We start from the raw sequence: 135,832 nt of genomic DNA, 5'->3' as shown, positions 1-135,832 counted from the left end.
TATACTTACATAACAAACCTGCACATTCTGTGCATGTATTCTGGAAATTAAATTTTTTTAAAAAGGAAAACATTTTAGCTAGGCACAGTGGCTCATGCCTGTAATCACAGCACTCTGCGAGGCTGGGGCAGAAGGATTACTTGAGCACAGGGGTTGGAGACCAGTCTGGGCAATATGGCCAAACCCTCTCTCTACCAAAAAAAAAAAAAAGAAAAGAAAAAAAAAAATTAGCTTGGCCTGGTGGTGCACACCTGTGGTCCTGAGCCTGGAGGATCACTTGATCCCAGGAGGCACAGGTTTTAGCAAGCAGAAATTGTACCACTGTACTCCAGCCCGGATGACAGAGCTAGACCCTGTCTTAAAAAGGAGAAATGAAAAAGAGCTTGGCAGTTTCTAAAAATGTTCAACATAGACTTAGCATATGATGCAGTAGTTTCACACCTAGGTGTATAGAAAAGAGAAATGAAAACATGTGTCCACAAAAAACTTGTATGCAAATGTTCCTACCATCATTATTCATGAGTCAAAAATTGAAAATAACTCAAATATCCATCAATTGATAAGTGGATAAACAAAATGTAGTATATCTAAATAATGGAATATTATTTGGCAGTACTAAGAAACAAAGTACTGATACAGGCTACAACATGGATGAAACTTGAAAGCATCATTCTCAGTGAAAGTGAGACACATAAAACCAGAAATCATATTATTTCATTTATATGAAATGTCCAGAATAGGCATATCTATAGATACAGAAAGTAGAGTAGTGGTTGTCTCGTGCCAGAGACATAGGCTAGGAAGTGAAGAGTGATTGCTAATAGGTAAGGGGTTGTCTTTTGGGATGCCAAAAATGTTCTAAAAATAGAAAGTTATGATGGTTGCATAATTCTGTGAATACACTTAAAAACACTGGATTGTAAAGTTTTGAAGGGTGAGTTTTATGATATTTTATCTCAAAACTTTTATTAAAAATCTTAAATTAGTATGTCTATCTTTCTAAGACAGCTTGCTGTAATATCCCGATTTTCATAATTTAGATTTTCCTATTGCAGTGCTATCTCTTTCATCAATCTGGATTTTTCTTTTGTGCTTTTTGATGGAGGGCTTTCCTGACTGGGAGGTGGTTGTTTTATTTTGTTTCAAATCATACATGTTTCTCCACATTGGACAATTTCATCATTGCTTCTGCTACACGTTTTAGATTTTGGGATTCAAAAGAGAGTCACATGAGCAGCTTGGAACCCTTTATTTGTACAACACAATCCTTAACATGTTTGTGTGCAATTCAACCTGGGTTCTAATTTCATAGCAGCATCTCAGCTTCCTTCCTGTTCTACAGGCAGCTTTGGATGGAGTGTTTTATGTCTTCTAAACAGTCAGAGAGTGCAATTCTAGGCCCTGGCTTCATGAGGGAAACCTGGTTTTGCTATCCAACCACTTACGGGACTGGACATTAAAACTAGACCCCTGGTGCTTGTTTCTGATTGTGGCTTCCTGTGGTCTTTCACCTTCAGTTAGTGTTCTGCACTGTGAGTTTCCCCTTTTTCTGGCCCACAGGTAGTCTACTATTCTATGTCAGTGCAGTTAGGCATTTTTAACATTTTTGAAAAAAGCACACATGCTCCCATGTTTTCAGTGAAGGAGGAGGTTTTAGTATATGGTCAGTCATCCACGTTATGTGGGAAACTAATCAAGGTTAGAAGTATGGAGCTAGAATTTAGCTAATATAAAATACTAAGAAATAGTAGCCATGAGCTAAGATTATTAAGTATGATTAGTACTAGTGAAGCTGAAAATTTCCCCATATCATTGCTAATGTTTTATATTTTATTTTAGTAAATTAGGTTTTAATATTCTCTCCCCCATTTTTCTTTTTGAAACTTGCTCTTTTCCTCATCGGTTCTTATGAGCTACAAATGTGGTTCACTTTATATTTTTATGTTAAATTTTAGTTTTTTAATAATGTTCAAAGTAGTTTAGTTATTAGTCACTGAAATCCATTAGCCTTCTTTGTAATTCCCCCTTTTAATAGTGATTTTTAAAACACACAGACACAAACACATAGACACACACACACATACACACACACACACACATTTGAAGAGATTAGCAAATGATTTTAGTGTGTTTGTGATAGGTCAGGAAGCAAAGAGACGTTCAAGAGAGAACCAAGCTCTGAGTATTTATGGTATTTAACAACTTTTTCTTTGCTAGAATGAATACTTTATTAAATCAAATAATCCTCATTATGGAAATACACTTGTGATCAAATATGGCATTTATGATGGCCACAGTGAAACGAGAATACATTTATTGAGGTCTCTTGAAGTCGCTATAGATTCTTGATGCTGAATTTGACTATCAGTCATCAGTTTTTCTCTTAGCATATTTCTATTTGCATACTGTGTAGAAACCACTATGGGTGTACAAAGAGTGAACTTTCACTGGCCTATTGCAAAAGTTGGTATTAACACAGATTGTAGCTGAGAAAGAAATGGAACTTGAGACACAACCAAGATAGGTTCCATTAATATTTAAATTGAGTTTCTCATAGGAGATATGTCTACATTCACTGACTCTTAAAGAACAGACTATTTTTACTTCATTGCTGGGCATTTTTTCAGTGAGGCTATATAATTTTCTTTCTTTTCATATTTTTATTTTTCTTGCTTCACTCCTCAAAACAGACAAAATCTTCTTATTGTATAGATTAGAAGGCAAATTATTTATCATTGATTTCAAAGTCAGTTACAATTTGGCTCCAAACAATTTTTCTCATATTATCTCTAAATGATAATAATAATAATAGTGATAATATTAATAGTACATTTTGCTGATGATTACTGACAAGGTGCCATTAACTGTTTTAAGCCCATTATATACATTGTCTAATTTAATCTTCTCAACAACCTTCTTACTAGCTTTCATTTTTGAGATGTGCAATTTGAGGCTCAAGGAGGATAGGTAATTTGCCCAAGATGAAATAGCCACTTTGAGTTCAGAGTTGGTGCATTAACTCCCATATTATTTATAGGCAGTCCAGTGGTCTACATGCCATGACCTAAATATGTTAACCTGAAATGTCCACGTATTTGCTTGTCTTATTCTCAACCTCCAGATGTATTGACACTCCTCATCTACAAATCAAACTCTTCCTCAACTTTTAAAAATACTTCAATGCTCTTTTAAAATGCTGATAAATTGCCGATAAATTCCATGCTACACCACTCCAAAACAGATCATTCATGTAACTCATTTTCTCCCAAATCAAATGAAAATACAGCCATAAAGTTGACATAGAATCTGAGTGGGATACAGCTGAGTATGGGTGTTAGAGGGATCTACGTTAAACCAAGTTTTCTACAATAAATTGGGTTCAGGAACACCATCTTTCTTCACTCTTCTTAAAGGAATTTGTGCTAACAATTCTGTTGCTTCTCATTGAACTTCTATGGCCTATAGTCAATAGATAACTGAAAATTACAAATTAAGTAAGATGTTATTAAGCCTATTTTAATATACCCAATCCATACTTGCATTGGTCTCTATAAAGTATGCGTTAACCATGTTGATTGGACTCCCTTTTTCTAGATAGCTTAATCCAGCAACTTGAAACAACATTTCGACAAGTGGTTCCTTAGATGAATATTGCTCTGTCATTAAGCCAGTGTCCACCATTCACTCATGTGCTATAATTTTAAGCCAAGAATGATCTTTCCTTTATGTAGGGAAATTAAAAGAGAATGTTCCAGATATAGCATAACAAACGTCTGACTTTCTTCATACAAATCATTATCAAAATACTCTGAAAAGGAAGAAAAAATTACAATATCTTCATTAAATTTCCTCCAAAGACCTCTAAAATAACATTGATTGGAGATTTACTGAAAATCAAATTCTCAATTGACATAATATTCAGTTATTCATGTATTCATTTTTGTCTTTATTCATTTAGAACAGCATGTATGGAAAAATTTGGAAACTGCTCCAACAACCTCTGTAATGTTGTAATTTCTGTAAGACAGTGTATCATTTATAGATTGAGTCACTCATGAGACATATCTCTTATATAAATTTCTAAAAATACGGCAAGAAGAAATAAAGGGCCTCTAAGCCAAATATAATCGCTATTTTCATCTATGTATTATTTTATTCTTTTTACAAAAGAAGAGCGAGATATACACGTGGGTGAAATATAAGATATTTAATGGAAAAGAAACCTATTGAGAAATTACCAGCCTTTTTTCACAAAATAATAGAATAATATCAAGCAACATGCATACAGAATATATGACTAGGTGGCACTAACTAGTTAAATATTTATGTGGATGAGAATTCTAAAAGTTTGTAGTAAGTTATTTTTCTTAAAACTAATGTGTTATGATAATTTTAATTTGAAGTTGGCTTACATAAGAAATCTGAATTTTTTAAAATCCTCAAATGACTGATTACTTGCCTTGTGTTTAGTGCTGTGCCAAGCAATGAAGGAGCTATGAGGATATATAAAGAATGAAACTTGTCTTCAACAAGCTTACCATCTAATTTGGAAGGCGTCTAATGTGATTGTACCAGGTGACCCCCTTGTGAGATGCCACTGCTGGTCTCAAAAGGCCTCAGAGTTCTTTCCTTCAAAAGCTATTGAAGTGAGGAGGTAGCTAAATTAATTTCTGCAAAAGGTTTCCATTAGCTACTTCTTTGGCTTTATTAAAACTAAATCTTCATATTTCTATTAGTTACTTCATAAATTTAGACTGCTTAAGGTCATACACAAAAAGAAAATTAATATTTTTTACTTCCCCATTAAAGCTTGTACAGAACCAATCTACATATAGTTCATAAAAATGAACACCACGTACAGGTTACATCCACTTCTGAATCTGACAAAGAATAGTTCAGTAAAATATTAACATTTATTATTTTGACCTTTCATTGCAGTTTCCTCATTGTGACATGTGAGAAATATATAGCTGTCTATTTTCTAATAAAATTTTTCCAAATTCAGTAGCTAGTTAAGCCTCAGTAATTGGTATATTATTTGATTATTTATTTTCCTGATTAAAAAAATTATAAAGGCTACACACTAAATCAATGCAAATAAGTTGTGAGCTAATTATCCCATTTTGTATAATGTCATAACAGTAGAAGAAAGATCTAAAGTGACTTATACAGGGGGATATCAAAGGGTCAAAGGAAAAGAATATATCAGTGATTAGCTACTTCAACCTTTTCAAAATAGTGTTCTTCAGATTTTATTTTATAGGGAGCTAAGAAGTGTTAATGTTAAAAAGAACAAAAAAAAGACAAGAAAAAAGCAAAGCAAAGAAAGGTCTTTCACTGCAAAATAAGTTCATAACATTGTGGGACTTGACATCTGAGATGTCAATATATATGGAAAAACTCAAGGGGAAAATAAAGCATTTGACTGCAGGACCCCCTACCCATTCTCTTTTATTTATTTAGAGGATTGAGTGATTATTTTTATGGATTGGATGATTGATTGCTTGTACTTTGGGCACTTGGGTACATGCCACATCCTGCATCCTGCAAGATTGTTGCATAGGTACATACATGACATGGTGGTTTGCTGCCTCCATCTCCCACCCTCCTACATCAGGCATTTCTCCCAGTGTTATCCCTCCCCATCCTCCCCACCTCCACTGTCCCTCCCCTCCCCTTCCCTCCAATCCCCCCAACCTACCCAATGAGTGTTGTTCCCTTCCCTGTGCCCAAGTGTTCTCACTGTTCATCAACCACCTATGAGTGAAAATGTGGTGTTTGGTTTTCTGTTCTTGTGTCAGTTTGATGAGAATGATGGTTTCTAGATTCATCCATGTGTCTACAAAGGACACCAACTCGTCATTTTTTATGGCTGCATAGTATTCCATTGTGTAAATGTGCCACATTTTCTTTTTCCAGTCTATCATTGACAGGCATTTGGGTTGTTTCCAGGTCTTTGCTATTGTAAACAGCACCGTAACGAACATATGTGTTCATGTATCTTTATAATAAAATGATTTATACTCAGTAATAGGATTGCTGGATCAAATCGAATTTCTATTTCCAGATCCTTGAGGAATCGCCACGCTGTCTTCCATAATGGTTGAACTAATTTACTTTAAAGCAACTATTACAAGTATTATTATGAGTGAGGTTGGCAAACTCATTCTGTAAAGGGCTTGATATGCCTGCCAGGCCTTATGGTCTTTTTCTCTACTACTCAGCTCTACTGATGCAGCACAAAAGCAGCCATAGACAGTATGTAAAAGAGGTAGTGTGTCTGCGTTCTGACAGAACTTGATTTATAAACAATAACATTTGAATCCTCTGTAATTTTCATGTCTCTACTAAACATACAAAATTAGCTGGGGATGTCTCATGTTTTGATTTATAGCTTCTTTATTACTATTCAGTTCCAAATACATTCTATATTCTATCATGATTTCTTCTCTAAATAATGGGTAATTTAAAAGTCCATTACTTAAATCTCACACATTGGAGTATTTATTTATTTATTGCTATATATCACTTTATGCCGAGAGTAAATTTTATATGACCTTCATTTCTTTAAAATTTGGAAAATTGATCTGTAGAAAAGCATATGTATGGTTTTGGAAAATGCTCCCTGTTCACTTTAAAATAATATTAATTCTGACATTATTGGGCACAGTGTTCTACACGTATCAATTACATCAAGAAGAATTTTTCCTGACAGTTAATATCAGTAACTGAGAGGTGCTTAAAAATGTAAGTAGAATTATGCATTTGTCTATATGTTTTTTAATTAGGTCATGTTTGCTTTTTATATTTTAAGAATACGTCATTAGATGCATATACATTTAGAATTAGTGTATAATAGTTAATTTTCCTAAAGTCTATTTTCTTTTTCTATAGCTACACTGCCTACCTTGCTTTTGGTTAGTATTTGTATAATTTATTTTTCACATCCTTTTACTTTAAAAGTTTCTCTAGTGATATGTTTAAAATATAACTTTTATGAGCATCACTTACTTATAAACCTTTCTGGTTTTAGTTTTTAGTTGAAATATTTATTGTATTTACATTTAATGTTATTACTTATATATTTGGGATTACTGGTTATTTGCTTTATACTGACCTAAACTACAGATGGCTCCTGGGTTATAATGGTTTGGCTTACAATTGTTTTTACTTTATGTTGCTGTGAAAGTGATAATCATTTGGTATGCTCCTTAACTTATGATTGGGTTACATCTAGATAAACCCATTGTAAGTTGAAAATATTGCATATATAATATGTAAACAATTATTCAGCATATAGGTAGTATAAGTTTTCCAGTTCTTAGAAAGTCTGATAAAGTGATCATACATTGAGAATATAATATATATATATTTATAGCTTTTATTTAACATAGTACAACATTTTTACTTGTTCTTAGAGTGATTAGTTACAAATCATCAGCTCACTATTGTCAAGAGGTGAATTCTTCTAATAACTATCCTGTTTTAATTATATATTTTTTTAGTGAGGCAAATTCTCCACCATTTACAGTTTTGAAATATGTTATCTAATTTCATGTATTTATTCTTCCACAAGAACTTCAGAATAATTTTGTCAATTTATAAAATAGAATTGGATTGCACTTATTTATTTATTTGGAAGCATTGACATTGTTTTACTAGGGTTTTATCAAGGTGTAAATACATGATTTGAAAATAATGATAATTTAAGAACCCTGTTTTTGATTTTTATATCACATCTTTTTATCTTCCTCATGACATTTTAAATAAAATTATGGCTAATTTTTCAATGTTAACATGAAAGTGACTAATGAATGGAGTCTTTTTGAAGAACACAATAAGCATGTATTTTTCTATTTCTCAGTTATGCTTTTTAAATCAGAAATTAATGTTGGATTTTATTCATATCCTTCTATTTTTCTTTTAACTAATATTTATTTTTTGTCTCCTAGATGCCAGACAGTGATATGTTGTAGGTATCACAATGAACAAAAGACAGTGAGACAATTTGTAAGCTTTAATGAAGCTTATAGTCTGTATCAGTCAGGGTCTTAGCAAAAAACAGATAGCAATAGCATACTCAAAAGTTACTATTTCTAGTCCTAAAGGGATAGGGGAGGAAATGCTTTCTGAAACCCAGAAAAAAATTCTATCTGTATGAAAGTTTTGATCACAGGAGCTATTAACAGATAGACAAATCAGCCCAGACAACTTGCAGCCTATACTAGAAGGAAACAAAAGAATTAGTACTTCATTCTCTCCTTCTGCCCTCAGATGTCTTGCCAGTATTTTCCTTTGGCCAGAGCTAGTTGGAAGCCAGAGGGTAAAAAAGCCCAAGCAAGCCAGATTCTTGGAATATAATGCAACATGGAAATAGATAGATAATCAATCTGTAGCAAAAACTAATGAATAACTAGCACATAATATATGGAAACTGGCATTTAAGTAGGTAAGTACTATATAGAGTGATAAGTGCTATGTTAGAGGAAGTTCTGCATGGCATTAAAACTTTTAGAAGGGGCATCTCTGATTGACTACGCTGTAGTATCTCGTGGACAGGTGTTGTCCACCTGTTCTGCTCTGCTCAGATCAATGTCTGCATCTGTACTCATATTCAGTAATTTAAAAAAGCATTTTATTATGCAAACTTTTGAATGCACACAAAAGTAAAGAGAACACTAATTAGTTATGACATATCCATCACGTACATTCAACAACCATCATTACTTTGGAATTTTGAGCCTTCTACTGCTCAACTACTCTTTTTAATTTTATTTGAGAGAGGTTTATAAATGATTACAGCATTATGTTATTTTACCAGAAAAATACTTAAATATACATTGCTAACTGATAATAATATTTTAAATAGATTTTACATATCACCATGTCATCATACTTAATAATATTGACTCATTATACTAGGAAAATTAATTAAATTATTGAACACCATCTAATATCATCTATACTCAAATATCCCTCAGATCATGCAATCGATTGAGAGAGAAACCAGATCATTTATCCTAAAGACCATTCCACATTCCGAATTTCACAGATTGTTTCCTCATGATGTCATTGAATGTATTCCTCTTTTCCTGGTATTTCCCATAAAATTGCATGTAGATCTAGAGCCTTAATAGTATTTTGGTTCAACTTTTGGCAAGAATATTTAGTGAGTGGTGGTGTGTATAGAAGACAGTGAGAAAATTTGTAAGCTTTAATGAGGCTTATAGTCTGTATCAGTGAGGGTCTTAACAAAAAGACATTGAAGGCACATAATGTCTGATTGTCTTGCTTTCACTAATGCAAACTGTCATTGTGGGTTCAGGTGCTGTCAACCTGACCCTTCCATCATCAAATTTCTCACCATCACTTCAACTAATGTTTTTAGAGTTACTTGATTATTGTTGTCAAGATACATTATGTCTTTAGGGGATACAAAATGGGGATTTTCTCATTGTCATTCTTTTTGAATCTATCGATTCAATAAAGATAACTTTATCTCCTTCAGTATTAGCTTATCTTAAAATACACTTCATCTGGAAAGGGAAGATGAATGCTTAAGTTTTAAAATGGACTGATGCCTTAGCAAATTCCAGTGATATCCAATGAGTTTTTATCATTCTGGATTTATTTTTATACATGTGATGTGCCTTTGTCCACTGAAGTTATTATTGCTCAAATTATGCCATTTTCTGTCCAGTCAGAGTTCCCTAAATTAACATCTACATTTCCTATTTTACTTAACTTGAAATTGAGATCTCTCTTTGAATTATACTCACTCCTGACATCTATCCCTTTTAAAATACTATGTGTTGCTACAAGACTTTGATGGAATATCCCATGAGCACCCTTGAATTCTGTATTCACTAGCCATATATTGGATAGTGTTCAATATTCATTCTAACTTTTCAAGATAACAACAATTGACTCTGGTTAAACTCTATGTCAGACATGCCGCCTAAGTGAAATTTGATGTTCTATAGCTCTTCATACCTACAAATTCTGTCTATACTCATTGTTATGGGACTTGGAGTTCTCCATGATTTATCCTTAAACTTATTTCTCATTACTACTTCATCCTACCTCATTGCTGCCCTATTGTCATTTTCAGCTTCTGAAAGACAGATCCATACTGAATACTACCTGCAAGTCTAGGTTTATGGAAGTTTCTGAGCTAATTTTGGAAAGGCTAAAGAGAGTTGAAATCAAAACAGTAAGAGATGTACTCACATTTTTTTTGTTGTTGTTACTTCATTTAACTCCCTTTGTTATGGTTCTAGGCTCACCAAAAGAGTACTGTTGGCTGGGCGTGGTGGTTCATGCCTGTAATCCCAGCACGTTTGGAGGCTGAGGCAGGCAGATAACAAGATCAGGAGTTTGAGACCAGCCTGGCCAACATGTTGAAACCTCATCTCTACTAAAGATACAAAAAATTAGCCAAGTGTGGTTGTAGGTGCCTGTAATCCCAGCTACTTGGGAGGTTGAGGCAGGAGAATCGCTTGAACCCAAGAGGTGGAGGTTGTAATGAGCCAAGATTGTGCCATTGCACTCCAGCCTGGCCGACAGGGCAAGACTCCATCTCAAAAAAATAAAAAATTAAAAGAAATAAAACTTTAAAAAACAAGAGTACTGTCAGTTATGGGGCTTCCTAGGTAGATCTTACTCTCAAAAAGAGATTGCTCTCACCAAAGTAATTTATGGCCTTTTTCTCTTTCAGATATACTTTTTTTTCATTATACTTAAGTTCCTGGCATTTTCATTGTAGGTAGCTTTCCATTCTGTATCTTTTACATAGGGAAAGTGTATAGAAAAGAAGATTCCTCGTCTACAGTGCCTAGTTACCATCATAGTCCTGTTTTTCATTGCAGATTAATTATTTGTATTTCTGATCAGTCTTGTGAGCAAGCACAATGTGAATCTATCCACTCTTAGTGCTGATAACTTAGATCACTGAGTCGAAAAGACTGCAGAGTAGATCTAAGGCCTTGGCATTGTGATAATGAATGTATCCATGTGAGACAGTCAACAGCTTTTCCCCTGGTGGCACGAGCCTTTGTGTTAGCTTTATCCTCATTTGTCTTATTTGAACTTGTACAGGCACCACTTGCAAGGCATCACAGATTAGATTATGCTTTGATCCAATTATTTATTTTATAGATGAGAAAACTGAAGCCATAAGAGGAAAAGACTTGTTTGAGATTGCAAAGTCATGAAGAAGTCACAATTCATTCCAAATCTCCTGATACTCAATTGACCATTCTTTGCCTTGTTTTATGGATCTAGATGGATAAAAAAGCATTTTCCTATTATCATTTGGGCTTCATAAATATTGATGGATTATAAAACTGTAGTGATGTCTGAGACCATAGAAACCATTTAATCTATTATAACTCAACAGGGATCTATGGACTAGATGTATTAGAATGATTCCTGGACATTTTCATTCCATGACACTGAAATGAAGATACACAATTTCATTATATATATTTATATATTTCATTTACATATTTATAAAAATAAAAACATCCCAGGTGATTCTGCACGGTAAGACTTGGAAACCCCTCATATTTTATAATTCCCCACTTTTGTGGATGAATAACAGAGGCCTAGGAAGGAGAAGAAATCTTTTCTTTATACATAATTTCTTGCTTAGGGTCTCGATGACACCACAGTTGACTTTTGAGCAGGGTATTTACAACTCCAGCACTTTGTACTAAAAAAGATTGAAGCTGTTCAATTTGCAAGATCTATGTTAGGGAAGCAGCACCTAGAGAAAATCCTGGAGCAGATTGTGAAGTCATTCCTGAATGTCATTTGGGCATAAGTGTTTTTTGCTTCCATTGCTGAAATATCCATAACTTATGTTGTGGGACATATTCAAACAGGCAGAAAGATACAGTTAGAAGGAGGCAATAACACACATTGCCATCACTGAATTTAGAGAAATAATAATTGAAGTCATAATTAAAGTCAAAGCTGGATGCATTTTGGAGGCATAATCAAGTTCTGAAGGGCCCCGCTGCAAATTATTCATGTCTTTGGAGGTTGTTCTCAGCTACATACTACAAATAGGAATGTAGTGTTTACTTTAATACTCATGGGTAGTTCTGGTTCTATGACATTAACCCATTTTATGCCTATATCAATTTTCTGTGCCAGTTCCTCCTCAGACGTGTATCTATATATCATTTTTCTTAATGATATTGAACACTTTTATATGTGAGGCCCAACCATAAAGCATTTTATAGTCAGATAAGGGAGTAAGACAACTTGTATAGGTTTGAAATAAAAGATTAGTTTACTTAGTAGTATTTGTTCAGAGGCAAGAATTATCACATTCAGTTTGTGGGAGATAATGAGAAAGATTGATGGCATATGAAGTGGGCCTTGGAGAATGGGTAGTGGGGTGGGTGGAGCCAAACAAAACAGAGACACAGAGAGAGAGAGAGGAAAGCAAGAAAGGAGAGAGAAAGAATGAATGAAAGCATTCATTTCAGGCTTCCAGGCACAGGGAACTGTATGAATAATGCTACAAAATAGATCAGGCTAACCCAGAGACTTCTCCTTTGCATATATTACTTGAAAGGACATATTATTATTTGAAAGGACATTCCACCCTCTTAATTTTCTTAAGAAGCTTTTAACTGAAACCTCCTGTTTTCTGCATACTAATAAAGAGTAATGGCTTTCATAGATTGGTGGTAAACAGAGAAATGTAGTTGAACATCACCTATAGACCAAATAGGACATTAACAGAAACCTAGAACCTAATGATGAAGACATAGTTATGTGGAAGGTGGGACAGTAGTGTTAAGGAAAAGGGAGTAAAGGATTTAGAAACAGAGGGTAAATTTTCAGCCTCTTCCTTGTTACTAATTAGCCATATGATGTCTTTTATACCTCACTTTCTTTCTTTCTTTCTTTCTTTTTTTTTTTTTTTTTTAAGACAGTCTCACTCCATCACCAGGCGCCAGGCTGGAGTGCAGTGGTGTGACCTTAGCTCACTGCAACTTCTGCCTCCCAGGTTCAAGCAATTCTCCTGCCTCAGCCTCCCGAGTATCTGGGACTACAGGCACACACCACCAAGACCAGTTAATTTTTTTGTATTTTTAGTAGAGACAGGGTTTCACCATGTTGGCCAGGATGGTCTAGATCTCTTGACCTCATGATCCACCCACCTTGGCCTCCCAGCTCACTGTCTTTCTTTATAAAAACAGTATGGAAATGCCTCTTCTTTCTAGGTCTATGGATTGCTGTGAGGGTCAAATGAGATAAATGCAAAATTTGATACTAGTATTAGAAGTAATAGGTGAAGGGGAGGAAGGCAGCAAATCACACTGCCATGTGTGTACCTATGCAACTCTCTTGCATGTTCTTCAAATGTACCCCAAAACCTAAAATGCAATTTAAAAAAAGAAAAAAAAAAGAAGTAATAAAGGAAAAATATAATTTTTCATATCATTTAAATATTTTTATATGATGAGTAAGGGATTTTTTTTCATACTTTTTCAAAACATCAATCCTGTAGTGTCATAAATAATTTTATTTAATGAATCACTGGTACAGATATCACATTCTGATTCATAAGTCCTTTCTGGATGACTTAGAAATACTTAACTATTAATATGAGTATGACAATCCAGCAGACTGAATGACTAAGAAGGAAAAAGAATCAGTTTTTATGCACCAATCAGATTTCAGTAGCTGATATTGTCTACCTACAGGAGCTGGACACAATGATTCTTACATATTTAAGATTCAAATGCATTCTTATTATAATTTTACCCCTGAAGCTACCTTTGGAAATGCAGCATTTGTTACTTAAGACAGCTTCAAAAACAACCCTCATTTCTAAGTTATCACATTGGAAGGGTTGTCATGAGACCATCATGTTATTTTATTTGCCAAATATGTTATGAATACGTTTCCTTAGTAACGTGCCTTTAAATTTATGTTGTTATTATTGTTTTTAGAGAAAGAAGATACTGTTCTCAATAAAATAAAGAATGTGGTCAAATAACCCAACAAATAAAGAGATGAGAATAGTCAATTAACATTGAGAAGCATGTTCACTCTCACTAGTAATCAAAGAAATAAAGTGTAAATCACTGAGCTATTGTTTCAAACTATTGAATTTCCAAATACTTAAAAGGAAAATAGCTGGACAAATTCATAACCTCCTTTAAAAAGAGAATAGTTAAATGAAGTATACTAGAGCGATTAAAGTACATTTTAAAGAATAGATGGAAGTGAGAAAATAATCACTCTAAATACATGAGAAATGTCAGATGTATAATTGGTGATCTGCACTAAAATATGGGGAAAAGTTAGTAGCATTTACTTCTGAATGGTTGTGCAATTTTTAGATTTTTAAAAATTCAGTTTCTGAATTTTCTGTAATGATTATTACTGTTATTATCAGTAAAAATGAGAAAATAAAAATGTGTTTATGCACGCATGCATGAATGCACACCTATAATCATCTTCTAGAGTTGCTTGTTCTTAGTTACAGTAAAAGTATCATCTACCACAAAATGACAGCAGCTTTCTTTATTGAGCTGCTGCTGTGCATGTGGCCCATTTTTTCTTTTTTTTTGTAAACCTATACTTCTTGTTTGGCTTTCTGTACTATAGATATTTGATATTATAAATATAAATATTATAGATATTTGCAGGTTTGGTGTTTTCAGTTGCCTAGTTGCAAATTTCAGTGGTGGTATATGCACTATCCACTACACTCATTGGGGACATAAATTTACATAACAGAAAGGCTTTTGTTTTAGTAATTTAAATACACAGAGCTGTTTTATTCTATGGGAGCACACATAATTTAATTTAAACTGACATTTTCTCTGTAGACCTGGGAGTAGAATTTTACCCAGGAATGCACTATTTCATTATTTTATAGTGAATAGTATCTGTGACAAGCATGCATTACATTACTGCTTGCTGAGTCATGAATACTACTAAGTAAATATCTCAAATTTATAAATTTTAATGCAATTTTTATTTTTGAATTGAAATAATCTTGTGTCTTTGATAGAATATACCTAAAAGCCTTCAAGTACACATAACTGAACAGTTTTATGTAATGATGCAAAGTATATGAATAGTAAGTAATCTGACTCAGCAGAGAGACAAGAGTTCATGGTCAAGAGATTTGTGCTTTGAGCTTTGGAAATAGGTCTTATTATGTATTTTTGATCTTCGGTAGGCTATTAGTTATGAGTCTCAGTGTCCTCATCCATAAAATGGTATTAATAGCACCTGCCTTTTTTATTTTTCAGGTTTAGATACTTGAAAAGTAAGTAATAGTACATGGAAGTTCTCTAACACCTTCTGTGCCCAGCTTGACCGCATACTCAGCTTTTTGGTAATTAGCACAATTAAAATAAACCAAGAAGAAACAAGTGGCTGATTTAATTTGGGGTAAAGTAATTGTCTTCACACTGTGTCATAGCCTGATATAGTCCAAGCATTCTATTTAAGAGATTAGCTGAGGGCGGCTGATATTCAATGTCACTTTATCTCAGCTGTGGGCAAACAATCGCTATGTGTACCCTATCTGTGCTTGAGAGTCAGAAGTGGGGTTTTGTATAAAGAACAGCATGTTTATGTTTACAAGACTGAAAATGTAGGTGAAGTTCATAAACATCTCAAATAATTCTTTCTTCCTAAAAGCTTTCCTGCTCCTCTGGTGTTCTACTTCTTAATATTCAGTTTAACATCTACTTTCCTTGTTACATTGCAAACTCCATGCGGGCAAAGTGTATGTTAGTTTTGCATGCTGCTGAGTCTGTTGTGTCCTTATACTGCTTGACACGTAGCAAATGCTCAATAATTATAATAGTCATTACACACACACACACACACACACACACACAAAAACACTTGTGGCTCACGCCTGTAATCCCAACACTTTGGGAGGCCAAGGCGGGAAGATCACAAGGTCAGGAGTTCGAGACCATCCTGACCAACATGGTAAAACCCGTCTCTACCAAAAATACAAAACTTAGCTGGTCGTGGTAGCACACACCTGTAATCCCAGCTACTGTGGAGGCTGAGGCAGGAGAATCACTTGAACCTGGTAGTCGGAGGTTGTAGTGAGCCGAGATCACAACACTGCACTCTAACCTTGTGACAGAGTGAGACTCTGTCTCAAAAAAAAAAAAAAAAAAAAAAAAAAAAAAAAAAAAATTAAGTCCCATTATCCACCTTCTAGTTCCTAGCATAGTGTCAGGTACTTATTAGGTGAACAATAAATAGTGACTGTATCTTCTTCGTATCATTTAGGATGGGCCCTTAAGAGTTCAGTAACTTATCGTTTTACAGTAAATCAAAGCATGAATCCTTATTTGACACTCAAATGCATGCATACAGTATTGTGCTTAAGTAGGATACTGTCCTCAATAATTTGTAAATACATGCACCTAAATTTTTTCCCATGCATTGAAAATGATTAGTCCAGAGATGAATATGAAGGCAGTGATACAAGTTTTGTAGTAATACCATCTAACTTAGGGCTTGAGGCTCATTTGAATTCCCTAATTATCTTGATCTAGATCTTCAGGCTTGTAGTTCTCCCTGAGGGTCTTGGTGATTTTTCCTAATAGACTCCCCAGTCTTGTTAATCAAACAAGTCTTCAACATTAAATATAAATCTCATCATAAAATCGAACTTATTTATTCTAGTAAAAGTCTAAAGCTACTTCTACTACTAATTGCTAACTTCAGGGAATAATTTGCCTAGACATTAGCAATATGCTGGGCCTACATTTGAGCTACAATGTATTTACTTACCATAATTAGTGATTTAAAAAAAGAGAATCTTCACTTGGAGTAAAAGATCATCAAAAATAAGTGCTATAATTCAGTGAAGTTTGTATAAAAAGGATATACGTCTGTATATCTATCCATACATATGTATGGTATTCATGACACCTTCTAAATTAGTGCAGCAATACGTCACATTTTATCTCTGATTTAAGTGCTTTTATAAAATAGCAAGATTATAAAAAATCCCAGTTGACCTACATTAAAAACAGCATTAAAATCTATAGCACTTAAAGGACATATTGTCAATAACTTTCATGATATATGCTTACAATTTTTTCCCAAATGTTAGATGATTGATGTGTCATTTTATAATCTTTTACAGACCTGACAATCTGGATGGTAAACTGTAATTAAGTATCTCCAAACTTACGTATGGCTTTATTTGTGTCAAATGATCATTTTGTGTGTGTGACTGTGTGTGTGTGTGTGTGTGTGTGTGTGTGTGTGTGTAGCAGAGAGAGAGAGAGAGAGAGATAAAAATAAATAAATAAGACAAATCTTGTAAAAGAAAAATTATGCTTTGGAAGATAGGGCTTGTTTTCCTCTTGGTATAGTCTCTTTATAATCTTATTTTTATTTTTAAATTTTTTGTGGGGACATAGTCAGTATATATATTTATGGGATACATGAGATGTTCTGATATAGGCATACAGTGTGGAACAAGCCAGTCAAAAATAATGGGGTATCCATCCCCTCAAGCATGTGCCACTCAAGTTACAAACAATACAATTACACTCTTTAATTATTTTTAAATGTACCATTAAGTTATTATTGACTATAGTCATCTTGGTGTACTATCAAATTGTAGGTCACAATCATTTTTCTATGTGTTTATTTTTAAGCCATTAACTATTTCTACCTCCCTACCAGGACCCCACTACCCTTCCCAGTCTCTGGTAACCACCCTTCTACTCTTTATCTCCATAAGTTCAATTGTTTTTATTTCCAGGTCCCCAAAATAAGTGAGAACATGCAATGTTTGTCTTTCTGTGCCTGTCATATTTCACTTGACATAATGCTCTCTAGTTCCATCATGCTGTTGGAAATAACTGCATCTCTTTGTTTTTGTATGGCTGAATAATACTCCATTGTGTATATATGCCACATTTTCTTTATCCATTTATCTATTGATGGACACTGAGGTTGCTTCCAAATCTTTTATTTTTCCAAAAAAACTGAAAATTGAGCTCATATGATCCAGTAATCTCACTGCTGGGTATATGCACAAAAGAAAGGTGATCAGTACATTGAAGAGGTACCGGCATTTCCATGTTTGTTGCAGCACTATTTACAATAGCTAAGATTTGGAAGCAACCTAAGTGTCCATCATGAGATGAATGGATAAAGAAAATGTGGTACATACACACAATGGAGTACTATTCAGCCACAAAAAAAAAAAAAACAAAAAAAAAAACAAAAAAAAAAAACGAGATACCATCATTTGCAACAACGTAGATGGAACTGTAGATCATTAAGTGAAATAAGCTATCAACAAACATAGGAGTGAAGATACCTTTTTGATATACTGATTTCATTTCTTTTGGATATATACACAGCAGTGGGGTTGCTGGATCACATGGTAGCTCAATTTTCAGTATTTTGAGGAACCTACAAATTGTTCTTTACAGTGGTTATACTAATTTATACTAGCACCAATATCATACCAGGGTTTCCTTTTCTCCACATCCTCACCAGAATTTTTTATTGCCTGTCTTTTGGATATAAGCTATTTTAACTGGGATCAGGTGACATTTCATTGCAGTTTTGATTTGCCTTTCTCTAATGATCAATGATGATCTATTTTCATTTGCCGTTTGCCAAGTGTACGACTCCTTTTGAGAGATGCCTCTTCAAATCTTTGGTCTGTTATTTGATAGGATTGTTAGATTTTTTCTGTAAAGTTGTTTAATTTCCTTACATATTCTGGTTATGAATCCCTTATCAGACGAGTAGTTTGCAAATATTGTCTCACATTCTGTGGCTTGTTTCTTCACTTTGTTGATTGTATCATTTGCTGTGCAGAAGCTTTTTAACATGGTGTGATCCCATTTGTCCAATTTTGCTTTGGTTGCCCGTGACTGTGTGGTACTACTCAAAAAATATTTGACCAGACCAATGTCCTGGGAATTTCCCCCAAAGTTTTCTCATAGTAGTTTCATAGGATGAGGTTTTATAGAGTAGTATGAGGTCTTAAGTCTTTCATGCATTTTTATTTGATTTTTGTATATGGCAAGGGATAGGGGTCTAGTTTCCTTCTTCAGCATAAAGATATCCAGTTTTCTGAGCATCATTTATTGAAGAGACATGCCCAGGTTGGAGTGCAATGGCATGATATGGGCTCATAGCAACCTCTGCCTCTGGGATTCAAGCAATTCTCCTTCCTGAGCCTCCCAAATAGCTGGGATTACAGACATGTGACACCACACCTGGCTAATTTTTGTATTTTTAGTAGAGAAAAGGTTAGAACATGTTGGTCAGGCTGGTCTTGAACTCCTGACCTCCCTCCTATCATGGCCTCCAAAAGTGCTGGGATTACAGGCATGAGCCACTGTGCCCTGCAAAGAGACTGTCTTCTAACCACTGTATATTCTTGGCACCTTTGTCAAAAATGAGTTTATTGTAGGTGTGTGGATTTGTTTCTGCATTCTTTATTCCATTCCATTAATCCGCATGTTTGTTTTTACCTCAGTACCATGCTGTTTTGGTTACTGTAGCTCTGTAGTGTAATTTGAAGTCAGGTAATATTCCTCCAGGCTTGTTCTTTTTGCTTAGCATAGCTTTGTCTATTCTAGATCTTTTCATGTTCCATATAAATTTTAGAATTTTTTTTCTCTATTTCTGTGAAGAACATCATTGGTATTTTTATAGGGATTGAATTGAATGTGTAGATTGCTTTGGGTATGGACATTTTAACAATATTGACTTTTTCAATCCATAAACATGTAATACATTTCCAGTTTTTGGTGTCCTCTTCAATTTCATACATCAGTGTTTATAGTTTTCACTATAGAGATTTTTCACTGTGCTGGTTAATTCTTGGGTATTTAATTTTATTTGTGGGTATTGTAAATGGGATTACTTTTTAAATTTCTTTGTCAGATTGCTTACTCTTGGCATATAGAAATGGTACTGATTTTTGCATATTGATTTGGTATCCTGCAACTTTATTGGATTTTTTTTATTAGTGCTAATTGTTTTCTTTTAGAGTATTTAGATTTTCCAAATAAAATATCATATTATTTACACACCAGGATAATTTAACTTCTTCCTTTCCAATTTGGATACCCGTTATATCTTTCTGTTGTTGGATTGCTCTAGCTCGGACATCCAGTACTATCTTAAATAAAAGTGGTGACAGTGGACATCCTTGTTGTGTTTCAGGTCTTAGAGGAAAGAATTTCAAGCTTTTTTCCTATTCAGTTGATACCAGCTGTAGATCTGTCATATATGGCTTTTATTATGTTGAGGTATGTTCCTTCTATCTCTACTTTTTCAGTGGTTTTTATCATAATGGGATGTTGAATTTTATGAAATGCTTTTTCAGCATCAATTGAAATGAGTATATGGGGTTTATTCTTTATTCTGTTGATATGATGGTTCACATTGATCAATTTGCATATGTTGAACAACCCTTGCATCTCAGGGCTAAATTCGCCTTGTCATGGTGAATAATCTTTCTAATATATTGTTGAATTTGGTATGGCAGTATTTTGTTGAGGATTTATGCATCGATTTCTTCAGAGATATTGACCTGTAGTTTTCCACTATTGATGTGCCTTTGTCCAGTTTTGGTATTAGGGTAATATTGGCCTTGTAGAATGAGTTGGGAAGCGTTACCTCCTAATCTATTTACTGTAATAGTTTGAGTAGAATTGATATTATTTCTTCTTTAAGTGATTGGTAGATTTCAGTAGTGAAGTCATTAGGACCTGGGCTATTCTTTACTGTAATACTTTTTATTATAACTTCTATCTTGTAACTTTGTCTATTTGGGTTTTGGATTTCTTCCTGGTTCCATCTTGTGAGGTTGCATGTATCTCAAATTTGTCTATTTGTTATTGATTTTTCAATTTAATTGCATATATTTGCTCACAGTAGTCACTAATGATCCTTTGAATTTCTGCAGTACCAGTTTTAATGTCTCCCTTTTAATTTCTGATTTTATTAACTTCATCCCCCTGCATTTTTTTTATTATACATTAAGTTCTGGGTACATGTGCAGATCATGCAGGATTGTTGCATAGGTATACACATGCCACGGTGGTTTGCTGCATGCATCCACCTGTCATCTACATTAGTATTTCTCCTAATTTTATCCCTTCCCAATCCCCCCATCCCCTGCTACCCTTCCTCAACCCCCACCTCGAACCCCCGTCAGGCCCTGGTGTGTGATGTTTCCCTCCCTGTGTCCATGTGTTCTCATAGTTCAACACTCACTTATGAGTGAGAACATGTGGTGTTTGGTTTTCTGTTCTGTGTCAGTTTGCTGAGATTAATGGTTTCCAGCTTCATCCATGTCCCTGCAAAGGACATGAACTCATCCTTTTTTATAGCAGCTTGGTATTCCATGGTGTATATGTGCCACATTTTCTTTATGCAGTCTATCCTCGATGGGCATTTGCATTGGTTCCAAGTCTTTGCTATTGTAAACAGTGCCACAATGAACATATGTGTGCATGTGTCTTTATAATAGAAAAATTTATAATCCTTTGGGTATATAGTCAGTAACGGGATTGCTGGGTCAAATGGTATTTCTATATCTAGATCCTTGAGGAATCGCCACACTGTCTTCCACAATAGTTGCGCTAATTTACACTCCCACCAGCAGTGTAAAAGTGTTCCTATTTCTCCACATCCTCTCCAGCATCTGTTGTCTCCAGATTCCTTAATGATCATCATTCTAACTGGCATGAGATGGTATCTCAATGTGGTTTTGATTTGCATTTCTCTAGTGACCAGTGACAATGAGCATTTTTTCATATGTTTGTTGGCTGCATAAATGTCTTCTTTTGAAAAGTATCTGTTCACATCCTTTGCTCACTTTTTGATGGGGTTGTGTTTTTCTTGTAAATTTGTTTACATTCTTTGTAGAATCTAGATATTAGCCCTTTGTCAGATGGGTAGATTTCAAAAATTTTTTGCCATTCTGTTGGTTGCTGTTTCTCGCTAATGATTGTTTCTTTTGCTGTGCAGAAGCTCTTAAGTTTAATTAGATCCCATTTGTCTATTTTGGCTTTTGTTGCCATTGCTTTTGGTGTTTTAGTCAAGAAGTCCTTGCCCATGCCTATGTCCTGAATGGTATTGCCTGGGTTTTCTCTAGGGTTTTTATGGTGTTAGGTCTTTTTGTTATTTCTATTTCTATACTCTTGTACTGAATATATGTTAAAAAGTTGTAATTATTATTTTGATTGGTTCATCGTTTAATCTTTCAACTTAGAATAAGTGTAGTTACACATCACAACTACATTGTTATAATATTCTGGGTTATTCTGTGTGCTTACTACTACCAGTGAGTTTTGTACCTTCAAATTATTATTTATTGGTCATTAATATCCTTTCCTTCCAATTCAGGTACTTCCTTTAGTATTTTTTGTAGAACAGGTCTGGTATTGATTAAATTTCTCAGCTTTTGTATATCTGAGAAAGTGTTTATTTCTCCTTCATGTTTAAAGGATATTTTTGTCAGGTATGTTATTCTAGGATAAAAGCCTTTTCCCCTTGGCACTTTAAATATGTTGTAACACTCTCTCCTAGCCTGTCAGGTTTTGAATGAAAAGTCTGCTGCCACACCTATTGGAGCTCTATTGTATGTTATTTGTTTCTTTTATCTCGCTGCTTTTAGGAGCATTTATTTATCTTTGACCTTTGGGAGTTTGATTAATAAATGCCTTGAGGTAGTCTTCTTTGGGTTAAATCTGCTTGGTGATCTATAATGGTTTTTTGAACTTGGATATTGATCTCTATCTCTAGGTTTGGGAAGTTCTCTGTTATTATTACTTTCAATGAAGTTTCCACCTGTATGTCTTTCCCTACCTCCTCTTTAAGGTCAATAACTCTTAGATTTGCATTTTTGAGGCTATTTTCTAGATGCTATATGCATGCTTCATTGTTTTTTATTCTTTCTTTGTTTGTTTGTTTTCTCTGACTGTGTATTTTCAAATATCCAGTCTTCAAGCTCACTAATTCATTCTTCTGCTTGATAAATTCTGCCGGTAAAAGACTCTTATGCATCCTACAGTATGTCAGTTGCATTTTCCAACATCAAAATTTCTGTTTGACTCAGTATAATTATTTCAATCTCTGTTAAATTCATCTGATAGAATTATAAATTCTGTGTGTTATCTTGAATTTCTGTGAAGCTGTCTGAAAGGTCACATATGTCTGTTTCTCCAGGATTGTTCCCTGGAGTCTTATTTTGTTCATTTGGTGAGGTCATGTTTTTCTGGATGGTTTTGATGCCAGTAGATGTTCTTCAGTGTCTTGGCATTGAAGAATTAGGTATTTATTGTAGTCTTCACTGGCTGGGATTATTTGTAGCATCCTTTTTGGGAAGTCTTTCCTGATATTTGAAAGGACTTAGGTGTTGTAATGTAAATTTTATATGCTTTAGGGGACATACCATGCTCATTAATGCTATGATTTCTGCAGACTTCTCGAGGTACTGGCTTAATGACTTGTACAAGACCCAGGAGAATTCTCTAGATTATAAGGCAGAGACTCTTGTTCGCCTCACTTATTTTCTCCCAAGCATACACAGTCTTTCTCTCTGTTCTGCAACTCCTAAAGCTTGGGGTAGAATGACATTAGCACCCCTGCTGCCACCACCACTATCACTGCACTGACTCAGACCTGATGCCAGCACAGCACTGGGTCTCACTCAAGGCCTGCTGTAACCACTCCCTGGCTCTTGCCTATGTTTACTGAAGGCCCCAGGGCTCTACAATTAGCAGATTGAAAAGCCAGTTGGGCTTGTGTCCTTCCCTTGCAGGTAGCCAGGGCCGGCAGGGCCTGGATAGGTCTAGAGGTGCTGTCTGCGAGTCAGGTACTAGATTTTAAAACCTTGGAAGTCTACCTGATGTTCTATTGCATTGCAGCTGGGCTGGCACTTAAAGAGTGGGAAGATGTCATCCTCCCACTCTTTTTTCCCCTTTTCAAAGGCTGAGGAGCCTCGCACCATAACCACCACCACCAGAGTCCACAAGAAGTACTGTCAGACTACAGCAGATGTCACTTAGGGTCCATGGTTTTTTAAGTCAGCTTGTGGTAAATACTGCCTGGCCTGTTACTCAATCTTTAAAGCAATGGGCTCCCTTCTGGGTTAGGGCAGGTTCATAAATGCCATCCAAGAGTCCTAAAATCAGGAACCCCAAGAGCCCACTTGGTGCTTTAACCCTCTTTGGCTGTGCTGGTATCTATGGTGCAAGACAAAGTCACCTTAGCTTTTCCCTTTCCTTTTCTCAAACAGAAGGAGTTTTCCTGGTAAAGCCAGCAATTTTCAGAGGCTCACCAATGCCCTTGATGTAGTACCTGGGTATCACTATTCCTTATTCAGGGCCCAAAGGCTCTTCAGTTAGCAGGTGATAAATGCCCCAGGACAGTGTCCTTTTCTTCAAGGCAATGAGTTCTCTTCTGGGTAAGGGTGTGTCTAGAAAGGTCATCTAGGAGCTAGGTCTTGGAATGTTGGAAATCACTTGGAGTGGCTGGCAAAATGTTAGGGAAATATTAAGGAAAGTTAAAAGATTATAGTCTCAAACCTTTTGGAAGGCCAAAAGGTTTTAATAGAAAGGGCTGAAGGCAGCCAGTTCATTATGTTTGAACTTTACATCATAGGGTAAAAGATACAGACAATAAAAGCTTCCCCAGTTAAGCCTTTTTACCCCATACTCCTTTGTCCCTACTCTAATTTGTTTGCTCATGTAAACTTTGTGCTGGATGGTCCTCCCAGGGAGAGGTCAAAGGGGAATTATCCATTAATGGTGTTTATTCTGGGCCCTGAACCAAGACTTTTTATCATTCATAAAACCATTCTTTTAACCATATTAATTATCCACAAACATGTTGACTTAGAACCTCTGTTATTAAATCTATACTGAATAAATGCAAGGAGGACAGGGAATCGTGGTCGGTTAGCTGCAGTCACCCTCTGAAAGCAGCTGATGACCATCCCTAGCCCACTCAGATTCACTGTATTCTGGTGTGTGTTAGTGTATTTTATTCATCTATCATTGAGTCAGGGTCTGCAAGACAGACCTCCACAGGTGGTGATCAGTGTCTCAGGTGGTGACCCCGATGTGATCCAGGTCGCAGGTGGTGATCTTAACATGATCAAGGTCTCAGGTGGTGACCCCGACATGACACTCATCACACTGGAACAGGCATCTCATGACTTACCAGTGCTCTATCCTCCTGTGGCTAAGCGTGTATCCTAGATTCATCTTTGTAATATTTTTGATCTATTATTTGGCAAAGACAACTAAATATACCCACTAGTGTATCATTTCTGATGAGATTAAAGTTTAATATATAATATATATAAAACACTTGAATGCTTCATTCTTTAACAACTACAAAAGTACCCCAGGATATCAAAACAGTTTTTTCCACAGTTTGGGGGAAAATGAGTAGTATACTTGAAGGGCTTTGCCAGCATCATGCTGCTAAATGTTTACCTGCATGGCAGTTAATTGGTCTCAGGTGAATTTTCTTTTACCCCCTCCAGAAGCAGGACAATTGTAGGAATTTTCACTGCAAGCTTCACAATATGGACCACAATATCTCAGTGCAGCAAAACTGTCACTCTGGAGTGGGTCTGAAGAGCAGTCCAAGGCAAGTTAAATTACCTTACCTTAGGCTTGCTCGGTTAACTTTGGAGAATATTTCCATATTTGTGTTTGAAATCATTCCCCAGTCTGCTTTTGCTGATGATATGCTGACTCATGACAGCTTCATATCTGGACAGTACTTTCATCCCTTGTGGCTGAACGGAAAAATATCAAGTTTGAAATGGTAACTTTTAAACAAAGAAAGATTCTGGAAAGAGTTTTGCTTCTGACATTTGGATTCAGTTAATTCACTTCTGACAAGTGGATTCACTTATTCACATGTTGAATAAGCTTCCTGGGTGATCATTATTCAGTCACTCATTCATTTCCTTCAAAACACATTTGTTAAGTATCAATTATGGTTCAGATTTTATGTAAGACATTGCAGATATGACAAAGAATACAAAAAATCCTACCTTTGTGAGCTCAGAATCTAGTGAAGAAAATGAAATATAAATAATATTACTACAAAGCAATAACTACAGCAACATTTTTAAAAACACAACTTAAAATAACAAATAGTTATCCAAAGCTGGATCTTCAAGGTACTCCACAGAAAAACAGAGTAAGGCTCACAGAGGTTTAATGTGACTCCTTCCCGGAAGTGAAATCTCAGGGCTATGAAAGTTTAAAGGAGGAATAGATTAGCCACCTTTGATGTTGAAGAGATGGACCTTCTGAGGAGAAAGAATTACACAGATGAAAAAATGACATTCTCAGTGAAGAGAAGAGTAACAAAGGCTTAAAGGTGGGAAGATGATTTTTTTAAAATACATAGATCAAGGCCATGTTGTAAAACATGCCATGAATCTTCTTCCCTTAGTGAGTTTGAGCAGTCAAGCTCATTGTATTTTTTGTAGATAAATGGGATACTTTTCAGAATGATTGTCATTTGCTACCACCCAAATGTGTAGCGCGTTGAGGCCAAGATCCCAGGTTAAGATAAATAGCTCCATTTTGTCCTGCAGTCATAGGAAATACCACTGACACTGCCCAAGAGCCTCAGTGGTCACTGGTCACAGAAAAGCCATGAAGAGATGGAACCAACATCTTTCCTGATAAATAAAATTAAACCCCTTAATCATGTGGATGCTGTGAATAGAGGGCAGTACCATACTCACATAAGGATATCATATTTAATCCTAGGCTGTGATACCTGCCAGTGGTGGCACTCTATAGGTCAATTTACTTTTATTTAGCCTTCTGCAGTGACAAAATGGTTATGGACATTTAATTCAGCAGGAGATTGTTGAATAAATGCATTGTCTGTTGTCATTAAGATTTGGCCTTGCACATAAATGCACATTATACAAGGCTGCTTCTCCAAGCTACTTATAGCAGAGTACAGTAAATTAAAATAGTTTTCTCTCCTATCTACTTTAAGCATCATTACTTTTTGAATGTCCCTCATGGAATTATAGAACTTTTAATCAAGAAAATATTTTAGTACAGTATTTTTCAAAATGCGGTTGGAGAGCACCTATCTCAGATGTCCTGTTATTATGATCTAGATTTTAGGGTCATTGTCCAGGCTGACTGAATTAGTCTGCAAAGATGGAGCCCAGAAACCTGCATGTTGAATAAGCTTCCTGGGTGATCTTATGTAAATCAAAATTTGACAAATATTACTTTCAATGATAGTTTAACTTCCTCATTTCACAAACCAGTAATATGCAGTTCATAAAGGGTATGTGACTTGTCTAGGGTTACGAAGCAAATTCCCCACTGACCTCAGATTTCCCCAAGCGTCTGAGACCTCAGTCCAGGGTCTTTCCAGTAACACAGTGGTTTCCTCCCATCATATGTCTGTCGTACAAAACGTTCAGAAGAAATAATTTCAATGATCAACTATCAGTAAATGAACTCTTTTTAAATTATCAAGGACACTTTTTAAAGTGATTATTTGGAGTACACTAATGGCAATAGTTTAACATCCCAGAGAACTGTTTGAGAATGTAGTCTCAACACAGAATTTTTGTACACAGAAAATATTAAACAAATATAGCTGACAAAGTTTGTCATGTGCTCTCAATATAGACCTGTGATTTGTGCCTAAACTTTATACAGGTAAAATGGAGTTGTAGAAAATGATGCTGAGAAACCAAATACCATAAATTAACTAGCCTCTGCATAAGACTGAGACTCTCGCCCACTTTGTGTGCTTTCTTCCTTATAATCCCTGGGCCCAGTGCCTTTGTTCATCTCAGTTATTGTTGGGTTAGTGAAAGTGATGTGAACATTCTCTACCCTGCCCACAGGAATGGCTGCAGAGTTCAGTGTTTAATTGCTTTGAAAATCAATAAAAATGACTTTTTTAGTATTATGGCTTAACTAATAGCTATCAGTTAAAATGGGCAATGTTTTGAAAACCTGAATAACACCTTTTCTACAGGCTCTAAGAAAAGTCAAGACCCAGTGATTGAAAACTCTTCAAATGATTTTACTTCTGACCAAATGTAAACTTTGGGTACTATAAAATTGGAGCTTTTAATCCCTGTTTACATGTAATGAAGTTTTCAGGGGAAAAAAAATCACCCCATAGATAGATTGTTTAAATTTTAAGAAAGTGTCTCTGCAGAATAATGATTCTCAGCCAGGAGGCTTCAGTTTATGTAAGACTTTTTTTTTTTTTTTTTTTCTTAAAACGGCAGAGGTTTTGAATCTGTGAAGAGTCAGTTCTCATTGGTACTGCCAGCTTTTGTAGCCCTGTCCATGTATTCTACAACTCATCTGATCTGATAAAGTACTCTTCTAGAGTCCAAAAAGCATATACAGAGATTTTGGATGTCTTGTTTTGTAAATTAAACTTTTTTTTTTTTTTTTTTTTTTTTTTGAGACGGAGTTTTGCTCTTGTTACCCAGGCTGGAGTGCAATGGCGCAATCTCGGCTCACCGCAACCTCCGCCTCCTGGGTTCAGGCAATTCTACTGCCTCAGCCTCCTGAGTAGCTGGGATTACAGGCACGTGCCACCATTTTAAATTCTTGGACTTCACCTTTTGCAATGTTTTAACTTTATATTTAGACGGGAGAGAAGGAAAAAAAAACACTTTGCCTCAATTGAAATATTCCCCACATGTGCTACTTATCTCAGCTGGTAGTTGGAAAGGGGCTTCTGTAACCGTTAAAAATTCTGACTAATGGAGCCATGTTTTGTGGAGGGACTTCTAAGCAACATCTCTTTTGATAAAAATCCATCCCATTGGGGAGAAGTAGGGATAGTTAATGAGTATAAAAATATAATTAGAATGAATAAGATCTAGTAATTAATAGTATAGCACGGTCACTACAGTCAATAGTAATTTGTTGTACATTTTAAAATAACGAAAAGAATATAATTGGAGTATTTGTAATTCAAATAAGTGATAAACGCTTCCAGTGATAGATAACCTATGTACCATGATATGATTATTACACAGTGTATGCCTGTATCAGAATATCTCATGTATGCCATATAAATAAATACACCTACTCTGTACCCATAAAAATTAAAAAATTCCACCCCATTATCTTTGATTTCCTGCTGTATGTCTTTTAGGGCTCCCTATTTTATGGGCTCTTACTCAGTTTCCAATTTCATATAGTTAATATAATCTAAAATGTGAGATAATCACCAAGTACACATGGCTTGATAATTACTATGTTTATGTCACTTTCATTTTTGAAATAAAGTAGGTTCGAGCATAGCTACAGGTTCTTTAATTATCTTTAAAAAAATCACTGTGTAAAAATCAATGATCTGTAAATTCTCTTCTCATTCCAACATCATGTGGTTAGTCCTAGGGCACATTTAAGTCTATTTTATCTGTCTTTTTTTGGTATGTATTTTTAAAAGGGAGATAACTAATATTTTGTTGTGTTAGAAAAGAACTGTGTTCCCACATTCTCAAGTGAGGAGATAGTAGATTTCAAGTTAGAACATATTACAATGAAAAGGCTATTGTAAAAGCCCTTTTTATAATAAGCACCACTAAATGTAATGCATTAGGTAGTATATTGTATCTTTGTTTTTAATATCCCTATATGAACACTGTGTAAAAAGCATGTAAGTGTTCTCATTTGCAATCTCATTTTGATTACTATTTTATTTTTAAGAGAGAAGTTCAGAAATAAATCAAACCATACACTGTTACTATGGTTATCGTCTGTTTAATGGAAGCATTTGAAGAATATTTTTCCTTGACATTTTCAAATGAAGTTCAGTGAATTGTGCACAGAGGAATACAAATGGATGCATTCATCCTTACTTGAGAAAAAGAATATGGCTTTGTTAAACACTCTTAAAACTTTATATTCTTAGCTAGGCATTAAAGTCCAGGTTTATGATAAAAAATAACTTCTATAGATATATTTTAGGCCTAAAATTGAAATTCATCATCAAAACAAATTGAAGAGATTAAGAATATACCTAATGTTTTCATTTTTTCAAAAAGTAATGGTAAATGAAGAAGTTAGATCATGAACACTGGCATTAGGTAAGAATTTTAATTTTTATGAAATGTGAAGGTTATTTGTCTCTTCCTCTACCATTTTCTTAATTAAGAAATCATATTAGAAGCACATGAGCAGGTTACCCTTTGCATAGTCTTCTAGACTGTTGTATAGATAAGTTTAGGACACTTCATTTTTCACTTTCCTTTATTAGGATATGATTCTTTGGGTGCTTTTCAGTCTACCAGTGAATGACAAACACTGCTATCTCCAGATAGTGAGAAATTGAATACCTTACAGGTTGTCGGACATCTAAGACAGAAGAGCCCTGCAAGCAGCTAGGAGAAATTGGATACATTCACTGGAATCATAGTCATGACAGCAAAAGGGATACCAGTGGAGACAACCTTTATCTTCTTGTTCGTGAACTGAGTGTTCCTAATTTAATATTATGAAAACTCTAATGAGATGCACTCTGAGTTATTCTTCTTGTAGGTTTATTGCTTATGCAGTTGTATAAAATGTTGACAGATGAAACTACTCCAAGGAATCCAAACATAGATTCTTTGAATGGGTTATGTTAATACTACAGCTTTCTGTTAAAAAGCCCAAAAACTGCAATGTGGCAAAAAGTCACATGGAGTAGATAACTTACTGAAGGATGTTTACAATTTGTAAAAAAAAAAAAAAAAAAAAAAAAAGGGAGGGAAGACAATGGAGGTTGTGATGTGATAAAAAGGCAAGGAAGAGCCATAAGCAAACCAACACCAGATAAAAGATATGATTCAAGAACAGTGTTTAAAGACACTGCAGGTAACAGTTCTCTTCTAAGCCACTGTTGCTTCTGTTGATTGTTGCTTCTGTTGATTGTATAGCTAATTGACATGGTTGATTGGTTGGTTGGTTTTAGTCAAGTTTATTAATGGGAAGAATACTAAAATAGTTTTGCAGCCTTGAAGAACCATGTAAACAAATACTTATTTTTAAGCTGTAAATTGAGATGTTATTTTTGGGGGCATTTAAGCATGCTACGTTTGGGCCATTAAAACAAAGTAAAATGATATTTTTTAAAGTTGGGTTTATTGAGGTATAATTTACATCAAATGAATTTCACCCATTTAAGTTGTACAATTTTATGAGCTTTAAAAAATGTGCAATCTACCTTTAGTTGATTTCCACCACACTAAAAAGTTCCTTAATGTCCCTTTATAGTCAGTCCTTTATAGACAGTCCCTAGTAGTCACTGTTCGGTCTGCATTCCCGTAAGTTTACTTTTTCCAGAATGTCATATCAATCAAAGCCTACAATGTATAGATTTTTGTAAATGAAAGGTGTCCTTTGCTTAACACAATGCTTTTTAGAGTCATCCATGTTGTTGCACACAACTGTTTTTTGGGATATAATAATATATATATTCATTGTAAATGAGTTTAAAACTACAATACAATGATAAAGAAATATCACTGTTAATCCTTATGCAATAATAATCACTGATTATTTACCGAATTTAAACATTTATGTTCAGGTTTCTCTTTATGCGTATACTGTTTCTGGTACACATGTACACATATACACATATTCTTAAACCTTCTAGTATATCTATATGTAATGTAATTTTTCAGATAACATTGTGTTAAATTATTTCTCGTGTCATTACTGTCTTCATGAGCCTAATTTTAAGGCCTGCAAATGCCACATTGCATGTCATTTAGGCATTCCTATATTTTCAGGTATCTTGCAGTTGTTTCCAATTTCTTTCTTTCAGTTTTTTTTTTTTTTTTTTTTTTTTTTTTTTGAGACAGAGTCTGGCTCTGCCGCCAGGCGCCAGGCTGGAGTGCAGTGGTGGGATCTCCGCTCACTGCAACCTCCACCTCCTGGTTTCAAGCAATTCTCCTGCCTCAGCCTCCCAAGTAGCTGGGACTACAGGCGCATGCCACCACGCCCAGCTAATTTTTGTATTTTTAGTAGAGATGGGGTTTCACCATGTTGGACAGGATGGTCTTGATCTCTTGACCTCGTGAGCTGCCCACCTCAGCCTCCCAAAGTGCTGGGATGTTGCCAATTTCGAACATCTTCAGACATAATGCATTGAAGAAATAGAAACCTTAGGTTTCAACTGGTCACAGATGCCTTAGCCTGAGTATAAAAGGGGGAATCTGATGTGGATAAGTGTGATGAAATCAAAAGAAAGAGTACATTACCAGAAAAATCGGTCTGATAAGAGATGCATTATAATAGAAGCAATATTATAGTACAAAACACAGACTCAAAAACTGTACAAACAAGCAAACAAACAGAACAGTATACAGAAATAAATTTCCTGCACTGAATTATGCATTAAGCATTTGATTTACTATCTCATTTAACTCTTGCAAAAATCTTATGAGGTGATGTGGTAGTCACAATACCCTCCAACAAAATGTCCTCATCCAAACCTCTAGAACCTGTCAATATGATACCTTACATGACCAAAGGTATTTTAAAAATATAATTAAAGCTAGAGAACTTAAAATAGGGAGAGTACTCTGGATTATGCAGGTGAGCCCATTGTGTAAGCAAAATTAGCCCTTAAAAGTAGAGAACTTTCACAGGCTGGAATAGGTTATGGCAGAAGGAGAAGTCAGAGGGATCTTAAGTATGAGAAGGACTCAACACATTTTTGCTGGATTTGAGAGCAGAGCGGCAAGGTCACAAGGAATAGAGGTGGTATTAAGGATTTGAGAGAAATTCCAGGCTGAGAGTCAAAAAAGAAGCGAGAACCTCAGTAATACAACCATGGGAAACTGAATTCTGTCAACAACCTGAAGGAACTTACAAATAGATTCTTGCCCACAGTCTTCAGATAAGAGTCCAGGCCACTTGAATTTCCACAACCCAAAGCAGAGAAACCAGCCAAGCCCACATGAACTTCTGACTTGTAGAACTGTGAGAAATAAATCTGTATTGTTTTAATAGGCTACATGTGGTAATATGTTATGGCAGCAATAGAAAACTAATATAGTTAGGCCCTATTATTATCTCCAGTTAATTAAAGCTGCAAGTTTGGAGCAGTTCGGTAACTTGCTCAATGTTGCTTTGTGGTCCAATTAGAATTTAATTCCAAGTCAAACCAACTTTGGGGACAATTTTAGTATATGTCATTTTTAATACAGTCATTTATTTTGTTGTTTTAAAGATGCATATGGTGTTCCTTTGATAATTTCTAAGGTTTTCACATTTCTTCTGTATCCATAGTTTTTCATGATTTATTAAAATAATACTCTGTTTATATCCCTATTGTTGTTTATTTTTGCCTTCTCTGTTTTCTTCTTCAAGGATTGATTATTTTATTGGTAATTTTCAAGAAACAGTCTTCAATTATTTTAATCAACTCTACTGATTTTTCTGTATTCCATTTATTAATTTCCTCTACTTTTTTTAGATTTTTTTAAACCTATTTTCTCCATTGTATAATTGAAACTTTAGTTGATTTAATTTGTTCTCATTTTCCAATAGCAGCATTTAATGCCAGGTAAGAAACCTCAGTTACTACTCTGGCCATATTTCTCCTCTTTTGAAGTAATTCCCCCATTGTTGTTTATTTCTATTACTTAAGATATTTTTTGTTTCTTCTTAAACCAGAGGTATTTAGAACTATGTGTGCATGTGTAGAAATACATATGTTCTGGAATCGTTTATCTGAACCTTAATTTTCAAATATATTGATTATTGATTTCTACTGACTGCTTTTGTGATGTTATTTTATACTTTTATTTCACTGTAATCAGTAAGTGTGGTCCGTATGATGTTGGCTTTTTGAAATTGGTAGAGAGGTACTTATGGCCTAACACATGGTCAATTTTGGTCACTCACGTTTGTTCAAAACAAATATGCAGACTCTAAGAGGACAAAATTTTTGGTACCTCTGTGTTTAATATTATAAATGAGTTATTCAGTTTCTCTGCATATTTCCTCACTACTTGATTTTTTGTTTTCTGAGAATGGTGCATTAAATTCTCCCAGATTATTGTTTTCTCAGTTTCTCATATTATATTTCTATTAGCTTTTGCTATATTTATTTCAAAGCTATGATGTCATTGAATGAAGATTCATGATTCCCATCTTATTGAATATTTAATTTGAAATAGTTTATATAAATGATTTTGCTTGGAATTTATTTTGCTTAAAGTTAATATCATCATACTTGCTTTCTTTATGCTTTAAAAATCATAATTTAGTTTTAATTTCTTAATCCAATATGGGTATCTCTGTATTTTAGTAACAATTTAATATTAAATTATTCTGATATTAGTAGACTGAGACATAGTCTTTTCAACTTTTCTCTGTTTTCTTATGTTGATTTCAATTTGCTTCATATTCCCCTTTCAAAGTATTTACTTGGTTTCATATTTTCCATGAAAGTTTTCATTTATCTTGAAGCTTGGACATTATATTTATGTTTATATTATTCAAGTGTTGTCCTTAAACATTACTGCACACATTTAAGTATATTTTTCTAAGATATATATTTAATTAATATCTATTTCCTCTCTCTTACAATGCTAATTTCCTCACATTTGGTGATACTTTATGATGTACTAAAACTTTGTGTTGAGAATCTCTAATAGCTTATCTTTACGTTCTTTCCATTTTAACTGCTACTGACCTCAAGTGATTATTGTGGAAGGGCATGCTGTATTAGAGTGCTAATTTCTGGATTCCGCCCTGTCCTTCTGGTTATTGCTAGTCTTCTTACTTTTTAATTTATTTACTGTTCCATTCTTGAGCTATACATCTTTGTTGCTTACTCCATGACTGAAAGGGAGAGAAATAGGAAAGTAGAGGAAGAGCCACCTGTCTTGCTGCTTCTGTCATGGTACCCTAAAAATTAACACTGTTAGTTAATTAGAAACCCCTTCTTCCACTTCCAATCTAGGACACCCCTGTGGTCTTTCCTACTCCTCTTCTTTCTTTGTAACAGATTATTCTCATTTTGAGTTGTGGTTTCCTTTTCAGTCGAATCTTATCTGCCTTTAGTCCATCTGGTATTCCTCACTCCACAAAAGATGAAACTGAGACACAGAGAGTTATGTGTCTTATTCAATGTCACACAGATAGTGAGTGAGTGGCAGAATTGGGTTTTGAATTTAGGCAATCTGGCTCCAGAATCCATACCTTTAACCATTGAACCATAGAACCCTCCCTTTCTGCCTACCACTTTCCATTAAATCTCTCATTTTTAAAATGTGCTATCCTCTTAAAAAACAGGATTAATTTTCATTAGAGTAAAGATAAAATTATAGTAAAACAGCTAAAGATGAATAACTAATTTTCATCTCTCCAGAGTGTTACTGCCTATTCATAGAAGTGTTTTTTGACTTATTGCTATTACTGTACACTTTTACCTTAGCCTTTTTCCTTCTTATAAGCCATAATCAAGAAGAAAAGTCTTCATTTTAATTAGTTGTGTATATAACAAGAGCAGCATATTTGGTAATTTGGTGGTTTTAGAAGTGAAAATAAAGTTGTTCCAATGAATGTATAATGCATTAACTATGAATAAAAGTAAAGCCAAATATATCCATAGAAAGCTAAGGAGTTGGTTTCTAATTGAAATATTTGTGGATAATAAACCATATACATTCAAAAAGTGTTAGGTATTTTTTAAAAAGTTAGTCTGATTCCTATGATCAATTTTCCCCCCACTGAATCTCCCTCTCACAGATATGTCAGAAGTATGTGACGATTCCTCAAGGACTTAGAAATAGAAATTCCATTTGACCCAGCAATCCCATTACTGGGTATATATCCAAAGGATAATAAATCATTCTACTATAAGGAGACATGCACACAAATGTTCATTGCAGCACTATTCACAATAGCAAAGACCTGGAACCAGCCCAAATGCCCATCGATGATAGACTGGACAGGGAAAATGTGGCACAAATACATCATGGAATATTATGCAGCCATCAAAAACAATGAGTTCGTGTCCTTTGTAGGGACATGGATGAACCTGGAAACCATCATTCTCAGCAAACTGACACAAGAACAGAAAATCAAACACTGCATGTTTTCATTCATAGGCGGGTGTTGAACAATGAGAACATATGGACACAGGGAGGGAAGCATCACACACTGGGGTCTGTCAGGGGGAAATAGGGGAGAGATGAGGGGGTGGGAAGTTGGGGAGAGATAGCCTGGGGAGAAATGCCAGATATAGGTGAGGGGGAGGAAGGCAGCAAATCACACTGCCATGTGTGTACCTATGCAACAATCTTGCATGTTCTTCACATGTACCCCAAAACCTAAAATGCAAGAAAAAAAGAAGTATTCATGCCTAAAGAGAGATGTTGGAAAGCAAATGAATCCTCATAGGTGTCTCACTTCAAAACTTTTAAAAATACCTGCAGAATCACCAAGAGGTTAGTTTACTTTGGGCCTTTAGTTCTATATGCTTCCCATACAATGCAGGATACATCACCAACTTCTCTTCTAAAACAGTAAGACATTGAAGGCTTATATTTTTCTTCTGTGCATTACAATCCAAGTGTGTTCCATAAAGTAAGATACAGTAAGGCCATTTTATAAAGTATTACAATAAAATAAACATGCTAATGTTGAATCTCATTTTCTTTCTTTTTTTTTTTTTTTTTTTTTTTTTTTTCGAGATGGAGTTTCACTCTTGTTACCCAGGCTGTAGTGCAATGGCACGATCTCGGCTCACCGTAACCTCCACCTCCTGAGTTCAAGCAATTCTCCTACCTCAGCCTCCCGAGTAGCTAGGACTACAGGTGCGTGCCACCATGCCCAGCTAATTTTTGTATTTTTAGCAGAGACGGGGTTTCACCTTGACCAGGGTCTCGATCTCTTGACCTCGTGATCCACTTGCCTCGGCCTCCCAAAGTGCTGGGATTATAGGCGTGAGCCACCGCACCTGGCCCGAACCTCATTTTCTCTATAAGTCTCTGACCCCATTAGCTATGTCCTTTCAACTCTGAAGCAAGAATTGCATTTTTGCTCAATGCTGTCATTTTGGGAGATGCTCAAAAATATTCTTCAATTCTTGACATTTTATTGGGGTTCTTCCTTGGGTATGACAGCCAATTCACAACTTCTAATATGAACTGGTTGGGAAGCCCAGTTATTGACTAATTCTTACAATAAGGACACAGTTCTATAGCAATCATATTCTAGTCCTTTTCTTGACAGTCTTGATGGAGGCAAGAGGGCTGATATTGGCTTGTAACTTACTGGCTTGTAACTGCTAGCCTTTTTTGTTGTGATATTTCCTACCTTCAATTAAGTCATTTAATCACTTATTTTTCAGGTTTTATTTGTTCTCAAGTGGAACAATTATTTAAGGAGCTTAAAGGGCTTTTGGAGAGCTAGAAATTCAGAAGTTGAGCAGACTCCAATTGTCTTTAGGACTATTTCTTTAGCACTGTGGATTTTATACCTTCAGTTTTAACAATACAGGAAAATTAAATTGATGGATAAATTATAAATAATAGGAAATAAAAGACTAAAATAAACATATAGAAGGACAAATCAACTGTAGTCAAAATTTGGTTAAGCTGACTCAGGCTTTCTTCTTCTATATGAAAGATTAGGAAAATTATCCTTGAGATAGAATTAAAAAGTGAGCCCTTCAGACAGTGGAGTTTAATTGTCTAGGCTAGTTTGAGTGTCTTTCTATTCAAATTTCAGGCCAAAGGAAAACGTGCTATATGTTGTAGGATAAAAGCAGCAAGCGATTGGGCAAAGACTATTATCCAACTGATGATAATGCTCCTTAAACCTTGCGTTTTAACGTGAACCTATCTTCCCACTTTAGATTAAATACTACTGTCTCCAGACTCCTGTTTCATCAACTTCATCTCATTTGTTTCCTCAAGGCTTTGCACGCAGCCCAGGACTGAACATAAAGACTCCACTCCTAGGGGTAGATCTAGTTGGTTTGGACCATTGTCCATATACCCTAACCCGGCCTCTTCTGATGTCTAATGCTCAACCTGCCTTTTTTCCTGGCTCTCCAAATATTCTTCAGGTCTTACTCACATTCTTCATTTTAGTCTAATATCTGTAGCTCCTAGCTATGCATTGTATTTTAATTCAGAGTAATTTGTCTCCACAAACTGGATTTTAACTTTTGATCTCAAATCCTGCACACTGCTGAATCCAGGCTGCTTACCAATTTATCCTTACCCAACTGTTAGTCCTAGACTTAAGTATGCATCACCCAAGTTCTTCTCCCTCTGCCACCCTTTAGCTTGCTATATCTCATGTCTGTTTATAAACCTGCAATGACTTCTTTGGATAATTTTTTTTGTTATTCATAATCCTTGTCACTTATGACAAATAATATTATTTTACAATAAATGAAAATAGCCCTTAAAATACCTTCCTGAATGGTAATTAATTGATGACATGCACTTTACAGTATGTTCAAACTTAAGAAGAGAATATGTAGGATATTAAGATAATGACAAATAAAAAGATTTTGATGTTTAAGTCATTTACATTGCTTTTCCTTTTTTATAGACATTATGGAACATACATTTGAAATATTTTTCTCCTATATATGCCATTCAAAATGTTTTAAATCTAGACTCATAATTTGCAAATACTTTAAGACCACTTATTCACTTAAGACTTGTTGGATAGTACTTATTTTCATCTTCATTCTTTCTCTCTATGTAATGTTTAAATGTGCTGTATAATATTAAACAAGTGAAGAATTGTGTGCTTATTTTGCAATTTGCAAAATAGCTTTGTACAGTTTTTTGGTGTCACTAGTAGGGGGCTGTATTGAGTAGATTTGAACTTTGCTTTTGTGTGATATAATAACCTATAGTTTGAACCAAATATCTAATAATTTCTGCAGTTTGCATAATAGAACAAACATTTTATAAGTTCTGCTTAATAATTTTAGACTTGTAACAGATAAATCTGCGTTAAATAAACTAGTATATAAACCATATTTTCTCCATTATAGAACTAAAATAAACTGAAACCAAAACTGAAATTTTACATACATTTTCACTTTAACCTCACAATTCCATCACATAGACAAGACAGACATTCACATGAGGCTCAAATTAAGTGAATTATCCAAAGTCTTATTCTTTCCTATGTAATAATCTCAGTGACTTAAACCCATGGTTTTATTTTAAACCTCCAGATCCATTGTTCATTATCATTGTTTTGTTTATTGTGTTTTTTGTTTGCCTGCAACATCTATACCCTCATTATTATTATTAAGTTCTCTTGTAATAAAAGTTGAAAAATACTATCTGTCCATCGTCAAGGGGTAATACCTTATACCAGTGTTCACAGAAATAATTAAATAACATGTCTGCAAAATAAAACATGAATAAAAACTTTCTTTTTTTCTGTTTAGGGCATAATTAGCACAATATGTTTGTGCTAAATTATAGCATCACAATTTTAATGTTTATTTGCAAACAATGAAGCATACTAATGTAAGTACTAGAGATTTTAAAAAATTATACTGAATTTAGCTGATGATATACAAGCTGTATCCACATGTAAAAACTATAGAATATAGTCCCACTTATTTGATTATGGACTTTCATGCCTGATGTCAATTTTCCTCACTGGTAAAACTGCAGGAGCTAATCTTTACTAGGAAGACAGATGACACCAGTGTCCAAAGGGTCATATCAAAGAAATGACTTGACATTAATTATTTCATGTGCCTTAACTATTTTGCTACTTATAAGGCAAGTGAGTTTAGTGGGAAGATGTTACATATTATATCATATAATCAGTCTTATAAATGGAATATGTTGTTTAAATCAACTATTCATTATTGAATCATAAGCAAATGGTGAGTAGAAACAACAGAATATTCCCTAAGAGGTATACTTTGTCACTCATTTTCTAATCCTGTATATGTAGAGATTTGGTTCACTTCTTTATATAATTTTTCTGACTGAGTTTTTCGTCAGAAAATGCATATGACAGGTCAGATGATTTTATGAGAAATAACCGAAGATCATTTAGATCATAATTATAAATCCAAATGACACCATAAATATGCAGAATGGAAAGTGGTACATTGCTTTGGAGGAAACAAATTTACAAGTACCTGTAATTACTGCTTTTATGCATTTGTCCATTTTATGATACTACCCTATACTTACTATTAAGTCATATCATATTTTTGTAAGACTGACAAGCTGAAGAATGGTCTCATTTAATTTAGATGTTTTAGAGAATCAAATATTTTACAGTATTTGATTCTCAAGCCAATAAATATCTAGTTCAATTACATATTATGCATGTCTTGTTTTCCATTTTTCAAATAAGATGTTGCAGAAGACACTTTGACAATTTGAAATAGGCTAGCGATTGTGAATAATCTCATTCTATATGTTCAAAATATAGTTTGTACCTAATTTAAACTATTAGAAACTATAAGGTGAGTAATGTCATGAATTTTCTATTATAGTTATTCTTATATATAAGAATTTATTACAATATAGTGAATAATTTTAAGGTGCATAAGTATATGTGTTTGTGTGTGCATGTGTGTATGTACATATAAAAACTGGCATGACATATTGAACAAGGTAAAAACAAGTGAAAGTAAATGGCTTCTCTGGATATTACAGTAGGCATAATTCTAAGACAGCCCCTAAGATTTCTGGCACCTCGTTTATATATACTTTCTCCCAGTTATTCAGTTAAACACTAACTTGGGTGTTGCTATAAAGAGATTTTGCAGACGTGATTAAAGTCCCGAACCAGTTGACCTTAAGATAGAAAGAAAATATGTGTGGCCTTACTTAATCAGATGAGCATTTAAATCTGGATCTAGAAGTCAGCGATGACAGAAAAAGTCACAGACTCAATGGATGGATTCCACATGAAAGATGTCTGTATTTCAAGCTTGGAGATGGAGGTAAAGAACATAGGTGGCTTCTAGGAGCTGCGAGTGGTCCCTAGTCACCAGTCAGCGAGAACATAGGGACTTCAGTACTGAATTTAAACTATTAGAAACTATAAGGTGAGTAATGTCATGAATTTTCTATTATAGTTATTCTTATATATAAGAATTTATTACAATATAGTGAATAATTTTAAGGTGCATAAGTATATGTGTTTGTGTGTGCATGTGTGTATGTACATATAAAAACTGGCATGACATATTGAACAAGGTAAAAACAAGTGAATTCTGTAAAATTCTGTACTGAATTCTGACAAAACCTGAGTGAATCTGGAAGGCAATCCAAACCCACAAATAGGATATAGCCCCAGAGCACACCTTGATTCTCTCCTTAGTGAGACCCTGAGCATAATACCCAACTCAGCCATCTTTGGACTCCTAAGAGGAACTGTGAGATAATAAATTTATGTTCCTTTAAGCTAATAAGTTTGTGTTAATTTGTTACATAGAAATAGAAACAAAAAGTTTATTTTTAAATTATATTTTTGAGATGGGGTATCGCTATATAGCCCACACTGGGCTCAAGTGATCCTCCAGCCTCATATAGCTTATATTCTATCTGCATATATTAACCCAGGTTCTCTCAAAAGAGCAGTGGCCATAACTGGTCTTGGCTCTTGAGTAAAGATCAAAGTCTTTAGTGTTTGAGATCTCCTGCATTTCCCTCCAATTCACTTTTTCAGTCTTACCTTCAATTATAAGCTTTTATTCATCGTCTTCTCTGAGCATGCACTTCTCTGCATTTATTTTCCTATCAATGGTTTCACTGTATCCACTACCTAGAAGTCCTTTCAACAATCCTTTAGTAGCTCCTAATAAAAATCTTAATCAGGGCCGGGCACGGTGGCTCAAGCCTGTAATCCCAGCACTTTCGGAGGCCGAGGCGGGTGGATCACGAGGTCAAGAGATCGAGACGATCCTGGTCAACATGGTGAAACCCCGTCTCTACTAAAAATACAAAAAAATAGCTGGGCATGGTGGTGTGTGCCTGTAATCCCAGCTACTGTGGAGGTTGAGGCAGGAGAATTGCCTGAACCCAGGAGGTGGAGGTTGCGGTGAGCCGAGATCGCGCCATTGCACTCAGGCCTGGGTAACAAGAGTGAAACTCCATCTCAAAAAAAAAAAAAAAAAAAAAAATCTTCATCATCCTTCAAGATTCAATTCAAATGCCACATCTTTCATAAAACTATCTTGGATCCATTGCATCTATTATAAACTGTTCCTCTTTTGTACCTGCAGAGATGTAGCCTAATCCTGTCATGAGCTTTGCATATCTTTTATTGTATTCTATTTACTTAGACATTTGCTCTTCTTTACAAGGATGAGTAATCACTGTAGCACTGTACTGCCTTGTGTATAGAAGGTGATTTAGTAGTGAATGGATGGATGGATTGATGGATGGACAGATTAATGAGATAGTGACATCTAAGAGTTGGCCTTTATCATTCTAATAATCCAGCTGGTCCACCTTCCCTCACTCCTTTGTATCTGATTCTTTCCTTTTTAGGTTACTTAGTATGTCACTAAGTAACCATTCTCAGAGTCTTCTCTCACTATCTCTAGCTATCCCACTGCTTTTCTCTATTTTTCAGAAACCTATTAGCAGTAAACTTGAAAACACATTGCATGAGAAATTATGGTAATCTCTTATTAACTGTTCTCATTTGGCCTGGGGAAATCATTTGGTATGTGGGGGATAATTGTATGCTTATTCAATTGGTCTCACTTAATTCTGAAAGAACTTTCAAAAATTAATATTTACCCCTTACTGATAGATAGCTAGCTAGCTAGATGTACATGTATGTGTTCTACACATTTTTAAATCCTTTTAATTCCTTTGTTTCTTAAATGTCTACATTGTACAAAGTAAAAGTCAAAATCCTTGGTGACTAATCAAACAAGAGAATGAAGTTATTATTCATAGTGTTCAGAAAAACATGTGTCATCAGGGCTTGAAGAAGCAATTAGAATAATTTGCTTCTAATGTCATAATTTTACTAGAAACACAGAAACAAATGAAAGTGCATGAACTTGAACAAGGCTATAAGTAATATGTCAAGACAGTTATTATTACAAAGCCAGCAAGAGTAAGGGGAAATTTTATACTGACCGGAGTTCTAATGGATAGTTTGTGTGTATGTACCACATTTGCTTTATCCATTCCGCTGTTGGCGGTTATTTAGGTTGCTTCCAAATCTTAACCATTTTGAACAGTGCTTCAAAAAACATGGGAGTACAGATATCTCTTTCATATAGTGATTTCTTTTTTGGAGGGTATATACCCAGAAGTGGGATTGCTGAATTACATAGCAGTTCAATTTTTAGTTTTTTGAGAAATTTCCACACAATTCTCCATAGCAGTTGTACTAATTTACATTCCCGCCAAAACTGTGCAAGGATACCCTTGTCTCCACATCCTCGCCAGCATTTGTTATTGCCTGTCTTTTGGATGTAAGTCCTTTTAACTGGGGTGAGATAATATTTCACTACAGTTTTGATTTCCATTTCTCTGATGATCAATGATGTTAAGCTGGGACGACAGGAGGCAGGCGCCACCACGCCCAGCTAATGTTTGTCTTTTTGTTAGAGACGGGGTTTTGCCATGTTGGTCAGGATCATCTCAATCTCTTGACCTCTGCCTCCCAGAGTGCTGCGATTATAGGTGTGAGCCACCGTGCCCGGCAGGCCTTGTTTTTAATCCAGTCAGCCTCTCTCTTTCTTTTAATTTTAGAGTTTACTTCATTCGCATTTAATTTTTATTATTTTTTTACTTATGTTTTTAATATTTAATTTTTGTGCATACAGAGTAGATGTACATATTTATGAGCTCTGTGAGATGTTTTGATACAAACATGCAATATGAAATAAGTAAGGACATATTTCTGGCATTTTGTTACATGTTTTCTGTTTGTTTTGTGGTCTTCTCCTCCTTCTTTATTCCTTTCCTGTCTTCTTTTAGTGAAGGTGACTTTCTCTGGTGGCATGATTTAGTTTTATGCTTTTCATTTTTTGTGTATTCATTGTATGTCTTTTGGTTTGAGGCTGCCATTAAGCTTGCAAATACCATCTTATAACCCACTATTTTATCTTGATAACAACTTAACACTTTTGCAGTCTAAATAAACAAGCAAAAAAAAAAGAAGAAAACTAATAAAAATTCTGTGCTTTAACTTTGTTCCCCCAGTTTGTAACTTCTTGTTATGTCTACTTATATCTTATTATAGTGTTTGAAAAGTTGTTATAGTTATTATTTTTTATTAGTTCATCAATTAGTCTTTCTACTTAGGAGTAGTTTACACATCAGAATTACAGTGCTATAATATGTTTTCTGTGTACTTAGTATTACCAGTGAGTTTTTATCTTCACATGATACTTACTGCTCATTAATGTCCTTCATTTTCTGACTGATGTATTCCCTTTAGTATTTCTTCTTGTAGGACAGGTCTGGTGTTGGTTTAATCTCTGTTTTTATTTGTTTGAAAAGTGTTTATTCCTCCTTTATGTTTGAAGGATATTTTCAATGGATATACTATTCTAGCATAAAAGTTTTTTCTTTCCTCAGTCATGCCATTCTCTCCTGGCCTGTAAGATTTCACTGAAAAATGTGCTGCCAGACATATTGGAGCTTCATCGTGTCATTTGTTTCTTTTCTCTTGCTGCTTTTAGGATCCCTTATTTATCATTGATCTTTGGGAGCTTGATCATTAAATGCCTTGAGGTAGGCTTCTTTGGTTTAAATATGCCTGGGGTTCTATAACTTTCTTGTACATAGATATCGATATCTTTCTCTGGCTTTCGGAAATTCTGTTATTACCCTTGGAATAGACTTTCTACCCCGTCTCTTTCTCTACCTCCTCTTGAGGCCGGTTATGCTTAGGTTTTCCCTTTTGAGGCTATTTTCTAGATCCCGTAGGCATGCTTCATTGTTTTATATTCTTTTTTGTTTTGTCTCCTCTGGTTGTGTATTTTCAAGTAGCCTGTCTTCAAGCTAATTCATTCTTCTGCTGGATAAATTCTGCTAGTAAGAGACTCTTACATATCCTTCAGTATGCCAGTTGCATCTTTTCAGCTCCATAATTTCTGTTTGATTCTTTATAATTATTTCAATCTCTTCATTAAATTTATCTGATACCTAAATTCCTTCTGTGCATTATCATGAATTCCTTTGTATTTCTTCAACATAGCTATTTTGAATTTTCTGGTTGAAAGGTCACGTATCTCTGTTTCTCCAGGATTGTTCCCTGGTGCCTTATTTAGTTCATTTGGTGAAGTCATGTTTTTCTGGATGGTGTTGATGCTAGTAGATATTCCTCAGTGTCTTGGCATTGAAGAGATAGGTATTTATTTATTTATTCTAGACAGAGTCTCTCTCTGTCGCCAGACTGGAATGCAGTGAGTGGCGCTATCTTGGCTCACTGCAACCTCTGCCTCCTGGGTTCAAGTGATTCTCCTGGCTCAGCCTCTGGAGTAGCTGAGATTACAGGCATGCAACACCATGTCCAGCAAATTTTTGTATTTTTAGTAGAGATGGGGTTTCACTATGTTGGCCAGGCTGGTTTGGATCTCCTGACCTTCTGCCACCACGCCCGGCCTTATTTATTGTAGTCTTCACTGGCTGGGCTTATTTGTAGCCGTCCCTTTTTGAGAAGGCTTTCCAGATATTGAAAAGGACTTAAGTGTTGTGATCTAAGCTCTATCTGTTTTAGAGGACACACATGCCCGTTAATACTATGATTTTTGCAGACTTCTAGAGGTGCCACTGTAATGTCTGGAACAAGATCCAGGAGAATTCTCTGGATTACCAGGCAGAATCCCTGGTTCTCTTCCCTTATTTTCTCCCAAACATATAAAATATATATATATTCTGAGCCCCCTGCAGCTTAGGTGGAGTGACAAAGCGCCTCTGTGGTTACCACCACTACAACTGTCCTGGTTGAGACCTGAAGCAAGCATAGCACTGGGTCTCTTCCAAGGCCTACTTTAATCACTTCCTGGATAATGCCTATGTTTGCTCAAGGCCGTGGGCCTCTACAATCAGCAGGTGACAATGTTAGCCAGGCCTGTTTTCTTCCCTTCAGGAGAGTGTTTTCCCTCAGGGCCTGAGTGGGTCCATAGGTGCTGTCTGGGGGTCAGGGAATAAAATCTGAAAACTTTGAAGTCTACCTGGTGTTTTATTGTACTCAAACCATGAAATGCAGTCCTTCTCACTCTTCTCTCCCCTTTTCAAAGGCAGAGGAGCCCCAGTCCTTAGCCACTGCCAGCACAAGGCATGTGGAGTACTGCCAGATGACTGCTTATGTTGCCTTAAGGCCCAAGGCTCTTATGCTAGCTTATGGTGAAAGATGCCTGGTTTGGGACTCACTCTTCAGGGAAATGCCCTTCTCTGGTGCAGGCAGCTTCAGAAATGCCATGCAGGAGTCAAGTGCTGGAATTAGGGACCCCAAGAGCCTACTTGCTGCTCTGCCCCACTCTGGCTGTGCTGGTACCTAAAGTATAAGACAACGTCCTCTTTACTTTTCCCTCTGCTTTTCTCAAGCAGAAGGAGTTTTGCCCCATAGCCACCATAGCTGGGAATGTGTTGAACCTTACCTGATGCCAGCAAGCTTCAGAGGCTTACCCAAGGCCCTTGATGTAGTACCTGGATACAGCTACTGGTTATTTGGGGTCCAAGAGCTCTTTATTTAGCAGGTGAGGAATGCTGCTAAGACAGTCATTTCTTTCAAGGAAGTGGATTCCCTTCTAGCTCTAGGAGTGTCTAGGAGTGGTCTGGGACCTCGGGCCTGGAACGGGGGTCTCACGACTCTGACTGGTACCTTATTCTGTTGCTGAGTTGATATCCTATATGCAAGACAAAGTCCCTCCCACTCTTTCCTCTCCTCTCCTCAAGTAGAAGGAAGGGGTCACTTTTGGAGCCATAAGCTTTGCAGCTTGGTGTTAAGGAAATGGTGATGCCAGCACTCTCTTAGCCACCGCAGCTGGTTTGTCAGTAGGCTGCATGTTCCTCAAGTCCACTGTCCCTGAGCCTAGTTAAGCACTAGGATTCACCTAAGAGTTGAGGTCTTTAGGGCCTGGACTGCCTTTCAAGTTTACTGTGGAACTCAGAACAGTTTAGCCCTCGATGGCAAGGTTTTCAGGCACACAATTTCCATCCACTAGAATCCGTGCTTTCACTCTGGCTAGGTCTGGTTTAAATGCCCTCTTGGTGGGTGGGTGTCAGCTGAGTTTTGTCAGGTTTTCCTTTTTGCTGTAACAGGAGAAAACGAAGTTCAATATCTCACAATTATTGTGCCATCCCTCCCACAGCTCCCAGAGATGTTCTGTACACCATGCCACCACTGCTGGGGGTCGGGAAGGAGTAGTGTTAAAAACTCAAGACTGTTTTTCCTATCTCTTCAGTGCCACTCCATCTCAGGATTTTGATAATGAAGGATAGGTAGATCTTATATGATGTGCCAAATAATTCATTAAGGGATTTCAGGGAGAAGTCAAGTAGGATTGCAAGTATTCTGGCTCAAGTGACTGGGTGAATAGTGGATAGTGGTGTCAGGGTTTGCAGCTGATTGGGTGAGTTCTGGTGATAGTGTTGGAAGTTGACAGGGACTTGATGAATACAGCTTTTGAGAACATAAGTTATTGTGCAATGTCTATATAATACATTCTGCTTTGCCCTCTGGTCTAATACTTAATCTACTGTATCCATTCATTCATTCAGCAAATATTTGAGTTTCAGCTATGTGCCAGGAAGTGTAATAAATGCTAGAAGTGAAGAAATAAGACAGAAAAGGTCCCACCTGTATAGCAATTATAAGCTAGGCTACTGGAGAAGGTGAGCATTAAATATCATATGATTAATTGTGGTTTCAATAGGAACTAAACATACAGGGATTTTTGAAAGCATTTAAGAAGGTGATCTCATTCAATCCAGAAATATGCTGGACCTACCTGAAGTTGTTCCTCAATACGCTCAGTTTCTCTTTCTTTCTTTCTTTCTTTCTTTCTTTCTTTCTTTCTTTCTTTTCTTCCTTTCTTTCTTTTTCTTTCTTCCTTTCTTTTCTTTCTTTCCTTTCCTTCCTTCCTTCCTTTCTTCCTTCCTTCCTTCCTTCTTTCTCTCTCTCTCTTTCTCTCTCTCTTTCTTTCTTTCTTTCTTTCTTTCTTTCTTTCTTTCTTTCTTTCTTCTTTCTTTCTTTTTCTTTCTTTTTTGCCACAATCCTGAAGCTCCTCCTTAGTTACAGCAGGCTCTCACATATATTGAGAGTCTCAATTCTCTTAATCTGGAAAATGGGGATGATTACATTCCTCACATAATACTAAGTGAAATTAATTCATGTACAAAACATAGCATGATGCTTGGCAATATAGATACTTTCTTTTCCTGTTCTCCAAGTCTGTTTTTTGCAGCTATCTATTTTCAGCAACATAGATCAGCAGATGTTAGCACACCTGTGGAAACTGGCATTTAAGATAGTCCATCCTTGGAACATATCAACCAATCTAAATCTGCCTTTCTCACTCCTGTTTTTGACATTTCATCATCTTCATCATTATGATGAAGAGGGCTTTCGGATGACTTATTATAGAAAACTTATAAATCTAGATTAATTGTCCAAACCCTCATACTCTGCTTTATTTTTTTTTCATTCACATAGGCAACATGGTTACACAGCTTAGATTTTGCAAGAGCCATGTAGAGTTTTCTTGCTGATTTTTTATTTGTACTTGTTAGATATTATGTCTCAACTTTTAATTCAGAAAGAAAGATCATCATACTTAAGACAAAAAGGCATACATACAATTTAGTTCACAGTCCTGGACTTTGGTATCTCAATTTACTCTAAGTGGTTTAAAGCAAGCACAAGGGCAAACTTGTATTTTCTATGTTAAAAATTACAAGAAACCCAGTTCACCCAAAGCCTATTTCTTTTGCCTTGATATATACTCCATTATTTGCATGTTTCTCTTTATGTGTTTCCTCTTTATCCTCTTTGTTTTAGAAAAAAGAATATAATCTTATTAGTTCCCTTAATAACCCACATTTGCAGTTTATCTTTAAAAAAAGAAATATATATATATATATATGAGAAGGGGTAAACATACATACACAAAGACATAATAGTAACATACCTCTTGTTGTTAGGAATATATAAGGTTGAGTTTTAAATTTTTTGTGGATTATCCACTTAAGCTTCTATGTGACTTATAAAGTTGATTTCTGTTTCAATTTCTACCCCTACCACCACCTATACACCAAGTACCTGGAGGATTTGTTGGGATGACTAGTCATCATGAATCAGAGTAGTCCAAAGTAGAGATAGAAAAGCATTCCGCTGTTACTTGCCAACTATGTCACTGTGGACAAATGACTTAATCTCTCTGGTCACTGATTTTCTTATATATAAAACTGAGATTAAAAATGTCTATCTCTTAAGGTTGAGATGAGCATTAAATGAGATGGCTGTAAACTTCTTAGAACAGTTCTGACATGTAGTATAACACTTATTAAATGATAGCCAAGCTTACTATTACATGTAACTGGATGCAAAACATTTAAAAATCAAACATTTAACTGTTCAGCTAGCATCTAGTATTTAAACAGTGAACTCTTTAGACGTTAAATCCAAATAAAAACCATTTAACTACACAGAATATAGTACTCAAGACTTGATAAAAACACTTATTACTTAACTTCTGGTGCTGATATACAATTTTTTCGTCTAAAAAGAAACTTGACTGCAAACAGTGGATCCTAGTACTTACTACTACTGAATTGATTCATTTAATCTGAGAAATTTTGTAGTGCGAGTAACGATAATGTCAATAGTGTTCAATAGGGGAAAATCTTATATAAATAGATTGAAATGAATTTAAGAAATAAAAATGGAGGAGCAAATTGGAAGAGAAAGTGCCTATAAGGCTATTTTTCTTAATTAAAAAAAAAAAAGTTGAATGAAGTCTCTTTTCCTATCTTCCCTGTCCCCAACTACCATTTCATGTAGAATTAGTTGCAACAATGTAGTAAGAAAGTAAATTGATGAATCTGTGTTCAATAAAAGCATACCATTCATTCAACTGCCCCCTAAGAAGACAAGAGTAAAAACCATTCACCAATAAGAGATCAATTTTTTCAATTATCTTTCATTTTCTGTAGCCTTTTAATGAATATTCTTGATCTAACATAGTCATAAACAAATTTTTCATACTCTGTTTCTTTGCATATTTTGGACTGTCATTGGTTAGTGTTATTTGAAATTGTTTCCAATGAACTCTGAGAACAGCCAAAAAAATCTGCTATCAGTTTAACATCATGGCAGTCCAAGTTATTTCAAAGGCAGAAAAAAAATTACAAATAGATACTAATTTGACCAATTTAATCTTGGAAAACCTTCATATAGGAAAAGTGTATCCAAAATTTTGCCTTTTGTGTAGAATGTAATTCAAAGACTATTTGTAAATTTTTTCTGCAAATGAAAGATATTTGATAAAAAATAGAAAATTGATTTTTTTTTGCAATTATGTCTTCTACTCACTGTTTCCCTCATATTTTGAACCTGCCTTTTAATAACTTCTGAATTAGACAAAAATATATTTTTTCCAATAATGAATACATTTCTTTGACACATTATATATAAACCTGGGAAGCAAGAAATCATAAACTGCCCACCACATATTTGCATATTTTTAGATAAGGACCATTTTAAGATTTTAAATCACACAAAAAGCTCACTATTTAAGCACTTATTCCAGTCACATGTATTTAACTTTTTTACTTTGAATAGTTTTATCTAGAGCACCTCAAAGAACCAATATGCCATGAAAAGCTAGTCACTATTTAAAGTCATCTTAATCATTTTAAAGCCTATGAACATCAGTGGTTTACCTAGGTACAAATCTTAAAGTTGAATTTTAGAAGACACAGTATTCTATTTAAACTAATAAGCTTAGATTATTCTTATTTAATTTATGAGTGCTCTTATATTTATAATCCAATTTGATAACATGCTAGACACAATACTCATCACAATTCCTGTATATACACTTAAACACATTAAATAAGACAACCTATACAAGATAACTTGATTCATGTTATTTACAAAATTGGGGCACATTTACCTGACCAAATTTTATTTTCCCCAATAGATGTGGAAGATAGGAAGAGGCAGGGGAGGGGATCCCATGGCATCAAACAAGCAAGGGAATGGGCCAACTGGGTTGCTTAAGGGGAGACTCTAGAGTCCCCAAGCTGCTAGAGAGCTCACCCAGCAGTGGAAACACTGAAGAAAATTATTCAGATGGACACTTGACTGCCACTGTGGGAAGCTATCTGTCAGGTCAGGGGTCCAAGACTTCTAGTAAATTACTTGAGCAATGTAACTCTCAGGGGCTCATGGGAAAAGGTTAGCCCAAGGATTGATAGGGAGCTTCTTTCTCTCTCTCACCAGGGACAGTTAGGACATTCTTATTGCCAGTGGTCCTTTTGCTTACAGTAGGCACATTAGTTCTGGTCCAGTGGCTGACAAGTTCGGGCCTCTTGTCTGGGCATCCAACTCTGATCTTGCAACACTTTATTTGAATGGGTAACCCAGAGGAGAATGGGGACTTGAAGCATTTGCAATTTTTGGCTATTTCTCTTTTTTTTAAACCACCTTTTCTGTATCCCTATGTTGTCAACTTTAATGACTACATTTAAGAGTTGTCTCAGAAGCGTTTGAGGTCCCATTGCTGATTTTTGTAGCTTCCTCCAAATGTCAGGGACAGATTTACTATAGAATGTATATTCAGGAGAGCTTGCCCTTCTGGGGAGTCTGGGTATGCATTAATGTATTTCCTGAGTGCCTCAACTAAATGACCCTGAAAAAGTGAGCTTTTCCTCTTTTCCCTGAGTTATTTCTCTAATCTTGTCATAATTGATGGGCTTAACCACATACTTTTTCCTCCACTTTTTTCCCCACAGCAGAGCAAGCAGACAACAGTATTTGTAAATCATGATAAGTTAAATCAAAGGATATGGTCCACTTAACAAAATTCTCTGAAAACTGGCCAAATTTTTCCTTGTATAAATTCAAATTAGACATAGAAAAATGTCACATGTACTCGAAATGTTTCCTTATTTCCTTCAACCACCTCGCACAATGGGCATATGTTTGACATTAGGGACGGATAGAAGGCCCCAATTCTGGTAGTACTGCGTGGGTAAGGCCTATGTCAAGGTGGGGTATAGGCTGAGGCTAGTCAAATAAGGGGGAGGGGACCTGATAACCTTTGGGTAGAATCTTTCATTAAAGAACTAGTGGGACACCCTCAGATTTGTGGGACTGAAGAGACTCTGGGGAAGGCATAGGCCTTCTAAGGGGAGCAGCTAGGAGGGGATCGTTAGGATCACATTACTTCCAGGCTTTCTGGCTTCCAGGCTTTCTGATGCCTGGAAGTAATGTGAGCTAGTAAAGAACCATAAAAGTCTATACATAAGGGACCTCTTCTTTTCTTCTTTTTTACAGAATAAATCAAATTTTAAAGTATCATTATAATGTATAGAATCATGTTTAGGCCAAATCTGTTGGTTTTCTAATTTGTATTTGATCCTAACGGTGTTGCAATAGAAAGTAAGTTCCTTTTTCTTTAAGCTGAATTTGAATTTGCCCCAGTAGCTTAAAAGAGATCCTAGTGGTCAGTCCTCTGGGATGCTTGTCATTTTGCCATGACTAACAAGGATTTTTACTAGATGCAGAAGTTTTTCTAAGTGTAATAAGAGGGAAAGCAACTTGCACCTTACTGCTTTTCCCTTTTAGACTTTCACTTCCTGAAGTGAAGGTTTAAATATAGGTATCAAGGTGTTACAAAGCAAATTATCAGCTAAAATGGGCAGTAGAATGTTGAGCCTAAATTCCACAGAGAGTGAGGGTTAAGCAGAGAGGAGGGCTAAAGAAATGGTGACTGTGGAAGGGAGGGATGTGGGCATTTACTCAGGCTGGTGGCAAAAATATTAAAGGAAAAATAGAGATAGCTTTAGAGTATTGTCACAAACCTTTTTGGAAGGCCCAAGATTTTACATAGCTTGCGATGACTGAATGGGTCGAAAGCCACCGGCTCTTACCCTAGGTCATTGGGACAGTAGAGTAAATACTAGAAATTGTAAAAGAAGTTTCTTCAGATAAGTCTGTTTACCCCCACCTCCATTAGCAAAGCCTTTGATCATCTGGGGTGTGCTTAACGGTCTTCTACTCAGAGGGTCCACAGAAATTAATTACTCTCTAATGGTGTTGATCCAAAGCCCCTTATCCTTTGATATACTAAATAAAAGCCCAGAGTAGGAGGTGCTCAAGGCCGGCTGCCATTAACTCCTTTGAGTGAGTGGCCCGGATACCCCAGCCCACTCTTCCACTGTATTTTGTGTTTGAGTATACATTTTTCATCCATCACTGAGTCAGGGTCTGCAGGACAGACCCCCCAGAGAAAGCGAAGGGGGTAAACAGTGTTGCCTCAGCAGAGACCTTAAAGGCCTTAACTTGCCAGAGAATTCCTCTAGCAGTGGAGACACTTTAAAAAAATATCTGCATGGCCACTTGCCTAATGCTGTAGATGGTCCTCCATCAAGTCAGGGGTCTGGAAACTTCCAGCCTTTTTGACCAAGAGGGGCTTGAGCAAGGTAGTTGTAAGACAGCACACAGGGAGGGGCTTGAAACTGGCTATTAGGAAAACAATGACTTCTAATTCAGGGCAAAAAAAAAACTGAGATCAATATTCCCCTAGAAGGAGGGGCTATAACTCACATCCTAGAAGGAATGTTAATGTTGAAAACGCCAGAGCATTGGGTGGGGGTGACCTGTAATACCAATGCTGACAACCTGGAGTACCCAAGTTTCACCCAGCGAGGGTTCCCTCACCAAATGCTGAAAATTCCAGGACACCCAGGAATAAGCCAACATTTAACCCAACACCAAGCCCAGGTCATAGAACAACAAAACTCTGGCATCCCAGAGTCAACACAATGGAGGACCTCTCACAAACAAGCATCCTGCCTTAAACAGTTGCCCAATACAGTTAACAGCCATTCAAAAGCAAATATAAGACTGCAAACAAAACATACATGTTAGCACTAAAAATCAAATGACTGGTGAAACAATAAAATGGAATCAGAAGAGAAAGAACCAGGGGAAGAAACGACAGGGATGTGCTTTGGGGCATTCATTAATGGAGGACTTTTAAGTGACCACATAGCCAGAGGCTTTTATTTTATTCCCTAGTTCTGCTGATATTGGAGAGGGGTAGACTGGACACTCACTCATCTGTAGGAGCCAAAATGGTGCTGATGGATCTTCCAAATTGGACTCAGGTGAAGGTCTCTCTAGGTTTTTTCAGCTTGGGTGTGCTTGGCTGCCACATAGGGGACTGGCACAAGGACCAGTAACCCACATGAGGCAGCGGCATTACAGTCACTTGCCTGTCTGCTCAACTCTGCCGCCTGCCAGGGAAAATGATGGTTTTGAAAAGAGCCTTTGACTAGTGTTACATCTCTGTTGTGTTAGCAGCTTTTTATTGTTATAGCCTCAATGTTATATCTCTTGCAGGCTGGATGACAGACTGCTTCACCATCTTTCTGCTCATCATCTTTCTGCTTGTCATCTTGCCAACTGCTGTCTTTCACCCTCTCACCATTCTCTTGTCATTTTTTTTTTTGCCGTCTTGTAATTGCTGTCTCTTGTCAACTCTCACCATTCTTTCACTTGCTGTCTTTGTCCTTTCATTGGTCACCCAATGATGCAGAGCAAGCAAGCCCCCAAATTGGGGCTTAGCCTCAGACGATTCTGGCTTCACTCAGCAAAGAATGCAAGGGCAAGCAAGGGGTGTTTTATTGAAGCAACAGTGTACAGCAGTAGCAGAGGTACTGCTCTTTGTGGAGCAGAGCCACACCATAGGCAGTGTGCCCAGAATAGCAGCTCAGAGGCAGTTCTGCAATTATATTTATACCCATTTTAATTATATGCAAATTAAGAAGTGGATTATGCAGAAATTTCTGGAAAAAGTCTGGTAACTTCCAGCTTCTTGGGTTGTTGCCATAAAGAGAGGCAGTAACTTCTGGGTGTTGCCATGGCAATGGTAAACTGACATGGCACACTGATGGGCATGTCTTATGGAAAGGTGATTCCACCTCATTTCTGTTTCTAGTCCTTAATTTGGTTCCATGTTGGAGCCCCACTTCCGGAATTGAGTCTTGCCTTCTAACTCAGATAAACTATATTCATGGGTACAATCAACATCTTCTATTTGTTCATAGAATCCCATTCTCTCTTCTTTATGTGAGAGATTTGATCTTAAAAAAAATCTTTGTTCAGCATTATTATTTTCTCATTTAGTTCATCCATCTCAGTACAGAAACATGTAATTTCTCCCATCTTCAAACAATCTTCTCATGAACCTACATTATCTACCAAGCATAATCCCATTTCTCTGCACTGTATGTCCACTTCTTCCCCTTTCATTTTCCTTTGAAGTCACTCAACAACTTTCATAACCATCACCTGTCAAATTTACTGTTATCAATGACATTTAGTGATCTTTACATTGCTGAATGAAATGGCTGATTTTTACTTCCCCTCTTATTTGAGCTAGAAGCAGCATTTGGAACAGTTTGCCACTCTCTCTTTAAAATGTGCTCTTTACTTGGCTTCCAGGATACTTCATCATCATGGTTTTCTTCCTGTCCTGGCGGCTGTTCCTCCATCTCTTTTGGGGCTCCTTCTCTGCTTAGACATTAAATGTTAGAGAAAGCCAACACTCAATCATTTTCTCTGTCTATATTCACTCCCTTTGTGATCTCATTCAGTCTCCCAGATTTAACTATTGCCGATATACTGATGACTTTCTAATTTATAAATCTATTCTAGATGTAGCCCCTTCAATCTAGATATCTATATTAAACTGCATGTTTGACATAACCACTGGATGTCTGAAAGATTTCTTACAATTCTGTAAGATAGAACCCCACCAATGCCTCTCCCATATAGCCACACACAGAATTATTCTTCCTCTATTTTTCCCATTACTTCCATTAACTGACTACAGTCAATAGTATGTTAATTGTATATTTTAAAATAATTGAAAGAGTGTAATGGGATAGTTTGTAACACAAAGGGTAAATGCTTGAGGGGATGGATACCCCATTCTCATGATGTGATTATTTCACACCGCATGCCCGTGTCAAAACATCCCACACACCCCATAAATATTTACACCTACTATATGCCCCACAAAGTTAAAAGTAAAAAACTTAAAAATAAAACTAAAAATTAAAAACAGAAACAATATTGATTCAGTTGCTCAGACTAGAAGCTAGAATTAATCTTTGATTATTCTTTTTCACTTACGTACTGTATCCAATTCATCAGCAACTGCTGTATTTACTATATCTAAAAGTTATCCAGAATGTTGTTATTTATTGTGATCTTTCACCTCTGACATCAGTATCCAAACCAGCATCACCAATTGACTATAGTATGCAATATCCAGAACTAGTCTCCCTGCTTCTTTTCTTGCCACCGTTTTTTTAATATTCCAACCAGATGTCAGAGTTATCCTTTAAATCATAAGATGATTAATTTATCTCTTATGTATAAAGTTTTCCATTAGATAGCCATTACAACTAAATGAAATGCAAAACTCTCTATCATAGTTTACAAAATTTCGCTTTATTTGAGCTCTACCTAACTTTCCAAGTAATTTCTTACCATTTTCTATCTTGATCTCTCCGCTTTAGCTTCAGAGGCATTCTTGTATCTCTTTCAACATGCCACACTTGTTTTTTGCACTGGAGTCTTTGCACTTACTGTTCCCATAGCCTGGATTTTGTTCTAGGAGTTTGTATGACACTCTCTGAGTTTATCTTGGTCATTACTCAAATACTAGCTTCCCAAAGAGTTTCTCTGACCATCATTTCTGAAGTAGCACCTTCTTCATTCTCTACCCTTACAGGCTACTTAATTTTCTTTATGGCTCTTACCATACCTCTCTACGCTTAAAGACGACTTTGTTTTCTTCACAGCACTTACAATACCTGATATTATATCATATTTCATTGACTTTTAATTCACACTAGAATATAAGAACCATGATAGCAGTATATTTTGTCTGTTGCATTCACTGTCATCTCCAGCACCTACAGTAAGGTACTAAATAAATAATTTTTGAGTTAATTAAATGCATGTAGGAGTCACTGGAATAAACAACTATCCTATTATTTTTATTTAATATGTTAATTAGGAATGCATGTTTACTATTTTAATATTTTTATTTTCATTAAGAGTTTAAGAAGATATTCATGCCGTTATATCATTAAAGGCTCAAAGTAAAATAATTTTAGTGGCTGTGTGAAATTTCATGTATTTAAGTAGCATTTGCCTATGTAAGACATTTGTTTCCACATTTTCATAACTGTGCTGTAAACATTTCTATATCAATCCTTTATATGTTGCAGTTCATATTTTCTCTTTAGAATTTTCCCTAAGAGGTAGAAATTTTTGATCAATGTATAGAAAATGTAAGGTTTTAATTTTATATAAACATATGATGTCCAGTCAATTATATCAATTTGCAAAGCAAATTCATTCATTTATTTACTTCAGTAATATCCCTCGTGATTTAAATACCTCCCATTAGGTCCCACCTCCCAACAGTGTTGCGTTGGGAATTACGTTTTCAACACATGCTTTTTGGAGGACTCACTTAACTATAGAAAGAATAAATGTGGAAATAAATTATTTCAATGGTGATAATTGCTATGAAAAAGATGACAAATGAATGGCATAGAGTAGAGTAGTACTTTAAATAAGGTAGTCAAATAAAGCCTCTCTGAGGGGGTGACATTGAGGCAGAAATTTGAATCATGAAATCATTTATTTCCATTTTTATTGTTTCAATAGTTTTAATGAGTTGTTTTAAGCCACTGCGTTTGTGAAACTTTTTACAACTGCAATAGAAAACAAATACAGCTTCTTTATTTGTAAAGTAAGTTATTAGTGATCTAGTAGAATTGATGTGAGGATTTAATGGAAAAAAAATAAGTGATTTGAATGCAGACAAAGGAATAGTACATGAGATATCCTCTTAAAGTGCAGAGGACATTGATGTGAGCATGATTCAGCCCTCCAACCCTATGCTTCTGTATGAGGCCTCAGAAAGTAGTTAGAAAAGGAGGAACTAAATCTGATTCTCTCCTTCCCCTTCCTCATCCCCAAGGCCTTTTAGTATCTGGCCATGCTTTTCTCTCCATCCTCATCTCTATTTGATTCCCCTTCTCATTCTCTTCACTCTAACCATACTTTCCCTCCAGGTTTTTTGTCTTTGGTGTTTATTCTCCTTGGAACTCGCCTAAATCATTACAATGCTGTCTTGCCATTTAAACTTCAATGGAAATGATACCTTTTTCTGAAAGGACTTTACAGATCACTCACACCAAAGCAAACTTCACTGCCACTCTGTACCATATTTCCTCAATTTTGCTTTTTTGTAGTACCTAGCAGAAACTGAAATTTATTCAAATATACTATTGAACGTATTTATTTTTAGATTTATTTTCTCTCTAACTTCTCCAGAATGTGAGATAAATGAGGACACTGTTTTTCTCACTGTTGCATTTCAGAAATGGAAAGGCACATAATTATGTAGTTAATACATTTCTATTGTCTTCGTACATGACTAAAGACAGCACTGCTTTTAGAAATTTTGAGAAAGTGAGTTAATAATGTTCCTTTTTGTTTAAGCCAGTTTGAGAGAAAGTTTTCTATACTTGTAGCTTAACTAAACTTTCCCTCCTGAGTGTGTCTATCTATCTATCTATCTACCTATCTACATGTGTATATTAAAAATCAGATAACAGAGCAAAGTAAGAAACACAAATTAACAATTATCTGTGCATCTCACCAGGCTATTATTTTGTTGACTATATTGTGTATAGATACAATGCAATTATATGTTTTTTATTTTCTAGTGTGTTCATGTAACTATACCAATGTCATATACTGTACTGTTAATATAATCTATTTTTATGTGTGATAATATGACTATACACTATTGTACAAATATAATTTTATAATCACTTAAATCATTATGTAATAAGGACATTTTAATTATCCAGTAAGAATCTATCTAGTATCTACATATCTAATACCTAAAGCTAGTATCTAACATGTAAATATCAAATATGACATTCTAATTAACTAATAATGGCATTCAACATACTCTTGGGAATATTCTAATTCTACTCTTTGATATGGTATAATTTAGTGTTTTCCATTTGATATTGTCATGTAGCAGTGTAATAGACAATGACTTCATAGCAGAGCATGTGGTTATTGTTGACAAAGAGTGGTCAGAGATGTTTTTTGAATTATGTGATCTTTAAGCTAGAACATGAATTGACAGAAAGGAGCCTGACATAAGAAAATCTGGTGGAAGAACCTTCCAGGAAGACGAAGTGGCTACTACAAGTGTCATAAGGCAAGAAGTAGGTTGGTATATTCAGAGTCTAAAAGGGCGGTGATGTGGCTGAATTTCCTGCCTTGAAGAGGCAAGTTGAAGCAAAGGAAGAAGTTATCAGACATAAAGTCAGAGTTGCCTAAGCCATGGAAAGAAACATGAATTTTTTCTAACTTCAGTGGACAGAGAGTTTTAAGCAACAGAGGTGATTGAATTGCTTTGCATTTTTAAAGTGTCACTTTGGCTTTACTATGGAGAATTTGTAACCATTTCACATTATTTCTGTCCAATTTATGTCAGGTTTATTTCTAAGAATTAAATTTAGTGTTAATATTGTCACTGTGTTGCTGCTGCTGGTTCTTGTATAAATGTGACTATTTTTCTCATTGTAGTTGCTAAGTAATTATTTAACTACATAAAATTAGAGTTATTAAAATAATTTTCCATTTTACTCTGTTCTTTTACTGATGCTGAGACATCTTCAGTTTATATTTTTAGACTTCTGCAGGTATAATTTTATATTATCTGCAAATAAGAATTATTTTTTCTTCTACTTTCTGACATCTGTGATTATTATTCTGTCCCTTGATTGAATGCATTGTCTGACACTTCCACAGGAAGGTGGAGTACTAGTTCTCACAAACTCCCTTGGTTTGTTCCCTACTTAAAACCAATGCTCTTTGTCACAGACTGCTAGTTATTCTGCAATCCTTCCTTCAGTACTAGAACACCTGATGTGTTGGGTGCGTGAATGACCAGACTGTATTTCCCCGCTTCTTTTGCAACTCAACTTAGCCATGTGACTGAGTTCTAATGAGTTGTGAGTCGAGATGTGCCATTTCCAAATTTTGCCTTTTAAAGGAATATGTGTCTCTTCCCATTTTTGTTTATATCATCTGGTAAATTTTAGTCAAAAAGTTTTGCTTTCAACTTTTCTGAGTCACTTTGTTTTGAAAGTTTTGTGTTTGTGTGTATGAATATGATGCTATTGGTTATTGTCATTAATTTGTTTATGAGTCTTCTAATTAAATTGGGAGCTGATTGGACTTACATATTTGTTCTTGTTCATCATCACATTACATTTTTTATCTGATTTTGTTTAGCCTGTTTTGTTTCATTTCCTATTTGAGGAATACCAAAGATGTCAACTAATTTTTATTCTGGTAAGATACTGTTTTATATTTTTAATATGCGTATTCAACTTAAAATTTTCAAATATTAACTTTGGAGTCACAAGGGTTTCTTTAAATTCTTCTCTGTAAAATATTAATAGCTACAGCTGATGCTTGAAGTCTTTGTATTTTCTCAGGGATTTATAGAACTCTCACACCGCTTTTTGAGACAGGAAGACTTTTATCTCCAGTTTGCAGAGGACAAAGCTGAAGTTGAGAGGAGTCTAACATTGACCCAGGGTCACATAAATATTTCTTGTCAAACCTACGTTCAAAATAAGCTTTGGCTGATTCTGAGGGCCAAAATTACAATTAAATTAAAGTGAAGAAATAATTACTTCTTCCCAGTCTCAGTCCCAGAGTGAGTAAGCCTAATTCCAAAACAGTGATCCTAATGTTATATGTTTTCATATATTTATGGAAATATGTTTTTGTGAATACATCTATATATTTATAAAATCTCTTCATTTCCTGTGTTGTTTTAATGTTTCCCAGTCCTATACTTTAAATAACTGACTACATATTTAATAGAGTTAATTATGTTCCTTATTTTTTCCTTGTGATTTTAGAGTTATTTTTAGTTTTTTCACTTGTTAAATATCATCTGTGGTCACTTTTTTTCTTCAGCCACTGCAGAACCTGGCCAGAAATACTACTTAGCTGTCTTTGTTTGCTGTATTCCTGTTCTCTTCCCTTCTATGTTATACAGCATTTTACATATTGGTCCTATGTTGTTATTTGCTTTTCTTCTCATTGATTTTGTATTGGGGCCATGGATTGTCTTCACTGCCAAAAATAGATGAATATGTTTTCCTTGATAGCTCTGTTCTAGGAAAATTTTTGACTCAACCCTCTTTCTCTACTTTAAAGAGACTGGAGAGAAGTGAGTGATTCTCAAACATGGATGTGAAAAAATACAGAGCATCAATGCCCCTCCAGACCTACTAAGTAAATCTTGTTGCACCTTCAGAATCTGTTTTTTTTAGCCCAGTTTCCAGAACTGGTCTGCATATCTGATTGGAACAATGCCTTGGAACATGCACAACATGCACTCAACAACTTGCACATTTATTGTTTTTATTCTTTGTTCAGTAATTTAGCTCCTTTATGGAAACAGGGGTCTTGAGGGACAGTGAGTAGATATATGGGGTTGTGAGTAGTTGCAGTCAGAAAGTTTTTTCTTAGTTGTTGGTTTGTTGCTTAGTTGCTTAGTTTGATTTTTTGGCTCCGATGCACTGGCATCAGCAGCACCATGTTGGGGGACATATTCTCATCTGTTGATGAAGAATGGCCTTTTTGTGTTTCAGTTTCTTCCCTCTTAGAGTAAGAAATTCACTTTTGTAAAAAGTCCAAGGTTGTTGAGGCTTTTGTTTTCTTTGAACCTATGTATTTTTCTGTGTGGAGACTATGGCTCTAATTCTCAAGAGATTGCTTCTGCCTCTCTCTGACATTCTGTCTGCTTACAAGGAAGAGAAACCAGTTGGCAAGTAGTTAGGTAGGTGATCACACAGGTTGTATGGCTTTGCATCTTGTCCAGCATTTAGCTTCTCAGGAATGCTAATTTGCAGTGAAGAAACAAGCTACACACAGTGCAGCCTATACTTCCTCCAGATCTGCTCAAGTCTAATTTCCTTGTTTCTTCAAATTGAAAGATCCAGACTAAGGTAGTGATAGGGGTTATATATTGATTTTTGAGTTTTCTTTCAATCTGGTCCAAATTACACTGTATCTGAATCATACCCCAAGAATTATATTGATTAAGACTCAGTTTTGTTTCAGGTTTCAGCGTTGATGAATTATTTCTGTTCATTTTGGTTATTCACAGGGTGAGAGGTTTTATAAACCCACCCTATTTCTGCTTGCTTTCCCAGAAAGACTCATAGCTTATTCACTATATTGAAAATTTTTCAGGAAATAACAGCAAAACCCTAAATGATATTACTTGTTGACTATCAAATTTATGTGTTTGACTTTCCATTGGAATAAGTCAAGAATCTCTACATAAGACAATGCTTGAAGGTAAAAGATGAGTGAATCAGGAGATCTTTGTGAGATTGAGATGGCATTACCTCTGAAGCCATACAGTCTCATAGTAAGTTTCTGCTCTGCTATTTACAGATGCTGTAATCTGAACCGATCTTTCCATTTTTCTGAAGTTCTGTTTTTTTTAACTCTTTAAAATAGAAATAACCCTTGTTACTATATGTTGTGACATTTTTAACACAGATTAAATGTGATAATATACATGTGAAGTATTGGGCACTGTACCTGGCATAGATTGAACTCATTATAATATCAATTTCCTTCTTCTTTCCCTTGTTAAACCATCAGTGGTGAAAAACAGCTGTTGATTTGCCAAAACATATGCACAATTTTATAAATGAAAACAGCCAAAATCTCTTTGGGTAGCCTATTAAGGAGTGAGCTACAGGGGTTTTCACCTTTATTACTATTGACATTTTGAGACAAATAGTTCTTTGCGATTTTGAGGGAGTGCTATCCTGCTGAATTTAGAATGATTAGCAGCATTTCTAGTTTCTATTCAATAGATGATGATAGCACCAAGAACCACCCCAGTTGTGACAACCAAAAATATTTCCAGACTGTAAAATGTGTTCTTGGGATGGGGTGCAAAACCACCCATAATTTGAGCACTACTGAGCTAGATAAATGCAAAGGAGATTATGTTGGAAGAGAATAGGGACTTAAACTTTGAAATGTTGCTCATAGCTTGGAAGAGGTCCACCTTAGCCCTTTCTCCCATTGAGTGAACTAGGCCTTTCTGTGCCTACGTGTCAGTGAATGGATGTCAGAACAGAAGGTAGGAGGCAGGAGAAGAGTTTTCTCTATGGAAAGGGAATAGAAAAGATGCAGGGCAATGTCAGAAGGTTTCAGATCTCTCATGAGTAAATGTGAAACTTTCGTGTTCTCAAGACTAGAAACACAGGCTAATTGAGAGGAGTGTAGTGCTTGTGGCTCTTCTTCATTTTCTTAGTAAGCTCCTGGAGGTGGCAAGATCACAGAAAAGCCATGCGTTAAAAACATCAGGTACTTGTTGGTGCCTGAAATTGAACAACATGGAGGTATTGGGATGATTTCATTGTGCCTCAGAGGTTATAAAACAAGCTATTGGGAGTCAAAAGGCCACAAGGATGGGCACTAGGAATGTCTCTGTTGTAACTGAGAGACAGGATGCTAGTTGTCTCAAGTGATGCTGGAAAAATAATTAGTAAGATGCCTTCACACAAAAACACACATACAGAAGCATAGAAACCTCGATTTTCAGCCCGGAAAAGTGGTAGAGAGCTCTGAATTGGCGTTTGTTACCATAGCAGAATAATATTTAAAAGGTGTATTGTAGAAAGTAATGAACCTTGCTTTTTGTACTGGGTTTGTGAACTGAGATTTTAAAAAAGGATATGTAAGATAGAAAGCCTTGCGTGCGCCAGCGGACCCAGATATAAAGTCATAGTTCAAGTAGATAGTTAACCATAACTTAGCAACTGCTTTAGAACCCATGCCAGATATCAAAAGAGAAGACAGATGACATCTCAGCCCTCACAGAGTCCACAAACAAGTATATATGTGAACAATTACAATGGTGGATATTAAGACGTATATAGGACAATGTGCTGGGGGTGATATAGGAGCCCAGGAGAGGGATACCTGAGCAACATGGAAGGAAGAGTAGGAATCCCAGTTGCCTGAGATGAAGCTTAAGTAATATGCATTGTATGCAACACAAACCAAGGCATAGCCACAGCCACTGTTTGCTGGGCTTTATATTTGTTGGCAGATTTTTTGTATTACTGATTCAATCTCATTGCTTATTATTGGTCTGTTCAAGGTTTCTAATTAGTCCTGTTTCAATATAGAAAAGATGTATGTTTCCAGGAATTTATTCATTTCCTCTAGGTGTTCTAGTTTGAGTGAGTAAAAATGTTCACAGTCGTTTTGAATTATCTTTTGTGTTTTTGTGGCATCAGTTATTATGTCTCCATTTTCATTTATAATTGAGTTTACTTAAATCTTTTCTTTTCTTGGTTATGTTAGCTAGTGGTCTATCAATTTTGTTTATCTTTTCAAATAACCTGCTTTTCCTTCATTAAACTTTTATGATGCTTTTGGTTTCATTTTCATATAGTTTTGCTCTAAACTTTGTGGTTTCTTTTCTTCTGCGAACTTTTTCATTGGGTGTTTTTGTTTCTTTAGTTGCTTGAAGTGTGATGCTGGGTTGTCAAATGGTGATCTTTCAGACATTTCAATGTAGGCATTTCGCACTATAAACATTTCTCTTAGCACTGCTTTTGCTGTACACCAGAGGTTTTGACAACTTGTGTCACTGTTATCATTCATTCTGAAGCATTTTAAAATTTACATCTTGATTTTGTCACTTAATCAAAGATCATTCAGGGGCAGATTGTTTGATTTCTATGTATTTGTATAGTTTTGAGAGCTCCTCTTGGAATTTACTTCTAGTTTCGTTCCATTTTGTTCTGGAAGGATGCGTAATATGATTTTGAGTTTTAAAACTGCATTGAGAATTGTTTTGTGGCCTATCATATGCTACATGATATGTGGCATATCATGTGTTCATGTGGTTTTTTAAAATTTATTTATTTTATTTTATTTTTTTATTGCATTTTAGGTTTGGGGGTACATGTGAAGAACATGCAAGATTGTTGCATAGGTACACACATGGCAGTGTGATTTGCTGCCTTCCTCCCCTTCACCTATATCTGGCATTTCTCCCCATGCTGTCTCTCCCCACCTCCCCACCCCCCATCCCTCCCCCATTTCCCCCCAACAGAACCCAGTGTGTAGTGCTCCCCTCCCTGTGTCCGTGTGTTCTCATTGTTCAACACCTGCCTATGAGTGAGAACATGCGGTGTTTGATTTTCTGCTCTTGTGTCAGTTTGGAATGTAAATTCCAAAGTTTTGGGGCAGAATGTTCTGTAAATATCTGTTTGGTCCATGTATTAGTCTGTTCTCATGGTGCTATAAAGAACTACCCCAAACTGGGTTATTTATTTATTTACTGAGATGGAGTTATGCTCTTGTTGCCCAAGCTGGAGTACACTGGTGTGATCTCAGCTCACTGCAACCTCTGCCTCCCAAGCTCAAGCAATTCTTCTGCCTCGGCCTTCCAAGTACCTGGGATTACAGGCATGCACCACCATGCCTGGCTAATTTTGTATTTTTAGTAGAGATGGAGTTTCTCCATGTTGGTCTCAAACTCACGACCTCAGGTGATCCACCCACCTTGGCCTACCAAAGTGCTGGGATTACAGGCATGACCCACTGTGCCCAGCCTCAAGACTGGGTAATTTATAAAAGAAAGAAGTTTAAGTAACTCACAATTCTGCATTGCTGTGGAGAGGCCTCAGGAAACTTACAATTGTGGTGGAAAGGGAAGCAAATACGTCCTTCTTCACATGGTGGCAGGAAGAAGAAGTGCCAAGCAAAGCAGGGAAAGCCCCTTATAAAACTAGTGCATCCTGGCTGTTTGGGTAGAACTGCAGAGTTTCCCCACAGATCCCAGCACTCCACCTGTGCCTCTGCTGAAGGAAACTTCCCAGAGTGGAAATTCCACGGAATCAAGGCCTGCTCTGTGTGTGTGTGTGTGTGTTCCATAGCGTGCTCCCTTAATATGGTGCACTCCCCTTTCCCCTAGATGTAGCAGTCCCGGAGGGCCATATTATTGTAAATCCTGCTGCTACTCTGGGTCTAGTCACACAGTGGGACTGTCACATTTTAGTCTCGTGCTGGATAATGTCTGCAAGAGTTTCAGTGGTGTGACCTGTCCTCTAACCTACTAGCAGTGCACACCAGCACCACCTCTGACAGGAGGAGGAAGAGAATGACATATACTCTGAGATTTCATTGATTATGAATAGCCTACTGTGTTGGCCTTCACAAATTCCAGCTGTAGTAGTAATGTACTGGGCACATTGACAGACACAAGACCTGTTGGTTAGCCAGAGTGTTGCAGGCAATGGTAATACCTGAGGTCATGCAAAAGGTTCCTCCTTCCTGAACACTGTGTTACTGTGCCTAGAGATGTTGTAATGGACTGTTCTGGTTGGCCTTCAGCCAGAAGGTGTTGCAAAAGAGCACCATCTATGGTAGTCATAGTGGAATTTGTTCTTGTCTTATGTTACCCAGGGTAATAACCAGATATTCTGGTGTCTCGGGCAATGGGCAAGGCGGTAGAGTTTCCAAATGTCACTGTTTATTGTGTTATACTACCAGGGCAGGTGGGGGGGCCAAAGCTGGATGGTGGCTGGGTCAGGCAAGTCTGCACTCTGGTTCCCAATGTGCTGGTGCAAGTAGTGGCCCCAGTAAGGATCAGAGGTCAGTTCCCTGGCTGGTGGGATAATGTTCCGGGCAGGAACACAGCTGCCTCTGCTGCACACACAAAAAAATCTGCATGAGAAGTGGGAGACAGCAGGTTGCAATAAGCACCACTCAGCTCCCACACACTTGGCAAGTCAGTTTCACACCCTCAGTGTTCTGCTAGCAACAGCTAACTGGGTTCCAAGTGGCCTGTGCTCAGAATTCAAAACTGTCCCAGGCTATAAGCTTTCCCTATGGATACAGAAACCATATCTTTTAGGCCACATCCTTTCCAGTCCATCTGTGAAGCACGGGCATGCAGCTCATGTGCCTGTGACTGTAGCACTCTTCTCACTTGCCCCTCGGTTCTGGCCAATCAGGTGTCCTTACTAAGGATTATATCACAAATCCCAGTTGGTCGCTTCTCTCAACCTGTGACTGCAGCCTGAGTTAGACTTCTGCAACCTCCCCTGTGAGGTGGGATCAGGAATGGCTTCCTTCCATTACTGCTGCAATCCGGGAGTGCACACAAAGCGTATCCCTATGCTCCTTCTTATGTATTTCTCACTTTTCACTGAATCACGTCTAAAGTTGAATAGGCTTGAAGTTCTCCCTCATGACTTGTGTTGCCTGGCTCCCCTGTGGGAGTGTATGTCATGACAGCAATCTGTCCCTCTATCATGCTCTGGAGGCTAACAGTTTTCTGTCTGTTTTATGGTGTTGTCTGTTTCCTGCCACTTCTTTCAAAGGGTCTGTGGCTTCTTTCAGTTCTTCTGTTAAGTTCTTCTGTTGTTTCTTCGAATAAATTTTACAGCATGAATCTCTACACACAGTTTGTCTTACCAAGTGGGATAAGTATGCTTATAATGCTTCCAATCTGCTATCTGGGAAAAAAAAAGTTAAATATTTTGACTATAATGTGCTATGGAGGAGACCTTTTCACATTCTATCTGTTTGGGAATTGATGGGCCTCCTGTATCTGAATGTCTAAGTGTCTTGCTCGATTTAGGAAGTGTCATCCATTATTTCAATAAACAGGTTTTTGAAGGCATGCTTTCTCTCTTTGCCTCCTGAAATATCAGTAATTTTTGTATTTGGTCACTTTATGTTGTCAGATATATTCCAAAGATTTCTTTAATTAATTACTTTATTTCTTTATTTTTGTCTGACTGGGTTATTAAAAAAAAAAAACTATCATCTTCAAGCAAAACGTGATTTTAAAAGGAGTCCAATATGGTTGAGTTTATTGTTGAAGCTTTCATATATATTTTTTTTAGTTTGTTCAATGCATTCTTTGGCTCCAGAATTTCTGTCTGTGTCTTTTGTATGATCTCTATCTCTTTGGTAAAGAGAGGGTGGCAGTGGCCATGCTGCTGCCCTGCCACTGGGTGTTGGATGCCACTTCACTGATGGCAGTCCAGGCCAGTGGATGAAAAACACATGTGTCACATGTGCTTTAATCCCAGTGGTGCTCACACCTCAGCCCCAGGTATGATAGCCCATGAATGTTCATGTCTAAGCCCCAGGTTAGCAGCCAGCTCTTTTGCATCTCAGCCTCAGTGTTGCTTGGCTCCAAGACAGTGTGCAGTCTGTTGGGGGTGAGGCCCTAAAATGCTATCTTGCCCAGCCTCAGTGTTTATGTCTTTCCCTTGATTGCAGCAGCCTGTGGTCACTCATGTCAGAACCTCCAGGGAAACATCAGACATTTCTTTTGCACCTCAGCCTCAATGTCACTGGGCTCTGGGATAGTGTGTAGTTCATCGGGGTGAGTCTCTACAGTGCTGCCTCACTTGTGCCCCAGTCCTAAAAGCAGCAGCCCGCACCTTGGTCCCCCCTCTGCACAAGATGCTGTAGTCTGTAGTTACTGGTGCCTATCTCCCTAGGGCAGTAGTTCGTGCTTCTCTTATACCTAAGCCCTGGGCTACTGAGTTCCAGGACAGCACTCACTCTGTTGAGGGCAGGGCTCTAAAATGGTACTTTATTGTAGCTGTTTAAGTCTCCAGAAGTGTGAGGGACCAGCGGGAGCTTTCTCTCTGGGGCAGCGCCATCATACAGTCTCCTGGCAGCTTCATATGTTAGTTTCAGGACAGATGATGGTTGAGGGAATCTCCTGTGGCTAGGATTATAGGAGTCTACAGTGAGAATGTGGACCACTGAGGCTCTGTCACCTATCCTTCCCCTGTATTTTGGAGTCTCTCTCAGCTCACAGGATGAGCAGGCTGCTTGGTTCTCTCTCCATCTCTGCTTTAAGTATTGCCTGTCACTTTTCTAATGAATTCCAGTGATTTCTTTTGAATTATCTAATCAAAGTGTGATTATGGACTCACTGTTCTTTTTAATGGAGAAAGTGAGTACAAAATGCCTGTAGTCTGCCATATTCTTGATTTCCAAGAAATAATTTTTTTAGGTTTTTAAATATTTTATGTAATTATAATGATTATGGGCACAAGAAGAAGAATTGTGGAGAAGAATGAAGCAAAATAAAAGCTTCATTTACTCTGCTATCATATTTGATTTTATCTTGAGGTCAAATTGATCTTTGCCATTGTCTTGGCTGCCTGCTCTGGCTTCAGCTAATCCTGGGCAGGCTCTGCAGCTCCTGCCACTTCCACAGCTGCAATCCCAAGCTTGCTCACTGAAACAAGTGTTTATTCGTTATATCTTCAGTGGATTCTATTTTATAAGTAGGAATTGTTTGCATGCATTTCTAACATATAAAATGCTTTACTAGCTTTTTAACATTTTTATATCCATTTTCCCTGGATCCCTAATTACTGTTCTTAATTCAGTGGTTCTTCACTGGAAGAGATTTTGCCACTTAAGTGACATTTGGCAATATGTAGAAATACTGTCAATTGTCATAATTGGTGGAAGCAGGGAATGTAACTGGCATTTAATAAGCTGAGACAGAGATGCTTCTAAGCATCTTATTGGACAAAGGATGACCTCCCACAAGAAAGAATTGTACTGCCTAAAATATGATGGTGCTGAGAATGAGAAACCCTGAATGTAACATACTATGCTCAGAACTCTAAAGATGATTCACTTTCTCAGAAATTTGCTGCATTTTTTTCTTCTGGTCAGAATGTGCACATTGGAAATTCTTCCTGAAGAATTTGTGTGAGAAAACCTATTCTACAGCTGTTAAGTGATTGGCAGGGAGGTTGATAGAGGGAGATGAAGTCAGCCAAAACTTAACTGATGTTTAATAGCTAGGAAATACCCAACCTGGAAAGTATTCATTCATAGCATCACAAGCCACTAAAGAAAAATGATATTTTACCTCTGAGAAATTTAACAGCAAAAGTATCATCTTTCTAATTAGTTTTTAGTTTGCAATTTAAAATATCATTTAATTTTTGAGAAACTATTTTCATAAGACTAATGACATCAAAGCGATTTAAGAAAGTGATAGTTATATTTAGCACAAGATTTTGCACTTTTCGAAAGTATACGATATTGGAAAAGCATAAACTACATATTATTTTGAATTTGTTCTATGTAGCAAACTTCGTCCAGACCTCTTTAAGAGCATTTCATAAATCTGGCATCATTACTAACATCTCCATGTTAAGAAGATTTTCATAGAAGCAATATTTTCTTGTGTCTCTAAATGGGAGAGAGTGCCTCTCCCCACTAAATTACCATATTAAAGTGTTCTGTTCAGCATTTATTTTCTTATACCATTCTGTCTAAAATTCAGCCTGATGTGTTAGCAGGAGTCCTCCTGCAAAAGGAGTCAATGGGTAGATATGCTTTTGTATGTTTTTCACATCAAAAAACTCCTACAAGAACAAAAACAAAACAAACACAAAAATGCTCAGTAAATATTTAATGAATAAATGATTCTAGTCACGGAGCTTGAGAATGGACCTTGCTCCGTTGCTTTTTTTTCTGTATTTTCAACATCTGCTTTTCTACTGGCCAATTAACCATAGTTTATAAATATGTTTAATATTATATAAAAATTTAAGAAAGAGGAATAATCAGGCACTACATAAAGGTGAATTGTAAAAAATAATGTGATAATAACTTGACACTGCTTTTTCTTCTCACTTCTTTTTTTCTCTCCCTTTTTTTCCCCCACTTAAGCCCCACAAGAGTGAAATTTCTTGTCTGTCTCTTCTTACCAATCGCTCTTTCTTCAATCTGGTGCTCTGATTCCTATCTCTACCACTCAACTAAAGCTGTACTTTGCAAGACCATCAAAGACATTCTAATTATCAAATCCAAAGTCTCCTTTTGGATCTTTCTGGTCTCCAAATAAATTGCATCTTCCTGAGGAGGAATTACTGACCACCTGAGTTAAATCTCCTGACATTCTCAAACATATCACTGTATTTTACATTCTCGATAATCCCTAGCACTTGTTGAGAAAACTACCTATCAGTTATTACACGTATTACCTAGGTGATGAAATAATCTGTACACCAAACCCCTACCACACACAGTTACCTATATAAAAACCTGCACGTATACCCTTGAACCTATGATAACAGTCAAAAAATAAGAAATCAACTGTAGATATTTGTTTATGTGTTTAGTTTATGTTCTTTCTGTCCCCACTAGAATAAAAGACTATTGAGGGAAGGGACTCAGCCTTGCCCACCAGATCCTAAATGATACTTTGTACACACATATTAAGCCTTCAAGAAATACCTATTTACTGACTGGGACTGATCAATTTGCCTCTTACATGAACTCTCTGGAACATTTATCAATGATGAGCATTTGCTTCTAGATGCTCCCTTCATGGCTTTTGAAATAGTACCCTTCCTTTTCAGTCTCTTTTGCTAACTTTCCGACCTGATGTGATCTGTTTGAGAACAGGGACTGCTATTAGCATATTTGCTCGCACGTGAAGGACCAGCAAAACACTCATAAGACATACTTCTATTTGGGATTCAGTATGAAAGATCTTAACTGAATTGTGTGTTGAAAATGGTGTGTATTGAAAGAAGTATTATTTGGGGGCCACGAACATGCCTAAATATTTCTAGTATGATAATTAGGTATTGAGAAAGTTGGAAATGTATGAATGTATAAATTGCTTAGTACTATGAACTGTAGTGTTTTGGTACTTGGTCTGCTATTTCAGCAAAACGTGATCTTAAAATGAGTCAAATATGAGTAACCACACAAATGTACAGAAATAGGGAAATGGTTCATGTTCGGTACAATTACTTGATTCAGTGCTGTGCAGCTATTAAAATTATATTGCAAATTATTATTATTATTATCATATTTTTTGAGGCAGAGTCTTGCTCTGTTGCCCAGGCTGGAGTGCAGTGGTGCAGTCTCGGCTCACTGCAGCCTCCACCTCCTGGGTTCAAGCAATTCTCCTGTTTCAGCCTCCTGAGTAGCTGGAACTACAGGCACACACCACACCCGGCTAAGTTTTGTATTTTTAGTAGAGATGGGGTTTCACCATGTTGTCCAGGATGGTCTCAATCTCCTGACCTCATGATCTGCTGGCTTTGGCCTCCCAAAGTGCTAGGATTACAGGTGTGAACCACTGTGCCGGACACACAAATTATAATTATTAAGAGAAATTATTTGTTATAAGTTAACAAGGCATGACACAATATTATGCATACAATATAAGTATGACTTTAGAAAACATATGCAACAATGAAAACTAGCAAGGAATGAAACTTGCTAATTTTTTGTTTCAATGATTTTGTTTCATTATGCAAACTGTAACAGAGACTGTAATAGTAACTGGGCTGTTTTATGGGATTTCAGATTTTGTTCTTAATTTTCCAAATTCCCTGTAGCCCTTTAACTTTCATATATTTTAAAAACAATTCAAAGCTGAATACACTTTTAGCATTTTGTATAATTTGTAATGAACTTGTGTTGAAATGTTAGAAGAGGTTAGTTGTAGGTGGTGTCACGTTTGTTCAAGAAAGAGGTTAAAAAAAAAAAGAAAGAGAGGTTAGTTATTTGTTCAAGAAAGAAATACCTCCCTTATTATTCATGGCCTTTGTGATTCCCTTTGTGTTTAATGTATTCCACAGGTAAATTCTCCTCTCAAGGTATCACACCTTGGAAATATAAATAAAGACTTAAATTACCCCCATGAAAGTGTCCTCTTCTAGCTCACACAATGAATCACTGGCAGACCTGGGAATGAAACCTCTCAATTTACACTCTTAGACTTCATAAACACCTCTAAAACACTTCATCTCTCCTATTGTTAGCTACATAATGAAGAGTTCTACATTCATTAGAGTAAAAGTCTTATGTTTTCGCTTTGATTACTATCACTCTAGGTGGCAAAAAAAGTCATCCGAACTTCACTTGTAAAAGCCAGGTTTGTTTGACACACACGTTGTGGAGTTTATTAAATTATTGCTTCTTTTCTCTCATTTATAATTTTGAGAATAAATCTATGTTCTTGAAATTTATTGCACCTGCATTTGCAGGCATAGAGAAATGTGGCAATTGCTTGGAGAAATGCAGCAATTTATTCATAAAAAGCTTTATCATGTAAATCAGGCGTCCCCAAACAACAGCCCATGGCATGCGGCCCCCTGAGGCCATTTATCTGCCCCCCCGCCGCACGTCAGGAAGGGGCATCTCTTTCATTGGTGGTCAGTGAGAGGAGCACAGTATGTGGCGGCCCTCCAATGGTCTGAGGGACAGTGAACTGGCCCCCTGTGTAAAAAGTTTGGGGACGCCTGATGTAAATGAATGACAGCAAGTCTCTAGTTCACAAGATGATTAGAGTAACAGAAAACTCCCAAATTCCATCGTTAGATATAACAACAGTTTTCAAGGCTATGTAGTTCAAAGAATATGATTGGAGGGGTGATATGAATTTAATGTATGAATTCACAGCCTTTGCAGGCTGTCCCTTGCTCTACAGGAGTCAGGCCATCAACCTGTGATGTAGAAGCTGCTGGACCGGAGTACATTTTTTTTTGTCTCCAAACACAGGAATGACTTGTTATCAGCTAATTTAGACAATCCATATGCTTCCTTATTAGTGGCTAGCTACGTATTTTTGTATTGTTTCTGACTTGAATAAGTTTATTATGCATACATTGTCCAATTATAGCAACCTTGACCTGGAGAGAAAGTTCCATCTTCTCTAAAGAATAACTGTGAGGGAAAAATAAACTTCCTTCAAAATATATGTCACCGTATGAACAGAATGCTCCTCAAGCAGGCATACAACTCCAGAAGAAAAATCAGACATTCTCTTAAGAAATTGAATGACTCAAGAGCAAAACCTTGAATACCATTTAGATGACTCCCAGCATACTCCCGACCCAGACAAAGGCAAAACCCTCTGATTAGTAAGCCTTGCCCACATACAAAGAGTTCCCCCATAAGGTTTTTTATGTTAGTTTGTTTTCATTTTAAATACATATTCAAAAGAGTATATATAAGTACAATGTACACAAGCAGACAGACATCTTCAGAAGTCTTAAGAAATATAATATTATCATTACATTCAGAACCTTTCTATATCCTCTCCCCAAGCACATGCCTTATCCAGAGACTGCCACCACCTTGAGTTTTGTAGTATTCATTCCCTTGCTCTTCTTTTTGGAGTGTATGATGTTAATATCTCTCAACAATGTATTTTGCAGTTGTCCCTGCCTTTGAACATTGTACATATTGTGTCATACCGTATAAGTTATTCTTACTCTTTTCAGTCCAATATAATGTTTTGAAATTCAGTCCTGTGGATATATGCAATTATAGTTCATTTAGTTTTACTGATGTACAGCATTCAATTTTATGATACACTAAAACCTATGTCTTCATATTCTTTCAGTGGGCATTTACATTGCTTGGTGGCAATTTTCAAACATTCTGTTGTCTGAATATGTCACTATTTGACCCTCATATTTGAAAAATATTTAAATTTGGTGTATGATTCTAGCTTGATGATCCTACTCCCTTCCTATTCCTTTTGTGAAAAGTCAGCTCTTGGTGTAATTGGAATATGTGAATTATCTTTTCCCTCTGAATTCTTTTAACATCTGTGTGTCTTTGGTATTCTGCTGTTTCACTGTTATGTGTTTAGGTGTGCATTTATTTTCATTTTATTTCACTTAAAATTTGCTGGTTTTTCTGTATTTGAAGTTTAATGTCTTCAAAAATTGTAGGAAAATATCAATCATGATCTCTTTGGCTATTTCCTTGATCCCCATTTTCTATTATCTATTGAAATTTTAATTACATATATATGAGGCCTTCGCACTCAATACACCACATCTTTTAATTTCTTTTTCATATTTTAATCTCTGTTTTTATTAAGCAGTATTCGAGATAATTTCTTCAAATTATTTTTCTTTCCAATATGAAATATATGTATAGTATTTGCATTAACTAGAAATTTGTATTTAGAAGCAATATAAACCAATGCCAACATTACAAAGCATATGATTCAGCCTTCCAGGAAAGTTTTGGAAATACCCCCAGTATAATTGAATGTTTTTTTTTCTCATTAGCTCACAAAACATTTTATTTCTCAAAAGTAATTGGTAATTTTTTTTAAAGTGCTAACATTTTCTCAGCCATTCTAGGACAGTATATGTTTACTAATGCAATATTTTCTTCATTGATATTTCCTTTGCTAGTTCTTCTGCATCAGCATTTTGAGCAATACAAAAAAGGTAGTCTGAGGCATTTTTTCATACTTGGTTTAATTTATGTGTGAATAATGTAAAGTGATGATTTGTAGGAAATCTCGAACATAAATTCCCAAGTTGTGCAGTTAGTGCTGAGGACATTTTGTAAATGTACTTATAATTTCATTTAGACACAAATAAAGAACTAAATTAAAAGAGAGCTAAAAAGCTTATTTTCTTTGGAGTGTAAAACTTCCATACAGATTTTAGTTGTGTACAACTATGTTTATAGTGATTAATGAGAATAGACTTTATGATGGTAGAAAACAATTTCCACACATAAAAGCAAAACTTTCATAAGGCTTTGGTAAGAAATATATGATAAATTATCTTTAAAGTATTATATGCCAATATTAAGCTTTAAGTTTTGCCAAATAAAAGTTGTAAATATCATTATTTCAGTTCCAGTCATGTTTTTAATAAATAAATTTATATGGGTGACAAAATGCAATTTATGCTTGAGGTGTAAATGTATTAAGTAAATATATCTGTACTGACATTCAACTTCTATGAGCTAGATAACTTTTAAATACTAAAAAATTTGCCAGTAGAAACCTGACTCTCATTTATTCAATGTTTTAATCGTAGTTGTTATGTTGTATGTTGTATTATTTTTGAGAAACTAATGTAATTAGTTACTATGCAAGAGTTACTTATTTTGTTGTATGAAGCTCTTATAGGGAGAGAAAAAGTTCTGTAAGGTAGAATTCTTTAGTTGAAAGAGGGTTTATGGTCAGCTCTATTTATGACCAAATCCTGGCACTTGCAGAAATTAGCTGTATGACTGGGAATCCTTCCTGCACTTAAATGCCCTCATTTGTAAAGTGGATGTTATAATACATATGTGATAGAGGTATAGTGAAAGTAAGTTAAATAATAAATTTTAAACATCTAAAACTGTCTAATATCAAATATGGAAAATGTATTATGTTTCAGTTGTAATACTAGATGCTATGATATGGAGAGGACAGACAGCTCCTAGCACATAATAGGTAAGTTCATTTCCACCTATTTAGTGGTCCTTGATCTTTATTCCATTTCAGATTCAGATTTGTATTACTTAATCAATAGTCAATTCCCAGATATTTAAAAATTCTCATTGCTTCCTCACCAGTATTTTTAATAAATGTGTTTCAGTTACTTTCCACTCCTTTTCCAACTGATGGGCTAATGTACGTGTGCATTCAGAAATCTACAGTTGCTTTCTGTTATGATTGATTACACATCTAAATTTCCTGGCCTAAGAGGGGCAGTGGGTGATGAGATCTAACAATAAGCGAGTTGCTACAATATACAAATCTCTATGATTGTCAGAATACTGTGAGTACTGAGACTCTCACCATTCTTAACTGTCTTGCCTCCTTATGGGATACTAACAGGACAATGAGATGAAAATATTTAATAGCGTAGATAAATAAGCTATCTATGTTCTCAGAAGACTTGTAATTCTCACTTAACTCACAACCCCATTTTAATTATTTACTGTGCCTCTCTTTCTCAACTCTCTGCAAGACAGTAGCAAAACTAATGACATCTCATTATTTACTTTTATAGTATATTAATTCTACTCTGGTTCAACAATATCTCAACAACACAAAGATGAGTGTGTTACCTAGAAGAGTAAGAATGTAACTCTGTGTACCTAAGTTTTTGCACTGACTTTATATATACTTTGACAGTTGTTGTCATTTAATGAGCTCCATTGTTAAATCATGATAAACTCCTGTTGTTGCTAACTTTAGTTCTCTGGAATAGGTCATATTACTCTCAATTTATGGGAAGCTGTAGTTTACTTCCACTGGACAAATTCTTGAGTCTCATTTTCTGCATTCATAAGATAATTATAATGGTACCTGATTCATTGGGCTTATGGCATTAAATACAATAAAATAAAAGCAAATATCCCAGTGCATTATTTTCCATACATTCAATAGATGGTAATTTTACATAAGTGAGACTATCTGAATAAAATCCCATTTACCTATATTATGTATTAGATGAATTTTAGAATCACAGAATTTAGAAGTAGGGCAGTATGTTGGGAATTCTGTACTCTAGTGATTTCCAACTGTGTTGGACACATTGGATTTCTGAGGCTGTTGCATGAGAAGAGAACAGGCACTGGTTAAGCACTTTCATGTGATTCAACCACAAGAATTGTGGATTTCATTCACATGATAATTTTATTACCTTATAGAGCACTTATTGGGCAGATTTACCTCATTCACTGCCATAGTCCAGTCACAGTTATAGATATCAAATGCTTCAGAGAAGACTGAATATTCCAAAAGGAAGTATGTATAATATTGAGAAGTCTGTTCCCCAAATCAATAAAGTTAAATTAGAAATCAATAAAGAAATTTGTGAAATACACAATTTGAAATTAAGCTACACATTTCAAATAACCCATAGGCTAAAAAATAAATCATGGAGATAATTAGAAAAATGTCCTTCGCTGAATAAAAACAAAACCAATTATCAGAATTTGTGGGGTCTGCCTAAAGCAGTGTTTAGAGGGAAATGTAAAGCTATAATGCTTACATTAGAAAAGAAGAAAGATTTTAAGTAACATAATATCAACTTCTACCTTGAGAAATAGAAAAAAGAGCAAATTAAATCCAAATCATACAGAAAAAGTAAATACAAAGATTAAAGCAGAAATTGATAAAAGAAAAAAGCAAAATAAAAGTAAATACAGAAAGTCAATGAAGATAAATGTTGGTTCTTTGAAAATTAAAAAAAAAATTGACAGCCTTATAGCTGGACTGAGCAAGAAATTAAGAGAGAGGATAGTGTATACTCAGGATTATCAAGAGAAACAGAACCACCAACAGGCTATGCATGTGTTTATGTATATGCATACATATGTGTGTGTAGTATGTATGTATAAATATATACACACACACATATATATATACATATACATATATATCTATAAAGGCAGATATATAGAGAGAAATTTATTTTAATCAATGGTTCACTTATGCTCAGAACTGGAACAAGACAAGGATGCCCACTCTCACAACTCCTATTCAGCATATTACTGAAAGTCTTAGCCAGAACAATCAGAAAAAAGAAAAAAAAATGAAAGGCATGCAAATAGAAAAATAAGAAGTCAACCTATCTCTCTTCATTGACAATATGATTCTATAGAGAACCCTGAAGGCTCTGCCAAAAGGCTCCTGGAACTAATAAACAGCTTTATTAAAGCTTCAGGATACAAAATCACTGTACAAAAATTAGTAGCATTTCTATACACCAATAATGTCCAGGATGAAAGTCAAATGAAGGACGCAATTCCATTTAAAACAACCAAAAGAAAGTGAAATACTTAGAAATATATCTAAACAAGTAGGTGAAAGATCTCTATAAGGAGAACTACAAAGCACAGCAAAAAGAAATCAATGACAACACAAATAAATGAAAAAAAATTCCTTGTTCATAGATTGAAATAATTAATATTGTTATGATGGCCATACTGCCCAAAGCAGTTTACAGATTCAGTGATATCCCTATCAAACTGCCAACGCCATTCTTTACAGAAGTAGAAGAAACTATTTTAAAATTCATAAGGAACCCAATAAGAGCCTGAATAGACAAAGCAATACTATGCAAAGGACAAATACCTGAGGTAATGTGTACCCCATTTACTTTGATGTGATTATTATGCATTGCATGTCTGTATCAAAATATCTCATGTACCCCACAAATATATACACCTACTATATACCTACAAAAATTAAAATAAATAAATTTATAGAAAGAACAAAGTCAGAGTCTTCCTATTACCCAGAATCAAACTATACTATAAGGCTACAGTAACCAAAACAGCATGGTACTGGTATAAAAACAGACACACAGACCAATGTGTCTCTTACAGAAGAGAAAACTCAGAATAAAGTCACACACCTACAATCATCAGATATTTGACAAGGCCAACAAAAACAAGCAATGGGGAAAAGACTCTGTGTTCAATAAATAATGCTGAGATACCTGGCTACCCATATGCAAAAGAATAATGAAACTATTCACTATATATAAAAATTCACTCAAGATGAATAAAAAATTTAAATGGGAGACCTCAGACTATAAAAATTCTAAAAGAAAACCTAATTAAACTATAGAGCTAAACAGAGTAAACAGCCTGCAGAATGGGACAACGTATTTGTAAACTCTGCATCTAACAGAGGTTTAATCCAGAATCTATAAGGAACTTAATAAGCAAAAATCAAATAACCCTATTAATGAGTAAGGGACATGAATGGACACTTCTCAAAAGGAGACGTACAAGTGGCCAAAAAACATGAATAATTGCTCAGCATCACAAATCATCAGAGAAATACAAATCAAAACCACAATGAGATACCATCTCACACCAATCAGATGGCTAATATCAAATGATTGAAAAATATCAGATGCTGGCAATGCTGCAGAGAAAAAGGAAGGCTTATTCACTGTTGATGGGAATGAAAATTTCTCCAGCTACTGTGGAAAGCAGTTTGGAGATTTACTAAAGAACTTAAAACAGAGCTACTATTCCACCCAGCAATCCCATCACTGGGCATATACCCCAAGTAAAATAAATTATTTTACCGAAAAGACACATGCACTCATATGTTCATCACAGTGCTATTCACAATAGCAAAGACATGCAATCAACTTAGGTGCCCATCAATGATGGACTGGATTTCTAAAAATGTGATACATACACAATGTGGAATACTATGAAGCCATAAAAAATGATAATATCATTCCTTCATGGCAACATGAATGGAGCTGGAAGCCATTATCCTAAGTGAGTTAATGTAGCAACATGAAACTAAATACTACATATTCTCACTTAAAGTGGGAGACAAACATTGTGCACACCTGGACATAAACATGGAAACAATAGAAACAGCAGGCTACTAGAGCAGGGTGGGAGGAAGGGAGGCATGCGGGGAAAACCACCTATTGGGTACTATGCTCAGTACTTGGGTTATAGGATCTATACCCCAAACTCAGCATTGTGCAATATATCCACGTAGTAAGTCCGCACATGTACCGCCTATATCTAGAATAAAATTTGAAAATTGTTTTAAAAGGTTCACTTAAATGTGGAGATGTAAGTTCAAAATCTGCTGGATAGGCAAATAGGCTGGAGATGCAGGAAAGTGTTATAGTCCAAGTTCAAAGACAATTAGCTGGCAAAATTTCTTCTTACTCAGAAGAAGTCAATCTTTATTCTGTTAAGACCCTTCACTGGTTAAATAATACCCACACACATTATGAAAGGTAATCTGTTTCTCTCAAAGTTCACCAATTTAAGTATTAATCTTTTCCAATAATAACTTTACAAAAATATCCAGAATAATGTTTGACCAAATATCTGGGCAGCATGCCCCAGACAAATTGACATGTAAAATCAACCATCACAGATAAATTACCAAAGCCAGTGCTGTAAAGAAGGCATCACTATTAACTTTAAAGAAGATAAAAAGAAGATAAGAGAATGTGAAAATTTTATGTCCCAAATTGGAACATTTAGATGAAATGATTAATTCCCCAGAAAGACTCAAAATTGTTGACTCAGACTCAAGAAGAAATAGAAAATCTGAATATATATACCACAAGAGATTGAGTGTCTAATGAAAAAGTCACACACACACAAAGACGAAGCTCAGATTACTTCAGTAATAAATTTTATCAAGTATTTTAAGAAAAATTAATATTAATTCACCACAAACTCATCCAACAAATAGAACTAGAGTTAGTACAAATTGAGACTTGACATACTAAGTAAAAAAGTTTGTTTTGATTCCAACCCTTGTGATTCTTCAGTTTTCATTTTATTTCTCCATCACTTCCAATTTAACCATTGTAACTTCCTCTCACAGTTGGCCTGTTGGATATTGGGAGTTGTCTCAGTCTGTCTAGATCATTGAAGCATCTTTGTCAGCATGATAGGTAAATTCATAATAAAAATAATTGTCTTTAGAGCTTGAATTCTTACTATGTGCTGCACTTCTTGTTTGGCACTTTTAATGTATTATAGTAAATATTATTATTATAAGTACTATTAATTGCACCAGATTGTGGGGTCTGTGTTTCTGTTAATGCCAAAATTGAACTGCAGGCTTATCTTATGTGGGTTGTGCTTAATAGTTTTAAAAATTAGGCTGATGTTGTTATTAAGATTTTATTTATTTATCATGAAATTAATCATTAAAAGTATACAATTCAGTGGTTTGAGGTATATTCACAAGATTGTTCAGCCATCACCACTATTTCCAGAACATTTTAATAACCCAAAAGAAAATTCTACAACTGTTAGCAACCACTCTCCATTTTCTCCTTGTCCCAGACCCTGACAATCACTAATCTATTTTTTAATACCTATGAAATTGCCTATTGTGAACTATCTTGGCACCCTAGTTGACAATGAATTGACCACCAGTATATGAATTTATTTCTGACTTCTATTTCATTGATCTATATGTCTATACTTACATCAGTATCATACAGTTTTAATTACTGTAACATGGTAGTAAATTTCAAAATCAGAAAGTATGACAATTCCAACTTTATTCTTTTTTATTAAGATTGTCATGGGAATTCTGGGTCCCTTGCATTTCCATATAAATTTATGATCAGCTTATTCATTTCTGCAAAAATTGATAGTTGGAATTTTGGTGGGGCTTGCATTGTATTGCCCCACCAAATATGAGGAGTATTGCCATCTTAACAATATTGTTAATACCAATGCATGAATATAGAATGCCTTTCCACTTATTTAGGTCTTTTTATCAGTATTATAGTTTTCGTTGTATAAGCATTGTACTTCTTTGGTTAAATTTAATCCTAAGTATGCATTTTACTGTTGCTATTGTAAATGGAATTGTTATCTTAATTTCATTTTCCAATTTTTTTTTTACTAGTTGACAGAAATACAACTGAGTTTTTGTATATTGAGCTTGTATTCTGAAACCTTGCTGAGCTCATTTATTGTATCTAATAGTATTTTTGTGTGTATGTGTGGATTCTTTAGGGTTTTCTATATATTAAACCATGCAGTCTGCAACAGAGAGTTTTATTTCTTTCTTTCCAGTTTGGATGCCTTTCCCTCCTTTTGCTTTCCTTATTGCACTAGGTTATACTTTCAGCTCTATGTTAAATAGAAATGGTCCTTGTCTTGTTTCTCATATTAGGGGAACAGGTTTCAGTCTTTCATTTTGTGGTATCATGTTATCTGCAGGTGTTTTTTATGTACTCTTTATCAAGTTGAGAAAGTTTCTCTCTTTTCCTACTTTTGTTGAGGTTTTTTTTTTTTTTTTTTTTTTTCAATCATGAAAGGGTGTTAGATTTGGTGAAATTTTTTCCACATCTATTAAGATGATTATTTTTTATTCTATTTGTTTGGTGTATTACATCAATTTCTTTTTGAATGTTAAGTCAATCTTGATTTCCTGGGATATATCCCATTTGGTCTTGTCGTATTATTGTTTTTGTATTGCTAGATTTTGTTTGTTAGCATTTTTTGAGGATTTTTGAATATATAGTCACATGAGTTATTGGTCTGTAGTTTTCTTTTCATGTGATTTTTTTTGTTTGGTTTATTATTAAAGAAGGAGACAGGTAGCACTTCATCTTTTTCTACTTTACAAAGTATTTTTAAAACATTGATGGCAATTCTGTTTTTAAATCTTGAGTGAAATTCACCAGTGAAGTCACTTGACCTGGGCTTTTCCTCGTGGGATTTCTTTATGACTAAATAAATCTCTTTACTTACTACAGTTCTATTCAGATTTTCATGTGTTATTTGTAATTCTAAGGGCAACCCTTGTAGTATGTGGCATGCTGACTGTGTTCTCCTTTTAACAAGAGAGAAACAAAGGTTAAATTTTTCACCCAACTTTTTGAAGGTAGTAAGTGGCAAAGCTAGTTTCTTGGTCAGTCTTGTTTCAAGATGCATGTCAATTTTTGAATCACATGCTTCCACAGACACTGATTAAAATTATATATTCCTTTTGATATAGCCTTGGCACAGACTTACATGACAGTAAAGCCTTTAGAGAAATGTGGGTACTTTGAAGTAAATGTCTATTGGAAAACCAAACTCCAGGGAGTATTTTGGTGCAGATTGTGGACATCTTGTTAAAAGACTTAATTTGAGCCATTTTTGTGTATCTGTCTTCCATCTAATGTAACATTTTGGTAATGTTTTTATTTACCTCTTATCTAGTTATTTATTTTCATTTTATATGGAAGGGGCAAACTTTGAATTCCTCCTGCTAAGGAAAATTGTATTTTTCTGCTAAATTTATTTCTCTTCCTGAGATACTTGTTTTTATGAGACAAATTTCTGGACTTTCGCTATGAAAAATTCAGAGATTAGCCGGGCGCGGTGGCTCAAGCCTGTAATCCCAGCACTTTGGGAGGCTGAGGCGGGTGGATCACGAGGTCGAGAGATCGAGACCATCCTGGTCAACATGGTGAAACCCCGTCTCTACTAAAGATACAAAAAATTAGCTGGGCATGGTGGCACGTGCCTGTAATCCCAGCTACTCAGGAGGCTGAGGCAGGAGAATTGCCTGAGCCCAGGAGGCGGAGGTTGCGGTGAGCCGAGATCACGCCATTGCACTCCAGCCTGGGTAACAAGAGCGAAACTCCGTCTCAAAAAAAAAAAAAAAAAAGAAAAATTCAGAGATTAAGTGGCACATAAGAAAATTGTTATAGAAAGAAAGAGAAAGTAATTTCAAAGAGTCATATAGGGTAAAGTTTTAGGTGTTTTTAGGTGATGGTTTGAGAGGTAAGAGCTGAGGAAAGGTAAATGGATGAGGAAAAGTGGTTATGATTAATTGAACCTCCTCTTACATTTCCTGAGAAATAGAAGTTAATGATTTTTTTTTCCAACAGACTAAATGTATTTAGTTATAAGGCTAGTTCATGTTTAAACCATGAGGGTTCTAACTTATATTATTGTCACTCTCTTATCCCATAATAAGGATGTATGTGACTTTGCTTTTGTACGTGTGTGAACCTTATATAAAACGTGATAATGGATTTGAATCTAGTTTACATCGAACTAGATTGATGATTTAATTACTCACTATCACGAGAACAGCAAGGGAAAGACCTGTTCCCATTATTCAGTTACCTCCCACTGGGTCCCTCCCACAACACATAGGAATTCAAGATGACATTTGGATGGGGACACAGCCAAACCATATCAAACACCAATGGTGGTGAAAACTTTTGCTGTTTCTGCCTCTTTCCCTTTCTTGCTAATATTACCTCAGTTCGTGATTGCTCATGTCTGAGCTACAGAAATGATCTGCTCTCTGGACTCTCCCTGCTTTCATTCATTTTACTCAGCTGCTATATTTCTCTTTCCAAGGTAGCATTTCTATTTAGTCACCTGTTTCTTAAAAAAAAAAAAAATCGATGATTTCCAATTGCCTTAGAAATGAAGAACAGATCATTTGGCATGATATTAAAGGCCCTTCAGAATATGTCTCACAACCATCTTATCAACTGCATTTCCTTCCTTTTCCCTAACATTATAATTCAGGTATTGGGACTATCTTTTGTCCTTTAATAGACCTTTGATTTTCCAACTCTCTGTCTTTGAGCAGTTCACAAGTTCCCCTTTCAAGGTCCTACTCACCTTAAAAACATATACCAAATCCCTGTCTCATCAGACAACCTTTCCAGATCTCTATTGCCCCAAGAAAGCTTCCCTTTTCCTCCTAAGGAAACATATAGGTGCTTGCACCTCTTCTACTGAACTTGGGTTCTAACCCATAGTTTAGGCATCTGTGTACTTCTGTGCCTTATGCATCTTCTTTCTTGTGGTACATGACAACACAATATCTGGACCTTGGAAAACGCAGTAACTATCAACATGACTTTAATTGGAAGTCTTTGTTATAGTTGGCTACAATACACACATTGGAAACTAATTTTTTTTTGTTTTAAAGCAAAACACATTTATCTACCAAATGGTAATATCTGGGGACTAGCCAAACTTATTCAGTAGCCTTCAGAAATATAATATTTCTTCAAAATCAAATTTATCCTCAAAATAAAAATATCTGATATTATTAAAATATTATTTTGAATGTGATTCAAGATCTGAAGGAAATTTCAAATGAGGAATTCAAAAAGGGTTTAGAATTCTAAATCCCATCTTTGGAATATATGATCTTTTTATAATAAAAATCTCTTCAGTTTATTTCTTTTTCTGAGTGTCTCTGGTAGCACTGTCATATTTGGAATGTAAACCAAACTCCTTCCATGCCATAGTAGTGTCTGCTTCTTCTAGTTCTTGTCTATTTCCTGTATCCTCTGCTGTAACTCCCTCCTTCCTGCATGATGTTTAAGTTATAGAGATGTTGCACAGCTTCTTGAACACGTCAGGCTTGTACCTGCCTAAGAGCTTTGATCCTTGCTGATCTTAATGCCCGGAATGTTCTTCCCCGAGACTCCAGAAGACTCCACCCCACTTTAGTCAAGTCTCTGCTCCAGTGTTAACTACCACAGAGCCTTTCCTTGACACCTGACACAGGCACCACCCTCACTTCATCAATATTTTCCTCACCTTGGTTTTTCTTTACAATACTTATAGCTCTCTGATAACTGTCTGGCTCATTTGTTAATTGTATTGCACTCCAGTATACTATGCAATTCAGAAGAGTGAGAGGTAGTAACTGGTGTATTTTAAGCACCTCAAACAGAGTCTATCACATTGCAGGTTCTTAATGTATATATCTTGAAAAAATAAATGTATGATTAATGAATGAATAAATGCATAGTAACTACTGTGATGGACAATATTAATTTACATAAATTAATTTGAGGGATGATACTAATTTCCCATTTGGGGTGATGATAGTTTACTTTGTGAATTCACTATTTAAGCTTTTTCAGAAAAACATATAAGTTAGCCTGGATATTTCATTGAATTATTACTCAATAGAGAACAAAAAACAATATCATTGAAGTTTGTTGTTACCAGAAAATGTCAAAATGCATGCAACTTTTTTTGGTAAGATTAAAGAATCCACATTTACAACTCAGGTGAATTATCTGATGCTTCTTCAGCAAAGGAAGAGTCAAGCTTCTCTTAGGCTGAAAAATGCTAGTTTGTGTAATTCCAAATATTAATTGTTTGCTCAAATCTACATGGAATTTATTGATTTAAGGTAATGGGGAAGTTCATTTTATTTCATTTCTAATTGAAGTGAGGGAATCATCTTATATGGGTGCCTTTCTCATATAATCAACAATCTCTAAAACCTCATTTCTTATAAGTAATCCATTTTGTTTTATTTTATGAATTTATTTTATTTACGTATATAATTTTACATAAATGCATTATCTGTGCTCATATTCACATATTTATTTTTTAAAATTATTCTTCATGTTGCTTGATTTCCAGTTCTCCCAACTTAGTCAGTACCTTCCTGGTAACCCAGATTAGTAAATATGTGTGTATGTATTTATGAGATACACACACACATACACACACACACACTCATGCCATGGAAGCCCTTGTTAAACACCTAATACATATTATTGCATATTTATTTGTACCCACACACACATATATAAAAGTATAAATATAGTGTGTGTGTGTATGTGTATATGTATATGTATAACAACACACAATTTACATTCATTCATAAGCAATGAGTGTGGCTGGGTACTTTTTTGGTTTATTTTTAAAATGCAATATTATTCTATACATTTTCCTATATTTGTAGTTTCTCAGATTAGACTACCTGTGGAAATTCTTCCAGTCACCTGGTGTAGCTCTAATTCATGATTTTAATAGCTACATAATATTATATAGTATGATATATCACAAGTCATATGACTGCTTCCAAATTAATGACCATTCACTTTGTTTCTGTGTTTTTTTTTAATTAACATCCAAGATATCCCAGAATCCTAGAGCATTTTGTATCTATGAGATAGATTTCTGTGAATTAGTTTGCTAAGTGAGGGTTGAATCTTTCTATATTAATAAGTGTTATCAGGTAGCTTTCCAAAAATATTTTAGTTAATTATATATCTATTCTATTTTGAAAGTTTTCTTTGATTTGTGTTTCCACCAAGAGCTGGCATTACTGATTATTTAATTGTTTGATGAATGTAAAGTGATATTCATATTGCTTTAACTTGCACTTCCCTGACTACTAATGAGTCTGAACATGCTTTCAAACTGTTTAGATTTACTTTTTTATGAAGACCCTCTACACATACACTCACTAAATTTTTATCTATTAAATTGGCTTTTAATAGCATCAGTAGGAGACCTTGGACATTATTGATGTTAATCTTTTGTCTGTTACCTGTATTTAAAAAATATATATTCCAAAACACTTCTGATGCTACCAAAATGGAGTAGCCCCATGTATCTCATATTTTCCACCTTACAACTTAAAAACCCTGGGTGACGTAACACTTCAAACAAGCATCAAGTGACTCTGAAAGGTGGAGTAAAGAAGGTAAACTGCAGAAGGATCTGGGGACTTAAGGAACAACAATACAGTGAGTTTTGCGGGTTTTCTTATTGCCTTCCCTATATCCCAGATAGGGCACTGCAGACATTTCCAACCCAAAACTGTCAACAGAAAGACAAAAATCTTCCAAGGAAAATCTATTGCCCAAAGCCAAAAGACAAGGAACATCTTGGCCTAATGACAGAAAACTTTTTTGCAGTATGTGTCCCATTCTAGCCAAACACAAAAAGACAAATGCAAATAATCTCTTCTCCCCCTTCCCTCCTACTACTTAGTTTTATCAGGGAGGACTGAGGATATGATCTGCCATCCCCTATGTTGCTGAAGCAGCTGGTGTTCAAATTTCCTTGTCAGGGTAATGTTGTAAAGGCTTAGCAGGAAGATAGCCTTCCATCTGTACCTGGCAGAAGCAGGCAACAATTTCACCAAAGGATGGTGTAGATAAGCCTCGCAAAGAATTGATCTTCCAACCCCCAGTTGGCAAAGGTAGGATATGCTCTGATTCCCCGACCAGGGTAGTGGCAGCAGGACCCAGTGACAAGCCAATCCGGTTCCACCACAGTGATGACACCAATCTAGACAGTTCAAAACAAGTATAGTTGGCACTCTACTTCCCCTTGATGCAAATAAATGGAAAAACAGTTTCTGTTTATAAACATAAAATGATACAGTTTATATGGAAAAAAGTTTAATGGTTCCACAAAAAATTAAACATAAAATTGCCATGTGATCCAGTAATTCTACTTCTGAGTATATATCTAAAAGAAGTGAAAATGGCCACTCTAACAGATATGTGTACACCCACATACATAGCAACATTATTCCTCAAAGCAAAAATATGGAAACAACTCAAATGTCTGCTGAAAGATGAGTGAATAAACAAGATGTGGTACAGACAAACCATAGAATATTGTTCAGCCTTAAATACGAAGGAAATTCTGATACATGCTACAACATGAATGAACCTTGAAGACATTATGCTAAATTAAATAAACCAATCATAAAAGGACAAATACTTTATAATTCCATGTATGTAAGGTATCTAGAATAGACATTAATACAGACAGAAAGTAAAATGGCAAATGCCAGGTAGTAAAAGTGGTGGTGGGGAATGTGGAGTTGTTTAATGGATAAAGAGTGCCAGTTTGGAATGACAAAATAGTCCTGGAAATGGATGGTGCTGATGGTTGCATAACAATGTGAATGTACTTAATGCCATGGAACTGTATACTTAGAAATCATAACATTCGCAGCACCCTGGATTGAGTTGGAGACCATTATAAGAGTAAAATTGTTATTATATATATTTTACCATAATTACAATGTCTTTATTTGTAAAAGTACAAAGAGATTTTTGAAACTCTATATTTAAAGAAGGAATGTATGGATGTGATCTGGGCAGATGAATTTGATGCCCTGGATAGATGTGATTAGCAAAGATGTCTATTAATTTTGGTATGTCTAAGACCATCCAGGGTTTTTAGACACACTCAATTGAAAAGGTATTAAAATTTTGTCATTACAATTGAGTTAAAAATCTTTACAAGACAAAAGATCTCTGCAAAACACTTTTGAAAGTAATTACAAAGGACACAAACAAATGGAAAGACATCCCATGCTTATGCACCAGAAGAATTAATATAATTAAAATAATCATACGTGCCAAAGAAATCTATAAATTCAGTGCAATTTCCATCAAAATACCAATGCCATTTTTCACAGAATTAGAAATAAAATATGAAAATTTATATGGAATCAAAAAACAGCCACAGTAACCGAAGCAATCTTCAGCAAAAAGAACAAAGTTGTAGGCATAATACTACCTGAATTCAAAATACTGTATAAGCTATAGTAACCAAAACAATGTGCCATTGATATGGGAAGTAGACACAATGAAATGAAATGAAAAACGCAAAAATAAATCTATATATTTACAACCATCTGATCTTCAACAAGGTCATCAAGAACATACATTGGGGAAATGATATACATTGGGGAAACGACAGCCTCTTCAATAATGATGCTGGAAAATATGGATAACCAGATGCAGAAAAATGAAGCTGGACTCCTATTTCTTACCGTATGCAAAAATCAACTCAAGATAAGACAAACTCAAGATTTTACTTAAAGATAAAACTTGAAAGTATAAAACTACTGAAAGATAATAAGGAAAGCTCTTCAGGACATTGGTCCAGGCGAAGATGGTATGGCTAAGATTTCAAAAGCAAATGCAACAAAAACAAAAATAGGCAAATGGGACTACATTACACTAAAAAGTTTTTGCACAGCAAAGGAAACAATCAACAAAGTGAAGAGACAACTTCTTGAAAGGGATAATATATTTGCAAATGATTTATACATCAAGGGACTACTACTGAGCATATATAAGGATCTCAAACAACTCAACAATTTTTTAAAATCCTAATAAAAAGTAGGCAAATGACAAGAATACACATTTCTCCAAAGACATACTAACAGCTAACAAGTACAGGAAAAATGTTTAACATCTCTAAGCATCAGGAACATACAAATCAAAACCACAATGAGATATTATCTTACCCTAGGTAAAATGGCTACTATTAAAAGACAAAAAATAACAGATGCTGGTGAGAATGTGGAGAAAAGGGAACTCTTATACACTGTTGTGAGAATGTAAACTAGTACAAATGCTATGGAAAATAGTATTGATATTTCTCAGAAAACGGAAAACAAAAAGAGCTATAATATGATCCTGCAAATCCACTACTGGATATTTATCCAAAGGGAAAGAAATAAATATATCAAAGTGATACTTGCATATTCATGTTTACTGAAGCACCATTCACAACAGGAAAAATATAGAATCAACCCAAATGTCTGCCAAGGGATGACTGGATAAGGAAAACGTGGTGTATATCTACAATGGAATATTATTCAGTCATAAAAAGAATGAAGTTTTATTTGCAGCAATATGGATGGAACTCCATGGCTTTATGTTAAATGACATAAACCAGGCACAGAAAGACAAATATCAGATGTTCTTCCTCATATGCGTGAGATAAAGTGTTGATCACATGGAGGTAAAAGGTGGAATGATGGATACCAGAGACTGGGGAGTGTGAATGAGTGGCTTCAGCAGGGGTTGGGGATGGTGAAGAGAGGTTGGTTAATGGGTACGAACATACAGTTAGATAGAATTAATAATTTCTAATGTTGATTGCAGGGTAGGAAGATTGTAGTAAAAGCAATGTATTATAATTTTCAAAATAGCTGGAAGAGAGAACATGAAATGTACTAGCACATAGAAATGATAAATACTTGGGTGATAGATATCCCAAATACCCAGACTTGTTTATTACACATTCTATACATGTAACCAGGTTTCACTTGTACCCCATAAACATGTATGTATATTTTTATATCAAAAAAATTTTAAAATCAGTTTTTAAAATCTTGAAATTGCAGAATCTGAGTAAGAGATACATGGAGTTTCACTACTACCTTATCTACTTTGTTTATTTAAAAAAAAATATTTACAAAGGTTTTTAAAGTATGAAAAACATCCTATAGAGTATATCATACCAACTCTGTGATATTTTAGAACAAGCAAAACTATGGAGACAATGCAAGGATAAGTTGTTGTTGAAGGTTTGTTGGAATAAGGAAGAGGGATGACTAGGTGAGACACAGGGACGTTTTAGGAGGGTTTTCTATGTGATACTGTAAGAGTGGATACATGACATTATATATTTGTCATTTTCTATAGAATGTAAAATGAGTGAACCCTAGCTAAATTGTAAATTTTAGTTAATAATAATATATTAACATACATTCATCAGTTGCAGCACATATACCACATTACAAGATAGAAACAATATGGAAAACTGTGAGGAGGGTAGTGGATATGAGAATTCTGTATTTTCTTATCAGTTTTTTTTGGTAAAATGTAATATTCTAAAACATAAAGCCTATTAATTTAAAAATATGCAAGCTATTTAAAAATACACTTCAGTCAAAAAGATATACAGATCACAAAAATATATGAAAAGATGCTCAGCATCATTTGTCCTTAGGGAAGTGCAAATTAAATGACAATAAGATTCTACTACATACTAATTATAGTGGGTAAAAAAAAATCCTGCAATATCAGATATAAGAGATAATGTGAAACAAAAGGAACTCTCATTTATTGGTGGTTGGAAAAAATATATAGAGCTAATTCAATGAAAGCATTGTAGAATCTGATTTATAGACATTCTGAAGAAGATAGAAAAAACAGATCACCGTTACTACGGACTTGGAGGAGGCTGTTAGTTGATTACAAAGGTGAGGCATAGGGGATTCAACCCAAATTGCTGTGCACATCAATAGTTTATTCCTCCTTGTTGGTCTGTAGAATTCCATTTTGTGGATGCACATCAGTTTGTTAATCCATTCACTTACAGAAAGACATTTCATATTTTTCAGCTTTTGGCAGTATGAATAGAGCTACTATAAGTATCCATGTATAAGTCTTTGGCTGGGGCATGGTGGCCCATGCTTATAAACCCAGCATTCTGGGAGGCTGAAGCAGGAGGATCTCTTGAGCCCAGGGGTTCAAGACCAGCCTAGGCAACATAGTAAGACTTCATCATCTCTACAAAAAAAAATGTAAAATTTAAAAGATAATAAAAATTAATTTACAAGTTTTTGTGTAAACATAAAGTTTTCAAATTTATTTCAACCAGTAAGGGTATTTCTGAGTCATATGGAAAGTGTATGTTTATAATGAAATCATGTTCTTTGCAGGAACAAAATGGAGCTGTAGGCAGTTATCCTTAGGAAGCTAACGCAGGAACCGAAAACAAAATACTACATGTTTTCACTTGTAAGTGGGAGCTAAATTATAACTGAAGCCTGTCGGAGGGTGGAGGTTGGGAGGAGGGAGAGGATCAGGAAAAATAACTAATGGGTACTAGGTTTAATACCTGGGTGATGAAATAACCTGTGCAGCGAACCCCCATGACACATTTACACATGTAACAAACCTGCATATGTACTCCTGAAGTTAAAATAAGAGTATTAAAAAAAAAGAAGTCTGGGGGAGAATAGAAATTACCAGATCATTTCCTACAGTAACTGCACAATTTTATATTCACACAAACACAAAAGAATTCAAGATGTTCTTCATCCTTGCTAGCAGTTAGTAATGGCAGTATATTTTTCAGCAGTCCTCAAAAATATGATGCATTGATTTTAATTTGTTTTTCTGTAACAACTAATGATGTAGGATAATTTTTCATGTGCTTATCTAACATTTGTATGTCAATTCTGGAAAAGTGTCTATTGATGTATTTTGCCCATTTTAAATATGGGATTGCATGTTTTCTAATTTTTGAATTTTGAGAGCCCTTTCTGTATTCTGGATATGGGTGCTTTTTGGATATATAATTTACAAATATTTTTCCAACCTATGGTTTGACTTTTTCTGCTCTCAACAGTGTCTTTCTCAAAACTAATTTTTAAAATTATTGAGGATGTCTAATATACTGTTTCTTTTTAAATTTTGGGTTTATTTTTTTTTTTCAGATCTCTTTTCCTAATTCCAGGTCAAAAGATTTACCCTATTTTTTTTTAATAAAATGTTATACTTTTTAATTTGACTTTTTTTTTTTCTGATTGCATCCACTCATAAAGGGAAAGGCACTAAAGAACGATAGAGTAGACATTCCATCACAGGTAGAGGTTGCCCCAGCCTGGTCCTGCCCCTGCTATTTGGCCTGAGGAGCTCCAGAAAAACTCCACAGATAAGGACTTTTTTACTTTCATCTGGGGCATCTGAGGGAGGTGAGGCTTTTTCTGAAGGGTGCAACTTCAGATCAGCAAATGGATAGTCTTGTCCTCCACCCCACATATTTCAAGGTAAGGACTCTCAGGAAATACTTAGGGGACCTCCTGCCACAGATACAGGAAGCTTTAGCCCTGCCCTCCCTGTGCTGTTAGCCCTGGGAAACCCAAGGCAGGTTTTCTCAGTTGTGATGTCCATAGACTTTATTTTTGGGGCCTAAGGGAGGTGAGGCTTCCTCACCTTAGACTCAAGTCAGCAGAGAGAGGAGTTCCAGCCCCAGCATGCATTAGGGGAGAATCCAGAGAAATGACAAAGGTAACCTTCCTCTATAGATGGACTGAGCCTCAAAGAACCAGCCCCTAGTGTGAATCCTAAGAGCCTCTACGCATGGTATCAGGTAGCAACATCCCCTGACATCCTTTTAGAGCCTTTTATGGAGAATGATATCCTTGGCCTGAGGAAGACAGCCTCAAGTCAGCAGAAGGGCGGGTGTGAAGACCCTGATCAGGAGTAAATATGATTACCTTGAGAAGTACACAAGGGACCCCACAGAATCCAGTCTGTCTCCACTCTTAGCCCTGGGAAAAAAAAGATTTTTAAAATTGATGAGGTCTAATATATCATTTTCTTAAATGAATCATGATTTAGTTTCAGGTATTACATCTCTTTGCATAAGTCCAGTTCAAAGATTTCCTTCTATGTTTTCTCATAAGCTTTACAGGTTTTAATTTAATTACAATCTATGGAGCTATAATCCATGTTAAGATAATTTTTATATTAAGTGTGTGATTCAGGTGAATTTTATGTTATATTTTGCATATCAGTGTCCAGTTATACTAATAGCATTGATTACCACTTTAGTCCAGGCACAGTGGTTCATGCTGGTAATCCCAGCACTTTGGGAGGCCGAGGCGGATGGATCACTAGAGGTCGGTAGTTTGAGATCAGCCTGACTAACATGGAGAAACCTCATCTCTACTAGAAATACAAAAAAAAAAAAAATTAGGCAGGCGTGGTGGCACATGTGTGTAATCCCAGCTACTTGGGAGGCTGAGGCAGGAGAATTGCTTAAATCTGGGAGATGCATGTTCTGGTGAGCCAAGATTGTACCATTGCACTCCAGCCAGGGCAACAAGAATGAAACTCAATCTCAAACAAAAAAGAAAAAAAAAAAAGAAAAAATACCACTTCACACAGTTTAATTGGCAAAACTTAGAAAAACAAGTAATATCAACTGCTGATGACAATGTGCAAAAACAAAAACACTCTTGTATTGCTAGGAGAAATGCAAGCTAGTACAGCCTTTTTGGAAAACAATCAAGCCTACAGAGCTTGTGCTCTACAACTTTGTAATTTCCTTCCTAGGTATAGGCCCACAGAAACTCTCATATAAGTGCACAAGGAAACATGTAAATGAATATTAATTAAGCATGATTTAAAAGAGTAAAGAGTAAGAAGTAATCACTAGGGGATTGCATAAGTAAAATGCAGTATACACATAAAAAAGGAATTTATGCAGATTTCTGATAAATAAATCAAATTTACATGCTGAAGTGAAAATGAAGCTCAAATAATTCTTACCTTCAAAATAAAAAATGAAGCAACATTTCTGACCAAATACCACTCCCGTACATTCAAAACACACACACACAATAATATTATGTACTTTCACATATGTGTAAATACATACATGAATAGTGAAATAGGCATTCATAAAACAAGCAAGAATGGGTACCTTTGAGTGAAGGACAATAGCCAGGTGAAGTTAGATGAAGAAGAGAGAAAGTAATGAAATAAACTATAAACAAAGGAAAGGTTTTCAGAAAGAAAAAAAAACCCTGATATTTCTCAATTCAGTTGTCTTAAGACATTTGTAAACACTGCATGGACCTTATTGGGGCCTCCTTCTAGATGATCTCTTCTGTTCCATTGAAAGAATATATCTATCCTTTAACCAATGCCAAACTTTCTTCACTGTAACCTTACAGTTGTAAGAATCAAAGAAAGAGAAAAGAATCAGGAAAGGTGGCTTGACAGTTAAAGACAGGTTTATTAACTTCACCCTCATACAATGGGTCCCATTAAAACAGTGGGCCTTAATAAGCACATTCCATTCCCTTCAGGTGCACTAAGATAGGGGAGCTAAAAGCAGACTCGGGGTATGCCTGCAGCTGCAGGAAGATATATGGGAACAGATGCAAAACTCTCCCTCCCAGCACAACAGAGAAACACAGAGGCAGCCCAAGCTACAGATAAACTTTCCTGCCTTAAAAACGCTCACTCAAAAAAAAAAAAAAAAAAAAAAAAAAAGTAAAAAAAAATGCCTCTAACCTAACTCTGCCAAAAGCCCTTCTCAGGTATATTTTTCTAAAATAAACCTGGAAAGGCCTATGCGTTATTTTTTGTTAGTAACTGTTACAGCTGCTATGACGATAATAATTAAGCAAAATGTTACAGTAACTGAGATTTTCTGTCCTATATTTTACTTTGAGGGTGTTATAGTATATAGTCTTACTGCAAATAGTAGAGTGAGTAAAGCAATTTCTGCAAGGGTGGCATAGTAAATAATATTTATTAAAAAGGTTTTAATATTTGGCTTAAAAGGATAGGTAGAAATGAAAAAAAATACTTGGTGAGGTAGGGGTAAGATAGAGTAAGATGAATAATTTTTACTCAATTACTTATTTTTTATTATTTTCAGCTTAAGATATTTTATTTATTTAAATTAATATTTAGGACATTTTTCTGGGCCGTTAGGGGTCGCTTTCTTAGCTTTTCAGACTTTGATTTGAGTGTGATATATCCAGGAGCTGATTTTTTTAATGGATATAATGTAAACTGTAGCAAATAATAAAAATTTAAAAACATTAGGCAAGACTATAAATTAACAGGAATTTAAAAACTGCTATAGTTTTTGAAATGTAATTTTCTTTTTTCATTTTCCCATTTTTATTAAAAGACAAATTATGGTAGGACTGGTTTGCTTTATTATATACGTGGCTTAATTATTTGTGTACAGTACAGCAACAATAATTATTTGCTACATAGGCCTTTTAAATTGGCTTTGTTGGAACTTTGTTTCATAGAAGAAATTTGAGATAAGACACTTTAAAGTCAAGCCCAGCCATGGATTTGTACCATTAAATACCTATGAGTTGAGCAGATTTTTTTTTCTTGGATTCTAAGATAACTTGGGGTTCCTGGCCTGTTAGAAAGTAACATTCTTTACCTACCACAGATTTGAAACCCTGCAAAGGGACTGTGTACACAAAATACGAGGCCAGTTTTTCAAGGGCTTTATTGGCTTTATGAGTTTATTTATTTATTTATTTATTTTCCAACTCAGAGTCTTGAGCTGTCGCCCGGGCTGGAGTGCAATAGCACAATCTTGGCTCACTGCAACCTCTGCTTCCTGGGTTCAAGCCATTCTCCTGCCTTACCCTCCTGAGTAGCTGGGATTGCAGGCATGCACCACCACGTCTAGATAATTTTTTGTATTTTTAGTAGAGACGGGGTTTCACTAAGTTGGCAAGGCTGGTCTTGAACTCCTGACCTTGTGATCCCCCCCGCCTTGGCCTTCCAAAGTGCTTGGATTACAGGCGTGAGCCACCTCGCGCCAGTTATTTGATTTTTTTTTTTTTAAAGATAGCATACCATTCCAGTTAATGCCTTGGTAAAATAACCAGTTTGTGTGTGTGTGTGTGTGTGTGTGTCTGTTCTGTTATAAAAGAAAACAGATTCTTACTGTGCTTATGCAAACAACTATATTGTAATTTAAGAATACTTATGACTAGTTTTTAAATTTTAGAGGAACCAGGAAGAAAGAAACAAACATGCCTTAAATTCTATTTACAGTAGTATACTTTACTTAGTTGTTAAAGGCTGTAGCTAGCTTAAGACAAATTTTCTTGATTTTGAAAAATAAAATAAGGATTAGCAGTGTTTTAAGCAAAAGGTAAAAACTTGTTTTTGCTTTTTATTAGTTTCGTCCATTTTATTAACTGTTTCACTTGATATTTATAAACATTTTAGCTTTTCATGAGTTCTGTGCATTTTTTGTTGTTGATGTGAGAAACTTGCATTTGAGAGCACTTGATAAAGTGCTTGATTATAAACCATGTTTTGAAAAGAATTAAAGCAACGTTTGTCTGTAAATAATAAAATGTCTAGTTTGGACACAGAAACACAATAGACAAAGAAAGTTGATTACTTTTGCGCTTTACAATAACCTAACAACCTTAATTGTGTTTAATAGCACATATTTGGACACCAGAACCTTAGACATACCATACAGTTTTGGAACGTGTTAATATTATTCCCTAAAATATAACCTATAAGACCGCATTTTGGCAATTTTATGTGCCTAAGCATGTTAAACAATTCTGTTTACCTTTTTTTTTTTTAAGATGCCTCAGGGGCCCTATGCAGCATGCAAAAGCCAGGGGTTAGGAGAGACAACCTTGAAACTAAAGTTTGATTCTGGGAAGCACGTTAAATATGTTTAAAATTTAAAACACTTGATATTATGAAATTGAATTTTAAATTACCCTGTTGTTTTTTCTTGGTTTGTTTTGTTTTGCCAAAATGATGAGTTAATTATTTGGAACAGCAAAAACCATTTATCAGCCTTTTCTATTACATGAAAATCCTGTTTAAGAGAGAAAGTTAAATTTTACCCTTGCATTAGTTTGCTATTAATGTTAACCCAAATTTTAATGAAATCTTATAGACAATCCTATTTAAGTTTAACCAGATTGACCATGAAGTGCGATTTTTACATACCTGTTAAAACCCTTCACAAGTTGTGCTAAAGAGTATATTCGCATTTTAAGAAAATCTTGTGGTTCTTTTACTTTAGTGTTTAGTTTACAGAATAAAAACCCATATAATACCCTTTTGAATTTAGTTAATATGTTTATGCACAGTTTTTTTCAGGAATACATTTTACAATGTTTTTCTAATTTGCTTAAACCATTCACTTTATTTTATTTAATTTTAAGACAATTTTTTTATTCTTGAGCAAAATGTATATTTTTACGCCTTCTTATAATTTTTAACTAAAACACTTTTTACTGTTTTTATACACCTTGCATGCAAATCCATGTTTAGTAGTTTTAATTACATGTTATAATGGTAACTTTTAGCAATTTTTAACGTCAATATAAAAACTGTTAAGTTTTTTAAATTATGTGCTAGATGCAGATCAAGTTTGACTTTTCCAGCATAGTTAAGGGCATAATTACTTCCATACTTTTCTGGCCTTACCGATTGTGAAGCAGGCAACTTGACAGTTTTTTTAAAGGCTAAAGAAGCAGTTTACACCCTTAAAACATTTAGCAAACCTAGTATTTGACCTGCATGATGTAGACCACATTTTTACATCTTGAAGACATTAGTATTTTACCAGTAATTCCTAAGACTGTTTTTATTTTTAAATATTCAAGTTACATGAACTGAAAGGTACCACAACTTTTATTTTTACCTTAAAGGTCTTTGATTTAAATGCTTATCTTTCTTAGGCCAATTAATTAAAGCTTGTTTCAATAGACATTGCACAGGTAACACATATATAGCCACACAGACAACCAGAAGATCCAGTAGTTATACGATTTTTTTATTTGGCAACTTCCCGATTGGATTATTGGCCTTCAGGTGAGGCCCTTTAAGAACAGAGCTAGGAATACAGTTTCCAGGGCCTAATAAGCAACAATAGATGGAAGACAGACAGATTTTGAGAGATACTTATTTACCCCTAATTTCAGTGGTTTCATAAGAAAACAGAGATTTTTCCCAAAATGGGATTTATGGTGTCTCTTCGGTTTTCCCAAGGAGTCCCAGGCCAGCAGAAGTCATTTTAGGGTTTTTTATGCATTCACCGAGAGTGTGGCAGGACAGAGTGGAGAAAAGTAATTCAGAGGTGACTCAGAAAAAACCCATTCCCGAAGACAAGACTTATGAAGAGAAAAACGTAAAGGTCTTTTGAATATAATTATAGCTTGGATAGTCATTTTAATTAAGCTGAGCGCTCTTTTTTAACAGGAGGAGGTTAGAATTATAGAAATGTTGTGACAAGTTAAATTAAAGGATTGGGTTACGTACAGGAATTTCCTGTGATAATGAGAGGGATTTTCAGAGAAACATTCCAAATGCTGTTTGAATTGTGACAGATTAGACATGGAGAAAGGGACACAAACTCGAGCAATGCCTTTAACTCTAGCCACTTCCCAGAGAGGAAGAATGGCAGAGGTGGTTTGGTTGGCTGGAGTAGTTTTTGAATGGGTAACAGGTGGAAAAGGAGGAGGGAACGAGGTTAGGGGCAAAAGGCTTGGGGGCAGGAGGGGCTGCTGGGGCAGAGGATTCACATAGGCAATGAGTGGGTGCAGGGGCTTGAGAATATAGAGGGGTTTCATCAGCAGGGTTGAAAGGAGTTTTGGAGGAAGGGGTTTTAGAGGAAGGAGAGACCTGGGGAGGGTTTTCATTAAAAATAAGGATTTTATGAGGGGTGAAGCTTGACATAGGGAGGGTCGAGATTTAAGGTAGAAAAAAGCCTGAAAATAGAGAACCTCTTGCCATTTGCCATTCCTGGTTATAAAGTTGTTAAGATCCCTGAGAATTTGAAAGTTAAAGATGCCATTTTTGGGTCATCGGCTGTCCCTATCTAATCTGTACTAGGCCCAATCCGTGTTGCAGTAGAAAATTAAATGCTTTGGCTTTAGGGTCCCCGTAAGCCAAATTTTTTCGTAAGCCAAATTTGGTGAGGTTGCAAAGAAGACAGCCCAGCGGGGAGGACGTAGGACTGTGGGATTGCTTAGCACCCATGTGGACTGCTAAGAGAAAGCTGAGGGACTCTGTTTTGTTCTAAACGTCCTCAGACAAAAGACAGAGACCCAGAATCCTCTTTCTGAAAGAGGACAGTTAATCTGAGAAGAAACTGTGTGTCCCCAAGATTTCCTCTAGCTTAGTCCCACTGGCCCTCTGAGGACCAGCAGGAGGGCAGGCCAGACTTTCTCGGGTACTAGGAGAAAGCCTGGAGAAGGCAGGTTTTACCGGTTAGCTGAATTAGTGTCCAATGTTGGATGTTCTGGTTTGAATCGGCAAAGGGCCTCCCAGATTGGAGCCACATGAGGAAGGGAGATGAGAGAGAGAGAGAGAGAGAGAGAGAGACAGAAAGAGAAAGAGGGAGCAAGGTTTACGGAGCGAAATACCTGTTGCCGGTGATTGGAGGTGGATTCCTGAGACCTGAGGGTTTTGAGAGCCCACTGGGGAGTATCCCCAGCCTGGGCCTCACAGTCCCCTTCAGGTTAGTTGTCCTCCTCATGCAAATCATTTGAAAAATGAAGTGAGAGAAAAGACGGGATGGGTGGCTAGAGACCCTTAGGATCCAGGAGTTAACTCAGGATGAGCTGCCATTGCCCACTGCTTCCTGGGTTGCAAGAGAGCCTTTGCCCCAATGCCCATACCAGGTGACCTTGACAGTCAAGGACAGGTTTATTTTAGAGAAAATTAACCCGAGAGGAGCATCTGGCTGAGTTAGGTCAGAGGCACTCTTTCTTACAGACAAAGAGTTTTTAAGGATTTAGGGAGGGAGAGTTTATCAGAGGCTTGGACTGCTTTTGTGTTTCTTTGCTGTGCTTATATCGGAGGGAAAGTTTTGTATTTGTTCCCATACATCTTCCTGCAGCTGCAGGCATACTCCCCGAGTCTGCTTTTAGCTTCCCTATTCTAGTGCACCTGAAGGGAAAGGGATGTGCTTATTAAGGCCCACTGTTTTACTGGGGCCCATTGTATGAGGGTGAAGTTTGGCAGTTACCTAAGAGACTCCCACCCCACCCTCCACCCCACAACCCGTGCTAGAGCTGTTTTATCTGTGTTATACGCTCTGCTCTTTCTGGCTGCTTATTGTTAAAAAAGAAATTATTTCCTTGAAATGCAGGAGGCTAGAAAGGGAGCTGGGACTTAAAGTGGCGGTGTTGTCCAAGATGACGGTGCTCCTGCTCTGTCAATAGTAAATAACATAATTGGGTTGTATGATTCCTCCAACTTTCTTATCTTCTTAAAAGTATTTTAGAAACCTAGCACAGTATGCACAAGGTATGTATAAAAAAGACTTGCAAATAGAATGAAGGGATATTCCATTTTCAAGGACAGGAAGATCATTATTGTCAAGATGTCAATTCTTACTTGATCTATGGATTACCTAAAGTCACAATCAATATCTTAGCAAGTTATTTTGTGAATATCAACAAACTTATTTTAAGGACTAAAATACGTTTTCTGTGGAAAAGAAAAAGGCTAAGAACAGCCAACGCAATATTAAAGAAGAAGACAGTTGGAAGACTAACACTTCCCAACTTCAGGTCTTACTATAAAGTTACAGTAATCAAGACAGTGTGATATTGAAGAAATAATAGACAAAAAGGTCAAGAAAATGCAATAGACAGCCCAGAAATAGACCTACAGAAATATAGTCAACCAAATTTTGACAAGGAATCAGAGGCATTTCAATTAAGAATTATCTTTTCAGCTAATTGTACTGTAACAAGTGAACTTGCACATGGAGAAAGATGAAGCTAGGCACAAATCTTGCACTCTTCACAAAAGCTAACTCGAAATCAGTCACAGACCTAAATGTAAAAATAAAATTTAAAATCCTATGAAACACATAGAAGATAACATTTGAGAAAACCTAAGAGACCGTTGTTTGGGATAATGTTTCAGATACAACCCAAAAAGGAGCATCCGTGAAAGAAAAAAATTGGTAAGTTTGGCTTCATAAAAATGAAAAACTTCTGCTAAGGGAATGAAAGGAAAAACCAGAAACAAGGATAAAAGTTTTGCAAAAAAGAAAAATCTGACTAAAGATGTGTATCAAAAATATATTCAGAACCCTCAACTCATTAACAAGAAAGCAATCCAATAAAAATGGACAAAAGATCTGAATAGATAGACATTACATCAAAGAATATATACACATTGCAAATAATAATGTAAAAAGATGATTTGTAGGGAATTACAAAATAAAACAAGATAACACTACATACCTTTTAGAGTGGCTAAAATCAAAACAACTGAAAATTTAAAACGCTCAACAGGAGGCTAAAGAACAGGAACCCTCAGTCATTGCAGATTTTAATTTTAAAAAAAACATACAGTCACTGTAGAAACACGATTGTATGAATCTATTCATTTTAAATCTGGAAATAGAAAAAAAAGTATATAAAGAAAGCACTATTGTTGCTGGGATTTGGGTAGGGGGTGATGTTTGACTACTGAGGTAAAGCAAAGAGAAATTTTAGGCTAAAAGAAGGGATCGCTGACATTTTGGTGGTAGACGTAAGACTACATTTGTTACACTAAATAAGAGTGTTCATTATACTAAACTCTGATGTATACAAAGTTTTAAAAATCAGCCACACATTGGGTTTTCAAAGGGATGCTGAGAAAAGAATGGGTTTCACAGGATTAAATGTGAAAGGAGAGGCATCACCAAAAAAAAGTGGGGGTAGGGGTTGTCTTAGTCTAGGTGAGGGATGAGCCAGAGAGGTAGTAATGGAGATCAATTGAAGTGGAGGAACTTCACATGGGATTTAGAGGCTGGGGTAACAGGTACTGTTGTTGGATTTGATAAAGATTGAGAGAAAGGTAGTTATCGAGTATATCAAAAAATGTGCTACCTATAGCAAAAAAGTCACATTGAACTACGATTTTTTAATAAGGTGTCAGGCCTCATGTGTATTTTATAACCTCTCTGAACTACACACAAATGCTTCTTCCTTGAAATCTGAGAACGCTCTCCCCTCCCCCAAACCTGTGGGCAAAAAAATCTACATTCATGGCAATTCTGGTAAATCTTCAGTGACAGAGGCAGCATGTTCTCTGAAGGCTGAATCTAAGTCAGAAAGAGGAACTGAAGTGAGTCATTTGGGGCATGTTTCAAGAATGGTTGTGTGCCCTACTTTAAGGTCCCTGACACTCGCAACTGATTCAATCCCAAGAACATTAGTCCCTCTCTCTTCTGGACAGGAGACTTATTTCCAATACCAGGTGGTAAAAGGATAGGTTGCTTTTTTTTTTTTTTTTTTTTTACCATCCATAAGAAGTGCTCCCTTCTTGGGACCTCAGAAGAACAACTCCATTAGGATAATTCCCAAGGAAATGGGGCCAGAGATGGAATTTACCCACCAGCTGATTCCCAGTCTGGGAGAAGAGCTTCCTTGTCTGTGGGTTTCCACCTTGAGCGCTGAGGTTTGATAAACCAATCCTGGCCATGAGTGGAGGCCAACTGCTCCTGGGACACTGAGCCAAAGCTGAGGAAGGAAGTCAGCTCATGAACAGCTGAGTTGATCCTGGCCATAGTGGATGGACAGAACCCCAACCCTCAGTGAAATCTCTGACAAGCCACAAATCAACATTTTTCAGAATCTTAGGGATCCTGAATCCTGCTGAGGGTCCTGTCAGGAGTAAGAATAGCTGAAAGGAAGTATGCGAATCTCCTATCTAGGTGGAAAGGAAAACAAACTCTATTCCCATCACATTTGGGCAAACTGGCACTGCCTCTAAGTCAGTAAAGTGTTTGTGGACCTGGTCAGGGTGTCTGTCATCAACACAGCATACCCTGGTCATGACTTTCTGTAGTAGAACTGCTCACGTTATATTTCTTAGATCCCCAGAGTTCCAGAGGTCAGCAAGAGGACTGGTCAAGTAGGAGGCGGAATTAATACATCGTTGTCCCAGGTAGCCTTCCCCCAGCCACTGTTGAGATTTCAAGTCCTGCTCTCAGCAAAGGTTCATGAAAGCAGCTATGCCTCCTATGGCTGAGACAAGGGGGCAGAAGTAGGTGCCATTTCCTGTGTTCCTGTTTGACTCTTATTATTTTACCCTTGTTACTGAAGTGACTAAAGACCCCAGCCTCTTTCAGTGCTTTCAACTCCAGCCTTACTGTTGCTCTGATTTACTCATACTGCTAGCTCAAAGATAATTTGTAGAAAAACTTACTATTCTGTGTATGTCTGCGTATTTTTTTTTTATAATAAGCATTTTTTTTTTTTTTTTTTTTTTTGAGACAGAGTTTCACTCTTGTTACCCAGGCTGGAGTGCAATGGCACGATCTCGGCTCACCGCAACCTCCCCCTCCCGGGTTCAGGCAATTCTCCTGCCTCAGCCTCCTGAGTAGCTGGGATTACAGGCACGCGCCACCATGCCCAGCTGATTTTTTGTATTTTTAGTAGAGACGGGGTTTCACCATGTTGACCAGGATGGTCTCGATCTCTTGACCTCGTGATCCACCCGCCTCGGCCTCCCAAAGTGCTGGGATTACAGGCTTGAGCCACCGCGCCCGGCCTATAATAAGCATTTTTAAAGTAGGTTTTGAATTTTTCTGTAATTGTCTTTTCTGTTTAGTATGAAAAAGGGGCTTGGCATGGTGGCTCATGCCTGTAATCCCAGCACTTTGGGAAGCTGAGGAGGGTGGATCACCTAAGGTCGGGAGTTTGAGACCAGCCTGACCAACATGGAGAAACCTCATCTCTACTACAAATACAAAATTTGCCAGGCATGGTGGTGCATGCCTGTAATCCCAGCTACCTGGGAGGCTGAGGCAGGAGAATCACTTGAACCCAGGAGGCGGAGGTTGCAATGAGCCAAGGTCACATCATTGCACTCCGGCCTGAGCAACAAGAGTGAAACTCCATCTCAAAAAAAAAAAAAGAGGGTTCCACTTAAATTAGGGTTTTTATATGGATAGTCTGTTGTTCCACTGACACTTATGTAGAGAACACTGTCTTATGCTCTGAAGCTGCAAGTTTTAAAAATCAGTTAAGCTCGTGTTTATGCATGTTTTGTCAGTTTTGTTTTTCAGAACTCTCCATTCAGTTCCATTGGTCTATCTGTCAATCTCTGCACCCAAATCTCTGGTAGACTAATGACTCTTTTTCGGGTGTATATTGATTATGCTTGTCCATTAACATTTCTTTATATTTTAGAATCAGGTGATTCACATATGCCTTCGTGTCCAAAGCCCTTAGTTTTGATTTAGGATTGCAATAAATCTGTAGATTCCTTTTTGGGAAGAATCAACATATTTAAAATATTGAATCTTCATGCCCATGAATTTGTTTTATTTTATGTTCATGTTGGTCTTCATTAATATGTCTCAATGGCATTTTAATATTTTTGTCTGTAAAAATTTTTTGGTTAAAATTTGGAACCAAAAAATATTTTTGCCGGCCACCAGCCACCTCCCAGTCTTACTTGGTTAAAATATTTTTGGTTACAGTATTTTCCTTAGATTCTTGATATTTTGGTAAGATAGGTTAAAATTATATATTCTTTACTTTCATTTTCATACGCTTTGCCTGACAGAAAATGAAGTTGATATTCTTTTGAATATTGACCTTATACTCACAAAATTATATACTGTTATATATTGAATAAATTATCTTTGCGTGCCCACTCTAATCATCCATTAGTCACAAAAGCTTTGTTTCCAACTCATTCCTTCATTTATTACTCTTGGATTACTACACTTACAACTACCCCTAGTATAAAAAGTAATAGAAATACTTGGAGCAGAAACTCTAGGTTAGGTCTCAAGTTCAAACTAGAAGCTTTCAACATTTCCTTAAAAGATATATCTGTTATAGGTTTGTCATGCATATCCTTTATCTAGTTTGGTAACATTTTTATATTTGATAAACTTTATGTCCAATAGTTTTAGATTTACAAGAAAATTGTGACAATAGTAGGAAGGTTTTCACATGTTCCATACTTAGTTCCTCCTGTTATTAACATCTTGCCTTGGTAAGGTTTCCTAAAACTAATGAACTGGTTTTATACATTGTTATTAATATTCTTTATTTATTATTGAACATAATTCATTCACATTTTCTTACTTTTCATGAAATTCTATTTTCTACCCCAGGATCCCCTGAGGATACTCCATTACATTTAGTCATCACGTTCCTTTGGCTATGTCAGTTGGTTGAGACATTTCTCGATTTTGAAAATATTGACAGTTTCGTATGGTTAGGTATTTTGTAAAATTGACTTTGATTGGGATTTATGTGATTTTTTTTTTTTTTTTTTGCCCTGATTTGATTTAGGTTATGCTTCCTGGGAGGTTGAACAGAGAAGTGAAGTGCCATTCTTACCATATCATACCCATTGCACATGGTATCAACATTAATTTGTCACTGATGATGTTAACTTGATTACCAGGGCATCATTGTGCTTTTTAGCTTTATTCAGGGTAAAGTTACATTATTTTTCCCTGTGTTATACCGTCATCATGAGAAGAACAGGGAGACCCAGGACTAGCCAGTAGTCACTAGAGGCCTCTGAGAGAGAACTACAGAGACTCCCTGCCCACAAACAGAAGAATCCACAGAATCCCACTGCTGCTGTCAGCCCTGGGAGGCCCTGGGGCATAGTGGCCCACTGTGGCATCCCCTCACATCTTAGGGAGTAGAAAGAGAAGAAGGGTGTGCTCAAGTGAGTCTCACTTCAGATCATGAGAGGGGAAGGGACCTGGGCCCTTCCAGGCATCCCCGGGAAGACCCAGCAGAAGGACTGGTGAGACATCCCTCCCAAGAAACAGGAAGACGCACAAAACCAGCTCCTGTTTTCATCCCTGAGAGGCCTTGGGCAGGGCCATGGGTCAGAGATGCTAGCGCTTTTCACTGCCTCTTGGGGGGCATCTCTTGGAAATGGGAACCTTGATCTGAAGGACATAGTCTCTGGACAGCAGGGGATGAGGCTCTGAGGCCCTGTCAGAAATAATTTCAGGAAGACAGAGGGGCCTTCCCCCCTACCCCCGCCCATTTCAGACAAAGGACACCAGAGCCCTGCCTTGGGCCTGGGAGGCCCTATCTCACCTGGGTGGATGTAATTCTCCTTCCCACTTTGTCTCAGGGGTGGGAGGGGCTTATTCACAGATGAAAGACTCAGATGCACAGGGGCAGACAGCCAGGCAGTTTCAGGAGTACAGGCACAGCCTCTCAGGAAGGCTGGAAGGGAACAACCATGGCTGGTAGTTCCCCCTCCTATCCCTGTGCCTACTGCCAGCTCTGGAGGAGCCCATCGGGCTCCCCAGATGTACCATTTTTTGACTTCCATTTTGGGAGTCAGCCAGAGGGGAGGTTTTCTCTGAGGTGGGCAATTTTAGTTAAGCAGAGGAGGAGCCCCAGGACTGACTACTCCACGAGAAGACAACTCTGTAAAGGATGGTGACCTTCCAACGTAGAGAGGAGGCCCAGGCTGCTTCCAGCCACTTCCTGCTGTCAGCCCTGGAAAAAGGATGGGGGAAGAGAAAACAGGGTGGTGGGCAGGAAAAGGTGAATGAGGGGCTTGAAGTGAGCAGGAAAAGGTGGAGGGGTATCACGAGGTAGGCAGGAAGGGGTGGAAGGGGTCGGGGAGGTAGGCAGGTAGGGATCCAGGGGTACTCAGGAGATGGGTAGGAACTGGTAGAGGTGGTCAGAGGTGGTCAGAATGTGTGGGAAGGAGGCAGAGAGGTGGAGGGTTACTCCATAGACAGGAGACCCCGCCACACGCTGTCCCTGCAGTCAGCCCTGGTCAACCCTGGCAGGGTTGAAGGATGTGTTTCCCTAGTGCATCTTGGGAGTCTGAAGTACTTGAGGCATTTTGTGAGAAGGCTCAACTCAGGTCAGCAGAAGAGTCTTAGAACTGGTCAATCCTCAAGGTAAGGGTCCTAAGGGAGAACTGAGGGACCTCTCACTACAGAAAGAAGCAGCTCCTGCCCACCCTGGGCCTGCTGTGGGACTTATAGGACCCAGACAGGAAGAGGGCAACTGAGGGCTGAGGGATGTGTCCTCATGACAGAAGGGAGAAGGTGCTGGCCCTGTAGAGAATAAATAGGAAGACTGAGGAGAGCAAGGGGAACCCCCACCTCAGAGGACAGATCCCCACTCTGTCCCTCATATCAGCCCTGGCAGAGCTCCCCAGTAGGTTCAGGCTGAACCACAGCTCTCTCATTGCTGGAAGAAGAGTGTAAAGGAGGGGGAGGCCTTGGTCTGAGGGTCCCACGGCAAGTCAGCAGGGGCAGCTGCCTCACGTTGGCAGGGGGAAGGTTCCCAGCCCCTGCTGGGGATAAGAGTGAGGACTGAAGTGTCACATGTGCATCAGAGCAGATGTGAGGCTGCCCCAACTGCTCTCAGGGATGTGGAGGTTGTTCAGAGGTTTTGCCTCAAGCCAGAAGAGTGGTAAGGACGTGGCTTGATCTGAGAAAATGTGACAATGCTAATTAAATTCTGAGTGGGCTATGAACCCTGTAACTGTGGGGCTCTGGGAGTCTGGCCAGCCCCAGCCGTCAGCTCCGGGAGGCCAAAGGCTCTGCTTGCAGTCTTTAACCTGAGGTGCTCCTTCACTTCCTCTTGCAGGTGCTCCAGGAACCACGTGGTGACGAACTGGGTCTGAGTTGCACTTCCTAAAGCCAGCACAGCAGAGGAGGCTCTGTTGTGACTCCAGGCAGTGCCAGGAGTCAAGGTGAGTGCACACCCTGATGGTGTACCAAGGGCCCTACCCCCACAAACAGAGCAGACCTGGCAGCACCCAGTCCTAACCACCTACTGCCATTCCTGGTGCCCCAGGCTCTGCCTGCCAACTGTGCCCTGGGGTGCTTTCTCACATTCTCCTACAGGTTCTGAGGGAACAAACCCCCTAGGAAGACAGGTGACCTGTGAGACCCTAGAGGACCACCTTAAGAGAAGAGCCTTAAGGTAAGTCAGCCTTTGTCAGAGCCATCATGGGTGTGTTTCTCCGCTGAGGCCACTCATACTGTCCCCCCCTTTCCCAGGCCTGTTGGATCCCATCATCCACATCCCTGCTCACACCTTTAGCTCCTGCTCCTAAGGAGGTCTTTATGTCTGTCCTTCAAAATTTTCTAAGCCACAACTTTGAGGAAGACTTCCAGAACCAAATTGTGATAGAGAACTTGGTAGAGCCACAGGATTCCACAGTTGAGGAAGAGAAGGATGCCTGCTCCATTTCTTCTTCCTCCTTCCACTTACTGTTCCCCTCATCTTCCTCCTCTTGTTCCTCCTCCTTCTCCTCATCTTTCTCCTCTTCCTGCTCTTCCGCCTCATTCTCTACTCTGATTCTTCGTGCTCCTGAAAAGGAGGAGGAGCACTCTTGAGAGTGGGGACACAATGAAAAGCAAGAATTATGCCTTACCTATAAAATAGTAAAGTCTAGGAGCAGAAGCCATGTCAAGAAGGTGGTAAGATGTTCTCTACAATCATAAGAACAAGTTTAAAAAGGAGTGGGGAGGTGAGACTCCAGAAGCCAGCCTTCAAGAATAACGTCTCTGAGCTAAGATAGTTTGGGGCCTCATGAAACTGCAGTTGCTTCTGTGGGAGCTGATTGTCATGAAGCTGGGTGGTGGCAGGGACTGGACTCTTAGAAGGTGAGAGAAAAGCGTGGAATGGAAAACTGCCCTGAGCAGTTGCTTCTGGGTGGAGGATGAGGTAGAGAGGGGTCTCCACATAGGGAAGTAATGGAAGGGGTCTTGTGGCTCTTGTACTGGTGAGCCTGAACACAGTGCAAGGACTAGGTGATGGGTACCCATCTTTTACAAAGGTTTCCTGATAAATAGGGCAATAATCCCTTGAAGTGCTGCCCAAGAAGCCTCCAGACTGGCACTCATTTTCCTAGCCTGGGAGAGCCAGAGCTGACTCCATTTGAAGGACATTTTATTACGTTATTTTGAGTGGAATGTGGGAAACTGTAAGCAAAGGCTAGATTTTTAGTGGAAGATGAATAAAAATAGTGGTTTGCATGGACGAGCAAAGGGGAAGGTAAATAGGAGTTGGTCCTTGATTTAAATTCCAGGGTCTTTGACCTGTATTCCACTTTGAGAATTCTCTCCTTACCCAAATTATATAATATATCATTCAGAAAGAAAATGTACTGAGTTGTATTTATGAAGCCAAAATTTTGGTTGAGTTGGTATTTTATGACATACTCACCTACATGTTCTCTGAGATGTTTCAGATAACAAAAACAAGAGCAGAATTTTTCTAAACAGACAGTGGTAGACTTTGAGGTTTTAATTATATTGATAATGACTGCTATTTATTACAATTCCAATACATGTCAGGCACTGTGACAGGTGTTTTATTCACATTATGTACATCCCAGCACATCTACAATAAAGGACTTATCAAACCCATTTTACCCAGATGAAGAACCTGAGGCTCATAGTGCTTAATGAATTCCTCCAAGTTCACATGGCGAGAATGTGACAGGGCTGGAAACAGACCTGCCGTGAATCCATCTAGGCACATACTGTCCCCACTCCTCCCAGCCTGAGGAAGGCCTTTACCTGTTAAACTACTTCTCTTCACAATTCTTAACATTTCTCAGGTGATACAAAGATGAACCAACCCTGTGGCCATGATATTCAGATAGGACTAGGGAAGTAAGGTGACAAAGGAGGTAAACCCTGTGCTGCCTGAGGCAACAGTGAGAGCTTCCCCGGAGGTAGTTGTCAGGCAAGATAATGTTGATTCTCCTCAGGACCCACCCCAACTTACTAGACTAAACTCCTGGCGGGTCCCTAGATGTGAAGTTCAGAGTGTGACCCATGAGGAGGTGCACTACACTTGAAAATAACTGCTTGAGTTTTTTAATTTATATAAGCAGAAATCCAGAGAACAGGCATGGGAATGGATATTAAGGGTGTGGGATAATGGTGGAAGGAACACAGAGTTGAATCAGACTGAATTTATTAATTTGGGCCTACTAAGTAGGGATTCTGCATTTAATATTGCAGCTTGGGAGTTAAAAAATGTTCTAATAGTGTACTTGCTTGGTTAGCTGAAATCCGGATTAAAAGATGGCCCACTGTGAGCAAGCTGGAAATGCCTGATTTCCTGCCTTGGTTTAATGTAGAAGAAGGGATTCAAATGCTTAGGGAGATTGGGATGCTGGAATGGATAGACGTTCTCATCCCAGCTGAGAGGGTCCAGAAGATACACCCTTGACCAATGCTTTGTGAAACAGTGGTGCCTCTGTATGCTCTGAATCAGTGTCCAATATATGGTACTGTTTCTCCCATAGTCAGGATTCACCAGTCCAGCAATCAAGGGGTGGAAGTGGCACCATTCACCATCACCACTAGGGACCCAGTAGCAACATTTTTGCTTCCTGTTCAAATGACATTACCTTCTGCTGGCCTAGAGGTCTTAGTTCCAGAGGAAGAAACACTGTCACCAAGAGGCACAACAATGATTCTATTAAACTGGAAAATAAGATTGTCAACTGGACACATTAGGCTTGTCCTACTTTTAAGCCAACAGGCTAAGAAGGGAGTTACAGTGTTGGCTGGGGTGATTGACCCGGACTCTCAAGATGAAATCAGTCTACTACTCTGCAATGGAGGTAAGGAAGAGTATGCAAGGAATACAGGAGATCCATTAGGGCATCTCTTAGTATTACCATGCCCTGTGATTAAGGTCAGTGGGGAACCACAACAGCCCAATACAGGTAGGACTACAAATGGTCCAGAACCTTCAGGAATGAAGGTTTCATTCACTCCACCAGGAAAAAAACCCACAACCTGCCAAGGTACTCGCTGAAGGCAAACAGAATACAGAATGGGTAGTAGAAGAAGGTAGTCATCAATACCAGCTACGACCATGTGACCAGTTGCAGAAATGAGGACTGTTAATTGTCATAAGTATTTTCTCCTTCTTTTGTTAAAAACATGTTTGTGCATGCACACACTTGTATTAAGAAAATGTCTTTATTTTATTCCTTTTTTCCTTTATCATGTGACATAAGATATGTTGACTTCATATCATTTAAGTGTGTTAACTTTATGTAATAGCATTTGGATTGGGGATTGATGTGTTTCCAGTGGTATGAAGGAGAGTTGTATTATGTTAGGTATAATTATGACCTTATTTTTGTCTTTATTTCAAGGTTATGTATGATCTCAGGAGATGTATATAGGTTCAAGTTGACAAGGGGTAGACTTGTGATGGTTAGTACTGAGTGTCAACTTGATTGGATTGAAGGATACAAGTATTGTCCCTGGGTGTGTTTCTGTGAGGGTGTTGCCAAAGGATATTAACATTTGATTCAGTGGACTGGGAAAAATAGACCCACCCTTAATCTGGGTGGGCAAAATCTAATTAGCTGCCAGTGCAGCCAAAATAAAAAGCAAGCAGAAGAAAGTGAAAAGACTAGACTGGTTTAGCCTTCCACCCTACATATTTCTCCTGTGCTGGATGCTTCTGCCCTCTAGCATCAGACACCAAGTTCTTCAGCTTTGGGACTTGGATTGGCTTCCTTGTTCCCCAGCTTGCAGATGGCCTACTGTAGGACCTTGTGATTGTGTGAGTTAATACCCCTTAATCAACTCCCCTTTACATGTATGCCTAGCCAATTAGTTCTGTCCCTCTAGAGAACCCTGACTAATACATATTGGTTATTTTTTATTTCTATTTTTTGAGACAGAGTCTGGAGTGTAGTGGCACAAACTCGCCTCACTGCAAACTCTGCCTCACAGCTTCAAGTGATTCTCCTGCCTCAGCCTCCCAAGTAGCTGGAACTACAGGTGTGTGCCACCAAGCCCAGAAAATTTTTGTATTTTTAGTAGAAACAGGGTTTCACCATGTTGTACAGGCTGGTCTTGAACTCTTGACCTCAAGTCATCTGCCTGCCTCAGCCTCCCAAAGTGCTGGGATTACAGATGAGAGCCAACGTGCCTGACCCATATTGACTGTTAGAAGGATAGTGGAGAAAAGTACTACTGAGGGAATAAGGTTAACCCTCCCTGCCAAGACTTATAGTATTGTTTTAAAACTAGATGCAATCCTGTTTTTGAAATTACAAGTCACCTAGTAGGTGCAAGAAATGTTGGGCTGTGCGCGGTGGCTCAAGCCTGTTATCCCAGCACTTTGGGAGGCCGAGGCGGGTGGATCACGAGGTCAGGAGATCGAGACCATCCTGGTCAACATGGTGAAACCCCGTCTCTACTAAAAATACAAAAAATTAGCTGGGCATGGTGGTGCGTGCCTGTAATCCCAGCTACTCAAGAGGCTGAGGCAGGAGAATTGCCTGAACCCAGGAGGTGGAGGTTGTGGTGAGCCGAGATCACGCCATTGCACTCCAGCCTGGGTAAAAAGAGCGAAACTCCGTCTAAAAAAAAAAGAAAAGAAAGAAAGAAAGAAAAAAAGAAATGTTGGAAGATTTCAGGGCCATGTTGGCATTCCTAGAAACAATTCCAAGAAATGAAGAGAATTACTATCATAAATTATAGTGGTTGCTTTTAAATGAGCACCGTAACGGCTTATGGGAGAGAATACAAGTGCCAATCTCCATCTTGTATATCTTGTCTTTATGGTTGGTTCATTTGTAGTTAGATAGAAGCCAGTGCATCATTCCAATGTTTTCATTTCTGTTTAGCAGTTAACATCTGCTGTGATGTGGAAGTACAAGGTGAAAGCAGTTTGGATCCCTGGGTGATGTAAGAGCCATGACCCACTGTAGATTAGTTTATTATTCCATAACAAAATACTATAGACTGTGTGATTAAACAGTAGAAATGTATGACTCACATTTCTGGAGACTAAAAAAAATCCAAGATCAAGATTTTGGCTGGTTTGAATTCTTCTGTGGGCTCTCTTTGGCTTGCAAATGGCCACCTTCTCACTGAATTCTTACATGGTTGTCCCTTGCTCTGTGTGTCTGTATCCTAAGGGCCTCTTCCTGTGAAGACACCAGTCATATTGAATAAGATGCTAACCATAAAACCTAATTTTCCCTTAATTACATCTTCAAAGACTCCATCTCCAAATACAGTGACTTTGTATGTATGTATTTGGAGGAAGGGGTATATAATTCAGCCCATAATACCCTGCCAACTAAAATCAGAATTTATTTGCACAAAAATAAACTTGTTGTGTTAACCATTTAAATTTCAGGATTTTTTTAAATTCCATTAGCTCACTGCTACTTTATCGGACTACTACACTGCTCCTCTTCCTTTTATAAGGCTTATTTTAATGTTTTTCCTTCAAATAAATACTGCATATATTATTGTTGCAAAAGATGATGAAAATACATATAAATCACAATTCTCCCCTTGCAAAGTTCCTTCAGAATATTGACCTCTACCCAAACTTTCCACAATGTGGTATATAAATTTTAAAAGCTAATTTCAAGTTTTTAAAAGACAGATGTAGTAATATATATGTGTGTGTGTATGTGTGTGTGTGTGTGTGTGTGTATATATATATGCTCACAAGCATATATAAATATAATTTATATTTATATATGTGTGTAGAAATATAACTAAACATGAGTAAATTATACATATAAATATGCCACTTGCCTTTGCCACTATCATAGGTTCAATTGCATTCTCCTAAAATTCTACCTTGAAATTAAAATGTTGCCTTGTTTGGAGACAGGATTATTTCAGAGGCAATCAAGTTAAAATGAGGTTATTAATGCTGGCCCTAATCGAACATGATGGGAGTCATTTTAAAAGGGGGGAATTTGGACATAGAGATATGAGTAGAAGGATGGCAATGTGAGTATACATGAAGACAGCCATTTACCAAGCAAGGAGAGAGGCCTGGAATGCATCTTTTAATCACAGCCCTCAGAAGGAATCAACCTTCTTAATACCCTGTTTTTTGACTACCAGACTCCACAACTGTGAAACAACATATTTTTGTTTTTTATGTCATCCAGGTTGTGGTACATTGCTATGGCACCCGTAACATGTCAATATAATCATTTATTGAAATGGAATCAAGAGCTTTCCATGACAGCACAAATGTTAATAGATCTATCTTACTTTTGGGTCTATTTCCTAGAATTCCAATTTATTTCTGTGCAATAATGAATTGAACAAATCTCCTCCTGATGAACAAATATTCGTTTATCTTTTGTGGCTATAATTAATATAAATACAATCAACATCTCTGAGCATAAATTATTGGACAAGTGCTTATAATTACTTATAGGGAATGCATTTTAATGAGGAAACTGAGTCAGTATGAATATTTTATATTTTTAAAATGTTACTGGCTTTTTCCCTAAAATATTTCACCAATTAATTATCTCACAGTAACAGTGGAAATTATTATTTAATAATAATTATTATTATTTCCCATATTTGTCTATGGGGAAATGATTCATTTATTTACAAACATATTTTATCAGAGTTTTAAATGTTGGTCAAACTTATGGGGACAAACCCTAGGTGACTTTGGGTTTGGTGATGGCTCTTAGATGCAACACCAAAATGTGGTTAAACTTATGAGTGCAAACCCTAGGTAACCTTAGTTTTGGTAATGACTTTTTCAGATGCAACACTGAAAGTACCAGCTATCTAAGAAAAAAAGATAAATTGAACTTCATTAAAACTAAAAACTTCAACTCTGAAAAGTCACTGTTAAGATCATGAAAAGACAATCCAGAGACTGGAATAAATGTTTTATGAAACACATATCTGATCAAAGATACACATTTAAATATGTTCAAAACTCTGAAAATCCAACCATAAGTAGACAACCCAATTTAAAGTGGATAAAAACTATAAACAGATACACAACCAATGAATATACAGGAATTTAAAATAAGCATATAAAACTGTTCAATGTCGTATGTCATTTGAGAATTGCAAATTAAAACAACTAGGAGATAGCACTATACACCCTGGAGAATGGCTGACATTCAAAACCCCGAAACATCAAATATTGACCCATATGTTGAGCACCAGGAACTTTCAGTCATCGTTAGTAGGACAGACCGGGAGGAGTCATAAAAGCATAAGGCTAAGTGAAAGAATAAAGTCTTCAAAGGTATGATTCCAATCATACAATATTCTGGAACAGTTAACTATGAATACACTAAAAATATCAGTGGTTTCCAGAGGCTGAAGGGTTAGGTTTGAGGCAATGGGAATTGATAGGTGAAGCACACAGGCGACTTAGGATGGTGAAACAATTCTGTGCGATACTGTAATGATGAATGCTCACCATTACACACTTATCAAAACCTGTAGCATCCCCAGCGTCGAGTGAGTTCTGATGTAAACTGTGGACTTTACCTAATAATGAGGTATAAATACAGGCCCATCAGTTGTTGCAAACATGCTGTAATAATACAAAATGTCAATACTAGGAGACACTGTGTGTGTGTGCATAGGGCAGGGCAGGAATTGGGGCAGGCATATCTATGTGGGAACTCTATAACTTTGATGAAGTTTTCTCTTTGTATTTTAGGATTAGCAATGCTCTAAAAATGATGTCTATTAATTTTTAAAAAGATGCAAATGATTTGAACACACATTTTAATGAAAAGAATATAACAATCAGCAAAAAGCATATAAAAAGATGACCAACGTCATCTGTCATTAGGAAGATGCAAACAAAAACCAAATGAGATTCAAATAGTCTTATTACAATGGCTAACATCTGAAAATATCAAATACTAAATGTAAGAGAGGATATGGAACAAAAGGAATTCTCATTCCTTGATAGTTGAACTGAAAAAGGTACAGCCACACTTTTAAATCCATATTTTGTGAACCTACTCATATGACAAATTGTGAAAGTTAAAATAATGTGAACTGAAAACAGTATAGTTGCTAGAATCTTCGGAGAAGTGCCTTGATTGACCTCAAAAGAGATGCACAGGGGACTTTTAGGGTGATAGAAGTGGTTGATATAATACTTGGTTGGTAGATACGGGACTCCATGCATTTGTCAAAATACATATAATTTCACATAATAGTTAAATCTGATGAGTGTAATTTAAAAAATTAATAATGTATTTGTTTTTAAAGGGATCACTCACAGGTTGCTGAAAAGACGATGGATTTTTCTGGGACAAGGATAGGAAAGAAGCAAAACTAAGGAAGCCGTTGACATAGGTTAGGCGAGAGATTATATTAATTTCACACACAGCAGGACTTAAAGTGAAAGGTTTTGGAATGGATTTTAGAGGATGACAGAACCACTGTTGCTGTCTGGACAGGAGAAGTGGGGAGTGCAGGCCCTGTAAGGAGTAAAACCTTGAGGAAGATTAAAGGGACTTCTCACCTCATTTCAGATCCAGGGCGCAGAGCCCTGCCTGGGGACTGGGAGGCCCTATCCCACCGTGGATGGATGTGATTCTCCTCTCTTCCACCTCGCAGGTCTCAGGGATGGGAGGGGCTTATTCGGAGGTGAAACACTCAGATGAACAGAGGGAGTGAGTCCAGGCAGTTTCAAGAGTCCAGGCACAGCCCCTCAGGAAGGCTGGAAGGGAATGCCCAAAGCTGGTAGTGGCCCTCCCCTGTCACTGTGACTGCTGCCAGCTGTGGAGGAGCCCATCAGGGTCCCCAGATGTACAGCTTTCTGACTTCCATTTTGGGAGTCAGCCAGAGGGGAAGATTTCTCTGAGGGGGGCAGTTTCAGTTATGCAGAGAGAGGGGCCCCAGGACTGGCCAACTAACAAGAAGAGAACTCTGTGGAAAGACAGTGACCTCCCAACATCGAGGGGAGGCCCAGGCGTCGCCCAGCCACTCCCTGCTGACACCCATACACAAAAGACTTGCAGAGGTAAAAACGGAAAGGTGGGCAGGAAGAAGTGGGTGAAAGGTGAGGAAGTTAACAAATAGGTGGGAGAGAGTGGGGAGGTAGGCAGGAAGTGGTGGAAGAGGACAGGTTGGTGAGCAGGAATAGGTCAGAGTAAGTTTGGAGGTGGATAGGAAGGGGTTGGAGGGAACGGGAAAGTGGGCAATAAAAGGTGAAAGGGGATGGAAGGTGAACAGGAAAGGGTAGGAAGGGGCGGGGAAGTGGGCATTAAGGGAAGAGAGTGGTCAGGGACGACAGAATGGGGTGGGAGAAGACAGGGAGGAGGGCGGGAAGGGATGAGAGGGGGCAGGGAGGAGGGAGGAAGCGGTGAAAGAGGACCAGGAGGTGGATGGATAGCAGTTGGAGGGGTTAGGGAAGTGATCATAAAGGAGTGAGAGGGGGCACTGAGGAGGGCAGGAAGAAGTGGAGCAGGAGTCGGGGAATGTGGGCAGGAAAAGGTGGAAGGAGGCAGAGAGGTGGGGGGTGGTTCCTCCGCAGAGAGGAGGCCCCGCCCTACACTGCCCCTACGATCAGCGCTGCTCAACCCTCGCAGTATTCCCAGATGTGCTTTCCCGGCTTCCATCTTGGTCAACCCCCGCAGGGTTCCCGGATGTGCTTTCTCTGCTTCTATCTTGGTCAACCCCCGCCCCCTGCCCCCCCCCCCCCGCAGTGTTCCTGGATGTGCTTTCCCGTTTTCCATCTTGGTTAACCCCCACAGGGTTCCCGGATGTGCTTTCTCTGCTTCTATCTTGGTCAACCCCCGCCCCCCGCCACCCCCGCAGTGTTCCTGGATGTGCTTTCCCGTTTTCCATCTTGGTTAACCCCCACAGGGTTCCAGGATGTGCTTTCTCGGCTTCCATCTTGGTCAACCCCTGCAGGGTTCCCGGATGTGCTTTCTCTGCTTCAATCTTGGTCAACCCCCGCCCCCCGCCCCCCCCCCCCCGGCAGTGTTCCTGGATGTGCTTTCCCGTTTTCCATCTTGGTTAACCCCCACAGGGTTCCCGGATGTGCTTTCTCTGCTTCTATCTTGGTCAACCCCCGCCCCCCGCCACCCCCGCAGTGTTCCTGGATGTGCTTTCCCGTTTTCCATCTTGGTTAACCCCCACAGGGTTCCAGGATGTGCTTTCTTGGCTTCCATCTTGGTCAACCCCCGCAGGGTTCCCGGATGTGCTTTCTCTGCTTCTATCTTGGTCAACCCCTGCCCCCCGCCCCCCGCCCCCCCCGCCCCCCGCCCCCCCCGCCCCCCCCGCCCCCCCGCCCCCCGCCCCCCGCCCCCCCCGCCCCCCCGCCCCCCCGCCCCCCGCCCCCCCGCCCCCCGCCCCCCCCCTGCAGTGTTCCTGGATGTGCTTTCCCGTTTTCCATCTTGGTTAACCCCCACAGGGTTCCAGGATGTGCTTTCTCGGCTTCCATCTTGGTCAACCCCCACAGGGTTCCCGGATGTGCTTTCTCTGCTTCTATCTTGATCAACCCCCTACCCCCGCAGTGTTCCCGGATGTGCTTTCCCGGCTTCCATCTTGGTCAACCCCCAAAGGGTTACGGGATGTGCTTTCTCAGCTTCCATCTTGGTCAACCCGGGCAGGGTTCCCGAATGTGCTTTCCCGGCTTCCATCTTGGTCAATGCACAGGGTTCCTGGATGTGCTTTCCCGGCTTCCATCTTGGTCAACCCCCGTAGGGTTCCCGGATGTGCTTTCTCGGCTTCCATCTTGGTCAACCCGCGCAGTGTTCCCGGATGTGCTTTCCCGTTTCCAACTTGGTCAACCCCCAAAGGGTTCCCGGATGTACTTTCCTGGCTTCCATCTTGGTCAACCCCCGCAGGGTTCCTGGATGTGCTTTCTCAGCTTCCATCTTGGGAGTGTGTAGGACGGGCAGCATTTTGTGAAAAGTCTGGACTCATGTCAACAGAGGGAAGTCAGAACTGGGCTGTCCTCAAGGTGAGAGCCCAGAGAGAGAACTGGGGGACCACCCACCATAGAGAGAAGCAGCTCCGGCCCGCCCTGCCTCTGCCACAGGACTTGTACGTCCCGGACAGGAAAATGGCCGGCAAAGTCCGACGGACCGGTCCCCACGACGGAAGGAGGGAGGAGGTGCTGGCTTTGTAGGAAATAAATAGGGAGACTTTACGGAGGATTGAGGGAACCCCCACCTCAGAGAACAGTTTCCCACCCTGCTCCTCATGTCAGCCGTCGTACAGCTCCCCAGTCGGCTCAGGCTGAGCCGCAGCCCCCTCATTTCTGAGTGAGGGGTGTAGAGGAGGGGGAGGCCTTGGTCTGAGGGTCCCACAGCAAGTCAGCAGAGGCAGCTGCCTCGGGTTGGCAGAGGGAAAATTCCCAGGCCCTGCTGGGGATAAGAGTGAGGACTGAGGTGTCACATGTGCTTCAGAGCAGATGTGAGGCTGCCCCGACTGCCCCCGTGGTAGAGTATGGGACGTGGCTGCCTCCTCACTACCTCTGTATGCTCTTAGGGACGTGGAGGTTGCTCTGAGGTTTTCCCTCAGGCCAGCAGAGTGGTGGGGCCTGAACCTCTCTGAGAAGCGGTGAGAATGCTAATTAAATTCTGAGGGGGCTTTGAACCCTGTAACTGTGGGGCTCTGGGAGTCTGGCCAGCCCCAGCTGTCAGCCCCTGGAGGCCAAAGGCTCTGTCTGCAATCTTTAGCCTGAGGTGCTCCTTCACTTCCTCTTGCAGGTGCTCCAGGAACCCCATGGTGACGAACTGGGTCTGAGTTGCACTTCCTAAAGCTAGCACAGCAGAGGAGGCTCAGGCAGTGCCAAGAGTCAAGGTGAGTGCACACCCTGACGGTGTACCAAGGGCCCTACCCCCACAAACAGAGCAAACCCGGCAGCACCCAGTCCTAACCACCTACTGTCAGTCCCGAAGCCTGGGGTTCAGCCTACCAGCTGTGCCCCGAGGTGCTTCCTCACATCCTCTTACAGGTTCCCAGGGAACAAACCCCCTAGGAGGACAGGAGACCTGTGAGGCCCTAGAGGACTACTTTAAGAGAAGGAGAGATGGAAGGACGCCTTTGTCAGATTAGTTATGTGTGCCTTTCTCAGCCGAGGCCACTCAAACTGTCACTCTCTCCTTCAGGCCTGTGGGATCCCATCATCTCCATTCCTACTCACACGTTTACCTGCTGCTCCTGAACAACAGGCCTCATGCCTCTTTTTCCAAACCTTTCACGCCTCAGCTTTGATGAGCAAGACATCCAGATCCCAACGGTGATAGAGGACTTGGTAGATGAACCGGATTCCATAGATGAGGAAGAGGATGATGCCTCCTCCACTTCCTCTTCCTCTTTCCACTTTTTATACCCCTCCTCTTCTTCCTCGTCCTCATCCTCACTCTGTACTCTAGTTCTGAGTGCTTCAGAAGATGAGGAGATACCTGTTGCTGGGATACCACCTCTACCCCAGAGTCCTCCCGAGATTCCTCCCCAAGGTCCTCCTGAGATGTCTCCCCAGGGTGTTCCACAGAGTCCTCCTCAGAGTCATCTGCAGAATCCTCCCCAGAGTCCTCTGCAGAATCCTCCCCAGAGTTCTCTGAACTCCTGCTCTTCCCCTTTCTTGTGGACCCTATTGGAGAAGGAATCCAGCAGTGAAGAGGAGGAAGAAACACCTATAGAGCAGGCTTTCCCAGATAGTCAGTCCTTGAGCAGGTATGTGTTAGATGAAAAGGTGGCTGAGTTGGTGGAGTTTTTTCTCCTCAAATATTATAAAAAGGAGCCTGTCACAAAGGCAGAGATGCTGACTACTGTCACCGACAAGTATAAGGAGTATTTTCCTATGATCTTTGGGAAAGCCCATGAGTTCATAGAGCTAATTTTTGGCATTTCCCTTACTGATATGGACCCTGACAACCACTGCTATTTCTTTGAAGACACATTAGACCTCACCTGTCAGGGAAGCCTGATTGATGACCAAGGTATGACCCAGAACTGTCTCCTGATTCTTCTTTTTTTTTTTGCCTGTAGTATTTTTTTTTTCTTTTTTTTAATTGCATTTTAGATTTTGGGGTAAATGTGAAAAACATGCAAGATTGTTGCATAGGTACACACATGGCAGTGTGCCGATTCTTATTCTCAGTGTGATCTTCATAAAGGGTGGGTGTGTCACTGAGGAGGTCATCTCAGAAGTGTTGAGTGCAATAGGATGTATCTTGGGAGGGAGCACTTTATATATGGAGAGCCGAGAGAGCTCCCCATTAAAGATTGGGTGCAGAGAAAGTACCTGGAGTACCGGGAGGTGCCAAACAGTGCTCCTCCACATTGTGAATTCTTGTGGGGTCCAAGAGCCCATTCAGAAGCCAGCAGGAGAAAAGTCCTAGAGTTTTCGGCCAAGCCATCCACTGCCATCCCTAATTCCTTTCATCCTGGTACATGGATGCTTTGAAAGATGTGGAAGACAGAGCCCAGGCCATAATTGACACCGCAGATGATACCACTGCCATGGCCAGTACAAGCCCCAGTGTCGTGTCCTCCAACTTCTGTCCTGAGTGAAGTCTGAGGCACAGTCTTCCCTGTGTTTGAAGAGGGCAGTCGAGGTTCTAGGCAGTGGAAGGCCAGAGTGGAGCTAGAGGGACCACAGTGTTCTTTGTGTTCTTGTTTCATATGAGTGACTTAGAGTTTAAAAGTTTTCTTTGTGTGTGTGTCGGGGTGGGGGGAGGGTGTATTTTACAAATGCTTCTCCTCCCAGTAAAGGAGTTGGTCTTTGACTCAAATTCTAGCATCTTTGAGTTGCAATCTCAGTTTATGAATGTTATTTACACTTATGTTGTCGTTTGTCTGGTTTAAGAGAGAGTGATATTTCATAAGAAAAATAGGGAAAACCTGTCTTATTCTGTGAAATAAAACAGTATATTGTGATGTTCGGTAATAATTTTCTTTAAAATGTGAAATAACTCTGCAGTTAAATGGTGGAACAAAATAAAGTATGGTTGATATATTTGCATGTCCTTACCCTGTTACTCTGTTGCTCTTCCAAATTAAAGATACTGTACCTGGATTTGCTTGGCTTATTCAAGAAAGTAGCAGAAATTCAATCTTAATAAATGAAAGCCTCAGTGACTATTTGCTAAACATTCTTTGAGCATTTACTTGTGGAGGGTGCTCTTAGTAGTGGGGATACTATGAAAAGCAAGACTTATCTCTACCCATAAAATGGTAGAGTCTAGGAGAGAAGCCATGTCAGGAAGGTGGTAAGATATTCTCTGTAATCTAAAGAACATCTTAAAAATACTGGGGAAGTGGGACTCCAGATGTGAACCTTCAAATGAGTTAAGGCAGTTTTGAGCTTTGGGAAACTGCAGTTGCTTCTGTGGGAGCTGATTGTCATGAAGCTGGGTGGTGGCAGGGGCCAGACTCTTAGAAGGTGAGAAAAAAGCCTGGAGTGGGAAAGCTACTTGAGCAGTTCCCTCTGGGTGAAGGATGAGGCAGAGAGGAGTCACCACATGGGGAAGTTATGGGAGGTGTCCTGCAGCTCACTTAACTGGTGAGCTTGAACACAGTGCAAGAACTAGGTGATTGATAGCAGTCATCTGCAAGGATTTCCTGAGAAATAGGGTGATAATCCCTTGAAGTGTTGCTCAGAAGCCCCTAGGCTGGCACTTATTTGCCTGGCCTGGGAGAGCCAGCACCCGCTCCATTGAAAGACGTTTAATTAGGTATTTTGAATGTAATGTGAGCAACCTGTAAGCAAGGACTAGATTTTTAGTGACAGATAAATAAAAACAGTGGTTTGGATGGATGAGCAATGGGGAAGGTGTAAAGGAGTTTATCTTTGCCTCAAATTCTAGCATCTTTGAGTTGCATTCCAGCTGAAGATGCCTTCCCTTTTCCAAATTATACAACATACCCTTTCAGAAAAAAGTATTCTGAGTTTTATTTACGAAATCAAAGTTTTGGTTAAGTTGGGTTTCCATGATGCATTCACCTGCATATTCTCTGAGATGTTTTGGAAAACAAAACGTAAGAGCTGCATTTTGCCCAAAAGACAGTGGTAACCTTTGGTGTTATAATCATTGATAACAACTGCGATTTATTAAAATTCCAATATATGCCACGCACTGTGGCAGGTATTTTACTCACATTACATGGATTCCAGCAATTCTACAGGACAGGATTTATCAAACCCATTTTACAGATGAAGAACCCAAGGCTCATAATGCGTGATAAATTCCCAAGATTACGTGACTAGCCTGTGACAAGGTTGCGACTTGAGCCCTGATCTGAATTCATTTAGGGCCACACTGTCCCCACCTAGCTTGAGGAAGGCCTTTTCCTGTTACTTCTTTTCACACTTCTTTTTTTCTTGAGACAGAGTCTCCCTTTGTTGCAAGGCGCCAGGCTGGAGTGCAGTGGCGTGAGCTCAGCTCACTGCAATCTCCGCCTCCCGGGTTCAAGCAATGCTCCTGCCTCAGCCTACCAAGTAGCTGGGACTACAGGTGTGTGCCACCACACCCAGCTAATGGTTTCTGTTGTTGTTGTTGTTGTTGTTGCTGCTGCAGTTGTTGTTGTTTAGTAGAGACGGGGTTTCGTCATGTTGGCCTGGATGGTCTTGATCTCTTGACCTCATGATCCGCCCGCCTCGGCCTCCCAAAGTGTTGGGATTACAGGCGTGAGCCACACGCCTGGCCCTTTTCACACTTCTTACTGTCTCTCAGGTGAAATAAAGTTGAACCCTGTGGCTAAGATATTAGGTTAGGCCTACAGATGGAAGATAAAAAAGGGAATAAAGTACAATTCAGGGAATAGTATTGGCTTTCATTACCTAAGGTCCTCTTGTTCTGAGCCCTAGGTTTCTTGAGAGCTGGCTGTCCAGGTGCTGGCAGATTTGTCCATCCCCAGCATTTTTCACATTACAGCCCCCCTCCCTTTTCATCTTCCCTTTGTGCTCTCTTGGTTAGTCCTAGAGTTTTTAGCCAAGCTGTCCAGTACCATCCCTAGTTCCTTTCCATCCTGGTACCTGGATGCTTTGAAAGATGTGGAAGACAGAGCCCAGGCCATAATTGACACCACAGATGATGCTACTGCCATCCCAGTGCAAGCTCCAGTGTCATGTCCTCCAACTTCTGTCCTGAGTGAAGTCTGAGACAGATTCCCCCTCTGTGTTTGAAGAGGGCAGTCAAGGTTCTATTGCAGTGTAGGGCCAGAGTGGAGCCGGAGGTATCACAGTGTTCTTTGTGTTCCCGTTTTATATGAGTGACTTAGAATTCAACATTTTTGGATGGAGTGGGGGGGATTTTTTCAAATGCTTCTGCTTTTGATTGGCTTAATTCACTTCAGGATCTTAGTTTATGAATATTCATCACACATGTACTGCTGTTTATCTGGTTTAAGAGTAAGAATGGGCCGGGCGCGGTGGCTCAAGCCTTTAATCCCAGCACTTTGGGAGGCCGAGGCGGGTGGATCACGAGGTCGAGAGATCGAGACCATCCTGGTCAACATGGTGAAACCCCGTCTCTACTAAAAATACAAAAAATTAGCTGGGCATGGTGGCTCGTGCCTGTAATCCCAGCTACTCAGGAGGCTGAGGCAGGAGAATTGCCTGAACCCAGGAGGCGGAGGTTACGGTGAGCCGAGATCGCGCCATTGCACTCCAGCCTGGGTAACAAGAGCGAAACTCTGTCTGGGAAAAAAAAAAAAAAGAGTAAGAATGTGATAATTTGTAAGGAAAAAATGAAACCCTTCTGTCTCGTGATCTGAAACAGTGTAATGTGGTGTTGGGATTGGAATTTCCTTTAAAATGTGAACGGACTCATCATTTAAATAGTGGAACAAAATAAGGGATTGTTAATTTTTGACTTTCCTTATCCCCTTTATTCTGTGGTTCTTGAAAATTAAAGATATATATTTGTTTGGCTTATTAAAGAATTAACAGAATTTAAATCTTAATAAATAAAAGCATCACCAACTCCTTTACTTGCTGAACATTATTTCAGCATTTGCCTGTGGGAGGCACTGTTGGTAGTGGGGATATTAACAAAACAAGGTTTATTCCTACCCATAACATGGTAAAGTCTAGGTGCAGAAGCCATAGCAGGAAGGGTAAGATTTTCTCTACGATCTAAAGAATGAGTTAAAAGAGTGGGGAGGTGAGACTCCAGTTGGAGCCTTCAAGTATGAAGGCCTTAAACTAAGGCAGTTTGGGGCTTCAGGAAACTGCAGGTGCTTCTGTGGGAGCTGATTGCTATGAATCTGGGTGGTGGCAGGGCTCAGACTCTCTGAACGTGAGACAAAAGCCTGGCATGGAAAATTGCTCTGAGCAGTTCCCCTCTGGGTGAAGGATGAGGCAGAGAGGAGTCTCCCCATGGGGAAGTGACAGAAGGTATCTTGCAGCTCTTGTACTGGTGCACTTGAACACAGTGCAAGGACTGGATGATTGATACCCATCATGTGCAGGGGTTTCCTGAGAAATATGGTGATAATTCCTTGAAGTGGTGCCCAGAAGCCTCTAGGCTGGAACTCATTTGCCTGGCCAGGGAGAACCAGAGCCTGTTCCGTTGACGAGACTTTTAATTGGGTTATTTTGAATGTAATATGGAGAACTGTAAACAAGGGCTAGGTTTTTAGTGAAGCATAGATAGAAATAGTGGTTTGGATGGATGAGCAATGGGGAAGGTGAAAAGGAGTTTGTCCTTCACTCAAAATCTATGATCTTTCAGTTGCATTCCAGCTACAAAAGTCTTGCCTTACCTAAAGTATACGATACATCCTTTCAGAAAGACAATGTACTGAGTTTCATTTAGGAAGCTGAATGATTGTTTGAGTACTTCCTCTGTGAGGTATTCAGCTACATATTTTCCCAGATTTTTGAATCATAAAGATTTAAGAGTGGATTTTTTTTTAAAAGGTAGCAGTAGCCTCTGGGGTTATAATCATATTTGATTACAACTGCCATTCATTAAGTTCCAGTGTATGTCAGACACTGTGCCACGTGCTTTACTCACATTATGTATCTTCCAGCAATTCTGCAAGACAGGACTTACCAAACCTATTTTACACAGGGGAACCTGAGGCTCACAGTGTTTGATAATTTCCCCAAGATCACGTGGCTAGAATGTGACACGGTTGGTACTTGAACCCTGGTATGAATTCATCTAGGCCCACACTGTTCCCACTGCTCCCCAGCCTGAGGGAGGCCTTCCGCCTGTTACGTCAGTTCTCTTCACTCTTCTTAATATCTTTCAGGTGACCTAAAGATAACCACATGGCTAAGATATCAGGTTCAGCCTAAAGAAAGAAGGTGACAATGAAAATGAAATACAATTCAGGAATTGTTGTGGCCTTTCTTTACTTAAATTCCTCCTGTCATGAGCCCTAGGTTTCTTTAGAGCTGACTCTGTCCAGGGGTCAGCAGTTTTGTTCAGTCCCAGCTCTTTCCCACATTATGGGACCCTCCTTGTGACCTTCTCTGCATGCTGTCTTACCTAATTCTGGAAGCTGGCCTGCTGATCAGCTTGTCACTAAGGTTTCTTCTTGTGAAGACTGGGCCTGGCTCCCAGGGTAGTAGCCTGGAGTCAACTGCCCCTTCCCTGACATAAGCCATTCCTACTCCCCACAGAAGTTCCCTGACTGTTTTATTCTCCACCCTGGATCCTCTATGATAACAACAGCTCTTTGATGTAAATGTGCATTTTGGACAGTGATGTTTCAGTACCTACCATGGGCATCTTCAACACACTCTCAAAGCATTTCCACATAAGCTGGTGAGTAGAATCTTATTTGCCACATAACATACTGGTTTTAGGGATGTAATGCTAAAGCCAGAGACAGAGTTTTTGAAATCATCCTGATATTTGACATTAGGAGTAGGACTGTAAAAAGATTTATTTGAAACAGGCCACTGAACACATACAAAGATGAATGAGTTTTCATAGGTAATCCAAAACCAAAGCTACCCTCAAAAACTTTGTAGGTGAGAAAAGACTATAGAAATCACTTTGTAAATAAACAAGAAGCCGAATTTCTTTTTTTTTCGTTTTTTCTTTCTTTCTTTTTCTTCTTCTTCTTCTTCTTCTTTTTTTTTTTTTTTTTTTTTTTTTTTTTTTTTTTTTTTTTTTGAGACGGAATTTTGCTCTTTTTGCCCAGGCTGGCGTGCAATGGTGTGATCCCCTTTCACCGCGACCTCCTCCTCCTGGGTTCAGATGATTCTCCTGCTTCAGCCTCCTGAGTAGCTGGGATTACAGGCATGTGCTACCATGCCCAGAAATGGGGTTTCTCCATGTTTATCAGGCTGGTCTTGAACTTTCAACCTCAGGTCATCTGCCCGCCTCGTCCTCCCAACGTGCTGGGATTACAGGTGTGAGCCACGGTGCCTGGCCGAGAAGCCAAATTTCTGAAAAACAAAACACAAAATTCTGACATCCACCTATGATATGAACAAGGGTTCCTTGGTGGACATGCTAGGTCTGATTTAAAAAGAAAGCAGTAGTTATCCATCTTTCCAGTGTCTCTTGTCTGTGTACCTGCACCACAGGAAAATCCTGATCTGCAGTGTGTCACAGACACCTGTACAACTGTAGGAGGCCAGGCGCAGTGGCTAACGCCTGTAATCCCAACACTTTGTGAAGCTGAGGCAGGCGGATCACTAGAGTTCGGAAGTTTGAGACCTGTACAACTCAGGAATGTTCAGTCATTGGAAGGTAGCAGAGGTTCACAGGGTAAGATATATACTGTACATCAAAAGGAATGAGAACATTCTCAGCCTTAAGAAACTTTACAGGTTATTAAAATGGAAGTGCAGAAAAGTGCTATTGAGGGCAAAAGGTGGAGCCCTCCCTGCCAAGAGTTAAATAATTGTTTTAAAACCAGATGTAATATTGTATTTGAAACTGCAAGTTTCCTAATAGGATCTAAAAACAGTTGGATGATTTCAAGGCAATGTTTGCCTTCCCAGAAACTATTATGTTAATAGTTGCTTGTAACTGAGCACTGTAATAGTTTCTGGGTAACAGTACAAGTGCCCATTTCTATCTCATCTGCCTCTCTTTTCTGGTTGCATATTTGTAGTTAGGCCGAAGCCAGTGCAAAATTCACATGCTTTCTCTTCGTTTCAGCAGTTACCATGTTGTAATGTGCAGCTAAAAGATGAAAGCAGCTTTAATTCCTGAATCACATGAGAGCCGAGACTCGTTATGTATTTGTTCATTATCCCATAACAAAATGCCACTGACAGGGTGGCTTAAACAACAGAAACTTATTTTCTCATATTTTTGGAGGCTGAAAATCCAAGATCAAGTTGTTGGCTGATTTGATTTAGTCTGTGGCTTTGTTCTATGGTTTGTAGATGGCTGTGTTCTGACTGAATTCTCATGTGGTTGTTAAGTTGGTGTGAGTGTCTGTGTCCTAATTTCTAATTCTTACAATGACATTAGTCATATTGAATAAGGTCCTACGCATATGACCTTATTTTACCTTGATTGCCTCTTCAAAGGTTCTATCTCCAAATACAGTGATGTTCTGCAGTACTAGGGGTCAAGACCTGGATATACGAATTTAGGGGGAGGGGCGCAATTCAGCCCGTAACACCTTGCCAACTCCAATCAGAATTTATGTGCATAAAAATAACCTTGCTGTGTAAAGCCATTTAAATTTCAGTGATATTTTTTTCTGTTCCTTCAGCTTGCTGTTACTTTAGCTGACTACTGCACTGCTCCTGTTCCTGTTCTTAGGCTTACTTTAATATTTTACTTAAAAGAAGGTGTAGTGCATGTATTCTTCTTGCAAAAAAAATTCTAAAAATACACGTCACAATTTTCCCCTTTACAAAGTTCCTCTAAAATTCAGCCTTCTACTTAGAAGTTAAAAGCTGAGTTCAGGCTTTTATAAACATAGATCTGCATACACACACACACACACACACACACACACACACACACACACAATACATCTATACATGGGAAATGATATAGTATAGATCTGCCACTCGCCTTTACCACTATTCTAAGTTCATCTGCATCCTCTCCAGAATCCTATGTCAATATCAAAATGTGACATTATTTGGAGATAGCATCATTTTAGAGGCAATCAAGTTAACATGAGGTTACTAATGTGGTCCTTAATCTGTTATGACTGGAGTCCTTATAAAAAGGGAAATTTTGGACACAGAGATATGTATACCGATGTGATAATGTGAACAGACATGTGGTGAAGACAGCTATCTACAAGGCAAGGAAAGAAGCCTGGAAAACATTCTTCCCTCATAGCCCTCAGAGGGAACCAACCTTGCATACGCCTTGCTCTTGGACTACCAGAATTCAAAACTGTGAGACAAGAAATTTCTTTTTTCTATCACACTGCTTGTGGCACTTTGCTATGGCATCCTAACAAACCACACTACTCACTTATTACAATGGATGCAGAAGCTTTCCATGAAAACACATATAGATTTATATTACTTTTCCATTTACTCCCTAGAATTATAATTTATTTTGGTGAAATAACAAGTTGAACAAGTCTTCTCCTGATGAACATGTGTTTGTTTCTCCTTTGTGGCTGTAATTAATAGAACTACAATCAACAACTTTGAAGAGAAATTTTGGGCAAATGCATGTAATTTCTTATAGGAAAGGCATATGAATGTGGAAAGCGAGTCAAAGTAAACAGGACATGAATATTTCATATATTTTAACATGTTGCTGACTTATTTCCCAAAATATTTCAGCGATCAATTTCCTCTAAAATAAATGTATATGAATATCTTATATTTTCACACACATCCTTTATCATCTTTTAAATTTTTGTCAGACTTATGAGTGCAATCTTTAGGTGACCTTGGGTTTGGTCACCAAACTATTTTAGATGCAACACCGAAAGTACCAACCGTCTATGAAAAAAAGAGATGAGTTGAATTTCCTTAAAACTTACAAATTGTATTCTGCAACACACATTGCTAAGAGAATGAAAAGCAAGCCAGAAACAGTTATAAAAGATTTGTGAGACTAGTATCTGAGAAAAGACATACATTAAAATACACAAAAAACTCTTAAGATCGAACTGTAAGGAAACAAAAAATTTGACTTAAAATGGGCAAAAAAAAAAAAAAAAAAATCTGAACAGGCACCACAGCAAAGAATGTATGTGAACGACAAACACATGAGAAATTTTTAATATTATATGTCATTAGGAAATTGCAAATTAGAACAACTAGGAGATAGCACTAGATACCCATGAGAATGGCTGAAAGCCGTAATACTGAAATAACAAATACTGACAAGAATATGGAGCAACAGGAACTTTCAGTCATTGTTAGTTGAATCACGTAGAGGAATCTTGAAAGCATATTTCTAAGTGAAAACAGTAATTATAAAAATGGTGCATAATTTATGATTCCAACTGTATTCTTGAATAGGTAACTGGATACAATGAAAAGTTCAGTGGTTTCTGGGCCCTCAGAGCGGGTAGGAGTTGGAGGGACATATATGAATAAGTGAAGCACACAGGAGATTTGAGATGGTGAAGCAGTTCTGTATGTTACTGTAATGCTGAATACTTGTTACACATTTGCGTAACCAACAGCATGTGCAACACTAAAACTGAGTCTTGATGTAAACTGTGGACTTTAATTAATGATGTAGCAGTATCGGGTCAATCAATTGGAGCAAGTGTGCAACATTAGAAAATGTAAATAGGAGTTTGTGTGTGTGCACACGCACAGCGGGTGGGTGAGTGGAGATATGTGGGAACTCTGTATTTTTATTAAGTTTGCTCTCTGCATTTTCCAAACAGCAATACTCTAAACAATCTGTTAATTTTAAAAGATGCAAATGATTTGAACAGACGCTTCACAAAAGAGAATACACCAATTGCTAAGAGGCATGTGAAAAGATGATCAACGTCATTTGTCATTAGGGAAATGCAAATGAAAACCAGAAAATACTCCACTACACACTTATTAAAATGACTTAAATCCAAAAATCTAAAAATACCAAATGTAATAGAGGATATGGAACAACAGGGATTCTCATTCCTTGCTAATTAAAATGAAAAATGATACACCCACTCTTTTAGAAGTGGGTATTGTATGAACCTATTCATATGACATTCTGGGGAAGTTACAACTCTAGGAACTATTAATAAAAACAGCATAGTTGCTAGGGGCTTCGGAAAATTGTAGAGATTGACTTCACGAGGAGATGCTCGGGAATTTTAGACTGATGAAACTGGTCAGTGATACAGGACTCTATGCATTTGTTACAATGCTTATAACTTTACATAATAGTTAAATATATATGTAAGCTTTAAAAATTAACCATGGTTTGGAATTTTTTAAAAAAGTTATTGGCTACTGTAAAGACAATAGATTTTACAGTGATGAAAAAAAAAAAGCAACAATAAGGAAGATGTTGCCATGTTCTAGGAAAGAGATGATGTTAGTTTCACCCAAAGCAATAGTAACAGAGATTTACTGAAATAGATGGATTTGGAGTGAACTTTAGTGGTTGAGAGAACACAGATGCTATTGCATTGGATGGGGATTAAGAGAAATAGAGGCGTCAAGCACATACACACACACACACACACACACACACACGCACACACGCGTGCGCACACATACAACAAATCTTGCCACGTTTTCTATTAACAAAAGCAAGATTGAACCATGATTTGGTTTATTGTTAGAATTTATGTCTATTTTATAACCTCTCTGATACACACATAAATGCTACTTCTTCGTTAAAATCTGGGAATGTCTTCATTCATGGCAACTATGGTACACCTTTGCTGGCAGAGGCAGCATGTTCACTGAAGGCTGAAACTAAGGTGAGAAAAAGAAAAAGGAACTGAAGATGAGTCATGTTTGGAGAAAGGTTGTGTTCAGTCTTCTTTTAAAAGGTCCCCGACACTGCCCCACTGATTCAATCCCAGGAACATTAGTCCCTCTCTTCTGGACAGGAGACTTACTTCCAATATCAGGAGGTCAAAAGATAGATTGTCATTTTCTTTTCACTTCCATAAGAAGTGCTCCCTTTTTGGGACCTCAGAAGAACAACTCCATGAGGATAATTCCCAAGGACATGGGGGCCAGAGCTGGAAATAACCCACCAGCTGCCTCCCAGTCTTGGAGAAGAGCTTCCTTGTCTGTGGATTTCCACCTTGAACACCGAGGTTTGATGTACCATTTCTGGCTATGAGCAGAGGCTGTCTGCCCTGGGACACTGAGCCAAAGCTGAAGAAGGACGTCAGCTCATGAACAGCTTAGTTGATTCTGGCCATAGTGGATAGACAGAACCCCAACCCTAAGTGAAATCTCTGGCACAGCCACAAGTCAACCTCTTTTGGAGTCTCAGGGCTCCTGAACATTAGACCCTTCTGAAGGTCCTGACAAGAGTAAGAGCAGCTGAAATTCCTTTCATGTGGATCGCCAATCCATGTGGAGAGGGAGATAGGCCTCTCCCTACTCCACTCACATTGGGGCAACCTGGCACTGGATTTAAGTTGACAAAGTGTTTGTGGACCTGGTCAGGTTTCTGTCATCAACACAATATCCCCCGTTCATGATTTTCTGGAATAGAGCCACTCACGTTCTCTTTCATAGATCCCCAGAGTTACAGAGGTCAGCAGAAAGACTGGTCAAATAGGAGGGGGAATAAATACCTCATTGTCCCAGGTAGCCTTCCTCTAGCCACTGTTGAGTTTTAAGTCCTACTCTGAGAAAGCAAAAGGCTCATGAAAGTAGCAAGGCCTTCTATAGGCTGAGACAAGGGGCAGAAGGAGCAGCCATTTCCTCTCTTCCCCTTTGACTCATATTATATCTTGCTTCCTTCTGTTACTGACATGACCAGTGACCCCAGCCTCTTTCAGTCCTTTCACCTCTATCCTTACTGATGCTGCAATATATTTTTACTGCTGACTACCTAAAAAATAATCTAAACAGACACTTATTTATTATTCTAAATACGTCTGTGTATATTTGAAGATTTTTTGTAGTATAATATTTTTAAAGTAGGCTTTAAATATCAGTTAAGGGCATATTTACGCAGGTTTTGTTGCTTTTGTTTTTTAGGCCTGTCCACTCGGTTCCATTGGTCTGTCGACCAATTCCTGCATCTGAATCTCAAACTCTTCATTACATTAGCTTCTTTGTAATTCTTACTACCTGGTAGACTAATTACTCTTTTTCAAGAATGTATTGACTATGCTTGACCATTTGCATGTCTTTATATTTAGAATCAGGTGATTCACACATGTCCAAAGCCATTTGGTTGTTTTGATTTGGGATTGCAATCGTTCTATAGATTGCTTTTTTCTGGAAGAATTAACATATTTAAAATAAGGAATCTTCATGCCTATGAATTTATTTTATTTTATGTTTATGTAAGTCTTCATTAATATGTCTCAACAACATTTTAATATTTTCATCTGTAAAGTTATTTTTGGTTAAGCATTTTTCTAAGATACTTGATATGTTAGTATGATAGGTTAAACATTATATATTCTTTACTTTCATTTTCATACTCTCTCCCTGACAGAAAACAAAGTTGACATTCTTTTGAATACTGATCTTATATTAGCAAACTGATATATTATTGTATATTGAATAAATTATCTTTAGTTCTTTTGGATTCTTCTCATGCACAGTCAAAGCATCCATTAATCGCATAAGCTTTGTTTCCAACTGGCCAATCCTCATTCCTTCATTTATTTCTTTTTGTATTGCTACACTTGCTACTACCGCTACTATAAAAATAATAGAAATACTCATAGCAGAAACTCTAGGTTAAGTCCCAAGTTCAAACTAGAAGCTTTCAACATGTAAAATATTTAAAAGATATATCTGCTGTAGGTTTTTCATGGATATCTTTTATCTAGATTGGTAACGTTTTTCATATTTGATAGACTTTATTTTAGAATAATTTTAGATCTACAAGAAAATTATGGCAATGTTCAAGGATATTCTTATATGCCCCATAATATATTACTCCTGTTATTAACAGGAATAAGGATTGGTAAGGTTTCCTAAAACTAATGAACCAATATTGATGCACCAACATCCTTTGTTTATTAATAAACATACTTTACTCATATTTATTTCCTTGTCACAAAATTCTATTTTCTGTCCCAGGATCCCCTGAGGATACTCCATTACATTTATTCATCATGTATCTTTAGATGCCCTTTGGCTGTGCCAATTCACTGAGACTTTTCTTGGTTTTGAAAACATTGACAGTTTGGAGGTGTATGGTCAGGTTGCCTTTGTGAATTAGGTGATAATTTTGTTTTGATTTGATGTAGGTTATGTTTTCTTGGAAGATGAAGTATCATTCCTAACCACA

At 37.5% G+C, this 135,832-nt stretch overlaps 1 protein-coding gene across 1 annotated transcript; it reads left to right on the top strand.

Annotated features, from left to right (window-relative positions):
- Nucleotides 1-65,508: 65,508 nt before the first annotated feature.
- On the top strand, nucleotides 65,509-124,991 carry LOC101039753 (melanoma-associated antigen C3). Its single transcript, XM_074391985.1, is given in 8 exon segments — nucleotides 65,509-76,653; nucleotides 81,538-93,013; nucleotides 109,366-109,471; nucleotides 109,626-109,704; nucleotides 121,247-121,340; nucleotides 121,649-122,504; nucleotides 122,629-122,711; nucleotides 122,714-124,991. Coding segments are annotated over 3 exon segments (1,107 nt in total). The 5' UTR covers nucleotides 65,509-76,653; nucleotides 81,538-93,013; nucleotides 109,366-109,471; nucleotides 109,626-109,704; nucleotides 121,247-121,340; nucleotides 121,649-121,716; the 3' UTR covers nucleotides 122,950-124,991.
- Nucleotides 124,992-135,832: the final 10,841 nt, after the last annotated feature.

This window comes from Saimiri boliviensis, chromosome X (assembly GCF_048565385.1).
Source record: "Saimiri boliviensis isolate mSaiBol1 chromosome X, mSaiBol1.pri, whole genome shotgun sequence".
NCBI lineage: Eukaryota > Metazoa > Chordata > Mammalia > Primates > Cebidae > Saimiri > Saimiri boliviensis.
The sequence above is the reverse complement of the archived record's forward strand: the minus strand, read 5'-3'. Positions and strand labels throughout refer to the sequence as shown.